The sequence below is a fragment of the Podarcis muralis genome, chromosome Z, assembly GCF_964188315.1.
Source record: "Podarcis muralis chromosome Z, rPodMur119.hap1.1, whole genome shotgun sequence".
Lineage (NCBI taxonomy): Eukaryota > Metazoa > Chordata > Lepidosauria > Squamata > Lacertidae > Podarcis > Podarcis muralis.
Window position 1 is genome coordinate 18,344,850 of NC_135673.1, and position 141,125 is coordinate 18,485,974.

A 141,125-nucleotide genomic window follows, 5' to 3' on the forward strand; every position below is an offset into this window, starting at 1 on the left:
GGGGAAACGTTACTGATTTGCCGCACTCCCCCACAACTAGGACTTCTGACTCTTCCATTGCTACTGCAACAGGAAAAAAGCACCAAATTAGTTCCTGGGTTTATCTTTATCCTCATCCCTCCCTATCCCTTTTCTGTGTGTAGTGTCTTTTAGTCTATGAGCCTGTGTGCAGGGATCCTTGTGCTGAACCAAGGCCCTGCCCCAAAATAGATAAATTAAGATTCCAGCTGACAAAGACCTGGAGAAAGGGCTGGGTTAAATAGGAACCTATGAAACTGTCTTCTGCTATCTCAGTATTGTCTACACTGACTGGCAACAGCTCTCCAGGGTTTCACGCAGGAGCCTTTCCTAGCTCTACATGGAGATGCCATTGGGATTGAAGCTGGGACCTTCTACATGCAAAGCGAGTAAGTGCTCCACCACTGAGCTATAACCCCTTCCCAAAGTTAGCAAGGTCATTAACATTTAACTGGCTCAAAAACTGAGTGTTGCTAACATCAGACACACGCAACCCATTGTCTTTTATTCTGAGAATTTGGTACTCTTTGGGAATAGCGGGGGTTGACGGGGGGGGGGGGGAGAGCATTCTGTTTGTGAAATGACAAGTGTCTTTCTCAGGAACATCCTGGCAGGACACTCTGTGCCGAGAACAGATTCTCCAGAAATAGCATGGGAGACAGATTTTTATCACGAGGTCCACAAAACACTAGGCCTGCTGTTTCTGCCTCCGTTTCTGAGAGCAATGCTGCTGTCTATGGAATGGATATGGGAGAAAAACTTTGGAACTCTCTGTGTTTCCAAAGAGGGCTGTGCTGGAACATCTTGTCATCACCGCCACCTCCCTTCACAGCTAGGGAAGCGGAAATCAGTCAATTTCAGTTTCTCATTTTTTCCTAATCTGAAGTTTAATCCTCCACATTTCGACATCAGTTTGTGATTAATTTAAAGACCTTGTGGAAATTCACTAGCGTTTTACCAATAATTTCTCCAAACGCCTGTGTACACAGACATCACTTTCCACGACCTCCCATTTTAATAGCATATGGACATTAGTAGAGGCTGCTGGATCAGGCCAAAGGCAGCCCATCCAGTCAAGCGTCCTGTTCTCACAGTGGCACCCCAGATACCCCAATGGCAAACCTACAAGCAGGAGCTGAGCAAAAGAAGAGATCCCTATTGCCAATCCTCTGTGTTCCAAATAAACAAGTTTTCCTATGATTCAGCAGATTAATGGAAAGGGGTGATCACCCTTAAAGTACAAAGACTTCTTTAGGCTACTGCAAATCTGAAACAACCAAGAAAAACAGGTTTGGAAAGTACTATTGTGGGGCCACAAACGGATGCGGGTGGCGCTGTGAGTTAAACCACAGAGCCTAGGACTTGCCGATCAGAAGATCGGCGGTTCAAACCCCCGCGATGGAGTGAGCTCCCATTGTTCAGTCCCTGCTCCTGCCAACCTAGCAGTTCAGAAGCACATCAAGTGCAAGTAGATAAATAGGTACCGCTCCAGCGGGAAGGTAAACGCCGTTTCCGTGTGCTGCTCTGGTTTGCCAGAAGCGGCTTAGTCATGCTGGCCACATGACCCAGAAGCTGTACGCTGGCTCCCTCGGCCAATAAAGCGAGATGAGCGCCACAACCCCAGAGTCGGTCATGACTGGACCTAATGGTCAGGGGTCCCTTTACCTTTTATTGTGGGGCCACAGCATGACAGCTCACTTTTATGAAGTCTGTACCAGAGGCAGCAGCTGCATACACTGAGCACATTTACCACCCCTCCCTGAAAATTCCTGGGAACTGTAGTTTATCTCACACAGGGCTATAATTCCCAACACCCTAAACAAACTACAGTTCACAGGATTCAGGGGTGAAGGCGCTTTAAATGTGCACAGCTGACATCCATAATGTTTCTGTACGGAAAACAAAACATCCTTGTCCATGCAGTCTGTCCCTCATCTTCTTGACAAGTCGTAACATTCTTGGCAGCCGCTCACAATGATCCTAATAGGACTGGATAATGAGCCACCGCCCCTTTTTTCCACACTGATAGGTAGCTCTAAGATTTTCATAAGCCATGTGGGTTTCTGATGTTAGAAGCCTGACATCATGTGGACATAAGTGATATTCCCACCAAAATATAAGAGCAGTCAAAGCTGTGGTGGATTGGGGCCTTCCCACTCTTGGGGTCCCTTCCAACTCTACAGTTCTACGATTCTGTGAAACGGCTCATTTGGAAGCAATGTGCAATTTCTTTTTAACAAGGATTCCAGCTACAATGGAAGCTGGTTTTATTACCAGTCCACCATGGAGCTGTGCTGAGATTATTTGGGGGGTTGGGGAGGGGTATTACCTTAACATGAAGTGTTGAGCTTTTATTTTTGCTCAGGCGCTGTGATGGATGAATGTCCAAGCCATTACCATCTAAGAGACGCCACAGGTATTTATTCGGGACAGCAAGCCTGCCAAAAAAGCAAGCCTGGGATTTGGCAGCTACGGCAGAATGCCTCGCTCAGGGATGTTGTTTTCTTTGCTATTCCTTTAAAGCAAATTTCTACTATACTGGTTTGATGAATAGACTACAAAGATTTGAGAAGTTATTTAAATGTGCACAATAAATTTTAATAGAGGTTGTTCTTGTCTGTGACCAGCAAAGCATTTCCAAAAAAATCTATAATTGAATTTGTAGATTGGCAGAATTGTAGAGTTGGAAGGGAGCCCAAGGGTCATCTAGCCCAACCCCTTGTAGTGCAGCTTTGAAAAGGCTTTTTAAAAATTATGAGTCATTCATCACCCTGCTCAATGCTGTTTTTGTAAGATGGCACCCAATTTAAAAAACTGAAACAGGATTCCTAACAGTCCCAACTGGCAGTGACTTAGTGCTCAGGCCTCCCCACAGCAGCTGGGATCATAGAGATGGGCTAGAGAGGTGCACACTCAGGCAACCAGCATCACATAGCACAAAGATGGTGAAAAAGTAGAGAAGCTGGAGGTTTTTTCCCCATCAGAAGAGGGAGGGAGGGAAGGAAGGCAGGATGGTGGACAGTGCTGCTCGCAGCACCCCCTGACCATCATTCAAGTCACCCCAGGGTGCCACAGCACACTGGTTGTAAAACTACTGCTTTAGATACTTGAAGATGGCTCTCATATCTCCTCTCAATCTCCTCTTCTCCAGGCTAAACATCCTCAAATCCCTCAGCCATTTATCATAAGGCTTGTTTGCCAGACCCTTCATCATATCAGACACCCTCCTGCTAATCAGTATCTTTCTTAAACTATTGTGCCCAGAACTGGACCCAGAACCCCAGGTGGGGTCTGGCTAGGGCAGAATAGACCAATAGCATGAGATGTGCAAAATTGGGAGAAGGGAGTTTCACAGAGCAATGCTCTTGAGGGGTGTAAGGTAAAGGGACCCCTGACCGTTAGGTCCAGTCGCGGACGACTCTGGGGTTGCGGTGCTCATCTCGCTTTACTGGTCGAGGGAGCCGGCGTACAGCTTCTGGGTCATGTGGCCAGCATGACTAAGCCACTTCTGGCGAGCCAAAGCAGCACACAGAAACACCATTTACCTCCCCCCCCCCCCCGGAGTGGTACCTATTTATCTACTTGCACTTTGACGTGCTTTCGAACTGCTAGGTTGGCAGGAGCAGGGACCAAGCAACAGGAGCTCACCCAGTCGTGGGGATTTGAACCACCGACCTTCTGATCAGCAAGCCCTAGGCTGTGTGGTTTTGACCACAGCGCCACCCGCGTCCCCTTGACAGGTGTAGAAAGGTACAAAATGCCCTGGCAATTAAGCCTGTAGTTTTATTATTTATTAAATTTATATTCCACCTTATTTCCTCCAAGGAGCTCAAAGTGTTATACGTGATTCTCCTCCGCATTTAATCCCCACAACACCTTGTGAGGTAGATTAGTTTGAGAGGCAGTGACTGGTCCAAGGTCACCCTGTGGAATTCATGGCCAAGTAGGGATTTGATCCTTGTCCACCAAGATCCTAGTCTGACACCACTACACCACACTGGCTCTCACAAGGAGAAGCCAAGGTAGAGTCATAGGACCAGGTATCCTATTTCCCACAGTTGCCCATCAAAAAAAAAATGGTTCAGGAAGCCCACAATAATCTGGCTTCCTGCTTGTCCAGCAGAATTGGACAGGTATCGTTTTAGCTTGAAACTGATACCTGACATAATTTGCTCCCTGGACCATTATAACATCTTTTACCTGGGGCAAGAATCAATTATCTGAAATGGGTTTGCTCTGCAGAAATGGTCAAGAATGGTAGTTTGTTAAAAAAAATAAAAATTGTGGCCTGGGGGTAGTAAAAAATCAGCTAGGCAACATTTTTGGCAGAAATCGCTACCTGTCAGGATCTGCTGATTATACCACGCTTGTTTCCCAGCCTTAGGAGCAGATCAGGCTTGCTTAATCCAGACTGATCTTTTCTGGAACCAGCTCCCTGTCAAAACAGCTGACCATCTGCTTCCCAGTGCCAAAGGCAACAGAATATGATGGGCAGCATGTTGGAATGACTCCGTTGCCTGAATTGCTTCCTTTCAAATATCTGATGGGATATTATTAATGACAGCCAGGTCATTGAAACCTGCCTGTCGGAATCTCCGGCCTGCCCCAACTCTTAAACATTTGCCCTAGGAAAAAATTAAACCCATTTCCCACAGCAAACATATAAAGTATGGATGTCACAGATGTGTGTACATGCATATTTGTTTATAAACTTATACCTTCAACCAAATAAAAATTAATAATAATAATAAACCTTCATGTTGGCTCACAACCAAGGCAATAGAATAGAGTAAAACTGTTAAACCAGATCCATAAAACATCAGCTACTAAGACCAATAAACATTGGAAGCAAAATCTACTTAACAGCTTCTGAGTCCAGGCTCTAAAGTATGAAGCCCTGGTGAAATAAATGTTGTTGTTTTTCAGGATCCCTTAAATTATAGGGCTTAAAAGAGTTGAAATCCCTTAGGTACATATGAAGCTGTGTTCTACCAAATCAGACCACTGGTCTATCTAACTCAGATGTTCTAAACAGCTTTTAGATGTTTTACGATCAGGCGTTTTATTAATTTTAAAATAAATAAATAAATAAATCTGTATTGTCTATACTGACTGGCAGCATATTTCCAAGATTTCTCCCAGTCCCACCTGGAAATGCTACTGGGGTTTGAACCAGGGACCTTCTGCATTCAAAGCATCTGCTCTGCCTCTGAGCTACGACCATTTCCCCAGTTTCTGATATTTCTCTTCTGGATGAGGGACACCCCCCCACACACACACACCTCACATACACAGTGCCCTCCACCTGATATGTGCCAAGGAGGCATCACCTGAAGACGTGATCTTCTGGTCTTAAACTACACTGTGCATACAGATTCAATAATACTCCCTCTCAAATATCCCAAATTGTATATAGAAGGGGTAACCAGCATGTTGCTCCCCAAAGATACTGTGGACTACAAGTTCATCGCTTGCTGCCTGGGACTGATAGGAGCTGTGGTCCATGACATCCGGAGAGCAACACATTTGCACCTTTGTTGCAAGGGGTGCCACTTATTGAATTTAACCTGGAAAGTAAATTATAACCAACAAAGCTATAGAGGATTGGACAAATTTGTGGAGGAGGCTATAGAGGATTGGACAAATTCGTGGAGGTGGCTATTATTGGCTACTAGCTACAATGACTATGCTCTGCCTCCATAGTTGGAGGCAGTAATGCTTTTGAGTACCAGTTGCTGGAAACTGGAGGAGGCAAACGTTGCTGTTTTGCTCAGAACCTGCTTGAGGACTTCCTATAATGAGAATCTGCTTAGCCACTGTGAGAACAAGATGCTGAACTAGATGGACCACTTTTGGTCCGATTCAACAAGCTCTTCTTATGTTCTTAGTGTCGGGTGGGGGGCGGGTGGAGAGACGACAAAGTTGAAGCCAGCACCTTTAATTCTGAAGTTAATTTATATCACGAGATCTCTGCTCCTTTATGTGTTTTTGTGTGTGGAGAAGTGACCTCACATTAGGAGGGAAAAACAACTGGCGGCTTCTGAATAGACAGGAAACAATTCCTCCCACGAGCAATTATAACTCCGGGAAAGCAATTTGAGATGGAGGCACTGGTTCCTCATATTGTGTTTCAATTTGAGGGTCAACAATCCAGCTAGGTGATGTAGTTCTATAGCTGTAGCAATTGAGTTTTTCTGTGCATCGTGAAGTTGATGGCTACCAGAAACTGATGCTGAGACAGCTAGCATATTGCTACAGGCCACCTCAATCTCTGCCAAGCAGTAGCAAAATTCGAGGGCTCTTGGCACTTAACCAGGGTTTGTGTTCCTTTGGACACTGTAGTGTTGTTAAGAAATCCTGTAGTATTTCTGTACTGTAGTGTTTTTAAGAAATAAGGTTTATCCACACATATTTACACCTGAGTTTAGGTGGAGGGGGTGCAGAACATTACATCCCAGTAATGTCTCTTGTTGCTTTCCTCCTAAATTCAGTGAGCTTCGGCCCAGAGCAAAGCCAGCCATGTTCCCCAGTCTTTTGGTGCAGCATCTACCAGCCAGCGCACATGGAGTTCTGCCCCTCCCTTCTTCTTCCCAAAAACCATTATTCTAACAGTACTCAAGCCTCGTGTAAAAAGGGCATCTTTTTTCCTATGGCGACATCATGCCCCTGTAACCCTGGCAACGTCCTCTCCCAGCTTTGCTATTGTCTTTTCCTAACATATAGCTTGGGGATGAATTCCAACCCCCTTTTTTCTGACATTTTTTGTCTCTCACCTATTGTCAGGGTAATGACCCTGCCATCACCTGTCTTTGTTCTTTGATGGCACCTCTGTCAGCCAATCTTCTGAACAGAAAAACTGACTCAGCCTATATTTTTACACTGTGCCTGGCACCTTCCCAATACTCCAAATGCTAAATTCTACCATATACTAGCAATAGCATTATTGTTATTGTTGTTGTTATTGTTATTATTATTATTATTATTATTATTATTAGAAATGACAAACAGTGAATATATTCAACTGTTTTCAGATAGCCTGTTCCAAAGTTAGCCCTCTGATGTGACTCAGCTGGGGCTGGGGGCATGAATCAGAGAGTGGTCCAAGCTATCTTGCCCTTGGCATATTCTCTTTAGCACAATTTCCTTGGTGGTCTTTGAGTGTCACCCAAAGAAAAAATATTGTTATGAAATTGGGGGGGGGGGGGCAGATCCCCATAAATTTTTAATTTAGTAAATTTGCACAAACAGAAAGAGTTTTTGAGAGAAAATGAGCTGAAATGAAATAAATAAATTAGTAAATAAATGCACATTAGGGAAAGAAAAGGAAGAACAGGAAACTATGGTGGGAGGCAGGTATGAGGAAACAATAAATGAATAGATTTTGGAAGGGAAGAAGGAAATGTTAGAAAAGGAGAAGAAAGGAAGCAGCCTGAAAGAAACTAAGGCAGTGCAGAAGAAATACAGGAAGAAAGGGGGTGAATAAGTTTAGGAAGGAAAGAAAAGGAAACTATTTTGCAGTAAGGAAGGAAATAAATGTTAGGAAATAAAGAAAAGGAAGAAGATGCATTCTGAGGAGAAACTGAGGCAGAATGGAATACTAAAGCAAAGGTTTAGGAAAAAAAGGAAGGAAAGAAGGAATTTAGGAAGGAAAGCAAAGGAAGAGGGAGCATTTTGTGGTTGACTAAGGCAGAGAGAAAGTCAGGAGTGGAAATAGTAAAAAAGTGGAGAAAGAGAAAATAAACGTTAGGAAGAGGAGTTTGAGGTAAAACTGAAGCAGAGTGGGAAAAAGTGAAGAATGGTTTTGAAAAAGGAAGGAAAGGTTGAGAAGGCATCTGGGGGTAACTGAGGCACAGGGAGACAGAAAGCAGAGGGGGGGAGAAGGCCCCACCCCAAATATCTCCCTGTGTTGGGAGGGGGTTGCCTTCATTAACCCTTTCTTCTACTTGCCGCCCTCTCCCCGCCACAGGCACAGCCCGGGTCTCGCCGTCTTCGCCGCCGCCTCCCCGCTCCTTCTCTTCTCGCGGGCGGAGGGAGGAAGGCGGGCGGGCGGAGGGAACAGCCGGGCCGGTTTGAACCAGCGGAGGCGGCGGCAGCAGCAGCAGCAGAAGAAAAAGAAGGTGGAAAGGCGGCGGAAGGGACCCCGGGATAAGTCTGGGAGGCGGTCCCGACCGTCCCTCCCGGTGCCTACGGCGGAGAAGGTGGAGGAGCTGTGTTCCCTCCGAGCATGTGAGGCTGAGGAAGGAGCAGCGGAGGGCGGGAAATGGAGGCGGCTGGGCCCGGGTCCGGTTGGCACTGCGCAGGAGGCTGCTAGCGGTGGCGGTAGGCCCGGGAGTTTGCCTTGGCAACGAGGCCTTGGGGGGGGAGGGCCTGGCAGGGGACGGGAGCGGGGCGAGCGAGACAGGCAATGGCTGTTGCGGTTTTAGAGTGCTGGTTTGGCGCGGGAAGGGAGCCCAACGACGGGGGCGGGGGAGAGGGAGCGTTTCCCCCACTAATAATAATAATGTATTAAGTTTATTTGCCGCTTTTTTTGCTATGGCAACTCGAAGCGACTTACAAAAAAACGAAAACGAAGCGAGGTGTGGCGAATACGTTCGTCAAAATACCTCATGCTCCGTACCCTTCAGGGCGAGGGTCCACCTGCAGAGGCTCTTTCTTTAAAGCGGATATTTAGCGTGTATTTGAGGACACAGGATTTCATTGAAAACCGCCTTGTGCTGAGTTAGGCAACTGGGTTCCGTCCAGCTCAGTACTGTCTGCACTGACTGGCAGCAGCAGCGGATCTCCAGGGTTCGGCCCTGCCTGAGGATGCCAGGGGTTGGGACTCAGCATGGGACTCAGCATGCAAGGCAGGTGCACAGGAAGCTACCTTCTACAGATCCAGAGCAACTGGTCCATCTAGCTCTGTATTGGCCACACTCATTGGCAGAATCCAGACGGTCTTTCCCAGCCCTACCTGGAGATGCCATAGGGCAGGCATGTTTAAAGTCCATTTTGGGGGCCTAATCCGGCCCACCGGTTGGTTTAATCTGGCCTCTGTGGCAGTTTATTTCCTGGGGTAAAATCCTAAAAAAAAACCTCAGACTTCAATCCTAAAAAAAAGCTCAACAACTTTGAGGTAAAATAATTTTTAAAAGCCCAATAACTTCAATCCTTTAAAAAGTCAACAACTTTGGTTGGCCCTCACAGCCCTTCGCTTCATCAAATCTGGCCCTCTTTGAAAAAAGCTTGGACACCACTGCCATAGGGGATTGAACCTGGAGCTAAGCAAAGCATGTGCTCTACTACTGAGCTGTGGCCCTTCCCTAAATTTGCATATCCTAATTTACATGTACAGGTACAAGTTTAGAAATTCTGATTGTGACTTTGTCAGTGGTAGTGCATTGGCTTTGCATGCAGGAGGTTCCAGGTTCAATCCTCAGTGGCATCTCCAGATAGGACTTACCAGCCCTTCATCTGCTATTGAAAGGGTATTAGTTAATATAGAACATGTCGTATGTAGAATTTGATTGGGAAACTTCAGCGCATTGGCTTTCTGCATAACTGGCATTGTGATAATATGCATCTTTTCTTTCTTTTTGTGTTAGGATGGTGTAACAACTTGCCTGAGAACCAATACCTGAGTGGGCCTCCTTGCTACCAATTAGGATGTTTCTCATGGACACCCCCCCTTTGGTGGCCCTCCAGAGGACATGGGAGCCCTTTGTCCCATCGAGGAACTGCAGGTACCCCATCTGCTTCTCAGAATCCGAAGATGATATTGCTAGGACAGCTGTCAGTGCCAAAGTCCAGATGATCATTAACAACCTCCAGAGCGAAGAGGCATCCTTGGATGCCAGCTGCAGTGAATATGGCTGCCTTATACAGAAAAAGCAGAAGGGAACCAAGGTCAGGAGCCCCAAGCTAAGGGCCAGCGGCAGGACGCTGCAGAAACACATTGAATACACCCAGAGTCACTGTCCTGCCGACTCTGATGGCATGGAGGTGGAAGAGAGCTCAGAATTTGGCCCTCTCTCTCTGAATTCTGACAGTGATGATTCCGTTGACCGAGAAATAGAAGAGGCCATCCAAGAGTATCTAAAAAACAAAGGCCAGTGCATTTCACCACTGCCAAGCGAGGCCAAGAGTTTGCACAGTGTAGACAATACAGATTGTAGTTTGTTCCCTACAGATGTGAAGTTGAATGAGGTTCAGTGCCCCTGTTCCCCCAACTACTTTGAGGGAGACATCGCTCCCTCCCCGTGCAGTGTGAGCAGCAACGACTCTTTTGAACAGAGCATCAAAGCTGAGATAGAGCAATTCTTAAATGAGAAGAAACAGCAATCAAGGAAAAAGGATATAACACTGGGGAGTAGGAAACTTCACCAGAAAGAGACCCAAGAGAAGTTGGCAGTTAGGAACCGGAGAGAAAGTCGGCAAAGGTATCTGAAACGAGAGCGGGGCAAGGCACTCTTCTTAAGGCACCACCTGGAACTCAGAGGTGCCAATGCTCCTTCTAAACAGGAGTCAACAACCAGTGGAGAGGAGCTTGGTGACTTCAGTACAACAGGCCAAGCAACCTTGAAAACACCTTTGGCTGGTCATTCCTGCATCCTGGAGCAAAGCAGAACAGGCAAGAAAAGGCAGGCACTTTGGAAAGCCAGGGAAGAGCAAACCCTTCAAAGCATAGACATCTCTGATTCAAGTAGTGACGATGGCATTGAAGAAGCTATCCAACTGTACCAGCTGGAGAAAACCAGGAAGGCAGCAGACTGCAAAGCAGGCCACGCTCCTTTTCCAAAGGAAGAGTTTGGGGCCATCAGGATAAAAGATATATCCGCCAGGTTGATGATCCGTTCAGTAAAAGGTGCCTTGCCAGAGATCCCCAGGAAAGCTTTGAGCAGGAAGGGGAGGCAAAGCTGCTCTAAAGCAGCAGAATTAAATAAGTTGGATGCCATTTGCAGCAAGACAGCAGAGAAAGGCAATGTTGGCCCTACTCTGGAAGATGACTTTGCCAAGTGTGCACTCACCTTCCAGGCCTCTTGCAGGACAGACACTGCTGCTGAGCTGATGTGTGCAGAAGCCATCCTGGACATCTCCAAGACCATTTTACCTCTCCCTACAGGAAGCAGCAACAGCAGGTCATTCACCACAAGTGATCCTTCATTCTGCTCCCAGAGTGTGCAGCCTTTTCAAATTGAAAGTGACAGTCACAGCGTGAACAGTGATGACAGCATTGAGCAAGAGATAAGAACTTTTTTGGCGGTCAAAGCACAAGCAGGAGGCCTGGTAGCAAAAAATGAAGGGGTCTCACATAGTGCCCAAATTCCTCCCTTCTCTGGGCAACCATTAAAACTGTCACCAAGTCAAAAAAGGAAACCCAAGGCAGGACGCAAGCGAGGCCAAAGCACACAACTGATGCTGTCAAATACGCCCCAAGGTGGTCTGAGCATACTGAAAAACAGCAAAGTTGGAGGGGCAGTGGCTAGCTGCCAACAAGATTCTGTAACCATTGCCAGTTTAATAGATTTTGGAAACCCTTTGTCACAAGGACAGCTTGGTGCTAGAGAACTTTTTAAAAGCATGGCATGGGGTCAACAGAAGTACATCATAGAGGATAAGAGCAGTTCTTTGGACAGTGATGAGGACTTGGACACAGCTATCAAGGACCTCTTGAGGTCCAAGCGAAAGTTAAAGAAAAAACCCAAAGACAAAAGAATCCCATGCAAGAAGAGAGTCCGGTTTAGTGAGACAGAGATGCAGATTCTGGAGGATAAAGAAACAGACTGCAAATCCAAAGCTCCCACCTTGCTGAAGAGTTGCCTCATGAGCCCGGGAATAAACTTTGGGGAAGAGGATGCAAAGAAAGGGCCCCAAAGCATCATGAAGTCCCAAAGTCCAAAAGCCACACAGTGTGTGTTGGAATTTAAAAAGGAATGCCACACTAAGTCAGTGGCTGGGCCCAAAACTCGGGATGGAGCGAAAAGCAATCAGTGTTTTTGGGCTGCCACATCCCTGACAGACAACAGCAGTTCCATGGATAGTGATGACAGCATCGAGCAAGAAATCCAGAGGTTCTTGGCAGAAAAGGCTAAAGATTCCACAGAAGTACCCAGAGCCGATGGGATTGTTGAGAACTTGCAAATTGATAAACCCCAAACAGCCATATCTAAAGCCAAGCACCAGCTGTTCAGAGACGGAGGCAATGCCTTGCTGGGATGGAGTAAAAAAGCAAAGAAGGCAGGTCCACTCATGGTTGTGTTGAGAAGTTCTCTGAAGGCTGAAGAAGAGACAGTGCAAAATGCTTCTCTTTGTGACATGCAGGTGGTCTCATCTGAGTGGGATCTGTGCAGTCAAGGTACTGTGCAGACAAAACGATCCGGTTTACCTGCAAAACAGGCAGTGGTTCGAAGAAAGGTTGGCTATGATAGCAAGCTTGACCAAATAAACATTCCACCTGGGAAGGGCAAATCTGAGAACTTTAAATCACAAAATTACTTTAAGCCATTGTCTTCTTTCAAAAGGAAAAGCCCATATGAGTTCAAAGTTTCCAGCAAGTTTATAGCAGGCCTCAAAAGCACTCAGAATAAAAAAAACCCTGTGCTTGTGGGGAAAGGGCAGGGTGAAGATCTGTCATTCAAGAGGCAGGGAGGTGCCCCAGTATCAGATTTGCTTGGTAAGAGCCAGGTGGTGAGACTGCAGAGAGGGGGGGTTCTAAGATCCAGGTGTCAGGCAAGATTTAAAGAGGCAGATTTATCTTCAGGAGGGCCTTCTCCCTTTCTGACTGAGAGGCAAGGGGCAACAGAGGAAGCTTATTTATGCTATGAAGCAGTCAACCTAGCAGATATTAAACCTTTGGAGCCTTGCTGCAGGAGGGACTCCAGCCATGGTCTTCCTTTGCACGTACGCAGCACAGCTAATGAGCAAGGGGTCAGAGTTAGCACAGTGTCCCTGCGTGCTGAGTTCCCTGATGGGGTAGAAGAAGGGAACACCCAGGAGCTTCACACCAGTTGGAAGGAGTGTAGTAAAGTTCCCAGCAGCTGTTATAGCTTGCAACAGATGGAGAATCCTTGATTGGCCAGGATAGGATAGCAGAGGAGCAAGCCCAGAAAGATTTAGAGGAAAGCTGTGCAGAATTTGTAGGTGTAACCCCAATGGAGTATGCACGCTGGTGAAAAGCAAGGACTTCAGTTTGTAAGGGCTTTATTTTTTACAGCATCCGTGTGTGGTTTTTTTTAAGGTAAAAGCCTGCATTACAGTTAGGTTTTCTGACATCTTGATTAATCTTCATGCTGGAAGGGGTGAGGATTTGTTCTTTTCCTCACCCTCCCCTGCATCATCCTTGAGTTACAAGGACAATCTTATAATTGTAGAGTTTGAAGGAATCCAAAGGGTCATCTAGCCCAACCCCCTTATCTACTCAGCACCTCAAGATTCATCCACAGTGGGAAACTTATGCCTCCCCCCCCCCCCCCGACCAAGAGATTTATCCTTTTCAGATAAAGAAAATGTAATCTTTATTAAGCAGCCCAGAGTGTCGTGGTCTTCAAAGTATTCAAAATGGAAAGAGAATTTAGCACAAATGCAGACAGTATATCTTTCCATTGAAGGAATCTGTCACCTATTACATGGACTTGATTCCCCTCCCCCCTTTTTTAAAGACTGTTCTAAGTTATTTAAAAAATGCTTTAAGTGAGTCTTTTTTGTAACAGTTTATAGAGCACCCCTAACTGCAGAGAACTGTAGTTCATGTTCATTGTACTACATCAGGATTGGAAAACTTGTGGGGTCTCCAGATGTTGCTGTAATAAGACTCCCATCATCCCCAGCCACTGGTCATGCTGGCGTGGAGCTGATAGGAGTTGGAATCTAACAATATCTGGAGGGTGCAGGAGTTCCCCACCCACTTACCACAGACAATGAAGATAACTCTGGTCTGAGACTTTCGACTTTATTCTTAGAACAGCCTTCCCCAACCTAGGGCCTGTGCTTCCTGGAGTTGATGGGAGTTGTAGTCCAGAACTTCTGGAAGGCACCTGGTTGGCGAGGGCTGTCTTAGATGCTTCCACAGAGTATAGTGTTTCTTTCCAAGAGCAGGTATATTGAAGTTACTTCTTGCCTTCCTCCATAGAAGGTAAACGTGATAGCAGAAAGTGGTTGCACCTCAGAATTTGCATTCCCCCCCTCCAACTAGTCTGTATATTTTTTTTTTAAAAAAAAATGCTGCTTTCACATCTCATTTTACATTGACACCTCATGGCAATCTGCCTCTTCTCACTATAAACCTTTACTATACATTCTTCTATTGCTCTTTAAACCCCCAGATCAGTTTATGGGGACCCTCGGGCGGGGGGGGGCGGGGAGAGAGGGTGCATCTGTATTCATCAGTCAAATTGCAGTACTTTGTAGCTTGTGGTTTTGATTCTGTCTGACTGTAGAAGCACTTTTGAACTTGTTTTGTATATAAGAAATGGTGTACATTCATACATTTATAAAGTTTAATAAACAGGGTTCAGAGTTTGAACCATGAAACCAAAAGTGTTTTCTTTTTTAATGTCTCAGATGTTTCAGAGAGATTTAGGTCCACAGCCACCACTTGGTCCTCTGTCATTTATCTTACTCAGGCTGTTTCCAAAGGGGCTTTGTCCACCCTCTTAAGGTGTGAGCGGAAAGGAACAGTTGTATTCTGTACCCCAGTCAATAATAGAGCCTACTAGATCAGGCCAGAAGGGTCCCATCTAGTCCAGCATCCTGTTCTTATAGTGGCCAACCAAAACCCCCAATGGGAAGAAGCCCACAAGCAAGACCAGAGCAAGAGAGCAACTCTCTCCGCTTATGATTCCCAGCAACTGGTATTCAGAGGCATTCTAGCTCCCAACAGCAGAGGAAGAACAAAAGAAAGCCTGCTGGAAAGCCACCTGCCTGGTATCGATAGCCAAGGTGTTCCAGAGTGTAGGTGCTGCCATACTAAAAGATAGATTTCTTACAAATGGGGAATGAGTATTATGTGGCACCTGTAACAGTGCCAGTTTCACAGGTTGACGCGGTCGTGTGAGCATTTATGGAGTAAGCTCACAGGTAAACTTATCCCAAGTTTCTGGACCTCATTGTTCTGAATTAAATAGGAACATAAGTGGCCATATTCCAGCTCTGACTGTTGGTCCACCTAGCTCAGTATTGCCTACAATGACTAGTCTTCCCAGAGTTTCCAAAGTCTTTCCAGGGTTTCAGGCAGGGCATTCACAGCCCTAGCTGGAGATGCCAGCAGGGATTGAACCCGGGACCTTTGACATGTTCCACCAATGAGTTACAGCTCTTCCCCAAGTGTGAAGGCAGACAATACATGCAGATTGCTGCAGATTCCCAACATTTTAATGATGGACACAATACTATTGTTACACGGTAGCCTTAATTAAACCCAACAGTGATATCCTCTGCAAGCTCTTTTCCGTGGATGCAATCCAAAGCCATTTAACCCCACTTGTTGAAGCCTATAAGAGTTTTCTAGATAGAGAGGAGCATGTAAGCAGAAATTGTTCACTGAAACTAGGGATGGGAGCCACAGGAAAAAAGTTGTTTTTTCAGGAGCTTCAATATAGTCAGTTTCCATAATCATTCCTTGGTGCCGTTCGTTAGGATGAAGGAGTGAAAGCTTAAATGGGCAGCAACATGGCTTCCAGGTGTCCCCTACTCGCAAAAGGATGGCCCCCCAGTCCTGTAACTGGGGTGGAAATTCAGTGTGTCAAAGCAGGTGATGAAGTTTTCTGCGCCGGTCACATAGCTCTTCTCTGTGTTGGTGTTGATCCCGGTATTCCGGTATGGGCCAAACTTCACAAGGTGGTTTGAGAAGGCATGTGGGGAAACATGGAAGCTGGTCTGTTGGGAAGAAAGTGGGATGTGAATGATTATCTGGAACCCTGAGGCTAGTGAGTTAACTTGAGTAGCTCAGACCACAGGCAACCCCCTCTAGGCAAACAAAATGAAAGTTTTGTTTAGGAACCTGTGCACTAAGGACACTGACTCCTGCCTAGAAGGCAGGGAAGTCACCCTGCAGTCTATATAAGAACATAAGGAGACCCTGCTGGATCAGAACAAAGGGGGCCCACGCAGTCCAGTTTCCCGTTCTCACAGTGTCCTACCAGAGGCCCACTATGGGAAACTCACAAGCAGAATTGTTGTTGAAGCCTATAAGAGTTTTCTAGATAGAGAGGAGCATGTAAGCAGTAGAAAAGTCTTCTGCCAGTTGGCAATTCCCAGCAATGTGTTCAGAGGCATACTGACTCGAGCACTAGAATTAGCATGTAGGACCTAAGGACCTAAAAAAGAGCTCTGCTGGATTAGGCCAAAGGCATATCTAGTCCAGCATCCTGTCATCACAGTGGCCATGCAGATGCCCACTATCAGAAGTTCCCAAGCAGGACCAGAGCACATGAGCAACACTCCCATCCTGTGGTTTCCAGCAACAGGCATTTTGAGGCATTATTGCCTCTTAGCTTATAGAGGCAGAGCATAGCCACTTTGGCTGTTGTTGTTTAGTCATTTAGTCGTGTCCGACTCTTTGTGACCCCATGGACCAGAGCACGCCAGGCACTTCTGTCTTCCACTGCCTCCTGCAGTTTGGTCAAAGCCACTTTGGCTAGTAGCCTTCAATAGCCCTCTTCTCCATGCACACTCAGTTGTCCATGTCCCTAATGATCTACTGACCCACAATTATGGCACGCCAGAGGACTATCATAATGAGGATAACTTCTCTCAAAGAACGGGTCCTTTTCTAAGGGGCAATTTCCCTCTTTCTTAGGGACAATTAGAAGTAAAGTTCCAGCTGCGTTTTGAGTGTTCTCATGGAGCAACTCGTGATATTGTATTCATTATTATAATATCTGTAGGCCACACTTCCATTACAAATGCAGCAATACAAAATTGCTGGTGTTTCTGCTTATCTTCTTGTAAAAAGCCGCTCTGAGCCCGGCCTTGGCTGGGGAGGGCGGGGTATAAATAAAATATTATTGTTGTTGTTGTTGTTGTTGTTGTTGTTGTTGTTGTTGTTACTATTATTATTATTATTATTATTATTATTATTATTATTATTATTAAAAACACCAATACATACTGATTGGGGGTTTTTAAAGCCATGCTCTAAAGGCCTTTCTGGATAATACCATTTTAAGGAGACATCTAAAAAAAGGAAAAAATGATTCCTACCAAACCTCCACTGGCAGGGAGTTACACAGGGCAGGGCCTCCCTAATAAAGACTGAATGAACCAGTGTGGTGTAGTGGTTAGAGTGCTGGAGTAGGACCTGGGTTTGAATCCCCACTTGTCATGAAAAGCACTAGGTGTGACCTTGAGCCAGCCTACCTTAGGAGGAGAAACCGGGGACATGTACAGTGCAGTGCCAGGCCCTGCCTATCACCCAAACCTACATTGCAGGGTTGTTGTGGAGACTGAGCAGAGGCAGAACCAAGTATGCCACCTTGAGCTCCTTGAAGGAAAAAAGCGGGATATAAATAAAATACATAACCTCAGTGATTGAGGTAGAGCATAAGAGATCAAGTGGTTCTTAAGGTATACTTTGGCCTCATGATTTCTAGGGCTCTGGATTAACACAACGACCATGAACCTGTCTGGGGCACAACTTAACAATTCAGCAAAACTGCTCATACCGGCATTTCATGCACCGTGGGGGGTTTCCCGCCGTAGTCCATGTTGGTGGTCCTGAACAGTGGGTTGGGCTCCTTAAATCTGAAAGACAGGATTCCAGTTGAATGTAGGTAATCACACGTTTCCTAATACTATTAGGACAACCAATGTTGGCAGAAGAATTGGTCATATATATGATCTTGGCAGCTCGGACAGTAATTGCAATTCAGTGGGGGGGGGACCCCCAAAACTGGCACTGGACACAGTGCCACTCACTCTGGAACAGAGCTAAAATGGAGAAAATTACATATGATTTGTGATTCCAACAGGGACTAGAACTTCCGGACACCTTTTATATGATTTGGCATTCCTTTATGACGTAAACAGCAGAACCATCATTTTCAGGACAAGCCTGGCAAATGTGGAAGTAGTCTTTACTAGCAGTTGTGCAACTGGATTTGTTATGTGCCTACTTTGTAGTTCCATTTTTCATGTTTTCATTTGCATCTGCTATAACGGTTCTCTTTGTTTTATATACCGGTACATGATAAAATGATATTTAATCATATTTACAAAAAGAAAAAAGCAGGCACTGACTGGCAGCTGCTCTCCAGAGTTTGAGGCAAGGTTCTTCTCTCCTCCCCCCCCCCCCCCCGCAACCTGGTGATTCCTTGAGGGGAGGGCACATCTGTTTGCAAAGCAGGTGCCCACCATCCATCCCTCTCACCTGTAGCCCCGGAACCATCCAGGGTTGTTGAATCGGCGAGGCAAGGTTGGCTCCACTCTGTAGTAATCAGAGGTTCTCTGGCCCACCTCCCCATCCTTTTTCTCAAGGGAGACTGTTGTGTCTGGGCAATGCTGTTCCTGGGACATTGCAGAGAGTAGGGGCGTTGGGGGGGGGGGTTGTAACTCTCTTTCTGAAAGCCAGCAGTGAGGGCGGGGGAGTGGAAGGAAAGAACCCAGACCTCAAAGATGGTGGTTGGTTCTTGTGTAGAAACAAAGCCACTGGGTTGCTAGGAGACCGTACCAAACAGGAACAGCTCTTAAAGGGACCAGCATCCGATTTGGACACCTTTCCAAGAATATCTGTATGGATTTGACACCCAGTAATACTAGGCAGTGTTGTGTGGTAGTTAGAGCAAGGTTCAAATCCCCACTCAGCCAGGAAGCTCATTCAGTGACCTTGGGCCTGTCACTGACTCTTAGCCCAATCTACCTCACAGGGCTGTTGCACACCACCTGGAGCTCCTTGGAAGAAAGATGGGCTGTAAATCAAATTCATAATACACAGGACAGGACCACCAAGTCCCACCCACCTCCACCTCTGGATTGATAGTGGGTCAAACCACTGGTTCATCTAGCTCCATATTGCATACACTGACTGGCAGCAGCTCTCCATGGTTTCAGATGAGAGGTTCTTAGCCCTATCTTGAGATGCCAGTGGGGATTGAACCTGGGACCTTCTGAATGCAAAGCAGGTGCTCAACCACTGAGCTATAGCCCTTCCCCTGAAAATAAAGTAAGATTCTAGAGCTCCTAGCCCTGAAAAAAAGCCTGCATTAGAACAGGAGCATGGGTCCATATAGCTCTGTGCTGTCTACACTGAGTGGTAGCAGCTTCTCAGGGCTTCAGACATAAGGCATTCCCCAACCCTACCTGGAAATGTTTCAGTGAGCATTGAACCTGAGACCTTCTGCATGCAAAGCAGATGCTCAACCACTGAAGTATGGCTTTTCCACTGAAAATGAACTAAGATTCTAGCCCTCATGGTTCTGAATAAAAGGCTGAATTAAATAAGAGGAAACTGCATTAAACCAATCAGGATATTTGTCCATCTAGATTAGTATTGTCAGCACTGACTGACAGAGACTTTCCTAGTGGTGGTGGTTTGAATTTCTATACCCGGTTCCTGCTGGTCTTTTAGTGGGGCAGGGTTGAATTGGATCTGCTTAATAATATATATATGTATTAAATTTGGGGAAGAGTCCTAGTTTGGTGGTAGATAATCTGCTTTGCGTACAAAAGGTCCCAGGTTCAGTCCCCAATGGCATCTCCAGGTAGCCCTGGAAGAACCTCTCTCCCGGAAACCCAGGGGAGCAGCTGTCAGTTGTCAACACAAAGCAAGGTGGAGCAAAGTCTTGATTGAGCATAAGGCAGCTTGCCCTGTTCCTATCAATAAGATGTATTATTTGATGACCCTTTCGGGTTGTTTTGAATGCTTGTTTTTGTAAGTTAGGTCTCTGAGCCAGGCGTGACAAAAAAAAGGGGGCCTTGGAGATCCGCATTCACCGCGCACGATTCACTTCGTTCTGTAAAGCTGCATTGGCGGGGAGGGAATTGCGTTTGAGTCCGCTTTGCGCTTTTGCAACAGCAGGTGGAGCTGCTACGCGCAGGGACAGGCGGCCTCTCTCTCCCTCCCTCCCTCCCTCCCTCCGACCTTCCTTCCTTCCTTCCTGCGGCCAGGAGAGGCATGATGGCGGCGCCCAGGCTCCTCCGAGGAGCAGCGGCAGGTAAGAAAAAGGAAGGGCAAACGCGGCGGGCAAAGGTTCCTCCCGCTGGGCGCCCCGCGCAAAGCAGTTTTTACGCCTGCAACGCAGGAGGAGGAGGAGGTGCAAAACAGCCTGCCTCCAAGCGCGATGCAGAACCCAAGCCCCGCGTGCACGCGTGTACGGAAAGGAAAAAAGCACGTTGTACATGCTCCAGAACTGCAGAATCGGGGTTAGGGGGTTCTCATACTCTTCTGTAGGGAAGGAAATTGGAGACGGGACTACAAACCATAATGCATACTTGAGGACTTAAGAAGTGCCTGGCTGCTGGATCAGGCAAGGGGGCCCCATCTAGTCCAGCATCCTGTTCAGGCAGTGGCCAAACTTCCCTCAAAACCTAGGGATCTAGATAGACTCCCTCTGGACCTGGACAAATATAAGATAGAGGACACCTATCTTGCCAGTAGTATGTGCGAAAAGGATCTTGGAGACTTATAAGACTACAAGCTGAACATGAGTCAACAGTGTGATGCAGCAGCAAAAAGCACTAATGCTACTCTAGGCTGCATCAACAAAAGTATAGTGTGCCGACTGTAGAAAGTAATAGTCCTGCCTTATTCTGTCTTGGTCAGAGCACACTTGGTGTACTGTGTCCAGTTCTGGGCAATACCATTTAGGAAGAGGAGGGTGACCAAGATGATGAAGGGTCTGGAAACCAAGCCTTATGGTGAACAGTTGAGGGAATTGGGTATATTTAGCCTGGAAAAGAGGAGACCGAGAGGACATATGATAGCCATCTTCAGTTATCTAAAGGGCTGTCACATGGAAGGTGGAGCAAGCTTGTTTTCTCTTGCTCCAGAGGCTGGGAACCAAATCAATGGATTCAAGTTTAGAAGACTGGCTAAGCACCAGGAAGAGCATTATGACTGTAAGAACTGTTCGACAGTGGAACAGGCTCCCTCGAGGTGGTGGGTTCTCCTTGGAGGTTTTTAAGCAGAGGTTGGATGACCATTTGTCATGTATATTTTAGTTGAGATTCCTGCATAAATTCTGTGCTGTGCCAAGAAGTACTTTTATCTGTCTGAACCTTCTAGTTACCATGCTCGTATATTTCAGAAGTTTGTTGTGACTTACCTTCTACAAAATTGTGGTGTCCCCCCACCCTCACCCCCACCCCGGTTTCTCTCTACTCTCTGCCTGGATCAGTCCTTCCCAGACTTTGCAGCTTGGGCGCTTGGACCAAGACTCCTCCCACTCTTCAGAGGCTTTATACGACTCTTCCAGCAACAAGTCCAGAAGAAGCTCCCACTGGTGAGCATCGCTGGGGAAAGAGGAGGGTGGGATTGCTGCTGATGGGAGCCCTGGATTTGGCCCTGGGATTCAAAGCCACTCCAGTCACAAGTTGTGGCTGGATTGGGACGGGGGAGGGATCCTAGGCCATTTCAATCCTCTCTTCCATTCAGAAAAGGGCGGGGAGGGGGAGGTGTTGACGAAAGGACCCTATGAGAACTGGTCCTGCTGAATCAGGCCCAAGGGGGCCTGTCTAGCCCGGCTTCTCTGTGGCCAACCAGATGCCCCAACAGGAAGCCCGTGGGCAGGACCCAAGCACAAGAGCCCTCTCCCCCTGCTGTGGTTTCCAGCAACTGGGATTCAGAAGCAGCATAGCCATAATGGTTAGTAGCCATTTCTATGAATTTCAAAGCCACTGAAAGGGTAGCCCTAAAGGGTTGTGGGGCGAATAGCTGGCAAATCAAGAGGAGCTGTGATGTTTTTGTGTAAGGTTTTGTTGCAATTCCCAAAGATTTCCTCTCCTGTGCTATGTCATTTGGCAACTGAGTTTGAGCCAATTAGCCATTTTCCCCTCTTTCAGTCGATTATGACAGGCTCCTAGGGGAGCCCCTGAAAAACCCTGATTTCTTCAACGTGCAAGAGCTCTTCTCCTTAAAGGACCTCTTTGATGCCAGAGTCCACCTGGGCCACAAGAAGGGTTGCCGCCACAGGTCAGTGATTCTACCAGTTTTCTTGTAAACAGTGGTTTAATAGCATGTCAGACCCTTGATGCATAGCTATGGCTTGTCTCCTAAAAATAAAATAAGATTCTAGTCCTCATGGCTCTGAAGAAAGGGCTGAATCAAACAGAAGCAAAGGTCCATCTGGCTTAGTACTGTCAACGCTGCACACTGCCTACACTGACTGGCAGCAGCTCTCCAGGGGACATTCTTGGCTGAGAAGTGGCCCTTCCCCTAATAAGAAAATAAAACTCTTGTCCTCATCATTCTGGAGAAAAAGTTGGATGAAATAGGGATATAAGAACTACCTTGTAACCGAGGCAAGCCAGTTGCCCATCTAGCTCAGTATTGTTTACACTATCTGGCAGCTGTGACATGCCAGGTTTTCATATGGAACATTCCCTGCCCTACCTGAAGATGCCATTGGAGACTGAACCTGCAAAGCAGATGCCATGGCATTGAGCCATGGTCTTTTTCTTAGACACTAAATAAGATTCTTATCATTCTCAGTAAAAGACTGAGTTAATGGATTGCAGCCTGTGGCAGTTTTTCTCATTCTAGAACCACCGAAATGAATGGGCTCAAGCATCTCCTCCACATTTCATCCTCACAACAACCCTGTGAGGTAGGTTAGGCTGAGAGCGAGTGACTGGCCCAAGATCACCTGATGGCCGAGTGCGGGGGGGGGGGCGGTCCTTGTCCTACACTCTAAACACTACACCACACTGGTTCTCATGCATTAAGACACCCTGCAGGTTGACAGGTCCCAAGTTGTGAAGGGCTTTATGTTCTAGTAGATAGATAGAGAGATACACATACACGAGAGAGAGAGAGATTTTGAGGTGTGTCAAGTCTCCCATGGCTTTACGAAGACCAAAAACCAATCCCCACCACTGCTCACGTTTGGCCTCTTGTCTCCTGCAGATTCATGGAGCCATACATTTTTGGGTGCCGCCTCGATCAGGACATCATCAACCTGGAACAGACGATGGTACACCTCCAGCTTGCCCTCAACTTCATGGCTCACGTCGCCTACCGCAAAGGCATAATCCTCTTCATCAGCCGGAACCGTCAGTTTTCCCACCGGATAGAGGCCACTGCCAAGGAATGCGGCGAATATGCTCACACTCGCTACTGGCAGGGCGGCCTGATGACCAATGCCGATGTCCAGTATGGGCTGGGTGTCCGCCTGCCTGACCTGATCATCCTCACCAACACCCTCACCAATGTCTTCGAGCCCCACATGGCCATCCGGGACGCAGCTAAGATGAACATCCCCACGGTGGGCGTGGTAGACACGAACTGCAACCCAACCCTGATCACCTACCCCATTCCGGGTAATGACGACACCCCCTCGGCTGTCGAGCTCTACCTCCGGCTCTTCAAGATGACCATCATGAGAGCGAAGGACAAGCGGAGGCAGATGGAGGTCTTGTGCAGAGGGCAGGACAAGCCTTGCTAAGGAGGCCGGAGCGGCTTGGTGGGAAACCATCCTCCCCCTACTCCTGAAAAATTCACTAGCTGGTCCCAGGTGCAAAATCTGTCAGACTGTCTTGGCTACAGGCAACTGAGCCACATTCACAGCATGTGTTTAAAACACCACGGTACCATTTTAGAGCCATGGTTTCTCAAAAGAACCCTAGGAACTGTGGTTTGTTAAGACTGCTGAGAGTTGCTAGGAGGCTCCCTATTCCCCTCCCAGAGCTACAATTTGCAGAGTGGTTTAACAGTCAATCCCTCTTCCCAGGGAGGTCTGGAAATTATAGCTCTGTGGGAGGGAAGAGGGGTCTCCTAACTCTCAGCACCCTGAACAAGCTAAAGTTCCCAGGGTGCTCTGAGTAAATCCATGACTGTTTGAAGTGGTATCACAACACTTCAAACGTCTGGTGTGAATGTGGCCTGTGTTAGGTCCTGTCTATACATTTCAAAGCATTCTTAACACCACTTCAAACAGCTGCAACTTCCCCCAAAAAATCCTGAGAACTGTAGTGTGTTCAGGTTGCTGCAAGATAAAAGGAGACCATTCTGTTCCCCCTCCCAGAACTATAATTCTCAAGCGTTCCCTGTGAACAAGGATTTATTGTTAAATCGCTCTGGGAATTGTAGTTCTGAATAGTGTGGAGGGTGTCTCCTAACAGCTCTCAGCACCCTTAACACACTATAGGTTATAGGATTCTTTTGGGGGAAGCCATGAATGTTCAGAGGGGCAAGAGATTGCTTTAATTGTGTGTTTTAAGCATGGCCTCAGGTTGTGATTCAAAGCATGCTTGCAAGAAAGCAAATGGATGCATACCACGTATAACCCTGAGGTTATTATCCCAGGAAACTTCCGCCTAGAGTGCAATAACTTTCCTTCAACCCCACAAGACATGCCATTCTGCCTCGCCTTTGCTGTACATCTTGACCAGGCTTCCTCAACCTCGGCCCTCCAGATGTTTTGAGACTACAATTCCCATCATCCCTGACCATTGGTCCTGCTAGCTAGGGATCATGGGAGTTGTAGGCCAAAAACATCTGGAGAGCCGAGGTTGAGGAAGCCTGGTCTTGACTGTCCCATCTTCAGTTTTAAAGCAACAGCAGCTCTGAAGCAGGACGTGTATCTGAAAAAGTTAATTGTGGGAAGGGGATAGCTTACAGCATTTCCTAGGACAGCAGGAGTGGGAAACATCTGGGGCCGTGCAGGTGCTTCTGACCACTGGCCACTCTGGCTGGGGTTGCTGCAAGCTAGAGTCCATCAACATCTGGAGGGCCACAGATTCCCCAGACACAGCCCAGACTGTCCCAAAGTATGGGTAGAGAGCAGTGGTAGACTGGGCCAAATGCCTTTGCTTCTGCATTGGAAGTTGTTTCTCTCTTGCACCCTTTTTTCAACCTTATGTATGTTTTCCTTATAAAAAATAAAGATATGTTTGCAAACAAGCATTTATGTATTTAATTAACAACATAAAAAGAGCCCTGCTGCTGAATCTGGCCAAAGGGGCCCATCTAGTCCAGCATCCTGTTCTCCCAGCTGCCACTTAGATGCTTATTATGGGGATCCCCCAAGCAGGATCCGAGCCCAAGAGCAGCCTCTCCCTTCCTGCAGTTTCCAGTGACTGGTATTCAGAAGCATCACTGCCTCCAACCATGGAGGCCAAAGGATAGCTACAATGGCTAGTAGCCACTGACAGCCATCTCCACCCTGAATTTGTCCAGTCCTGTTTTAAAGCTGTCCAAGTTGGTTATCAATGCCTCCTGCGAGAGCAAGTTCCACAGTTTTAACTGGAATAATTAATCTAATTAGTTTGTGTGAGGGTTTTTTAAAAAACCCTGTCCTTTCTCAAGGCAGCGTTGAAATTAGCAAGCAGGGGAGATGTGCCAGTCTTGTTTCCAACATTGTGTATTACCTGGAGTTCCTACTCTCATTTTATACCTGCTGACCAGAAGCCTGTGCTCCTCTTTCTGTTTTCCGACTCTGCCTTCTGTTTATCTACTCGAGCGTCAAATGGCTCTTAGCACCAGAAAGTTACTCCTAAGGTTTAGTTGGTTGGAATCTCGATTCTTGCAATTTGGATCAGTTGGTTCAGGTCCTTTCCTCTGGAGCAGCAGAAAATAGGCTTGCTCTGTCTTCCAGGTGGGAGTCATTTAGGTATTCTTACAGTATTCCATGCGCTCTGGTTTCCGTCACAGTGTTCTGTTGCGCCAGAAGCGGTTTAGTCATGCTGGCCACATGACCCAGAAAGCTGTCTGTGGACAAATGCCAGCCCCCTTGGCCTGAAAGTGAGATGAGCGCTGCAACCCCATAGTCGCCTTTGACTGGACTTAACCGTCCAGGGGTTCTTTGCCTTTTTACCTATACAGTAGATGTCTGAACCCACCTGCATGTCCAAGCACTCATGTGTGTTCATACACACACTGACAAGAGGTTTAGGATCCTGTCAGTTAGGACATGCACTTGTTATGAATATGTGTTTACCTTTAACCTTATGCCAAATATTAAGCTTTCACACTAAAGGAATAAAAAGCTTGGTTTGTTATATGAAATAGAAGTGACAGAATGTATATAAATGCTGCTTCAGATGGCTAAATAAACAGTTTGTGAGGCAACATCTCACAATAAATACATACACACCTTGATCGAAAGAGTAACAGAAATACCTATTCTCAAAAAGCCTGTAGAAAAGTGAGCTTGGCAATTTTGCCACTGAAACCCACACTAAATAGCAAAGCAGAAATGGAAAGCGAACACTACCTGTTCTTAAGCACGTGTATGCTGATCTTGAGAGCCTTGCATAAGTTCTGTTGAAGCTAGCAAACTGACTACTTGGGAATTGGGGGTTTAAAATACAATGGTACCTCGGGTTAAGTACTTAATTCATTCTGGAGGTCCGTTCTTAACCTGAAACTGTTCTTAACCTGAAGCACCACTTTAGCTAATGGGGCCTGCTGCTGCTGCCGCACCGCCGGAGCACGATTTCTGTTCTCATCCTGAAACAAAGTTCTTAACCCGAGGTACTATTTCTGGGTTAGCGGAGTCTATAACCTGAAGCGTATGTAACCCAAGGTACCACTGTAATATTGAACTAATACCTCCTAGTAGAGAAGTGAGGGGCTTTGAAATGGAACAGTTCCTGCCCATTTCTCACCTTTGTCCATCTAGTGAAAAAATGGCTAAAACTGGTCATCCAGTTTGCTTCCCACTCTGATGTTTTGCTTAACAAAAGGATGAAAGCCTGTGATAGTGAGCCATTAACTGTACCTGGCCATCTTTTCATCTGCTCTCTGCCTTATCTCTTTCCTGCTGGTGAAAGTGCTTATAAGGGATATACACACACACACACACGTAAAAATAATAGTGCAACACTTTTGAGTTCAGTGGGGCTTACCCTCAGGTAACTGTCCATGCAGGATAGCAAGAAATGATGAAACTTACCGGAAGAATCAAGAAATCAAGATAACAAACTTTTTATAAAAGACTATTGACAGATAAATTACAGATAAGATCATTGGCAGGATAAGATAACAGATAAGATCATTGGCAGGATTATTGTAATAACCTGCAGTTTTATAAGAGTATATATTTAAAGCAGATGAATAAATGAGCAAATTAAGTTAATTTGGATATGCAGAGGATATTAAAAAATTTAAGGAACCGCAGAAAGGGGGGGAAGGAAGTCAAGCTTTTAAATGTTAAAATGATTGTAAAATTAGTGGAATGTATAAAACTAGTGAAATGTTTAAACTTGAAAAGTATAAATAAAATTTGTAAAATTCGGAGGGTGGGGAGAACAGTCTTCCACGCTCGGCCAGATTTTTCCCACCTGGTAACTTGGAGGCTGAAAAGATCTGGTTCATCCTACTAGGCTTTTCAGAGCTGGCCCTTGATGCCTTGCTGGATTCCAGAATGGCATCAACCAATCGTATTTGCAGCATGTCCTGGAATCCTTACCTGTCTCCTTGTTCACACTTTGGGCTGTAGGCTCTTCCTCGCAACATTCATGGTTTTCCTCAGTTTCTTCAGGAAGGGATAAATAAGGAGCTTAATGTCAGCACCCTCAAAAAAACAAGTAACCTCTCTGAGCAGTGTTTTTTATTGCCTGGGTAGGGATCCATTGAATTCCTATCCTACGTACAAACTTTTGTTTGAGGGAGTTGTGTTGTCCTACTCCCCTGTCATACATAGATTCACTCCTTGGAATTAAAATTGGGCTCTCGCAGCTCTCAGGGGTCCCCATTTTTATCCACAACTCAGCGCGCTTCATCAGGATAAAGTTGTGCTATCCCCACACCTTTTCTCGTGCCTAAACTTCATTCAGATGTAAGATGCATAACTGGTAAGCTGAGCAGAGCTGATTGTGCATCAAAAACCAGCCACACAAATACAATCACAAATAAAACGCCTTAAGTTAATTATACGTTCCAAAGTTACTCTCACTGGTTTCTCAAAGGTGATCCTTCCTTGCCAGAGGTGACCTGATTAAAACGCCTTTCCCGGTTTCTCTTTGCAGGATGGGAAATAACAGCATAGGTCAGCATTCCAGGCTAATAAGCTCACGTTCCCTGAGCTGTGGTGAGAGAATCTCCTGTGACACCCATGCCCCAACAGGCATTGCAGCTCTGGCTGATGTGCCACAGTTGTGTCAGTAGGTGGCAGAAAGGAACAGACTATGTCTACGCTCAGTGTTCTGCAACCTGTGAGAATTCAGAATGATTAGTAGCCTGACAGGTGTCCCCAACTTCCTCAAATGTGATATTAAGGTTCCTGCAAAAATCATGTTCTGTCTGTCCAAAATTGAGGGGTCTTAGCAAGTTTCTAGTCTTCATGGTTCTGAATAAAGGGCTGAATTATAAGGGATGCAGGTGGCACTATGGGTTAAACCACAGAGCCTAGGACTTGCCGATCAGAAGGGTGGCAGTCCGAATCCCCGTGACTGAGTGAGCTCCCGTTGCTCGGTCCCTGCTCTTGCCAACCTAGTAGTTTGAAAGCACGTCAAAGTGCAAGTAGTTAAATAGGTACCGCTCCAGCAGGAAGGTAAACGGCATTTCCATGCGCTGCTCTGGTTTGCCAGAAGCAGCTTAGTCATGCTGGCCACATGACCCGGAAGCTGCACGCTGGCTCCCTCGGCCAATAAAGCAAGATGAGCACCGCAACCCCAGAGTCGGCCACGACTGGACCTAATGGTCAGGGATCCCGTTACCTTTAAATAGGAACACAATAAACTGCATTCTACTGAGTCATCCCTTTGCAGTCCACCTAGCTTAGTACTGTCTGCTGTGATTGGCAGGGCTGCCCAGAGTTTCAGGCAGGGAGTCTTTCCCAGCCTTTCCTGGAGTGGTCAGGGATTGAACCTGAGACAGGTATCTGCACACCAATGAGATGATCCACCAATGAGCTCCAGGCAGTGCCTTCCACAATTTCCCCACCCGGTAGAGCAACTTTCAAAGCCTGACAAAGTTGCAAGTTCACCTCTCTTCACGCTTGTAAAATGCATGTTGCTGGGTTTAACCTGGGAAGTTTCTGGGTTAGTGAGGAGAAAATGGTGTTTTTATAAACTGTGTTCCAGTAGATAAGATGAGCAGACAACAAGGACCTTTTATAATGTAAGGCTGCAGATCTAGCTTGCTTTCACCCAGGCACCAGAGTTGTTAAAAGTCCATCCGCCAGGGATATTTGAGCTTCATTCTGTATAACTACAAACTAAAGGAGGAATATCTGGCTTGCTCCAGGTCAAATAAATAACCACATATGATTCGGAATGGGGATGCAGATTTCTTGTGCTTAATGCAGCACAAGCCTTCAGCGGCCTTCAATTTCAGCATATAATTTCAGGGTCTATGGATTAGTTTGTTTAATACCCTATTTTTTCCATTCAAAGGAGAGTTGCTGCTGGATTTCTGCAGCAGATATTTTAATGCACGAGGTAAGCCTGGCAACAGGTTCTCCAGACCCAGATTGAAGAACTTTTCTGCCAAGCAGCAGCTTTGTAGAGTTTGCACTTGTAAGATTAAAAAAATACCAGGGTTTGTTTTAGGGTTTTAGGGTTTGTGCATTTTTTATAATGACCCATATACGTGCAGAGTGGAAGCAGCCAGGTACACTTGCCCCAGGCCTTGGCGGGCTAAGTTGGCCAGGGGCATCACTAGGGGCCTGCCAGACTTATGATGTCATGCCAGCAGGGCTTGGGTAAGAATGAGGCAGATGCTCAGAGAGCAAGTCAGTTGCTCTCACAGTGGATTCGTGCTCATGGGCAAGACCAGTGTGACCAGGACAACTTCAACGACTGCACCCAAGAACGATCCACAACAAGGGACTAATCATGAAGAGTCTACTGAACAACCGGAGCCATTTGAGAGACCTGATTCTGGTAATTATGGGTGCGTTGATGAAAGCGATATAGGGGAGATTCTCACCTGTATTCTTCAAGATATGCATCTTCTTGCAGAGCGCAGTCAGACAGGAACGAAGAATGCAATTATTGTTTTCAGCTATATGACAAATAGAATTCAAAATGAGTTGATTGCAGCATATGTGGAAAAGGTGGTGAGCATATTGCAAAAGGATTTGGAGATTTCTACTACTACTATAGCGTCATAGTTGATGGTATACCTGATTGTTGTCACAAGGAGAAGCATATGTTTTGGCTTCATTTTGTGGTGAAGATCAAGGAGCAGTGAGGAGTTGTCGAGTGTTTTCTGTGCATGGAAGACTGTAGCAATAAGACTGCTGAAGCTATTGCTAGTCCAGGGCATGGACTTTTCCACATGCCCTGGCCAGATATTGTTGCAACCATATTATGAAGCTCATAAAGGTGATCAAGACAGAAGGACTGTTTTTGGGGGACAGGGAGCGGGCTAGTGTGGAGGACTCCCTGGTCCTGAATAGGGTAACTGTGCCCCTGAAGGACCAGGTGCGCAGCCTGGGAGTCATTTTGGACTCACAGCTGTCCATGGAGGCGCAGGTCAATTCTGTATCCAGGGCAGCTGTCTACCAACTCCACCTGGTACGCAGGCTGAGACCCTACCTGCCCGCGGACTGTCTCGCCAGAGTGGTGCATGCTCTAGTTATCTCCCACTTGGACTACTGCAATGCGCTCTACGTGGGGCTACCTTTGAAGGTGTCTCGGAAACTACAACTAATCCAGAATGCGGCAGCTAGACTGGTGACTAGGGGCGGCCGCCGAGACCACATAACACTGGTCTTGAAAGATCTACATTGCCTCCCAGTACGTTTCCGAGCACAATTCAAAGTGCTGGTGTTGACCTTTAAAGCCCTAAACGGCCTCGGCCCAGTATACCTGAAGGAGCGTCTCCACCCCCATTGTTCTGCCCGGACACTGAGATCCAGCGCCGAGGGCCTTCTGGCGGTTCCCTCATTGCGAGAAGCAATGCTACAGGGAACCAGGCAGAGGGCCTTCTTGGTAGTGGCACCTGCCCTGTGGAACGCCCTCCCATCAGATGTCAAAGTGATAAACAATTACCTGACATTCAGAAGACATCTTAAGGCAGCGCTGTTCAGGGAAGTTTTTAATGTGTGATATTTTAGTGTATTTTTGGTTTCTATGGAAGCCGCCCAGAGTGGCTGGGGAAACCCAGCCAGATGGGCGGGGTACAAATAATAAATTATTATTATTATTATTATTATTATTATTATTATTATTATTATTAGCACGAATTGTTCAGAAAGTGCCCAAAGCTTTCTTTTCAAATTTTGTAATGCGCTTAATTTTTCAGTATGCCATGATGCACAGACCAGTATCTAAACGAAGTTTTTTAACTGTGTGCGAAATACATATATTTTTTTCCACTTGCAGTCCACCACTCTGAAAAATACTGAAGCAAGTCCTCAGCACATCACTACATTCAGCAAGCGCAACTCATTGGAGTGCATACATCAATGCTATGTGACCAGTGTATGAAAAGCCAGCAAATATAACTTGAAAAGATAACTTCATTTACCAAACTCTCAACTGGAGAGCCTGTTACTTCCCTGAGTGACAATGTCTTGAAAAGATCTATCTAGTGATGTGTATCAGATGACACATAAGGACAGGAAAACTTCCCACAGATTTGGTCATTCTTGAACTTGCTCCAGTGAGTCATTCAAAGTGGTTAGGAACAGCAAACAGGCTTGGTCGCATATGGGTTTCAAAGCATGACCTTAAAGGCAAAACCCTCCACAACTTAAGACTGATAGAGGAATACATCTTTTGTGTGTACTACCAATGCTGGTTCAACATCAAAGTAAAATACTCCTGGGATGGAATGCCCACATCTTGTTTCAGGTGCAGTGAGTTAGGCTGCAAAAGAAGGTTATAGTGGGTGCTGTTTTGCCACCCATCCAGCGCTCAGCATGGTATGCATTCAGGAAGATGATAATTCAGACACTCTTGTGCTCAGATGACAGTGAGGAGAGCTGGTGTCCGAAAGATGATTGACTTGAGGGGTGGAGATCATGACACTCTGGGAGATCTTTCTGTAAATCTTAGAAATATATCTTTCACAAATCCCAAGTGTTTTGTCCCTGTTGGAACTGATAGATGAACCAATGCAAGACTTGATTAAACTTGTTTAAGTTTCTTATTAGCTGATGTCATTACCTTGTAATTAGAAAACATTAGAAAGTAATGTTGTATGTTTAGTAGGATATGCTTTATGTAGAGAAACTAAAAATTTTATAGGATTACCAGGCACTTTCAGAAGTTAAACTTAAAATTCTTTGGTTTTCTGAGAGCAGTTTATGTGCTTTTTAATGAAATGTGGATTGAGCAAGCTAAATGTTGTCCAATCATAAAAATAATAGCAGATTTTAATTCCCCAGACCCAAAAACATATTTTTAAGACCCCTCACTGAAGAAATTTGGAAAAATTAACTTTCAGTCCTTAAAATGACATGCCCTAAATTGTGGTGGGCCTCTTGCGGCGTCTTGAATTGTGATGCTTATGTAAACTGATAAAAACACGCAATAAAATTACTAAAAGGGGGTAGGGTGGGGTTGCATAAGCAATCATTTTATCCCAGAAAGCTGCTGTTGCTCTGGGGGAGACCAGAGGCCACCTTCACACCATACTTTAGTATGCTATTATACCACTTTAAACAGTCATAGCTTCACCCAAAGAATCCTGGGAGCTATAGTTAAGGGTGCTGAGAGTTGTTAGAAGACCACCTGTCTCCCTCACAGACCTGCATTTCCCAGTGTGTGTGGAATAGGGGCCTCCTAATAACTCTCATACTCTTAAACTATAGTTTAAGTATGATTCTTTGGTGAAAGCCAAGACTGTTAAAATTGGTATCCAGTGCAGTCATAAAATTCTAGGAGCCCCCAAGAGTCCTGGGAGCTGGAGTTTGTCCAGAGTTGTTAAGAGGACCCCTATTCCCTTCCCTCCCCAAGCTACAATTCCCAGGGTGGTATAGCAGTCCCACATCCTACAGTACTTTGGGAAATGTAGCTTTGGGAGGGGAATAGCAGACTGTCTTAACTCCCATCACGCTGAACAAACTACAGCTTCTAATTGATCGGTGACGTGGTAATGTTATGTTGTATTATTTATGCAAATTGATTTTCTCTGGAGTTAAAGATCTGACTGGGACAAACCTTCTATGCTGAACTCGTATTTTGCACAATTTGTTTATGGTGTTTGTTTGATAATGTGTGGTTTGCTATGCCTAATAAAGGATTGACTTTTTTAAAAAAAAAACAACTACAGCTTCCAGAATTCATTAATGGAAGCTGTAACTATTTAAAGTAGTATCATTGCATTTTAAATGTCTGGTATGAATATGGTCATATCACAAGCAGACAAGAAGAGCTCAGATAGGTTAGCCCAGGACCTGGCTTCTCCCTGTTTTTTGTACTGGGACTCTAGCAAAAGAATTCCCACCCACCCACCCCCAGTGTTGTTCTGCTTGCAGCAGTTGCCAGCCATCCCTTTTTGGGTTTCTCTTGAGGGATGAGGTGTTGTCACCACCCAAAGATTTGAGAGTACAGCGGTGGTGTTTATGTTTCATGTGCGGCATGGATCTGATTGTCAAAGCTCCCCAACCGCCAGGTAAAATTAAAAAAGAAAAAAATGTGTTGATGTTGTAAGATGTGACAAGACTGGTAAAATTGGGGAATTGCCCAAACTAGCAAATTCTAGTTTCTAGGAGTGAACCATGCTAAGACAGCATTTTGCAAAAGATCTCTGTGCCCTGTCCAGAGGCTATGAGGTTTGTGGCTCTCTTGGAGCTTGTGAAGACCCAGATTCAAACCCTGGCATTGCCAGCAAGTTGCTCGGAAGCTGGGGATGGGTGGTAGATAAGTGGCCCCGGGGTCAATCCCTGGAGCATCTCCAGGTGAGACTGGGAATGTCCCCTGTCTGAATTGCTAGGGAGCTGCTTCCAGCCCTTCTGGACAACACTAAGCTAGACGAACCCAAGGTTGTGACTCTGCATAAGGAGACCAGGATTCAAATCCCCTACTCAGCCATGAAGCTCACTGGCTGACCTTGGGGCAGTCGCTTGCTTCTTAGCCTATCCTACCTTGTAGGGTGGTTGTTGGGATAAAATACACTCACTACCTTGACTTTCTTGAAGGAAAGGTGGGGCATATAAACCTAAGGACGAGGCCAAAGAGATAGAGAGAGCACTATTTATTTACATCAGAAGCTGTTCATCCAAAACAATTTCCCTTGCTTCACTGACAGTCTGTCCATCCAAAAGGGAGGAGGACCCATTGGTTATTCCACTTGTCCTTTCCCCCCTGGTGCTAAATCTTCCTGCTTGCGTACTTTTGGGGGTGGGGGGGGGAAGAGCAGAGTGCTCCATGGCCCTCTTCCTATTCTGTGATCCTCTGTGTGCAGTGGTTTTCGGCATCCCACACCTATGAATATTTGGTATTTGAGATTTTCTTCCACAAGAGTGTCTTGAGGCTGCTGAGCACCAATGAGTGGTGGACCTCCATCTGGCTGGCCAAGCCGCTGAGGGTTGTGCAGGTCTTGAGCTGCTTCTGAAGCTCATCTTTCAGATCGGAGGGCGCCCCGTGGAGCAAGTACTCCTGCAGAAGCCCACACACCTTGGCCAGGTTGGGCTGGACCACGTCGCTCTTGCACTGCTTCATGAGCTTGTCGCAGGGGGCCACACAGTCCCTCCCGTAGGTGCAGTCCACGTTCTGCTCGCAATGGCGCCCTTTGAGGAAGCCCCGGATAGTCATCTCTGTCGCCACCTTCCGGAGGTCCACCATCTTGAAGTCATGCCTGTCGTTGTAGCCCATGTTCTTGAAGCCCGCCTCGCAGATGTAGAAGTTGCCATACATCCCATGGAAGATCTCCTCCACAAACTCCAAGAGGCCAATGGCGATCTTCGCTCTCTGCGGCCAGGCTGGGGAGAACCACCGGTGGAGGACCCTGTGGATGGCCGCAGGCAGCAGTGGCTGCAGGAAGCGAGGGACCTCCACAGTATAGAGGGAGGTGTGGCGGATCTTCTCGGTGACGTACAGGTCCCCACAGTGCCCCAGCAGTTGGGAAGTGTGCTCCTTCTCATGCAGGGAGAGCGTCAGCAAGAAGTCGTTCAGCTGCAGCAGCGCCCAGATGGATTTCGCCTCCGCCAGCGACAGTTTCCCATCTCGACTGACATCCGCCATGGCCATTATCTTGTTCACTAAGTTGGTGAAGGAGACCTGGTCGCCTAGATTGGACTGCAAAAGACAAATAGTTTTTCATTTCGTTTAACTTCATCCCTTTTTTCTCTCCTTTTCCCCCCTTTTGCTTCTAGCCTTTATTACCATTATTAACAACCCTAAAATTGTAGGAGCAGGGTATTACATCATCCCATATCCAAAGCAGATAAACAGTAAATAACATTGTTATGAGCTCGCTGGCTTCCCGCCGCTACCCCCAACCCTGCTGGCGACAGCCCCACCCCTTTGCCCTCCTTCCAGGACTTCCAGCTGCTAGCTCTGTTGTTTTGGATCCTCAGCCCCCTGAAAACAAGAAACCCTTCCCCCATACCCTGCTGGTGTAGTGACAAACTCACTTTTAAGAAATTCAGGAGCATCTCCTTGAACTCATCCATCGATGTCCCCCGTGTCGGCTTGCTGAAAAGGACCACATCTCTCCTGGGGGCTGAGTCAGGGTTGCCATCAGCCTTGAGGGCCTCTTCAATGCCACATTTGATGATCACCTCCTTCTCTTTCCAGAGGCCGCTGTATACCTGCACCGAAGGAGAGGAATGTAACTTAGAGAGACAAACTGGATCTGCAGGACACAGATTTATTTGACAGGTGCCCAAAGTTCACAGAATGTAGCATTGGAAGGGAAGACACCCCCCCACACACACACACAAAGGGTCACTTAGTCCAACTCCCTGCATCACAGGATTCACAGCTATGTTGACCAGCTGAAGTCTGTGCCTGTCAATATCAGAAGACAGATTCCAAAAAGGGCGGCCTGAATGATCAGGTGGATGCAACTCAATGTGTAAAGTGATGCATGCTGGGGCAAAAAAAATCTTGAATCAACACACGCACTCCTGGGGTCGAAATTGGACGTGGCGGACCATGAGCAAGAACTTGGTGCCATAGCAGAGAGCTCGATGAAGGTGTTGGGCCAGTTTGGTGGTCATGAAAAATACAAACCAGGCCTAGGGATCATCATGGAAGGAATTGGAAATAAACTGCCAGTGTCATTGTGCTGTTATACAGATCTAAGTTGCAACTGCGTTTGGAATATTGTGTGCTATTCTGGTTGCCTTGCCCCAAAAAGGATATTGTATATTATTATTTTTTTAGAAATCATTTTTATTGGCTTTACAAATACAAAGTACAAATAAACAGAGAATAAAAATGTATATATAAAGATATTCTCTGAATCTCAAGACTTCCCCTATCCCCACCATGGGGTATCATTTTAAATAGCTACTACTGCATATTCACCAATACTCCATTTTTTATATCAAATCATATTATCCATCATAATTTTTACACTACAAGTGAAATCAAAACCCTGCCTTTGTTTCCATCTGCTTACAGTGGTCTCCTAAATAATTTATAAATTTTTCCCATTCTTTTATAAAGTTTTTGTCCTCTCGGTTTCTGAGTTTTCCAATCATTTTTGCCATCTCAGAATAGTCCATCAGCTTGGTTTGCCATTCTTCTCTAGTAGGGAATTTGCAAAAAGGATATTGTAGAGTTGGAAAAGGTTTAGAAAATGGCAAGCAAAATGATTAAGTTGATGATGGAGCAGCTCCCCTCTGAGGAAAGGACTTTTCAATTTTGAGGAGAAAGATAGGCAATAAGATTTAAAAAAATACAAAATTATACATAGCATGGAAAGAGGAATGGGTTTTCTCCTTCCCTCATGGACTCATGGACATTCAATAACGCTGAATGTTAGGAAGATCCAGGACAGACAAAAAGTCTTTCATGCAGCACACAATTAAGCTTTGGAACTTGTTCCCACAGGAGGCAGTTGCAGCCAGCAACATGCATGGTTTTAAAAAGAGGATTGGACAAATTCACCAATTTAAATGACCACCTTCCCACCAGCATACAGCAAGACTTAAGCAGCCTGCCCAGTACTGTAATGTCTCCACCTCATCCCTGCTCCCTGCCAACAACTCGTGCCAACTTCAAAGTCTTTCCATTGCTCTAGCCAACGATGGAAGGTCAACCTACCTGCTGGGTGGGAGAGGACGAAAGGCAGTGCTGGAACACCAGTGTATGATCCTTGCAAAGGTCTTTACACGTCGACCCGGAAATTATTCCTTTGTTATATTGGTCACACTGGAAAGGAGAAGGGGGAGAAAACAAAGGAATCAATAACTGTTAGCTACCATATCCCACCTTTCCTCAAAAGAATGTGAGGTGGTGTATGTGGCTATGCTTCCCCTGTTTACCCTCCCTGGGATAAGGCTGAGAGACAGTGGCTGGTCCAAGGTCAACCAGTAAGCTTCATGCCCTGGGGTTGGTGTCCCCTCAAACACTACAGTTCTATGATTATACAGCTCAGTTTCTTCAGCAAAGCAATGCGTTCCCATGTTACTTCCTTCCCTCCTGAACCAGGCAGGAAAGAGGATGTCATATTTGTCAGGGGAAGGAGAATCTCACATTTATTCACTGCGGCCAAAAGCCCCTCCTGCTCCTTCCCCAGCAGTCTGGGACCATTCCTCATTGAACCATCATTAAATCAGAGCTCAGAGAACTCTTCATTAGAAGGCACCACTCTGGGCAAATAGCAGATGGCAAACAGCAGCCATCTGGCCATCGAAGTTCCTCTGGAGGCTCCTTATCCAGCAGCCAAAAGTTCCAGGCTCATTCGGCTTCAGATCTATTATAGGTCCAAGTCCATGCAGCACCCCAGCTGACAGGGAACTTTTTCCAATGGAAATGCTATCACAATAGACCTTAAGAGAAGCCTGGCTGCAGCTCCATCAGGCCAATGGCACATCTAGCCCACCATCCTGCTCTCACAGGGGCTGACCAGTTGTCCCGAAAGGAAGCCCAGAAGTAGGACCTGAATGCCTAGGACCTGCAATTCCTAGCAACTGATATTCATGCAGTCCTAGAATTGTAGAGTTGGAAGGAACCCCAAGGGTCATCTAGCCTCCAGCAAAGGAGACCCCACTGCCTTCTGATGTAATATTAACCATAGTAATCATAGTAATAATAAATAATTTTGCAGATGTGGATGGGGGACACTCACGATGATCATCTGGCAGACGTGTCCTCTGCAGAGTTCTGAATAGGACGAGTAATGCATGTAGACCACCCAGCTGCCCACAAAAATGCCCAGCCAGGCAAAAAATAGGTACTTGACCTTGATGCCAGGAAGACGGCTCTGCAGGGTTGGGAAGAGAGAGCAAAAGAAATTTAAGGAGAGCCAAAACAGGTATGGAAGGATATATCTATATATACACAAAACCCACGTCTGTCCACTGGTTACAGGCAAGGTGAAGGTCCCAACTCACGTACAGTGTCCTGGACCCAGAAAAAACCCTGCTGGCACCACAACAGCTCAGGAGTAAACCCAGAGTTTCATTTTTGCTTTTCCTCTTTCAAAGTCTGCCTGGATGCCAGTATGCCAGTCAGCATAGCATATTGGTTAGAGTGTCAGACTGCTAGTACCTGGTAGAGACCAGGGTTCAAATGAGAAAGAGGCTCCCTGTCTGAAATGTTGGAGAGCTTCTGCCAGTCAGTGTAGACAGTACTAAGTTAGATAGAACAATGAGCCCAGCTTGATAAGAGGGCTGCATCTTATTTAAATTGGCTTATTATTTAGAACATGAGGACTAGAGCCTTATTTTTTAGGTAAAAGGCTCAGTGGTAGAGCACCGGCTTTGCCTGCAGAAGGTCCCATGTTCAATTTCCAATGGCATCCCTAGGCCATGCTTGGGAAGACTCCTTGAAACCCTGGCGATCCACTGCTGCCAGTCAGTGTAGTCAATACTGAACTAGATAGACCAATGGTCTGTATTGGTTTAAGGCAGCAGCCTTATTCAATTCACCTTCCTTCAGAACTCTGAGGACTAGAATTTTGCCATGATTGAGGGAGGGAGGGCCATAGCTTCCTATGTTCTTGTATTAGAGGACTGTAGCACAGTTAGTTCTTGTGGTCCTAAACAAAGTGTTGAATTAAACAAAGGTCTGAGAGACTAGAGGTTTGAGTTTCCAGACAGATTTGGGACGCAATGGCTGTTTTTCTTACAAACTCTCCAACTTCAGTAATAATAACAACAACTCTTAACATCTCCACCCCTAGGAAAGGTAACCATATTTACGTTTTGAAATCAGGAAAGCTTGCACACTATGTTGTGAAGTTTCTGGTTAGCCTAATACAGATTTTGGATTTATTTTTACAGCTTACCTTTATTTTACTTTGTGACTCTTAGGTAGGAACTTGACTGTGCTGAGTTCTTCATGTGAGTTTTGGGACTGGCGGTGGCGAGGGAGGTTGTCAAGCTATCTTGACCTTCACCAACCTGGAGCCATCCTGATGTTTTGGACTACAACCCCCATCAGCACCAGCCAGAAACACACAAACATCTGGCAAGCAAAGGTTGAGCTTAGATATATAAGTTCTGATGGAAGAATTGGCTGGTTCCTCCCCCAGTGGAGAGTCAGCACTCTGAATTGTGGACTTTGCAGTTATGTGATGCACATTTTGCCTCTTTTGGGGCTTACTGGATGGAAATTCATGCCACTCTCACTGATAAAGGCCATCTCAGTCTTGCAAAGCAAAGGTGAAGTATAATCTTTTCAGCAGCAGGTTGGGAGTCCTCTATTCCCAGACATTTGGTGGGATAGTTTTTTAATCTTGGCATTGTGCTGACAATTATTCCTGATGTGTTTAGCGAATAGGAGGGCTGCTTTGGTTTTAACTGTCTGTATCATTTTAAAATTTTGTGTATTTCAATGACAGAGATTCCTTGATTCCTTTCCTGGAAAAGGCATCAAAGAAATTAAACTGACAAAATATTATACTGAGATGCTCCCAATGCAAACTGATAAGTCTGATTTGGCTCTGGGGCTGTGAACATTTCTTTCCTTACTCGATAAGTACCTCTCTCCTTTCGACCTGAGAGTTAAAGGGCACCCTTGCCTAACCTTTTCAGGTGGGCAAGAAAGCACGTTGCCATTTGGCTAATTGGAGAATGGAAAGGAATCCCACCAAGTTTAGTGGGTGTTACTCCCAGGTAAGTATAATAAAAGATTTTGGCCTTTCTCTTTAACCATGACCTGTACCTCTTCAGATGCAGTTCCTAAAACATCTCAAGAAGGTAGCCACTACTGAGGTTTTCACAATAGGCAAAATATGTTGTTGTTGTTGTTTAGTCGTTTAGTCGTGTTTGACTCTTCGTGACCCCATGCGAAGCTTAATTCATCTGCCTTGTCACTGTTTCATCAGCTTAAAAAAAAAATCCAACACGCTTGATTGACATGGCCCAGATTATCTCGATTTGGTGAGGAGGGGTGGGGAGAAGTTGCAAAACAGTTTTAAAAAAATGTCCCTTACAATGCAACCCTATATTTGTTTAGTCAAATGTAAATCCCCTTGTATTCAATGGAGCTAATCATCCAATGGTATGCAGTCCATCTAGTCCAGCCTCCTGTTCTCACAATGGGCAACCAGATGCCTCCTCTGGGAAACCTGCAAGCAGGATTTGACCATAAGAGCACCTCTTCCCCTCCTGTGGATTCCAGCAGCCGATATTCAGAAGAATCATTACTGCCTCTAATAATAATAATTGATAGCCCTTTCCTCCATTAATTTGTCTAATTCTCTTTTAAAGCAATTTAAGTTGGTCACCTTCCTTTCTGTGGGAGTGAGTTCCACAGCACTGGGTGAAGAAGGATTTTCTTTTCCCTACCCTGAACCTTCCAACATCCAGCTTTGTTGAATGCCCACAAGTTTTAGTGCTATGAGAGAGAGAGGAATTATGCTATGCATAATTTTCTAAACTTCTATCATGTTGCATCTTAAACTAAAAAGCCCCAACCTTTTGTCTAGGAGAGTTGCTCCATGTCCACTTTCAGTTGCCCTTTTCTGAACCTTTTCCAGCTCCCAGGCCAGAACTCTACACATTATTCCAAAACTGGTCCCCTCCCCCCATAGGTCCATTGGCCTTTGCACTTGGGAAAGAGATGCCCCCTATTCTAACACGTGCACAGACCCTCCGGAAGCAGAGCAGCCTAGCCACAGCCATGCACTATTTCTTACCATCGTCTGCAATGGATGTTGGGAACACTGGAAGCTGCCATCTGCAGGGCCAGACCCTTGGTCCATCTACTTCAGTACTGTGCACACTGACTGGCATTCACACTTCCCCACACTTCAGGCAAGACATCTTTCCCCAGCCCAACCTGGAGATGCCATTAGGGATTGAACCTGGGACCTTCTGCATGCCCAGCAGCTGTTCTGCCACTGAGTAGAAATATTTTCAACACTTACTGGCAGCACCTCTCCACCATTCTGGCAGGAAGTCTCTTTCCTTTGCCGTACTTTAGATATCTGGACACTACTGCCCCTCTCCTGAGAATGGCAGGATTCAAGAGACGTCTCACTGCCATTGCCAAGCCAGTTTTCATTCTTCACACACACACACACACACACACACACACACTTGCTTGATTTGAAGGGCACTTTGTGTTTCCCTGCTGCAGCATTTGCCTGGCATTTGGGCACCAGTGATGTTGCAGTGCAGAATGCCCCCAAACTCTTGGCCTTTTCCAATTGCCAGCTGGCCTGGCTGATTTGCATGGCTGCCTCCAAATGGGCCAGATATTATTCTCCAGCACTCAGAGGCATCCCACACTGTCTCTGGCCTTTCCTCAATATCTCCCCCTCCCCCCCCCACACACAAACCAGTCCCCCAGCTTCATTAAAAATAATAAATACACGTGCTTCGACAGTGAACACACTTCTTTCAGGGGCTTCTGCTTGTAGAAGCGAAAACCCAAAAACCAGAAAAGGAGGGGGGGTGTACTAGAAAAGCAGATGAACTGGTGCAGGAGTTCTCCACCTGCTTGTGGGGCCAACCAGAGGGGGTCCTCCTTCGCTCCCAGAAGGTTCCTCCTGCTTTTTTTTACCTGCTGCACCAGGTAACGCCCAAGTACCCCTTTGGCGCTTAAGCGGTAAAAGGTCCAGTGGTGAGGAAGAAGCTGCCTTTGACATTGACAAGCTTGTCAATTGCAAGAGGCAAAGGCGCGCGGCGCCCCTGTATACAATCTCCAGCAAGAAGGGCGGCCTTTTTATCGTTATTTTTTGCTCCGAAGCCTCATCCCATCTTGAGAGATCAATTCTCCGCCCCCGCCCCCACGCAGTACCTGCAAACGGCACTGAGCTTCAGCTCGGAGGCCAGAGAGACACCCCTTTCCCTTCCATCCTTTCTCTCTCCATCCGCGCCCGCCTTCGCTCTCACCTGCAGCCCCATGGAGAGGGGGCAAAAAAGTACCAGCTGCACAACCCTTCTCATGCTGGGCTCTGGCAGTGCAGGGGGGGTGTCTCTTTTGTTCCAAGCCCCTCCTGGAAAGAAGGGGGGAGGCGCTGCGCTCACGCCAGACTGGACAGGGCAGGGACTGGGGGGATCGGTGGGTCCAAGGCAGTGGGTCTTCCAGGCTGGCCGAGGTAGGGGCCCCTGCTGCCTCCCCGTTTCTGCCGCATCTTCCTCCTTCTTCCTCCTCCTCTGGATGATGCTGCGGAGACGCTCCTTAAAGGGGACGCCTGCCCAGGCACATTTCTGCCCGCCGATGGAAAAAGAGACCCGAGGGGGAGCTTCCCCCCTCCCCTTCTCCTTCCGTCCACAATCGGGTCTCCAGCTTCCGCTTATAAGTCTTTGTGGCATCTTCAGGCAGAAGGCAGGAGGTTTTTGGGGGAAGAAGGGGAGCCCAGGCCCCCCCCAAAAAAAAATCCCTGGAGGAGAGAAGAGGGTCTCCCAACCCCAGGAAGGGCAGCTGGCTTGCCACATTTGGAAATGGATGAAGTGGCGTTGGTACCTTCTGCATAACACACTTTGCATCCTTCAACCTTAAAACTCGCTCCTGCAAGAGGCTAGGAAGACCAACCACCTGGGCAGCGATAATCTTATTACTCGCCCTTCATCCTAAGGTCCGAGGGCATGTTACAACCATTTAAAATATAATTTTAAAAAAGGAAAAAATAAGAGCATTTCTGTATCAGGCCAGTGGCCCACCTAGAGCAGCATCCTCTTCTCAGTGGCCAAACCAGTGAGAAACCTGCAGGCAGGACCCAAGCACAAGAGCAACATTCTCCCCTAAGGTGGTTTCCAGAAGCATTGCTGCCTGCAGCTGGGGAGGTAGGCCAGAGCCATTGTGGTTAGTGGCTATGGATAGCGCTCTCCACCTCCATGAAACTGTCTAATCCTCTTTTGATGTCATCTTGCTTGGTGACTGCCACTGCAGTCCACAGTTTAACTATTTAAAAATTAAAAAAAAAATGTTTTCCAAAACTTAGTTACAGGAGGTACTATAGCAAAAAAAGCATTAAATAAAAATAACATCTAATAAAAATTAACAGAAGTCCATACAATGGCTTATATTTTAGATTTCCAAACTTTCTGCATCAGAAATCTTCAAAGCTCGAAAGAGGGTGAGACCAATTGGAGGTGGAGGCTACTGATAGCTACTAGCCCTGATGGTTAGGTTTTGTGTGTGTGCAACAGGACCTCCACTGCAGGATGCTCTTAAGACAGGATGCTCAGTCTAACCCACTTGTGTAGAAACAGAGGAAGCTGGCTTAAACTAAGTCAGGCCACTAGGTCCATCTAGCTCAAGACTGTATACACTGATCAGTAGTGGCTCTCCAAAGTTTCTGGCAGGGTTTCTTTCCCAGCCTTGCCTGGAGATGTCAGCAGGGATTGAAGCTTGGACCTTCTGTATGCAGGACAGGTGCTCTGTATCTGTATCTACAGCCCTTCCCCTAAAAATAAACTTAAGGTTCTAGACCTCATGATTCTTAGTGAAGGGCTGATTTTTCCAGAGCTTTTTGGCAGAGGGTCTTTCGCCAGTGCTGTGTGCAGATGTCTCTGGGGACTGAACCTGGGGACTGAGCCTTCCATGTGCAAAGGAGATACCATACTCTACCCCTTCAACACAAAATATGATTCTAGTCCTTGTAGTTCAATTGAACAGGAATGTGGGGATCTGCCTTCTATCGAGTCAGACCGTTGGTCCATCTAGCTCAGTACTGTATACACTGGCTTGCAGCAGTGGCTCTCTCCAGAGTTTCAGGCAGCGGTCTTTCTCCCCCAGCCTCTGGAATAAGATGGATCCAGAGCAGAATGGATTCTGAGTAGACTCAGTTGCATCTGGAATAAGACCTCAGCCAATCCTCAGTCTGATGTTTTCTTTTCCTTTGCAATATTTTTGCCCTCTTAAGAGTCTCATCTCTGCACACCACAAACTGAAGGAGCTCCCAGGAAATGGTGCATAGGTCAAAAACACCATCCACCCTTCAAGAGAACAGCTGTGTTGGAGCGCATCTCCCACAGAGGAGTTGGCACACCTGACATAGCCAGTAGGTGGCATGTTGAACTCAAGAAAAATAAAGTCTCCACCTGCAGATAGTTTGGAGTTAAAAGGAAATAACGTATTTACTCAAGTCTAATGTGCCATCGAATCTAAAGTGCACCTTAATTTCCACAACATAATTTGGCCAAAAAAGGTGAAGAAGAAGAAGAAGAGTTTGGATTTGATATCCCGCCTTTCACTCCCCTTCAGGAGTCTCAAAGCGGCTAACAATCTCCTTTCCCTTCCTCCCCCACAACAAACAGTCTGTGAGGTGACTGGGGCTGAGAGACTTCAGAGAAGTGTGACTGGCCCAAGGTCACCCAGCAGCTGCAGGTGGAGGAGCGGAGACGCGAACCCGGTTACCCAGATTACGTGACTACCGCTCTTAACCACTACACCACACTGGCTCTCACTGGTGAGCATTAGATGTGAGTAAAAATGGTAGTTGTTATGTTTTTCTGTTTCTTCTTCTGATGGTTATGCCTTAGAAGTATAAAATCTCTAATAAAAGCAAAGTTAATAGGAAAGAAGGGGAACATTGGTGGAACTTCAGACAGACTCCAGCTCCCAGCAGCCACTGCAGATCATCTGCTTTGGTTGCAGTCAGCCCCGCGTTTCATCAATGGCATCTCCAGGTGGGGCAGGGAATGTTCCCTGCCCAAAACCCTAGAGAGGCAGTGCCAGTCAGTGTGTGCAGTGCTGAGCTAGGTGGACCAAGGGTCTGACATGATCTAAGACAGCCTCCCTTTGCCCCTGAGATTCTGTTTATTAAAAGTCACCTTATTGTGATCTCTATCAGTGTAACATTCAGAACAGCCTAAGGTCACCTTATTGTGATCCCTATCAGTGTAACATTCAGAACAGCCTAAGGTCACCAACAGTTCTGTGCCCCAAAGGTCATACAGCAGGCATAGGCAAACTCAGCCCTCCAGATGTTTTGGGACGACAACTCCCATCATCCCTAGCTAACAGGACCAGTGGTCAGGGATGGTGGGAATTGTAGTCCAAAAACATCTGGAGGGCCGAGTTTGCCTATGCCTGTCATACAGTCTACATGAGGAAGAACTTACTGGTGGCAAGAGCAGTTCAACAGTGCTGTGGGACAGACTCCCTCAGAAGGTGGTAGACTCTCACTTCCTTTGAGGTTTTTAAGCAGAGGTTAGATGGCCATATGTCATGGATGCTTTAGGTGAGATTCCTGAATTGCAGGGGGTTGGAACAAAATGACCCCACTGCCAAAGTCCTAGCTCCACAATCCATTGGAGGAAAAGCCCCTGAGCTCTCAGGAACTAGCCTGACCCCATGGATGCAGGTTTTGGACCACTTCCAACATCCCCTCTCTCTTCCAAAGGAGGCATCCTTAATATGTGCATAGCCAGTCAATGGGGAAAGTGGTTTCTTGGAGGGTTTCAGGCAGGGGACATTCCCAATCTCACTTGGAGATGTGAGGGGTTGAGCCTGAGACCTTCTGCATGCAAAGTGAGTGTTCTGCCACTGACCTTCCTAAGGGAATGACCCAAGCACAAGAGCATTCTGCCATTCTTTGGCTCCCTGGAACCAGGATTCAGAAGCATTACTGATTGTGGAGGCAGAGCATAGCCTTATCCTCCATGAATAGCCTCATCCTCTATGACAGTCCAACTTCCAAGAGACTGAGATCTACTCCCACTACAAAAACACTAGCAGTGATCTACCCATTCGATTGACCATAGTTGTTGAGCTTTTTTGTTTTTGTTTTGTTTTTGGGTCGATCAATCAGGATCAAGCGATCAACCAGGAATGACCAGGAACACCCCGCAATCGACCGGTTCATCACGATTGAACAGTCGGACATCCCCACTCTATGACATAAGAAGAGCCTGCTGGATCAGGCCAGCGGGGGTCCACCTAGTCCAGTCTGCTCTCACAATAGCTAATCAGGTGCTCCCATGGGAAGCCCGCAAGCAACAGCAACTCTCCCATTGTTATTCTCCATTATCTGGGTATTCAAATGTAGACTGCCCCTGGGCATGCAGGTTCTACAAACACAATAGACCTCCTTAAGAAGAGCCTGCTTGCTGGATCAGGCCAGTGGCCCATCTAGTCCAGCACCCTGTTCTCACAGGGGCTAACAGGATCCCTATTATGAGAAACCCACAATCAACACCTGAGCACAAGAGCCCTCTCCCTTTGTGCGGGTTGCAGAAACTGGTATTCAGAAGTGCTACTGCTTCCTTCGGCGGAGGCAGAGCATAACCACCATGTAGTAGCCACTGATAGCCCTCTCCTCCTCCATGAATTTGTCTAAGGCTCTTTAAAAGCCATCTGCGTTAGTTGCCATCACTTCCTCCTGTGGGAGTGAGTTCCATAGTTAAACTATATGCTGTGTGAAGAAGGACTTCTTTTTATCTGTCCTGAATCTTTCAACATTCAGCTCCACTGGATGCCCACGAAAGAGGAAGAAGGACTTCTTTCTCTTCACTCTCCGTGACATGCATAATTTTACGAACTCTCTTTTACTTGCCTTTCCTCTAAACCAGTGGTTCCCAACCTTTTTTGGGCCACACCCCACCTAAGCATCTCTAAAATCCTGAACCACCACCCCCATTACATATAATTCTTATTATTCAAAAAGTGAACTCCTATTCACGTGGAGGAAGCCTAAAAGGCCATTAACTTGGTCTAAACATTCTCGAATTCCCCCCCCCCTTTAAAAATCAAATTGCCCTCCTGTGGGGCATGTGCCCCACGTTAGGAACCACAGCTCCAAACCAAAAGGTCCCAAACTCTCAGGAGTCACTTGAGATAAAGCAGGGTGCCCCAGTTCTAGAGCCCTAGCAACTCAGCTCTTATTAGCCTAGAACATCTGTCTTGCCATCGTTCCCTTCCTCAGCCTGCTGCAGTTGGCACGGGTTTGAGTTTGGTTCTCCAGGGAACTGGGTGCCTGATGGTAGCTGAGTCAGGCTCCTTTTCCCCCCTTAAAGCACGGGTTTCCACATTTTGCTGAGGCAAGACCTTTAAACCTTGTGATAGATTGGGAAGAGGCAGCTGATCCAGGTTTCTATATTTTTGTTTCTGAGCTGGCCTTGGCAACATTACGTGGAAGAATTTCTGCCCGAGATAGAGGGAAGGGCTTGTTCCAATTGCTTGGGGGGGGGGGGGTGGAGGATTTTTCTATTCCAGCTAAACTTAGTGTGATGCCTTTGCAGAGGTCTCTGGTGGTTTGCTCAGTCTGGTGCTGACCACAAGCAGTTCCTGGCTGAACCTGCAAAAATGTACGATCCTACTTTCACTCTTGTTATAGATGGGGGGGGGTGGCTAAACCCAATAAACTAACATTTTTTTCTCTTCACTGGCTGGCCTAGTGAAGAGCAAATCTGTTAACATGACAAACGAGCCATCTGAGAGGAATCCTTTGGTCTGGGGAGACAGATGTTGCCAAGGTGATGGTGTGTGTGTGTTTGAAGTGACAGGAAAAGTGAGTTTTTAGCAAGGTGTTCTGCGAAAGAGGAGGAGGAGGGAAAGACTGGGATCCATGTTGGGCAGGCTGGCTGAGAGCTGGCTGGGAGAGATGCCCTGGATTCCAGGGCTGCTCTGCTGTGGTGGACAAGCGGCTCTTGAAATGACCATGCTGTAAGATCTGGACTCCCTCCCTGCAGAGTGAATGTGTAAATAGGTGAATAAACTATATTTCTTAAAACTATGACAGTCTCTGTTGTGTCTCAATTCTTCAAAGGAGCACAAACCCTGGGTGAGTGCTGGGAACTCCCTGGTCTCTTGTTACTGCTTAGCAGAGAGAGGGAGAGGCACTCACTTTTCTAACAACTCTGAATGAGAGCTGTGTTGGGAAAGGGCTGTAGCTCAATGACAGAGCACCTGCTTGGCATGCGGAGGATCCCAGGTTCACCTTCTAGTTTCTCCAGGTAGAGGTCCTCCATCTGAAACCCTAGAAAGTCACAACCAGTCAGGTGTGAACATTACTGAGTAGATGGACCAAGGGCCTCAGTAGAAGGCAGCTTCCTATGTTCCTATTTAACTCAGAACTAGGAAGACTAGAATCTTACTTAATTTTTAGGCGTAGGGCCATAGCTCCGTGGTAGACCACCTGCTTTCTGCCTGTGACTCTGGGGAGTCATTGCCAGTCAGAATAGACAATGCTGAGCTAGGTGGACTGATGCTCTATAACTCTGTGTCATGCAACTTCTTATGTCTGATCCTTCAGTGGCTTTGCAAAGGTTTTTGGCCCTGAAAAGCAGCCATAACTGGAATGAATGAATGAATGAATGAATGAATGAATGAATGAATGGACTAGGTGTTTGGAGTGCAGTGGTGTGGGGGGAAATCCACTGACCAGCCTTGCAAGCTCAGCAACTGGTTGGCCTCCCCACTCCCTGGGGATGTCCCTACTATCAGCACAGCATCTTGCTGGTAGGCACAATGGCTATGCTCTTGCTCTGCAGATGGAAGCAGCAGGAGAGGAGAGGGCTCCTGTACTCAGGGTCAGCTTGGAGGTTTCTGTTTGGAGCATCTCACTGGCTACTGGTGATAATAGGATGCTGGACTAGGTGGGCCATTGGCCGGATCCATGAGGGCTCTCCTTATCTTTTTATTTAAGAGGCGCCCTGCTACATCAGGCCAAGATGGGCAGCCCCACCAAACCCAGAATCCTCTTCTCTACAGGAACCCAGGAAGCTCCAGGAAGCCCACAAGCCAGGTATCTCTTTGCATCTTTGCAGGAGGACATCCCTAGGTGCATGGAGTCAAGAAAACATAGTTTTGTGGTTGCTTTTATGTGATTGTTCTCATTTTAATAACAAGTTTGTCCTGTAGATGATGATAATTGCATAAGAACCAGCCCCTGACTTTATCAGAAGACAAATAACTTGGCTGGCTGCCTTTCCCAACACACCCTGCTCTTGTTTTTTGATTTTGTCAACCCTTCACCCAGCTGGGGAAATTTTGTGTTGAAACCAGAAAGTGTTTCTGCTGGTGGTTTAAGTACAGGGAAGCAGAAGGCACCCTGTGGTGGGCAGAGCCTCTTTATTACCGGGTGAAATCTGGGCTCTGGAATGTGAAGCAAGAAGAGACAACAGTGCTCCTGAGCCAGGTGCAGACTGCATTTCCCTCCTTGCCAAGAAGCCACTGAGAGTCTCATTTACATCAAGGATCAGGGAGAAGGATCACAGTTGTGTGTGTTTTCCGGAAACGTTCTGGGTCATGCCATTTCTGCTGGCCACAGAGCCCATAGCCTGACATCAGGTCATACCCCTAGTCCATCTTGATTCATATTGTCTGCACTGACTGGCAGCAGCTGTTCTGGCTTTTAAGCAGGGGGCTCTTTACCAACCCTATGTGGAGATGCCAGCGGGGATTGAACCTGCAACCTTCTGCATGAAAAGCAGGTGCTATAATACTGATCTATCTGCTAAAAATTAATAGATTCCAGTCTTCAAGGTTCTGAATAAAGGGATTGACCTGAGGCCTTCTGCATTTAAAGTAGCTGCTCCGATACAACAGAGGTACTGCATTTTCCGAACTGGTGTTTATACTGGCAGGCTATGAACAAGGGCTAATTTTGAAAAGCAACATAGACTCAGTGCAGAACATGGAGAATTCCCACACAGACCTACCCTTTTTTTCCTTTGCAGATTGCATTCTAGAGAAAGGAAGAAAACAAAAACTTGATGCCCCCCTCTCTTTATAATCTGCCTTAGACAATATTTCCACCAGGGGCAACAAATCAAAGCAAACAACACCAGGTTCTGTCAGTGGGGGTCAAATCTCGGCTAAAATGCAACGCAGTGAGCTTCCCACCCAAAACTCTCACCTTCCCAATCCGCATTTATGTAATCCTGGCTTTCAACAAAAGCATCCAAAGTCCATCACCACGGAGAGGCCCTTGGGACAGATCCTGCCAGTGCCTTTTGCCAGAGTCACGATGGAGCAGTCTAACCTGAGAATAGCAGTGCACTTTGGAACACAGCAACACACCCATCGGTACACAAGCAGGGCTGTCACATATAATAAATGATCTGTACAGATGCAAATTTAGGCCAGTACACAGGAACCCTTGGGTCCCAGATCTTACTCTGAGGAAAGGGCTGCCAGCATGATATTATGGAGGGGCATGATATTAAGGATGCAGCAGGGAGGGGGCGTTTTCAGCCTGAGGGCCACATTCTCTTCTGGGCAACCTTCCAGGGGCCATGTGCCAGTGGTAGGTGAAGCCAGAGGCAAAAATTGCTAGAGCAATTCATGCAATTTTACCTTTTGACAGTAAGCTAGATTCTACACTTGTATGCAGGATCAGGCCAGTGGCCCATCAAGTCCAACATCCTCTTTTCACACTGGCCAACCAGGTGCCTCTTCTGGGTGGCCCACGAGCAGGACCTGAGCACAAGAGGCCTCTCCCCTCCTGCAACTGGTGTTACAGAAGCATTGCTTTTTCCAGCTGGGGAGGCAGAGCATAGCCACTGTTGCTTTTGGCCATCATCAACTACCTCCTCCATGAATTTGTCTAATCCTTTTTTTTTAAAGCCACATAGGCCATCTTTTCCCAGCCACCTAGCTTTTCCCAGTAGTGATGTAGTGATGTATGGTGTATTTTCCCAGTAGTGATGTATGGAAGTGAAAGCTGGACCATAAAGAAGGCTGATCGCCGAAGAATTGATTCTTTTGAATTATGGTGCTGGAGGAGACTCTTGAGAGTCCCATGGACTGCAAGAAGATCAAACCTATCCATTCTGAAGGAAATCAGCCCTGAGTGCTCACTGGAAGGACAGATCATGAAGCTGAGGCTCCAATACTTTGGCCACCTCATGAGAGGAGAAGACTCCCTGGAAAAGACCCTGATGCTGGGAAAGATGGAGGGCACAAGGAGAAGGGGACGACAGAGGACAAGATGGTTGGATAGTGTTCTCGAAGCTACCAGCATGAGTTGACCAAACTGCGGGAGGCAGTGGAAGACAGAAGTGCCTGGCGTGCTCTGGTCCATGGGGTCACGAAAAGTCGGACACGACTAAATGACTAAACAACAACAACAGGCCACCACTGCTTCCTGGGGGTTGAGAGTTCCAAAGTCTAATTCTGCACTGTGTGAAGAAGCCCTTTCTTTTAACTGACCTGAATCTTCCAACATGAGAGAGAAACTTTTATCTCCCCACTTTCTCCACACCATTTTGGACACTATTATCATGTTGCCCCATGCACGCACACACGCACGCGCGCACACACACCCACACCCCACAGACCTCAATAGGTCAATGTTTCCTTATGATTTTTAGTAGGACCAAAGAAAGCACTTCTGCAACGGGAGGAGTCAAGCTGCAGATTTAGAAGCCGCCCCAATTTGCTCTCCAGAACCAATGGCTATACTTGCATCTCTTCTAAAGCATTAAAGCAGCTTAGCAATCAGATCCTCTTTAAGAGAGACAGTAAAAATACAAGCTCAGAGAAATGCAGGGTTTCCCCTTCCTGGTCTTGGTGACGGCAAAGGAGAGGTCTCTTATCTGGTGCAAAGAGCCGGAGAGGATTCTGCACAAGAGGTGAAGAGCAAGAAAGGATTTAACTAAAATAACCACACCCTGCTGGTTATCTGGGGCATGGCCTCTCAGGAATATCCCCATTGAATCAAGAAGGGGTTGGTGAGCTCCTTTCCATGTGGGGTGAGTGTCTCATAGATCAATGCTGAATAGTGGAAGATTCAGGACAGATAAAAGAAATGATTTATTCATGTAGCACATTGTTAAACTATGGAACTCAGTGCCACAGGAGGCAGGGACAGCCTAGGTAATTTTAAAAGAGGATTAGAAAAATTCATGGAGGGCTGTTGATGGCTATTAGCTATGATCACAATGATGTCTCTACCTTTGAAGGCAGTAAAGCTTCTGAATTCCAGTTTCTGAAAGCCACAGGAGGTGAGAGGGCACTTGTTCCTGAGTCCTGCTTACAGCAGGTTTCCCATTGGGGCATCTGGCTGGCCAGTGGGAGAACAGGATGCTGGACTGGGCCCCCTTTGGCTTGATCCAGCAGGCTCTTCTTATGTTCTTATGAGATCCTGGAAGATGGGAACGGTAGGATGGGAGAAGAAAGTGGGGGGAGGGGGGACAAAGAAAGGAAAGAGGAGGCACCTCCCGTCTCTGAACCTTTGGAGAACGACTGCTGCCAGTCAGTGCAGGCAATACTGGGCTGCTGGGCTGACTTATTTTAATACACTTTCCCATGTAGCTCAGTGTTGGAGCATCTGCTTTGTTTGCAGAGAGTACCCTCTTCAATCCCTGGAACTTCCAGGTACAGCTGGGATTATCTCTTAAACCTGAAGCACTGGGAAACCACTGTTGCTAGTCAGTGTAGTCACTAGTGAACTAAATGGACAGCATTTAGTCCATGACTCAGAAGCATCCAGCTTCCTGTATTCCTGTTTGATTCCAACTTCTTCAGAACTATGAGGACTAGAAACTTATGGGGAAGGGCTATAGCTCCGATGAGAATGTCCCCTGTCTGAAGCTCTGGAGAGCAGCTTCTGCTGTCAGCTAGTGCAGCCAGTCCTGAGCTTCAGTTAATTCAGAACTATGAGGACTAGTATCCTAACAAAGGCTCCTCCAGAAGCCCCGGAAAGACACTGCTGTCAGTCTGTGTAGACAATACTGAGCTAGATGGCTCAATAGTTGGACTCAGTGCAAGGCACTTCCTACCTCCCTATTTCATTCAGGCTTTTGTATAGAACCGTGAGGACTAGCATCTTAGTCGGCGGAGAATGCCTCCTGCCTGAAATTCCTGGAGAGCTGCGGCCAGTCCATGTAGACAGTGCTGAGCTAGATCGACATGTGCTCCTGTTTGATTCAGCTCTTTCTCCAGAATCGTGAGGACTAGAATCTTTCTTTCTTTTCAGGGGAACGACCTGATCAAAGCTCTGACTCAGCCCTAAAGCAGCTCCCTCTCTTGGAAAGCCAAGCCCGGGCGCCGAAAAGCAACCGTGAGCAAGCAAAAGGAGGGCGTGTCCGCCGGGTGTGTCCGCCCATTAAGGGACGGGACGGGCCCGGCTGAGCCGCCTGGAGTTGCGTGCCGTCACTGCTGCTGCCACTGTCACCTTTCCTTCCGCGCCTACAACGTTTCGCGCTCCACTACGCGGCTCTCCCGGGCTGTGCGCTGCGTGGAATCCCGCCAGCTCCTCTCCACAGGACCCGCAAAAGGGGAGAGCGAGACTTTTTATTGCGGTCCCCCGGCGCCCTTTTGCGCGCAGGATGGAGAACCAAGGCGGGTGGCTCTTCTTCTGGGTGCCCCTCATGCTGGTTCTGGTGGCACTGGCGCTGGAGCTCAGCCCACGGGCCAAGTTCAAGGCGAAGATTGGCTTCTACTGCGTCCTCTGCGTGGTTGCCTCCACCTTCACCGCCCCCGTCTGCCTCCTATGGAACCGAGGAAGGACTGTCCACAACATGACGTGAGCTTGGAAGCTTCCCCGCTTCCCCGATCTCCTTTATTTATTTGGGGTGTTCTTTGCAATAGCAGCTGAGAGTTTGGGATACACACGCGCGAGCGCGCATCATAGCGGGTTGGACTAGATGATCCTTTGCGTCCTTTCCCATTCTACGATTCTGTGACATCCCTTCCACCGTTTCCTTTCCCGGGTCGGGATTCCTTTCCCACTCAGGGCGTGGAGCTCTGCGCGCGCTCGCAAGCTCTCCTCGTGCTTTTCTTTCACGGATGTTTAGCAGGCAGTTTGCAAAGTGTGGCAACGTTTGGAGGCTCACCTCTGCCAAGGGCAGGCTCCTTGTTTTCCCCACACACGTGTCTTAATACAAGTGATTGCTTTTTTAAAATTTATGTTTTGCCGCCCTTAAAATATTTGCAAAAATCCACAGAACGCGGCTCATGCAATGTCTTTGGAAGCCGTTTTCTCTGCTGCCTTCTAGCAAAACTCTTAATGCAAGCTTTCCGTTTTGGTGACTTGTGGAGCGAGCCTTTTCTGGAGGGAGAGTTTTCCTCCTCCGCTCTTCCGGGTTTGCAAGTCCTGCCTCTTCCTGGAGAGTAGAGAGCAAGCTAGGATAGGGAAATCTCGCTTTAAACCAGCGGTTCTGAACAGGTTGAGAAAGGCTGCTTTTGCTTTCCATTCTCTTAAGAAACCTTGATCCTTCACTTCCTCAAATCTCACGCGCACACACTTTACAAGAGCCCCAAATCTCACACCGGGGTGGGGGGTGGGGGGGCGGACTCTCTGTGCATAGTCTAGAGCAGCGCTTTTCAAACTTTTTCGGCCACCGCCCCCTTGCCTCCATAAACTCAACCCCAGCGCCTGCTACCCTATAAAAAGACATTGTTCAGAATTTTTTTGTTGGCATCCATCTGTCTCGAGAGACAGTGGAATGCGCCTCCGGGGGTGAAGTCAAAACTGCTGGAGAATCACGGTCCCAATAACAGACAATAACAGTAAAATTAAAAACAGCAACAATTAATTGAACATTTCCTCAAAATCCAATTAAAACTCTTTGGCTTAATTGGAGGAACTTGATCCAGTGATAGCAGCTTTTCAAAGTGTAATAGTTATTTACACCTTCAGCGCCACTCTGCCCCCCTCTTGTCTCTTAGTGCCCCCCAGGGAATCAGCCTCCTCCCGCCGCTGCCCTCCCCCCGCCATGTTACTGCACACTTTGGGAACCATTTGGTCAGGGTGTCTTTTTGCACCTCTGCTTCCCCTTGCTATTGCAAAAAAAACAACAACCCCAAGAACAAAATATGCAGCTGGCTGCTCAGAAGACTGCCCCCCTCTAGACTTGGGAAAATTGTGCACACCCACCCAGCTATGACAGTTGTCTCCAGCATTCCTTCCTGACTCCAGTCTAAATTAAACCTGCCCAAAGCATTGATGCGTCATCTGTGTATGTTTAAAAAGTTCAGACCCTCCAAATGCCCCTATTTTCCAGTGACGTTCCTGGTTTAGAGAAGCCGTCCTGGTTTCCGATTTGATCCCAGATTGTCCCACTTTTCCTTAGGATGTCCCTAATTTCATTGGAGAAATGTTGGAGGGTATGGAGTTACCTGATCCCCAAGCCATCTGAAGGCAATCCTGTATAGGGAAGGTGTTGGTTTTTAAAAAAGTTTAATCTTTTATTACATTTCAAATATGTTGGAAGCTGCCCAGAGTGGCTGGGGCAACCCAGTAAGATGTGTGGGGTATATATAGTAAAATTATCATTCTGGAATGGGACGTCCCCATTTTCATCGGAGAAATGTTGGAGGGCATGAAAGTTGCTTTCTGGCTTGCATATGCACCACATATTTAGAGCATATTTCCACCCACCCACCCACCCCTGAAGAATCCTGGGAACTGTAGTTTAAAGGTGTTGGAAATTGAAGTCTTGTGAAATATAGTTCCCACAATTCTTTTGTTGAGGGGTGTTTTTAAATGTACAGTATAGCATGAATTCAGCCTTTTTATAATACTAATAATTTATTATTTATACCCCGCCCATCTGGCTGGGTTTCCACAGCCACTCTGGGGAATTTAAAAAATTTTAAAAGTGGAGATGTGAGTTTGGACTAGCTTCTTACTATTATTCTCTCTCTCTCCTCTTAAAAAAAAGTAGACTGAGATCTCATTTCTCTTCCCTTATTAGTTTAGCATAATCCAATGAAACATTAATGAAATCGCCAGCATCTACTTTGCAGGCAGTTTCTTTAAAAAAAAATAATCAGCATGTCACCCAACATCTTCAGAGGTGTTTTATCCAACAATATCTCCTTAGAGATATTCTCATTGGAATTAAAGGGCTTGACTGATTTGGGTCCATTAGTGTCAATGGACCTATTATTTAACGTGTTTATATTTATACCTGCTTCCTCCCAAGGTGGTATGCAAAGCAGCTCATCGCATTCAAAAGCAACATTCTAAAATACAATTATACAATAATTATACTACATCAAAGTTGGACCACAACTCCATTGCTTTTCTATCCCCTGCACCCACTTTAGTTTTGGAAGCCAGCTTGTGCTACACAGAACGGGGGTCGCAGTTCCCCCTTCCATGAACTTGATTTCTTTCTCTGCAAGAGATCCATGATACATTTCCCCCTAATTAAATGATGTTGCGTAGTGGCTGGTCTAAGGGAGCTGCAGCAAAGATAATGAGCTGCTATTTTGAATCAACTCTAATTACAGCACTCTTGCTATGTGTGGCTTCTAGAATCAGGCCCTGCCTGGCAGGTGGCAGGTCACAGTCTGGATTTCCACAGCATATTTTTTTTAAACACATGCTAGTATCCATACTGCTGAATAACCAACCGCAAAAATATTACGGCAATTTAAATATTGCCATTATTTTGCATGAAATAACTGGGTCCTGTATTTCCATTTCAGAGAGAGTGAGAGTGTTGGGTGGGTGTTTTAATGCAATAGTGCGAGTTGAGGTGTCTTCGTCTGGCTGCACATACTGACTTCTGAGCAAGCAGAGATCAGCATTCCAGACCCACCCAAATTTTACTTCTTTATATGCTTCAGGGCATCTAGGTCTGTTGAAAGGGGTGAGAAGAAGATAACCTCTCTTTGTGGACCTTCGCTTCCTTGGGTGATCAAGGGACACAACTTGAATTATTTCAAGCATCTAGCCCTCATGGTTACTGAGATAATCTTGAAATTCATGCAACAGCCTTTTAATTATTATTTTAAAGCCCCAATTAACTTGCATTTCAACTGGTTTTGATGTTGGCTTTATTGGGACATTTCAGAATTTAATGTGCAGAAGTTCAGAGGTTGGGCATTGGAACAAAGCCACTCCTGTCAATCATGTGTCATGAAGTGATTGCTAATTGTTCTGCTGGTGTGTTTGCAGAAAATGTGTGTGTGCATTCCCTTTACTGCAACTGGAAATATATTGCACCAACATGGCTGTTCTCCAAACATGTGTACCAAAGTGTTTCTATGCAATAGACACACATATTCCTCTTGTAAACAGTGTAGGAGAAATATAGTAAAGTGGTACCTTAGTACTCAAACTTAATCTGTTCCGGAAGTCCATTCCAAAACCAAGGCGCACTTTTCCATAGAAGGTAATGCAAAACTGATTAATCCGTTCCAGACTTTTAAAAACAACTCCTAAAACAGCAATTTAGCATGAATTTTACTACTGAGACCGTTGATCCGTAAAATGAAAGTAATAATCAATGTACTGTACTGTAAAATAAATAAGATAGTATTGTAGATGATGAAAATTTAAAAAAATTCAAATCTGTACTGATGATAGTCATTGTTTGGATGGGGGCTTTTATCCATTTCCGCAGTCACACAGTCAATCAATCCATCAGAACTGGGTTCCACACAGTCACAAAACTAAATTAACCCAAAAAGCCTCAAAAACAAAAATGCAAAATAAATAGCAAAAACAAAAGCGCCAAACTTAATCCGTTCCGGAAGTCTGTTTGACTTCCGAAATGTTCAAAAACCAAGGCGCAGCTTATGATTGGTGCAGGCGCCCCCGAAACAATAGTCAACAGCCACACTGGACGTTCGGCTTCCAAAAAACGATCGAAAACACTTCTGGGTTTTCAGCATTTGGGAACCAAGGCGTTTAAGAACCAGGGTACCACTGTATTAAATAAAAGACCTCTTTATTTAAAGTTTCTTTAAACACTTTTCCTGAAATGCCCTACATGGGAACATGGGCCTAGTCTGGATTTTTGTTGAAACGGCAGGCCTTTTGTTTTCTGGGGGGCAGAACCTCAGTTAGCTATGTATTTTTATTGATTTTGGAGGGGCAGCTGCCTCCCCCCCGGCTGCACTCATGGGTGGGAAAACTGAGCTGGTGTGAAAGGGAACCTCAGTTCCACCCCCACCATCCGCCATGCCAACTGTTTTCTCTCATCCAGAATTGTGTGTCCCTTTCCCTGGTGGATACAATACACAGAAATGACTGCCTTAACAGTATTAAGTTCAGGGTCTAAATTAACTTGAGCTGCACCACCACCAGTTTCATGGTGTAGTCCTCCCCAGTGCGCTCTGCCTAGCCACCCCCCACCCCGCCCCCCAAAACCTGTGGTCACTTTTGTCTCTCCCCCTCAAGCAAAAATAAATGGCCGGGTTGTGAGTGGGGCATGGGATGTGGGTGTCAGAATTCCCCTTTCACACCCCTTTCCTCCTTTCTTGTGTTGCTCCACACCCTGACAGACTGGAATTGTTTGGGTCGCATGAGGTATTCAGAGGTGTGTGGGCTCCAAACACACCTCTCTCTCTCTCTCTCTCTCTCTCTCTCTCTCTCTCTCTCTCTCTCTCTCCCTCTCTCTCTCTCCCTCTCTCTCTCTCCCCCTCTGTGTATGTGTGTGTGTTTGTGTTGCTGTAATGATGTTTTCATGTCGAAAGCTTTATTTAAAGGAGGCAAGTTGAGGCAAGAATTTTGTTTAGCAGGGATGCCTGTGGAGAGGCCTGACACTTTGCCACACGGTCACTTATTTGCATGCTTTTTACAAGGACAACACCCACCACACAAAGGGCAAGAGGTGGGGAGCCTTTCTTTTGCGAGCCTCCCAGGTGCGCATTCCCTTACAGGTAACATTCCAGGGGCTACAGGCCATTTGTAGGTACAGCTGCACACAAGTTGGAGGGTTAGATATGGAGTTAGTCATGTGCAGAGTAAAGTAAAGCTAAAGGGACCCCTGACCATTAGGTCCAGTCGTGACCGACTCTGGGGTTGCTGCGCTCATCTCACTCTACTGGCCGAGGGAGCCGGCGTACAGCTTCTGGGTCATGTGGCCAGCATGACTAAGCCGCTTCTGGCGAACCAGAGCAGCGCACGGAAACGCCGTTTACCTTCCTGCCGGAGCGGTACCTATTTATCTACTTGCAGTTTGACGTGCTTTCGAACTGCTAGGTTGGCAGGACATGTGCAGAGTAGACCTGTTTAAATTTTTAAAATGTGGCCTGCAGACACCCCATGCCTTTGGAGTACATGGTTTCTTCCCCCAAAGAATCTTGGGAAGTGTATTTTTGCTCCCCAGGGAGCTACAGTTCCCAGTGCCTTTAACAAACTGCGGTGCCTATAACTCTTTGGGAAAAGCTGAGTGCTTTTAACTTTTTTATTTCATAAAATCTATACAGCGCTTCATGATTTAAGAAATAAAAACTTTAACACAGTTAACAACTGAGACAAAAGAACAAAATTATCAACAGGAAGAATTAACAATAATTTAAGACATTCGAAAAGTTAAAATAGCAATAGACTCACATCTGCTTTCTAAATAGCTGCATAGGCTTGTCTACATAAAATTGTTTTTTGCAGGTGCCGAAAAGAGTATAGCAAAGGCGCCTGACCAATATCCATAGGCAGGAAGTTCTGGGGGTTAGAAAAAAATTAAGTTCTGAGAGATGTGGGCTGGGGCTTATGTGTGATGTGTACCCAGCCTAACACTGGCATGTTAAATATAGGATAGATCTGCACCCTATATTTATCTATTTGGACTTCCCTCAATGAATCCTGGGAACTGCAATTCACCCTTCACAGAGCATCCTTAACCAACTGCAGCAGGGGCTGTACCTTGGAGCAGCAAACCTTCCCCTAAAAATGAAGATTCTTGTCATGGTTCTGAGTAAAGGGCTAAATTTAATAGGAACTTGCTACTTATATTTAACTTAGGAAGATTCCTTCTACTAAGTCAGACTCTTGGTCCACTGTCTACACTGGCTGACAGCAGCTTCACGAGGTGGCTTCCGGCAGGGAGTCTTTTTCCCAGACCTACCTGGAGGAGATCTGCTGGGTGTTGAACCCAGGACCTTCAGCAAGCAAAGCAAGTGATCTGCCACTGAGCTGCAGCCCTTCCTCATACATTTGGTGCCCTCCAGGTGTTTTGCACTAAAGCTCCCATCAGTCCCAGCCAGCAAGTCAAAGCCTTGAACAATTCAGCTAAACGCTTGTTTGCAGGGCCTGCATTAACAGCCTGTCCTAGAGATATTGGCTGGCTCTCCTAGTTTGGGGTCCTTCTGACACACGGGAACTCACTCAGATTGTCCAGCAAACAACTGGTTGCTCAACCAATCTGTTCCCCCCCCACACACACCCCTTACTGCCAGTCCTCACGTTCCCCTCCTAGCAGCTCTTCCCACAGGCCCAGCCAGATGAAGCCTGCAAAAGAAGGAGCAAAAGAAACATCCTAATGTGTGAGCATTAGCCCCAGAAGCCACTTAAAAAGGGATCAAGGATGCAGCGTGGCCCACATGCAGAGGGGCGGTGATCACACTTACTCATCCTCTTAGAGCCTATAAATAGAAATCCTAGAAGCACATTCACCAGGGGTGGCAGAGTTTATTTATTTGCAGGGCATAGTGAGTTCTGGCATCAAGCAAACACAAAGGCCATTAAACAACAAGAAATTTTAAAGTCCTATAGCAGCAGCTGGAAACTTCTAAGGCCACATGTGGCCCTCTCTGTCCAGCCTCCAGTGCTCTTTCCTTGACCACCCCTCTGCCCCCAACCCTCTCCCCATGGGCCCTGCTGCTCCTGGAGTACATGAGTGTGCTTGGAATGTGTCCTTGAGCTGTGACAACACTGCTGTCCTGCCTGAACTGAGACATGTCTATATCTGTATATCTATGTATAGAGCAACCTCTGGGGCTGCAGTTGATGAAACGCTACTCAGAGTAGACCAATGAAATTAGGGAAGGGATGTGGCTCTGTGGAAGAGCCCCTGCTCTGCATGCAGAAGGTTTTGGGTTCAATCCCCAGTGTCATCTTCAGGTAGGACTGGAGAGTTACTGCCAGTCAGTGTAGACAATATGGAACTGAAAGGCTCAATGGTCCAATGACTCAATAGAAAGCAGCTTCTTATGTGCCAGGTTCACACCAGAGGAAAAGACTCCTGTTCGTTATCAACCAGGGTTCCAGAACAGCCTCAGAACTTAACAGTGTGGTTCTGGTTTTGCAGTTCTGGGGTTGCACACTTTTTGCAGCAGCCAGATGCCAGGCCGAATAGCGAGAGGCCAGTGGGTCAGTTTTGGGGATACAGTTTGACATTAAATAAAAAGTAGTAGTAGTAGTAGTAGTAGTAGTAGTAGTAGTAGTAGTAGTAGTAGTAGTAATGTTGTTTGTTATACAACCTTGGTTATACAACCAAGGGGTTGACCTGACCCAGGTAGGCTACCCTGGCCAGTAGGTCACCTCCAGAAGGGATTGATCTACTCCTGTGCCACAATTTAGTGGCTAGTGTGGTTCTTTGGAGCAGGTTCTCTGGCCTCCTTGGTCATCAAATATCCCTGCCCTGAGATTTATATAAACTGCAAAGGGGGTTAATCTGGCCTTGCCCACAAAGGCTGTGATCTAGCTAACTTTGGATTCCAAGAGCCAGGACTGGGTTTGTGTATAAGGCTATGCACACACTGCAAATTTAAAGCAACCCACCCAACCCCCTTAAAAGGAAAAAAAAGAATCCTGGGAACTGGAACTCTGTGAAAGGTAAAACAAAGTCCCCAGGGCTCTTTGAGGGAAAGCCATGTGCTTCAGATGTTTGGTATGTACACTCAACCAATGGAAGGGAGCCTGTTTTGTTGGCTGGTTCTTGTTTTACAATAACCTTGTTAAGTTTATATTGCTCCTTATTCCTTCCTAGAATGGAGCGGCTCCCCTTTGAAGAAAGTTTGCAGCAATGGGGACTTTTTAATTTAAAGAAAGCCTTTCTTTGCACAGCACATAGTTAAACTATACTTCCACAGGAGGCAGTAACAGACACCAACCTAGACGGCTTTAAAAAAGGATTATACAAATACATAAAGGAGGAGAGGGCTAATGAGGGCTACTGGCCATAATGGCTGTTCTCTGCCTCCATAGGTGCTTCTGAATACCAGTTCCTGGAAATCACAGGAGAGGAGAGAGATCTTGTGCTTGAATCCTGTTTGCTGGTTTCCCCTTTGGGGTATCAGGTTGGTCACTGTAAGAACAGGGCACTGATCCAGCTGGTGGTTTGAAAGATCGAATAATAATAATAATAATAATAATAATAATAATAATAATAATAATAAATTTTATTTATACCCCGCCGCCAAAGCCGGGCTCAGGGCAGCTAACAGCATTAAAATTTCAGTAAAAACATAATGGGGGGGGGGCACCAATTTAAAATACAGGTTAAAATGCAATTTAAAATGCAGCCTCATTTTAAAAGTAGCCCATAGATCAAAACCATAAGAGGAGGGAAACATAAGGGTCAGACTGAGTCCAAACCAAAGGCCAGGTGCAACAGCTCTGTCTTGCAGGCCCTGTGGAAAGGTCAAGTCCCGCAGGGCCCTAGTCTCTTGTGACAGAGCATTCCACCAAGTTGGGGCCGGTACTGAAAAGGCCCTGGGCCTGGTTGAGACCAATCTAACCACCTTGCGACCTGTTGTCATTTGTGGACCTTAAGGTCCTCCGCGGGGCATACCAGGAGAGGCAGTCCCATATAAAGTGATTCAAGGCTGCATATATGCGTCTTCTGCGTCAGCCCTTCCAATTTTATTCTCACAACAACCCTATGCGGTAGGTTGAGTTGAGAGTGAGAGGGGTTGCCTCAGACTTCATGGCACCTGGGCCTCCCTTTGTGCTGATGCTATGAATAAAGTGTGGAATTTTCATATGGGCCTTTTCTGAGGAATCTTCAAAGTCCTTAGGGGTGCATGACCAAGTTGTGTGGCAGTGCTGGCTACTCCTGTTTTTCAGAGAATTTGGTGCCTTGAATCAGGCTTACTGTATGAATTTATGGTTGAGGCCTTGTCAGAATGAGGCCACCCACACAGGCAAGAATAAGGAAACAAAACAAAAAAAGGCATTCTACATACCTAGGGACGCTTTTGCCTTTTATTTTTTTAACTGTTTTCTTGGGGGGGGGGTGGATTTCCTGGTGCAGCCGACATCTGTGTCATGAGGAAAATGTTGCAATGCTTTCTGATAGGGCTGTGGTGGTGGTGGAGCTGAGTGTAACATCATGACCCTATCGTCATTTCAGTCCTGGGTGAGGGTTCGAGATGCTGTAATCAGAGAGTGACTAAAAATCATGACATGAGGAGGTCAGAGGAAGTTGACTGTTGCAAAAACGCCGTGTTCCTTTTCGACAAACACTGTTTCCTGTGTGCAAAGTCTGTCTCTGTGTGTGTAAGGTTGTGTGAGTGAAGGGGGAGGAGGGAGAGGTGGAAGGCAGCAAGTCTGCTCTGGACTCGCCCCTGGCACAAAGAGAGGCTGCCTTAGACTGAGTCAGTCCATCTAATTCAGTGTCACCATCACCAACACTGACTGGCAGCAGCACTGGCTTTCCAAGGTTTTAGATTGGAGACATTCCCAGCCCTACCTTGATATTCCCAGAGGGATTGAACCTGGGCCCTTTGCATGCAGAGCAGGTGCTCCATCTCTGAACCCTGGTCCTTCCTCCTGGACAGAAGGTTGCCATAGAGCAGGGGTCAGTGAACTTTTTCAGCTGGGGGGCCGGTCCACTGTCCCTCAGACCTTGGGGGGGGGGGGCTGGACTATATTTTGAAGAAGAAAAAATGAACGAATTCCTATGCCCCACAAAAAACCCAGAGATGCATTTTAAATAAAAGGACACATTCTACTCATGTAAAAACATGCTGATTCCCAGACCGTAGGTGGACCGGATTTAGAAGGCGATTGGGCCGGATCCAGCCCCCAGGCCTTAGTTTGCCTACTACCTCCAGTGTTTCTAATGCTTTGGGGTGGCTAACAACTGTGAAGCGAGGGCAGAAATTTTAGCAGTGCTTTACAGTGGTACCTCGGGTTACATACGCTTCAGATTACAGACCCCACTAACCCAGAAATAGTACCTCGGGTTAAGAACTTTGCTTCAGGATGAGAACAGAAATTGTGCTCTGGCGGCGTGGCGGCAGCGGGAAGCCCCATTAGCTAAAGTGGTGCTTCAGGTTAAGAACAGTTTCAGGTTAAGAACGGACCTCCGGAACGAATTAAGTACTTAACCCGAGGTACCACTGTATTTATTTATTTTCCTCTGGCAACAGAAAAAAAGTTCGTTTCATAAGGTTGTTGTTAGGACTGGACGTCCTCCCATTAGATGAGGCTAGGTACAAACACAAGCATACCTGCAACGGATCCTGGAAGTCCATTTTGTCCTTGGTTGTGCTTTTACTGTACTAGGCTACGTGTGGATTTAAGATGATCCTTGGTGGATCAGGCCTAAGGGGATCTTAGAGTAGTCCAGGACCCTGGGCCCAATAAATTCCCTATGCAAATTACTCTAATTTGCACATGAAGATTTCCCAGGAAATTCACATCACCTGATTAAGAACATAAGGAGAGCCAGTTGGATCAGGCCAATGGCCCATCAGGCCCAGCATCCTGTCCTCACAGTGGCCAACAAGATGCCCCCAATAGGAAACCTGCAAGCAGTTGGCACGAGGGCACTCTCCTCTCCTGTGGTCTCCAGAAACTGGCATTCGTAAGCGTTACTGCCTCTAACTGTGTATGCAGAGCATTGACCTCAGGGTTAGTAGGCACTGAACACCTCATCTCCTCCATGAATTCATCCAATTCTCTTTTAAAGCCATACAGGTTTGGCGGCCATCAGGGCCTCTTGGTCCTGGCCCACTAATGAGGCTGTGGGAGACACCCACCTTCAATGACAGATGCCCAGGGAAGTGGCACCCACCTTGCCTCTGTCTCAGTGGAGAAGCGTCACCCTCAAGTGGCACAAATTTCTGGAGAGGTCTCTTTTATATATTGCGAGATCTCATGGAGCACGTGAGACTTCACAAGACTTTGGCGGTATCTTGCAAGATGATATCTTGCAAGACAGATGTCAGATGTCAGAATCTGGATTCAAGAAATTGGATACATGGGCCCAAACTGACAGGAGCTCCACTTGCTCAACTGCTTTGAAGCGTGAGGGAAAAGCAGCCAGGCCAGTTTCTGGGGACGCAGCATTGTTGCTGATGAGTTAATTTGCTACAGAGCATCTAAGGGAGGAAAGGCGGTTCCAAACCCCAAAGCACCATGTATATTTCATGACTAAAAAAATTCCTTCCAGAAGCACCTTAGAGACCAACTAAGTTTGTTATTGGTATGAGCTTCCGTGTGCATGCACACTTCTTCAGATACAGGTTTACTACACCTATCAGCTAATCACCCATTCCCACCACCCTTCTGAGTAATACCCCTCCCCACCCTCTCACTATATACAGTGGTACCTCGGGTTACAGACGCTTCAGGTTACACACTCCGCTAACACAGAAATAGTGCTTCAGGTTAAGAACTTTGCTTCAGGATAAGAACAGAAATCAGGCTCCGGTGGCCCGGCGGCAGCAGGAGACCCCATTAGCTAAAGTGGTGCTTCATGTTAAGAACAGTTTCAGGTTAAGAACAGACCTCCAGAACGAATTAAGTACTTAACCCGAGGTACCACTGTATAAAGGTCTGGTGACTTCTGTTTCAGTGTATCTGAAGAAGTGTGCATGCACACAAAAGCTCACACCAATAACAAACTTAGTTGGTCTCTAAGGTGCTACTGGAAGGAGATTTTTAATTTTGTTTCGACTACGGCAGACCAACATGGCTACCTACCTGTAACTATTTCATGACTGTTTATTAAGTTTCTGTCCTAGGATATAAGAAAGGTAGTCTCTCTAGCAAAAGATCACCCCCAGTGAGCTTCAGGACTGAGTTGGGAGGGATTTGAACCCTGGTCTCCGTCAGGGCCTAGTCCTCATTTAATCCCCACAACGACCCTGTGAGGTAGGTTATGCCGAGAGAGTTACTGGCCCCCAAGGTCACACCCATGACCTTTGTGACCAAATGGATGGATTTAAACCCTGGTTTCTCCCAGGGCATAAGGACGTGGGTGGCCTCTTGGGCTTGCCAATCAGAAGGTCGGCAGTTTGAATCCCCGCGACTGGGTGAGCTCCCATTGTTCAGTCCCAGCTCCTGTCAACCTAGCAGTTCACAAGCATGCCAGAAAGTTCAAGTAGATAAATAGGTACTGCTCCGGCAGGAAGGTAAACGGTGTTTCCTTGCTCTGCTCTAATTTCGGTGTTCCATTGCACCAGAAGCGGCTTAGTCATGCTGGCCACATGACCTGGAAAAAACTGTGGACAAACACCTGCTCCCTCAACCTGTAAAGCGAGATGAGTGCCACAACACCAGGGTCGTCTGTGACTGGACTGAACTGTCAGGGGTCCTTTACCTTTACCTTTTGTCTCCCAGGGCACCCTAACAACTATACTCCAACACACTACAGAGGCAACAAGCCGTTCTGGGCTTTTGAAGCTGGAAGGTGGGGCAAGTTACACATTATCCCAAGAGTGCACACACTAGCTGGAACACTCATCCACCACTCATCTGCTCTCACCTGAGAGAGGGCAGGGTCCACTCCACTGCTCTCGTGTGCCCAGGGAGGAGTTCCCTGGAGAGAAGCCAAGTGCAGAAAGGAAGAAGCTTGGTGCCTTGTGAACCAAACAACTGAGGACCTCCCTGTACTCAGTGGCAAAGCACTTCATGCTGGTCAGTGTAGACACAATACTGTGCTAGATGGACCAAGGGTTTGACTCAGTATAAGGCAGCTTCCTAGGGATGTGGCTGGCGCTGTGGTCTAAACCACTGAGCCTCTTAGGCTTGCTGACAAAGCTCCCATTGCTCTGTCCCAGCTCCTGCCAACCTATCAGTTCGAAAGCACGCCAGTTCAAGTAGGTAAAGAGATACTGCTGTGGCGGGAAGGTAAATGGCGTTTCCATGCGCTCTGGCACTCATCATGGTGTTGCGTTGCACCAGAAGCGGTTTAGTCATCCTGGCTACATGACCCGGAAAGCTGTCCGTGCACAAACGCCAGCTTCCTTGGCCTGAAAGCGAGATGAGCGCCGCAACCCCATAGTTGCCTTTGACTGGACTTAACCATCTAGGGGTCCTTTGCCTTTACCAATGCAGCTTCCTATGTTCATCATCATCGCCATTATCAATATGTTCCTGTATAATTCAGCTCCTTATTGAGAACCATGACGACTTGCTTGTTCTTTTTAGGGGAAGGGCTACAGCTTGATGGAAGCACATCTGCTTTGCATCTCCTAGGTTCAATCCCAAAGGCAATTACAATGCAGCAATAATTTGTGTTGTCATGATTCAACACAAATCCAGCTGTTGAGGGGTGTCTGGGGTGTTGGGGAGGTGTAGTACCACTGGTGGGGGACATGCTGTGCTCCTTCCAGGTATAGTCTGTCCACCTTGGGTCCCCACCCTGCACTCAGCTCTCACCTGTGGCCCCTAGAAGCTGTCAGCATGCAACAGCAGCTTCAACTGGCCAGCTAAACCAGGCGAGGAACTTCCCCTGCATGTGAAGACAGCCTGCGGTGGACAAGACCAATAGTGGGTCCAATGGTCAAGAAGGTTTGAAGGGAGACCATTAGGAGAAGGAAAATTCTGATCTTATACCTTTGCTGCCTTGCGGGACATCTTCTGGGAAAGAGAAGACTAAGCAGTAAACCCTACACAATTCCAGAGTGAAGTCTGTGGGACGGTTGGGTGGCACCTTGTATGCCTCCTTTGGGCAACTCCTTCAGCCTGGTGCCAAACATATAGCTCTGGCAACTACCAGGTGGCTTTAAGAGAGGATTGTGGAGGGAGACAAGACTATCAATGGCTACTTGACATGATGGCTATGCTCTACTGGAGGCAAGATGCCTCTGGACACCAGTTGCTGGCAATCACAAGCGGAGAGTTTCTGCTGTTGCGTTCCTGCTTGTGATCTTCCCATTGGAGGCATTTTGCTGACAACTGTGAAAAGACAACATTGGATGAGATGGGCCTTTGGTTCAATCAGCAGGACTCTGTCCATGGAGGACTACTGTGCTTGCAGGCCTTCCATCCCCAGGGGCAGTCTAGCTCAGAAGGGCAGTTGCCGGGAGGTACAGGTGGGGAGAGTTGCTGTTTCATTCGTGTCCTGCTTGGCGACTTCCCTTTGCAGTACCTGGTTGGCCACTTTGAGGACAGAAAGGTGGACTAGATGGGCCATTGGCCAGATCCAGCAGGCTCTTCTTGTCTTCTTAAGGTGGGTGGTGTAGATTTCCTGGGAAATTTTCATGTGCAAATTAGAGTGATTTGCATAGTGAATTTATTGGGGTTACTAAACTTTAAGCTTACTGAGATCATCTGGTTGACTGTTGCTAGTTCTCTTGCAAGTTGCAGAGGCCAAGCTGGCCTCCATTAACATCACAGAATTGAAGAGTTGGAGGGAAACAGAGGGTCATCTAGTCCAAACTCCTGCAGTGTCAGGAGTTGGCCATTTATTTTCTCTGCTCCCATGTTGTGCAGAACAGTCTTCCAGCAGAGATTCATCAGGCACCCTCACTTTTGACTTTCAGGCATCTTAGTTTTGTTCTGTTTTTATGCTGTCCTTTTATATTTTTTGTTGGGGAGGTCAGTCTGGATGATGCCCCAAGTCCCTTCTGATTCTGGGGGCCTGTGCCCAGTGAGGGTTAGAATCTAATGGAGGAGGTTGCTGAACAGGTCAGACAAGTTTCTTTGTAAGAACTTAGCTCAGAGGTTTTCAACCTTTTTGTGTCCATGGCTCCCTTGACCAACTACATTCTTTCTGCGGCTCCCCTGTGGGGAAACATGCTCTTAGCCTCAGAAGCTGTTATGCCACCCCTTGCCGGCAGCCCCTCACCCCCTTTTGAACACCCTCCCTTGTGTTCACTTGGCTTCCTCTCCTTTCCCCCCTACTTGGGAGTCTTCTGGGCAGCAGCTGCAGCCGCCCCAGTCTCAAAACCGCCAAAGGAGACTTGGCAACTGTGAATGTGAGGCTTGCACCTTACTCACCTTGGGTGGCAGCAGTGGGCACCACCGGGCCTGCCTGCCAAGCCTCCCACTTGTCTGCCCATTCCCAACAGCCAGGGCTGACAGGCTGGCTGGCTGGGCTCCCTCACCCACTTGCTTGCTTACTCCAAGGCAGCCTCAACTCCTGGCCAGCCCCAGAGGCCCCATTCACCTGTGGAGCTTATAGCCAGGGCTGCTGCAGCAAACAGCCACACAAGTCTTTGGGAGGCAGAGGTGCAAGAGGGCATCAGAGGAGGAAGGGGAGGGACAGAGGGCAGTGTTGCCTGCGGCACCCCTGACCATCATTCAAGGCACCCCAGGGTACCACGGCACACTGGTTGAAAATCCTTGCCTTTGCTGGCCACATACACATTCTCATCAGCATCCCCAAAGAATGAGCCAGGTTGCAAGAACTACAACTAAGCGATGGGGACCTCCAGACTAATGGGGGGGGGGGGAGTGAGCTTTCCTCCACCCCTTTCACCTACTTGCAAGGGGGAAACAAGAGCCAGAGAGGTGTGTTATGAGCTGAGCTGGAAGCAGCCTGGAAGCTGGAGACACAGAGACCTGCTTGCCCTGTGCTGGATCCAAAGCTATGACTAATGGAAAAGCAAGATTTGTTGGTGCAATTATTATTATTATTATTATTATTATTATTATTATTATTATTATTCGTACCCCACCTACTCTGGGTGGCTTCCAACAAAGATTAAAAACACATTAAAATGACACACATTAAAAACTTCCCTGAACAGGGCTGCCTTCAGATGTCTTCTAAATGTCAGGTAGTTGTTTATCTCTTTGACATCTGATGGGAGGGCGTTCCACAGGGCAGTGCCATTACCAAGAAGGCCCTCTGCCTGGTTCCCTGTAGCTTTGCTTCTCGCAGTGAGGGAACCGCCAGAAGGCCTTCAGCGCTGGACCACAGCGTCTGGGCAGAACGATGGGGGTGGAGACGCTCCTTCAGGTATTACTGGGCCAAGGCCATTTAGGGCTTTAAAGGTCAACACCAACACTTTGAATTGTGCTCGGAAACGTACTGAGAACCAATGTAGGTCTTTCAAGACCGGTGTTATGTGGTCTCGGCGGCCGCCCCCAGTCACCAGTCTAGCTGCCACATTCTGAATTAGTTGTAGTTTCCGGGTCACCTTCAAAGGTAGCCCCACATAGAGCGCATTGCAGTAGTCCAAGCGGGAGATAACTAGAGCATGCACCACTCTGGCGAGAAAGTCCGCAGGCAGGTAGGGTCTCAGCCTGCGTACCAGATGGAGCTGGTAGACATCTGCCCTGGATACAGAATTGACCTGTGCCTCCATGGACAGCTGTGAGTCCAAAATGACTCCTAGGCTTCACACCTGGTCCTTCAGGGGCACAGTTGCCCCATTCAGGACCAGGGAGTCCTCCACACCAGCCTGCCCCCTGTACCCCAAGAACAGTACTTCTGTCTTGTCAGGATTCAACCTCAATCCATTAGCCGCCATCCATCTTCCAACCACCTCCAGGCACTCACACAGGACCATCACCGCCTTCACTGGTTCTGGTAATGCTATGAGCCCCTCCATCCTATGCTCAGGTTGTGCGTATGTGTAAAAAGAATCACATATCCTGAAGACACCGCAGCGTCCACTGACCTTCATTCCAAGGAAACCAAACCCAGGGTCAAGCACTTGGAATCCCTGGAGTCTCCCACTATTTGGCGATTGGGGTGGCATGTAACGATTTTTTCCTCAAGTAGCCAGTCGCTTTTCATGTGATTTTATTTGTTTAAAATGCTCCCGTTACCTGACCTCTCATTTCCTCTCCTGCCTACAGGATCATCAAAAATGTTGTCCGGAGCTTCAAGTACTTATATGGGCTGAGGTTTGAGAAGAAGGGCCTAGAGCACTTCGAGGTCGAGGGGCCCTGCGTCATCGTTTCGAACCATCAAAGCATCTTGGACATGATAGGTGAGAATAGCCAGAAGAAGCTTCCCCTTGACCCAGCACTCAAAACTGGTTCACGTGATGATGACATTTTCCCAGAGTAGAACAGAAATACAGAATATAAAATGCAACATAATTTGTATAAACATGAACAGCTAAGTGAGGCAGCAGTAACTAAACAACAACAACAACCAGTGCTCACCTAGCCCAGAATATAAAATACAGTTCATTGCACAGGCTGCCTGAAACATGGTATTCAGAGCCTTTTTTAAAGAGTTGTTTGTGGTGATGTTCAAGAGGTTAACAGGCAACGAATAGCAATGAACTACAAAGCTGTGGAACCACCACTAAAAAGGTACCCTCTCTCTAGAATCCCCACCAATTTCACTACCCGAAGGCAGAGGGCAAATGACTAGGGCCAACATTTCCAATCTTTAATGTGCAGGCAGGTTGAAATGGGTACAAATGGCCTTCCAAATACCGGTAATTGTTGTCCCAAAGCATTTTGGGCTTTAAAGAATTACACACACACAAAAACCACAGTGCTTTGAATTGGGCACCTAAGCACACCAACCAGCAATACAATGGAGATGATAAAGGCATTTTGAAGTCTGGTGGCTGCCTTTAAAACCATCTGAAGTCTCTGAGCCATCTATAAGGGCAGCCCCATACAGTGCTCATTACAGAAGTTAAGCCTAGATCTAATTAGAACACAGATGGCTGCAGCTAGGTCCACTGTAAGACATTTTTAAAAATATATATTAGTTGACTGAATATCTGTTGGCTGCTCAAGCACAGATGTCTAAAGATTAAATCAGGGCAGGGAACCCTTTTTAACTTGAGGGCTGCATTCTATTAGAAACCCATAAAGGGGTCGCATGCTGGTGGGGGGTGGAGCCATAGACTAGGACCTGAGTGTTACAGCAGATGTGACTCTTAACCTTTTGTCCAGTGAATCCTGCGAAAGTTGGAAGTTTCGACAAAAGGACACCCTGCACATCTCTCCATCTTCTAAATTTAGATCAGGGGTTGGAAACCTAAGGCCCATGGGTCGGTAGCGGCCCACAGGGCTTGTCTAACAGACCCATGGCAACCCCTGCCACCCCCCAGCCCACTCTTACTGGCACAGCACAGGGACTGACTTCTGGGTTGATGGCGCCTGTGTGCATGTGCACAGGTGCTCCTCTGACCTGGATGTGCACCAGAAATAGTGTGTGTGCACGGGCACTCCCCTGACCCAGAAGAGCGCACGTGCACACACGCTCCAGCCCATCCTCCGATGTACAGAACATGGACCGGCCCATCATCTGGTAACCTTGCCAACCCCTGGTTTAGATCCTATCAAAGCATCAACATAGTTTTGAAAGAGGCGCAAAGTTTATCCTGTTTGTTTGCTTGCTTGCTTGCTTGCTTGCTTGCTTGCTTGCTTGCTTGCTTGCTTGCTTGTTGTTACCTGCCCTTCACCCCAAGGCCCCAGGACGAGTTACAAAATTAAAACAGTTTAAAACAACATACAACTATAAAAATGAAGTGGGTCCTTATGCAGGAAGAGGACCCTCTGTGTTAACCTCAGCACCCAAGAGGGTCTGTAGGGAAGGAGGGGGTCTTTCAGGTATTTGGATCCTGAGTTGCTTTAGGTCTTTGAACACTAAAGTGAGCACCTTGAATTGGGCCCAGAAATGAACTGGTGATTGGTAACTCTCTCACCAGCCCTGTAAGGTAGGTCAGGCACCAGCGGTGTCTTCTCTGTCCAAATCTAACACTCTTGCCCTGTGTTGCCGCAATGGGGACTCCCTGATAAGGGAAAGGGAAAGGATACGTACTGGACCACAGAGCAGAACTCAGCATCCCGCCTGCTCTCCTATCCCTTTAGGCTTGATGGAGATCCTCCCAGAACGCTGCGTCCAGATCGCGAAGCGGGAGCTCCTCTACTTCGGCACCGTGGGCCTCATCATGTACCTGGGTGGTGTCATCTTCATCAACCGGAAGAGAACCAGCAACGCCAAGACCGTGATGGCCGGAGTGGGCCAAGCCATGATGAAAGACAATGTGAGTTGCAGGCAGGAGGTGGGCTGCAAATATGTTTGCATGTGCACGCACTTGAGAATTGCACTGTGGCATTTCATCTCCAGTAGTTTTATCCAGTGGTTTTATCCTAAAATGCCACTGATCAACTCAATGAAACCTGCAAAGTATTACCTGTGTATATCAGTCACTTGTGAGAAGGACAGTTATCCTTTATTTCATTGTATTTAAACTGTGGCATCTTAAACTCAAGCGTTGGGTCCCAGGTGGCGTCCTGCAATGAGCACATGCAATGACACACAGGGTGGTCCTTCTGACTAGGTAAAGGTAAAGGTACCCCTGCCCGTACGGGCCAGTCGTGTCCGACTCTGGAGTTGCGCGCCCATCTCACTTAAGAGGCCGGGGGCCAGCGCTGTCCTTCTGACTATTCTTCATTTATTCTTCCATGGATATCCCTCTCCCTGCCCCCCAAGGAGCTCAAGATGGCGTACATGGTTCCCCCTTCTGCTCATTTAATCTCCACAGTGACCCTGTGAGGGAGGCTAGGCTGAGAGGCAGTGACTGGCAGCCAAAGTACCTCCAGTGAGCTTCACTGCCAAGTGAGGAGTTGAACCCTGGCGTCTCCCAGGTCCTAGCCCACATTTAATCCCCGCAGCAGCCCTGTGAGGTAGATTAGACCGAGAGACAATAACTGGCCCAACGTCACACCCAGTGAGCTTCATGGCTGAGTGAGGATTTGAACCATGGTCTCCCAGGTGCTAGTCTGACACTCTAACCACACTCGCTTTATAGGACATCATCTCAGTCATCCTAACAACAATCCTGCAGGGTGGGCCAGAATTATTTCTTGCCTCCCATCTTGTAGCAGATGGTAGACAGAGGGATATTACTCTCTTAAGACAAAGTGAAGTGAATTCATAGGAGACACAAGGTTTGAACCAAAGCTCTGAGAAGCTGAAGTCCTTCTAAGCATCGTGGCAGAGTGGGGGTTTGAACCCTGGCCTCTCAGGTCATGATCTAGCACTCTAACCACTAGGACACACTGTCGGACTTTGAGAGTTGTATGTGTCTTTCTACAGGTCAAGGTGTGGATCTACCCAGAGGGTACCAGGAATGGGAACGGGGAGTTGCTGCCGTTCAAGAAGGGAGCTTTTCATCTTGCCATTCAGACACAGGTAACCAACGGATTTGTTCATGCAAAGCATGCACAGTGGTTAGAGACCCCACCCCATCTTTATTCAGCATTTTGTACTTGTTTAAGGGGTGGTTACAAGCAAACAGAGACTCATCCTGATTTGCTTGTGTTTAGTATTTACATACCTTCCCATTAATCATTAGTTTACCACACTTTAAAGGTAAAGGGACCCCTGACCGTTAGGTCCAGTCACAGACAACTCTGGGGTTGCGGCGCTCATCTCACTTTACTGGCTAAGGGAGCTGACATTTGTCCGCCATCAGTTTTTCTGGGTCATGTGGCATCATGACTAAGCCACTTCTGGCGCAACGGAACACTGAAACCAGAGCAGCGCATGGAAATGCCATTTACCTTTCCGCCAGAGCGGTACCTGTTTATCTACTTTCACTTTTTGGTGTGCTTTTGAACTGCTAGGTTGGCAGGAGTTGGGACAGAGCAATGAGAGCTCATCCTGTCTTCGGGATTCAAACCACCAACCTTCCAATCAGCAAGCCCTAGGCTCAGTGGTTTAGACCACAGTGACACCCTTAAACCCCCTTTAAACCATTAAACCCCCTTTCATTGCATGAAATTTGGAAGGCAATGGAAGAGTGCGCCTTTGTGGGTGAAGTCAAACTTTTGGAGGGTTACAGTGCCGGCTGTAGCTGTAGAGACCGATGCAGGAGAGACATGTTTCGTTGCAGCATGTTGTTGCAACAACATGGTTGTTATGCTGCAGGTGCAGCGTGGCATTTCTTCTCTGTGGTCATCCCAGAAGTCATTTCTCCTCTGCTGGTCACTGATATGGATGCACAACTTGTCTGTCTCTAGGCACTGCTGTCATCTGCATGGGATTAATGTTGCCAGCCTTCATGCCATGTTTGTAGACATCTTTGTAATGTGGAGTTGGTCTGCCTGCAGGCCTGGTGCCTGAAGCCAGCTCCCCAAGAGAGCATGCCTTTGGGGATCCCCAAGGACGTGCATGAACCAAATGTTCCAGTACATGCAGTGGAATCACCCCCATGAAATAGTGACAGACAGAGGCCAGCCCATTATATGAAGCCCAAAAGAAGGTCCTGAGTGCAGCAGTCCTCCTCTGCCGTTATTCCTCAGCAACAGAGGTAGACTGCCTCTGAGCATGGAGGCTCCATTTTCAGCTATCATGAGCCAATAGCTCATTTAATCCAGCATCCTATTCTCAGAGTGGCCAACCAGATGGCTATATGGGAAACACACAAGCAGGACAAGCAACAACAACTCACACCTCCAACAGTTTCCAGCAACTGTTATTCAGAAACATTGCTGCCCCCAACTGTGGAAATGAAGCATAGCCTTTATGGCTGCTAGTGCCCTTCCATAGCCCTCTCCTCCAGTCATTTGTCTAATCCTCTCTTAAAGGCATCTGTGCTGATGACATTGCTGCCACTTCCATAGTGTAACTCTTTGTGCACTTTGTGGAGAAGGACTTTCTTTTCTCATTCAGTTTTATTGGATGTTCTCTCATTCAGAGGGAGTGAGGAATAGCTTTTCTCTATCCACTTTCTCCACGCCAGGCATCATTTTGTAAACTTCTATCATGTCGCCTCTTACTTGCTTTTAATTGCACTGCTGTTGCATCAGTGTCACCTTGCAGAAGATACCCATTCCAAAATCTGTGAACCCAGAGGGATCCTAGGGCCAAAAGTGGGGTATAAATCCTTTTTTAATATGCATGCAGTAGCAACAACAGCAGATCTCTTTGAGGTCAGTTGCTAACCATCCTCCATGCCTTCTCTTGTCTCCAGGTCCCAGTAATTCCTGTGGTGTATTCCTCCTTCTTATCATTTTACAATTCGGAGAAGAATCTCTTTACATCAGGTATGGTAGTGGCTGGTCTGCAAACTGTCCTCTTCCCAGACCCTGTGCATTATTTTTAAAAGGAGAGGTCTGCCTGGTGGTCTGGACCCTTGCACAAAATAGCCAATATTCCAAAGCCCTTTCAGGGTTAATTCAGGGGGGTTGCTGTCACTGGAGGCTGCCTCATTGACAGGGACTTCTTGGTGTTGGCTCCCCGTTTGTGTAATGCCCTCCCTGGCAAGGTGTGTCTGTATCTCTCACTACTGATTTCCAGGAAGAATGTTTAAACATTCCCAGTTATCCAGACACTTGATGGCGTTTTTTAATGTGGCAGCACCTGCACATTGGAACTCCCCGCCTGTTGCTGCCATTTTTAAGCTGGTTTTAGTGTATTGTTATCTTAACTATTTGGAAGTCTTAAATTATTGTTTTTTTCTCATCGATAATTTAGTTATTTTATCTTTTTTTGCAACCTCTTTGTTTTTGTTTTTTGATTTTTTTTACAGTCAAGTGATGTATAAATTTGACAGAATAAATACATAAATGATTTATTTACCCTCACCAGGCAAAATCCAGGTCGAAGTCTTGCCCCCCATCCCAACCCAGGGTCTGACTGCCATGGACGTTGACGACCTCACCAACAGATGTTACAGCAGCATGAGGGCGACCTTCCTCAGGCTGTCGGGGAGGCCCAGTGAAGTCAACGGAGAGGCATCCAGCCTTGCACAGTGACAACCTTTTGAAGGCCCCGGTGCCCTTTTGAAACGACCTGTTGCCAAAAACAAAACTTTGTGGTACTTCTTCTTTGCTTAGGATGGAGGGGGAAAGTTTGCAAACTCTTCCTCAAAGTCCTAGGGAAAGGGAGATGGGGAAGGGAACGCCTCTGCATATATCTATCATTATCATTCCTGTTCTCGTCTTCGGCTTCCCTTCCCCAGACCAGCCACCACCAACGCACAGATTAAACTCTCCAACTTGTTGCTGTGACCCTTCGGAGTTTTGGGGGGAAAGCCCCTTTGACTGTCCAAAATCCAGGCAGAAATGTGTTCATTTTTCTCTCCCTCTCTCCTCTGCTTACTTGAAAGGGCTTGGATCTCACCTGTTCAGCCCTTCCCTATGTTCTAGGGTTATTGTTCCTTCAGCCATGCCCCATCTCCATGGGGCTCTATGGGGCTCTAGGTCCCGCCTCCCCCCATCCCTTTGGAAGTTGAGAACAGTGTTAACAACTTTGCCTCAAGTTTGTATAACTGGACAGGGAATTATGAAATGATGTCTCTCAATACTGTGGAGGTTTTTCATTGCTTGGGGTATGTGTTTTCCACACACACATTCCTTAGACACGCAATTTCTCCCTTCCTGAATATCAGTGTACTTCCAACAGTCTGGGGCCCACTTCTCATTGGGTGGGAGCAATGTCCTGAAATGGGCTTCTGTACAGAAACAAGCAGTAATAACGGGAGGTGCTGGCTTTTTATCGTTTTAATCATATGTACTTTAGGGGATTTGGGTGCAGAGTTCCAGGATGGGTTGGAGGGGGAACCCCACCGAGGACGGTCTCTGTGAAACTCCAAGGATGGAGGGTCTCCATTGGAGCTGCAAAAACAGGCGACCTTAGCTTGTCCTTTTGTGTTGGTTCTGTTTTATGTTGTGGGTGGAGGGGAATGTCTCTGGGAAAGGGGTATTGGAGGTGGGAGAGCTTTGGGCTTCAAATTCCAGAGTTTCTGTTAACTTGGAAAGTCATCCTTGCTTTTTAACAGGGTTGGGGGACTCTGGATGTTGTCAGATTTCCATCTGCTCTAACCACAGTGATGGATGCTGGGAATTGTAGTCTCGTCAACATCTGAACAGCTACAGATGTTAGCCTTCCATGAGGTCAGGCCAAAGGCCCATCATTACGATGGGAAGCAAGTGACATCTCCCCATCTGTTGGGAGCTGTGGATGTCAAATGGATGTACGTGTCAGGGGAGTTTGGTAGCCAGAATGAAGCTCAAACTCACTCAAGAGCAGGGTAGTGTTTTCTTAAACATTTGGCTAAGTTCCCTGCACTGCCTGCCTTCTTTTGTTTAAAGGAAGGGAAACACTCCCAGTAAATTGCAATTGCAGGTGGATCCTGCAAAAATCTCACAGTTGCATTTTGCTTCAGGGGTGTGATCCCACAGCCAGCTTCTGTTGGCCAGGATCTTGTGATCTTGTGTAGGGTGATACTTCCAAAGGATTTGTTCCATTCTGTTTTTAGGGCACAATCTGGGCAAGCTCCACTATGCAGGTAGCTAACCCTGCTCACCCACCAGAGATTCTTGGGGCTTCCCATCAGCCAGCATGACCAGTGGTCAAAGACAACAATGATGGGAGTTCCACTCCAGCAAAATCTGGAGGGCCACAGGTGTTATTCGGCACTTCTTTCATACATAAGAAATGCCCACGAACTAGACTTGTTGGTGTTCTTTGGGGAGAGGGCCTTGTCATGTGAGTGTGTCCCTTTGGCCTGAGTTCGTGGCCTGCTTAGTTCACCATCTCTGGGCACAAATCATCAGTTTGGGTGTCGTCATAGGGGACAGGTGTGTGGTGAACTGGACTGGCTCGTCAGATGGGCAGGGATTGCTCAAGGTCATGCTATGTTTTAATGTTCTTAGACGGCAAGTTGGGGAAAGTTTGGCCACTGTTTTTGTTGAAAGGGCTGTGTGTGTACAGATTCACTCTGATTCCTAAAAGACCAGCTGCTCTTCAAGAGTGCCTGTAACAGGTGCGCCACCTTGGAGCAGATGTATTTTCTCCAAATGAAAAAATAAAATAAAATAATATTGTTAATAGCTATAGGATTTGAGAAACTGCAAAATCTCCCCAAGCACTTGAGAGCTTCTCTTTCAGCTGGGGAAAAACCCAAAGCATTAAGTGTGGGGCACAAGATCTGTAGACAGGTTGGCAGTGCGGGGGGGGGGGGGGCTTTTGCTCCTGTTAACATGGTGACTGGTGGGGCACTTCCTTCTGCACCATGAAGGGGGGCAGCCTGTGCCAACCTCCATGTTTCAGACTTCAAACACTTATTATCATCATCTCTGAAACTTGGCGACCTTGACTGAGAGCGGATGGGAGATGGCATCCCAACACCATCCAGAGGGTACCCGCCCCCACCCAGGCTGAGGGGGGTACCCTTCTCTATTTGGGTGTCATCAACCAGGACACAGTACCACCCTCCCACCCAAATACAACCCTGGGAATAATAATGGATTTTTGCTTAAAAGAAGGCACACACAGACTTTCCGAAGTTCTTTGTGTAAAGGGTGTCCTCAGCATGGACTTGAAGGGCCATCAGCAGGTCCTGATCCATGCTCAACCCTCTCTTCAGAGCAGGTGGGGCTTATCTCAGTTGCCCTCTTGTTCCACATATAAGGCAGGAATGCACTCAGGGAAAATAAGGGAAAATAAGCCCATAGGCCCTTGAGCAGAGCTGCCCCCTCACTCCAAGAACGGAAGGAGGCTTGAAACCCAAATTGCTTCTGGGGTGTGTTTGTATTACAAGACTTGTTCTAGTTTTACAAACATGTTTGCACAAAGGCAAGTTAGGCAAAAGCGTCCAGCCCAGGCAAAGTTTCTGTCTGGCCTGCTTTTTTGGCTCTCAGTTCCAAGTGATAATTTTGTTTCCAAGCCACAAATAGGAGGTGGCCATGGTCTCTCTCTTGCTTAGCGGCAGGTGAGCGGTGGAGTCTTCATCTCTGTGGTTGGGCATGGGCAGGGCAGTGTGGCACAGGGCACCCAGGTGCTGAAACTGCAAAACCCAGCAGATTCTCTGCAGCCTGCCTGCCTTTCAAAACAGCTGTGCCAGTTTCCACCAAGTTTGATTAATAACCCCACTCACGCTGGAGGAATAGGGAAAACTACTTCCACCTGCCTGCACCTTCCAGGTGTTGCTGGACTCTCAGCCCCCATCACCCTCTCTGGCTATGCCCATGGGACCAACGTCACTTCGGAGTTCAACTCTGATATTCCAGAGGGTGCCAAGTTGGGGAAGGCTGCAAGTAAGTCACACCCCGTGAAAGCATTTTTGGGTGGGAGGAAATAAAGGGCTGTATCCAGCATTAGTCCTAGACCAACTGAACAAACTTGATTTTCCATGGCTGTAGTTGGATAAAGCCTAGAGGTTTTCTCTGTTTCAAGTTAGGAGTGTGAGGTAAGATTAAAGACACAGGACCCCCCCCCCCCCAACTTGGGCAGCTGAGATGCTTTGGCACAGATGATGCAGTCCGCAAACTGGTACCTTTCAGATGCTGTTTGTTTCCCCCAACTCCCATGAGCCCTTCCCAGACTCCCATGGCAAATGTTCTGCAGTGGTGATTGGAGTTGCTGTTGAACACCTGGAGGGTACCATGTTGATGAGCAGCTGATGTGGCCAAACCTTCATAGTCCATTCTGAGGGCTTTCTGGCCATGGGTCAGAGTGGTTTTCTATCTTCCCCACTGTTTTTCCACGGAAAACCCACTCTATACTAGCTTCTATAGGAAATAACCATAAAGGTGTTGTCCTTTCCAGTAGCTCGATAACTTGTCCACACTATATAAACTACTTATACAGTCGTGCCTTGGTTGACGGAACGCCTTACGGCCCAAACATTTTGGCTCCCAAACACTGCAAACCCAGAAGTGAGTGTTCCGGTTTGCGAACGTTCTTTGGAACCCGAACGTCCGACGGGGCTTCCATGGCTTCCGATTGAGCGCAGGAAGCTCCTGCAGCCAATCGGAAGCCTCATGTTGGTTTTTGAACGTTTTCGGAAGTTGAACAGACTTCTGGAACAGATTCCATTCATCAACCAAGGTACAACTGTACCATGATTCAAAAGTCAAAGGAAACCAAATTGCTGTTTGCTGCATAAGGAGTGGGTTTTCCAGAGGGAAAGTAGCAAGACAAATCAAAGTGTGGGTCAGATCCATGTGTTTATGTACAGGAAGTGGCCAGGGATGGGGGGGCTGCCACCCTCTGACCACTTGTGTTAGGAAGACAAGATTAGGGACTAGCTGCTTGTTCCAGGCCAAACTGTTCCACTTCCAGGCTAAATATATTTTTTCCAGTGATCATTATGGGGGATGTTAATGGGGACCTCCTTGGACTGTGCAATCTGGGACACTGTGTTTGACCCTGGCTGCAGGACTGGGGCTGCGTTCATGCACAGATCCTCTACATGGGGGACAGGGAAAGAAATAAATGCCTCTAGCAATCAGTGACTGCATGCTGTTGGTGTTTGACGTTTTGAGGGGGGGAAATGTGTGGTCTGATTTTTATAAAGCACAATTTATTTAAAGAGAAGTGTCTCTGATGTGGCGTGGTTCATTTTGCAGAAAGAGCTTCGCTGTTTGGGACAGCGGGAAGAGGTCTCAAATGCTCCCTTGGTGTTTGCACAATTAGGCTGGATGTTCCCCACCCAGCAATGTATTTAATGGTTCGAGATGAAATGATTGGCCTTAAAACGGTATGACTTTGAAATTTCATACCAGGATTATCACAACAACTATCCAACAGAGCCTTATTCCACCTTCCCCCACCCCCAAAATTTGCAGATATATTGCCACTGAATGGGGAGGCTCTGTGAAGTTCTAAAATCCTCTACTCTCGGAGGCCTGTGTTTATTTATTTCATACAATTTATATACCACTTGATTGTGTAAGAAAACAAAAACAAACCTCAAAGCGGTTCACTAAAAAGGTAAAATAATAAAATTATCAAGATGAAAAATTAGCAACAATAATTTAAGTCTTTTGAAAAGTTGAAATAACAATAGATTAAAAAGAGACTAAAACTGGCACCTGTATAGCCTGTATAGGCTTGTCTAAACAATGTTTCAGAGGCCACCCATTGGGTGTCAATAGACAGGGAGTTCCAATGCAGGCACTCATTATCAAATATGAGTGGGTGTGTATACAGCCACTAAATTGAATTGGAAGCTCTATGGATTTCTTAAAATCATCTCCTTGGAGCCCTGAATGTTGGTAACAGCCACCACCATTTCTGGCAGTAAATTCCCCCAGTACAGTTACTTGTCTTCTGAAGAGAGGTCACACCCAGTGACCCTATTTCTGCACATGGGTGCTATGCCACCCTCCTCTCCTGAAGCCCATTATTGCAACCTCTTCCCAAAGAATAGCATTTAACTCTCTTTGTGTGTGTGTGTCTTTTATTGGAGAAAACAAAACAACTTATTTCCAAAAGGAAAAAAATAATAATATTGCATCAGGTCATTCATTACTGGTGTCAAGCCTTTGCACTTTTGCAGAAGAGTGAGTAAAATGTACCATTAAGTTCTCTCTAGGCAATTATTTTCAAAATAGGAAGGTTTTGAACACGCTTACGGTGGCAGAAGAAAACAGGAGGCATGGCTCAGAGTTGGGTGGAACCTGCAGCTCTCCAGAACATAAGTATCATAGAGTTGAAAAGTTGGCTCCCAAGGATCATCTAATCCAATGCAGGAATCACAGTTAAGATGCCACTGGACTCTTGTGAGGATGCTGAACTAGATGGGCCACTGGCCTGATTATGTTGCCGGATGCTTAACTCCCATCAGCCAGCCACCCACCCCAGCTGGCATGGCTCAAGGGCTAGGAATGATGGGAGTTGTAGTCCCAAAGGTATCAGGTTTGGGCAGAGCTGCTTTAAGATAACACAGCCTTCATCCTCTCTTCTCCTTCCACCAACCAAAAAACAAACAAACCAGGTAGTTTACTGAGCTAAAAAGGCCAATGGTCTAACTTGGTATAAGACAGCTTCTTTTGTTGCTACTTGACAAAACAATGAGGTCTAGAATCTTGCTTAATTTTCAAGGAAAGAACTGAAACCCTGGATAGCCGCTGCTGCCAGTATAGACAATACTTAGCCAGATGGACCAAGGGTCTGACTCAGTATAAGGCAGCTTCCTATGTACCACATTTGGGGATGAGGGTTGCAAGCTTCTCTATTACCAGAAGCTGCAGCTTGCTTGATTTTCAGGACACCAATAAGAGTTCCTTTCTAGCTGGCATCCTGTGTTTCTTTATCGCCTGATGGCTTCACTTTGCTTCTTTAGTCCACAAAGTTATTCACTGCTGTACAGATGCATATTTTGGTGACACAGAAGAGGCTAGGAGTCCTGCTCCATCTGAATCTTCTGTTGTCTTCCTTAACGTTCATTTTTGCAAGAACCTGCAAGGCGGAGAGAGAGAGAAGTGATCAAAGCCATCAAAATGATATTCCCATCTGTTTGAAATCCAACAAGATGTTGTCCCCCATCCCTGCCAGCTTTTATTGTATTATTATTATTATTATTATTATTATTATTATTATTATTATTAAATAATACCCAGCCTACTTCCAGGATTCAAGGCAGCTAAATCAACACACAATTAAATCAATACACATAAAAATACAAAAAGCTACAAACGTATAGAAGATTATTGTTAAATAGGAATTAGACTCTTAATAGAACTAAAACAATATAAAAACAGATATATTAAAAGACAAAATAATAAAAACACGAGTGGGGATTTGAACCCTAGTCTACCAGCTCCTAGTCCTCATTTAATCCCCACAACAACCCTATGAGGTAGGTTTGTTTCAGAGGCAGTGAATGGCTCCCAAGGTCACACCCAGTGAGCTTCAGCACCAAGTTGGGGGGCGGGATTCAAACCATGGTCTCTCCTTGATCCCTAGTCCGACACTCTTAACCACTGGCTCTCCCAGGTTGTATCACCTCAGAAGGGGTGTAATTATCAAGAAAAGACGTTGCCCTTCTTAATTTGCGCTCCTGTGTGTTTCCCATTTCCCAGCATATGTTGAAAGGGGAATAAACAGGGTTAATGAAAGGGAGGCTTGTGCAGTCTGCCGTCCCCCCACCAGCACACACTTTATTGCCACTTACAAATCTCCAGCCGCTCCTCCAGGAAAGAGATCTGCTCACTGAGAGAGTCGATTCTGTCCAGCTTCTGCAGAGAGTGCACCAGGAGGGCGATGGGGTCAGCAGGGGTCCCCTCCAACCCTGGTACCTCCACTTTGAGGAATGGCGCTAGCGTGAGCTGAAATTTCTACCCAGAGAAGTTTGGCAGGCCGGGGGTGGGGGGGGGGGAGAGTGGTGGAAGAGAAACAGGTAAACCTTTAGTGAGTAGGTGAGCAACAGGTATCTACCCACAAAGACCAGGTGTGACCCCAGCTGCCGCTTTTGATTAAAAAACGAAGAGGAACCATTGCTGCCATGGTTAACTAAGGCATAACTACAACAGGAAAGCCACTCATGGAGATGTTCATAACCAAGACCAGCCAACAAGCCACTCAAAACTCCCACACCACGAACCCTTCTCTCAACCACCCCAGCATCTGTTAAATGTAAGAACATGAGATGAGCCTGGCTGCCGGATCAGGCCAGAGGGGGCCCATCTAGTCCAGCATTCTTTCCTCACAGTGGCCTCACCAGCAGCCCTGATAGGAAAAAGTCCCCAATTGCAATAGCAATTCTCCCCATCTGTGATTTCCAGCAACTGGTACTTGCAGGTAGACTGCCCCTGGGCATGGATGTTCTACCATGACAATAGTAAATTACATGCTAAGGGCCAGGAGCCTGTTCCCCACCCTTGCAGAGGGACCCTCTTCCCAGCCACCAAGAACTAGCAAAGAAGACTCACTTCCTCCAGAGCGGCCATCCTGGTCTTCAGCTGCCGAACTTCATCCTCCACCATCAGGTTGGTGGTCCTAGCTGCACAGGTTTCACGGCAAAGAGGGAGAAAAATTGCAAGTAAAACGGTGGTTCCTTGAACAAAAGAAACTGAAGATTCAATCAATCAGTCTGCGGTAACAGCAGATCTATGCAGAGTCCTCGTGGGTCTGGCCAAAGGGGGTTCATCTAGTCTAGCCACCTGTTCTCACAGTGGCCAACCAGGTGCCCAAAGCAGGACCTGAGCATGAGTGTGCTGCCCACCTGCAATTCCATCATCTGCACCGGAAGGGTTTCCATTGGCCAGTCCCGCCCAGGCAGAAGGACATCTCTGTAGGCCACGGGTGGCAGCATGGGGTCGTTCCCACGGCACTGGGGGATGTCCTCTGCAGCACACCTGAGAATCTGAAGACGATGTGTGGGTCCTCTCACGTCCTTCTGGCGCAGGTGCCGGGCTTCCGCGCATTATTACTCACGGTACGAGTTTGAAGTGGCACAGCGCGTACCAAAAGTAATAATGGGCGGCAGTCAGCCTTGGCTCGGGGTGCTTCTCTTCTTCCAGGAGGCTAGAGGGCAATGGAGGCAAACAGACTATGGGGGAAGCAGTTCCTTCAGCCCACTGGAGCTCAGACTGGGCACTTAAGAGGAGTCATGGCATGCTCACACTCGGAGCCGACTGCTCTTGGCAAGGCCAAGGCCACGCATGGATGTTATGCAGAACACGTAGGCAAAGGTGATGAAGAGCACATGAGCTGCCCCAAAGCACAACTTATGGATGACAGAAGCTGGTTTTCTGCTAGTTAACAGTGTGGTGCAGCAACAGCAGCAAAAAAAAAAAGGTAGTGCAATTTGAATGCCTCTGATAACAAAGGGCAGAAAATGAGACGAGCCTGCTGGATCAGGCCAATGGCCCATCTAGTCCAGCATCCTGCTCTCACAGGGGCCAACCTGTCGCCCCAATGGGAAGCCCACAAGCAGGATCAGAGCACAAACACTGGTGTGAATGGATCGATGTCCTCCAAAGGCCTGGGTGATATCCAGTGAAGCTTGAATGTTGGAAGATTCAAGATAAAAAGAAGGACTTCATCATGCAGCACAGAGTTAAGCTAGGGAACTCACTGCCACAAGAGGAAGCGGTGGCCCATCCAGTCCAGAATCTTGCTCTCCTGGGGCTTTTCTACACTTCCCCTTGTCCCACCGCTTTCCCCTGGGGAAATGCACTGTTTACTGCTGAATCGGAACCAATGCCAATTAGTTTTTTCTGCAGTTTGACTTTGTTCCAATTCAGTGGCAAACAGAAGTTTTCCCTGGGGGGAAAGCAGCAGGGCAAATAAAAAATCCCACTCAGACCCATGCTTTCTAGGCACAGGACAAGTGGAAGTGTGGACAAACCCACAATGGTCACCCAGAGGTCCCCATGGGAAGAAGGCCCCAAACAGGACCTGAGCACAATAGCAACTTTCCCCTCCTGTGACTTCCAGCAACTGGGATTCAAAAGCACTACTGCCTCTGACCATGAGGGCAGAGATTAGCCAACCTGGCTAGTAGCAACTGACAGTCCTCTCATCCGTGAAATTAGTTTAATCCTTATTTAAAGCCATCCGAGTTGATGGCTGTCTCCTGCAGAAGTGAGTTCCACAGTTTAACTTATGCACTATTTAGAATAATAATGGCTGAAATGCAAGGCAAAGCTACAAGGCCACCCCAAGAGTTCGCCTGGTCTACGTTGGCCTTACCTGGGCTCACAGCATCCGTGGGCACCCCCAGAGCCTCACAGGTCCTTCCATCCACACCAAGTTCGTAACCTTGCTGGCAGGTGCAGCGGTAACTCCCAACCACGTTGTGACAGGTGTGGCTGCACCCGTGTCTCCCTCCAGCACATTCGTCCACATCTGAAACCACGAAAGGAATTGTGTCCTAAAGGATGGGTCTTAGTCCAGCCACAAGAGCAAAATCACAAAGCCCCAAACTATATACCGCTTGATTGCGGGGGTTGTACTAAATGACCCTTGGGGTCCCTTCCAACCCTACAATTATCCGGTGCTACGATCTCAGCCAGCTTCCCTTGCACGTAGCTGTTTTCACCACCATCAGAGCAGATACAAGTATGTTTCTCATTGCAATCATAGAATGATTTTAGTTGCAAACTGTTTTTATAAGCTTCTAACTGGGGATGAAGGGCCAGGCTTATTCAATAAATAAACAAATTCAATCCTTTTTTTAAAAAAACTGCTTTTGTTTTCTTTTTTTGCAAGGGAAGTTGAGATTCTGACCACCAGAGACCTGCACCCGCAAATTCATTCTGAGCACCCATGGAAGACAGCCCTGATGTATTTGGATAGACAGATAGAAAGGGAGAGGAAATGGTTAGAAAGGTCTTCAAGGACCAATTGGGGGGGGGGGGGCAGGAAGTGGCCTTTACCTTTCTGGCAACTCTTTCCACTCCATCCTGAAGGGCAAGAACACTTGTTAGGGGACAGACACTTCCCACCATTCTGGCAAGGGGGGCGGCAGATTGCTGGAAGAGAAGGCCATGGTTAAAACAGGGGTGTGTGGCAAGGAAGACCCTTAAACGTGGCCCAGGAAAATGTTTCTGCTTTCAAACTGTGTGTGTTGCTTCTCAAAAATCAATTAGTAATAGGTAAAAGGCCACAGTGGTCTGTGGAACAGACTCCCTTGGGAGGTTGTGGACTCTCCTTCACTGGAAGTTTTTAATCAGAGGCTGGGCGCCTGTCTGTCAGGGAAGCTGTAGGTGTGATTCCTGCCTTGCAGGGGGTTGGACTAGACCAGTGTTTCCCAACCTTGGGCCGCCAGCTGTTTTTGGACTACAATTCCCATCATCCCTTGCCACTGGTCTTGCTAGTCAGGGATGATGGGAGTTGTAGTTCAAAAACAGCTGGAGGCCCAAGGTTGGGAAACACTGGACTAGACGACCCTTGGGGTCCCTTCGAACCCTACAGTTCTATGATTCTATGAACACTGGACCCAAGACTGACCATGGTTCAACCCCACCACCACCACAACTTGGCCCTGAAGCGCAGTGGGTGTAACACAAGGAGGCAGTCACTGCCTCTCTGCCTGACCTACCTCACAGGGTTGTTGTGGGGATTAAACAGGGAGGGAGAGAACCATGCAGGCCACCTTGAGCTCCTTGGGAGTAAAAAGGTGGGGTTTAAGTGCAACAAATAAACAGATACTGGCAAATAGTGGTGTCCCCACTGCTCACTTGCAGCCCGAAGAAATGGGCATGCATTCTTTATATACAAATCAGCATACATAATTTCACCTGACTAAATGAACCTCCTAAATGGTTCTTTTTTTCTGGGTTCAGAGCCCAACACCCCAAACCCCACAGATAAGGATAACATCAAAGCAAGCTAATTAGCTTATATCAAAGCAACTGAATATAAACATATATAAGTTCATTGCTGCATCCACTACCAATTAATTGTGGGGTTATCTTGACTCCCAAGATGGTATTGTCCCTTGCATAGGGAAGATGGAGAAATGCTGCTGGGCGACTGAGAGAAGGCAGAACTGTTCAACCCCTACTTTGCCTCTGTCTTCACCCAAAAGTAAAGCAGTGTCCCACCTAGCGATAACAGAATAGAAGATGCAACGAGGGAGCTGCAGCCTAAGATAGGAGAAATGGTGATAAAGGAACGCCTAGTTAATTTAAATGAATTCAAATCTCGACATCCTGATGAGCTAAACTCAAGGGTACTAAACAGGTTGCAGATGTAATCTCAGATGATTCCTCGTCATCCTGGGGAAAAGTGACAAGAGGAATGCCACAGGGTTCTGTTCTGGTTTCCGTTGCTGTTAAACATCTTTATAGATGACTAGGTGCAGATGGCAAACTGGAGAGGGGTAGCTAATACCGCAGAAGACAGAATTGGAATTCAAGATGACCTTGACAGATCAGAGAACTGGTCCAAAACTAACAAAATGAATTTCAATAGGGACAAATGTAAGGTTCTACACTTTGGCAGGAGGAACTAGCTTGCCAGTAGCACATATGAAAACTATCTAGGGGAATTAGTGGACCACAAGCTTCATGTGAGTCAACAGTGTGATGCAGCAACAAAAGGATCTAATGCAATTCTAGGCTGCACCCACAAAGTCTAGTATCCTGATCAAGGGAAGTCATAGTTCCACTCTATCCTGCCTAGGTCAGACACCACCAGGAGTCCTGCATCCCGTTCTGGGTGCCACAATTCAAGGATATTGACAAGTTGGAACATGGGCAGAGGAGGGTGACCAAGATGATCAAGGGTCTGGAAACCAGGTCTGATGAGGACTAGTTGAGGGAGATGGGTATGTTTAGTCTGGATAAGAGACTAAGAGGAGATATGATAACCATCTTCAAATAACTAAAAGGGTGTCCCATAGAAGATGGAGCAAGCTTGTTTTCTCCTGACCTGGAGGGTAGGACCCGAACCAATGGCATCAAGTTACAAGCAAGGAGATTCCAACTAACATCAGGAAGAACTTTCAGTAAGAACTGTTTCACAGTGAAACAGACTCTCTCAGAAGGCGGTGGACTCTTCTTTGTTGGATGTTTTCAAGCATACGCCTGTCACATTTGACCTCGCTGAGATTCCTGCATTGCAGGGGGTTGAACTTTGGGTGCCATTCCAACTCTACAATTCTATGAGTATATGGTTCTAGGATTCTATGCTTGGGAAACCAAGTGAAGAATGAATGAATGAATGAATGAATGAATGAATGAGAGGCTTACCTATACTGCATCCATGCCCAGGGGCACTATTTGCCCGTCTCCACCCAGGACAGCAGGCATATGTTGGATAGGACTGCTTCCGATAGGCTAGGCGCTGGGCAGTTTTGTAGATGGTTCTGCAAATAACGCCAAAACACACAAGATTTAGTATTCAGAGCCTGCAAGGCTTTTAAAAAAAGAAATGGCTATTTTTACCATTTCCACGAGAAAAAGGAAACAAAAGCGTTCAAAAGAAAGTAAGACGAACATCTGGATGGCCAGAAGAGGCCCATCCAACCCAGCATCTTGTCCTCACAGTGGCCAACCAGATGCCTCATTGAGAAGCCCCGAAGCATGATCTGAGCACAGGAGCCCTCTCCCCCTCCAGCAGTTGCACGTAAATGGTATTCAAAAGCACTGCAGCCGCCAACTACAGAGGCAGGAAGAGAGTCCCACAGTTTAGCTATGTGCCGACTGAATTAAGTCCTTCCTTTTATCTGCTCTGAATCTTCCAGCATTCAACTTCATTGGATCTCTGCCATTTCCAGTGTTACTTAGAAAGGCAGTAAAACTTTTTTCTTCTTCTATCCATTTTTCCCCATGCTGTGCTTAATTTGATAAAACTTCCACCTCTTATTTGCCTTTTTTAAAAAAATCAGGGTTTCCCAAACTTGAGTCTCATGTTGCTTCTGGACTACAGTTTCCATCATCCTTGATCACTGCTCCTGCTAGCTAGGGATGATGGGAGTTGTAGTCCAAAAAACAACAACAACATCTGGAGACCAAAGTTTGGGAAACCTTTGTCTACACTAAAAAGGCTGAGGATTACGCCATACCTGTACATACTGCAGAGCCTGTATCCCTGGCACAAGGTGAGGTAAGGCTGGTACATAGGTTGGGCATGGGACACGAGGTAGGACACCACCTGGCTCTTCAGCCCCATGGAACACACTCTGGGCCTGCAATGGAGAAACCAAATACAGACCCCCACATCAGGTTTACAGCAGCACAATACGAGCCCCGCAACACGTGCCACATCCTGTCCGTTTTGCACTTGCAAGGATCCCTCCTCCAGCGAGGAAGAAATTTGATTTGAGGCAGGGGCCTGTTTTTGGCCTAGCTGTGAAAAACTTCCTCCCCAGGCATGCAAAAGCTGATGTGTATTTTAATATGCAAACTTGTTTTCAACGTCCGATTTCGCTGGTAGTTTTAGTGCGTTTTTTTGTATTTTATGTAACCCACTTAAATGTTTTGATGATTATGCAGTATATAAATCCAGTTAAATAGTTGCATATGTCAGAATCTGATATCTGGCCTCCTACGCACGCATTTACACACACATGTACATATTTTTAAATTACTTGTGGAGCCTTCCTTAGAAAGGAAAGGAAAAAGGAGAGCCAGTGAAATCAAGTAGAAAGCAACACAATATCCCAGCCTTCTTGCAACCTACTAGGCAGTGAGGTGCAGTGGTTAGAGTGTCGGATTAGGATCTGGGAGATCAGAGTTCAAATTCCCACTTGGCCATGACGTTCCAAGCAAAACAGCCTTGGAAATGGGGCCCTGAAGAGAAAGGACACTTACCCTGGTCTAGAGGAACACTCAGCATTGATCACAGCAAGGATGAAAAGGACCAATGCCAGAAGGCAGCTGATCCTCCTCATTTCCTATCCTCTGCTGGGCCTTTTCTCCCCCACCCCTCCAGTGTAGCAAATACAGGTATGGGTGGGGGGTGTTTCACAGCAAGGGGCTCTTCAGTGCGCACACCTGGAAACAAAAAGAGAGAGAGAGAGATGAAGGAATTTGACAGCACTTTGCATGCATGCAGGAGACTACAGCTGAAATGAACAGGGGTTGTGTGTGTTTGTGTGTGTGTGTGTGTGAGAGAGAGAGAGAGAGAGAGAGGGAGAGAATATGTCACACTTGCAATCCCAGCCTCTGAAAGGGAAAGTAGGACTCATGCAACACGTTGGCAATAATTATATATACTTTATCAAACTTCTGAGAAAAATACAAAACATTAAACAAAGCCACAGAGACTTGTGAACTACCCAGCCTAAAATGAACTTATAATGTCTGGTTTCAATAGATTTTTCAAATGCTTAACTCAGTCTTTTAGATAAGTTCATGAAGATACCAACAGAAGGTAAGTTCGGTGTTATTCACAATACTGAGAGATACTAGTGGGGTTGTAGATAGATGTTAATAAAGTTGTAGACAATGAAGTTGTAGACGAAAGGGAAAGGGCAGCTAAGAGGTAAAAAAAGATGCACCTGTCTGTGGGTTTTCAGGGACTCAGTCAAAAACAATGAAAAGTCAAATAATGGAGCACCTATTTAAATCACCAGAGCCAGCAAGAGGTGACACAGAATCACAGAACTGTAAAGTTGGAAGGGACCCCATGAGTCATCTAGTACAACCTCCTGCCATGCAGGGATCCCAGCATTTGTAATAAACATGACATGATAATAATAAAAAATAAAACGAATGACAAACTACATGGCAAGTAAAAGGTGGAGGGGGGGGGGGAGACTCACTTTTTCTCCCTTTCCCATAACACTAGATCTTGTGGACATCCAATAAAGTTGACTGTTGGAAGGTTCAGGACAGATAGTTAAACTATGGAACTCCCTCCCACAGGAGACAATGATAGCCACTGACCTGGACGGCTTTTAAAAAGGGATTTGACAAATTCATATTGAAGGCTACTACCACAATGGCCAGGCTCTGCCTTAACAGAGGCAGCGATGCTTCTGAATCCTAGTTGCTGCAAGAGAGGGGAGAGGGCTTTTGTGCTCAAACCCCGCTTGCTGGTTTCCCTTTTGAACACCTAGGGAGCCACTGTGTAGAACAGAGTACAGTGGTACCTCAGTACCTCGGTTTAAGAACTTAATTCGTTCCCGAGGTCCATTCTTAACCTGAAACTGTTCTTAACCTGAGGTACCACTTTAGCTAATGGGGCGTCCCGCTGCTGCCGCGCCACTGTTGCGCGATTACTGTTCTCATCCTGAAGCAAAGTTCTTAACCCGAGATACTATTTCTGGGTTAGCGGAGTCTGTAACCTGAAGTGTCTGTAACCCGAGGTACCACTGTACTAGATTGGAACCAGCAGGCTCTGCTTATGTTCTTAATTATCTGACAAGGCAGCTTCTTCTTATGTCCCAAGGGGAACTGTCCCATCAGGGCCAGACCTCAACACTTTTAGGGAAAAGTTTAGCAACCCACAAACAGAGCTGATGGTTCAGTCATGAGCACTATTGTGCTTGCATCCTGCTCACTGTGGGTTTTCCAAGGGGCATCTGCCCGACAACCAGATGCAGGATGAGGCAGGCTCTGGGTCCAATCCAGCAGCCAGACTCCTCTTAATGTAGAGCACGGGGGATTTTTGATCAGCACCTGAGAAAATCTGCAGGAAACTGTTCTGCAGAGTAATTTACACTCCTACATATAAAGCATTATTATTAACTTGGGGAGAACCATGGGAGACAAAATATTCCTTAATGGAGTGGTGATGATAGATAGATGATAGATGATGATAGATAGATAGATAGATAGATAGATAGATAGATAGATAGATAGATGATAGATGAATTATATGAAATGCGCGAAAGTTTCACCCCCCAGCCATCAGAATTCTCCAGCTTTGTAAAGGAATAAGCACTAACCCACCCCACCCCAGGCAAATGAAGAGATTTGAACATGGAAATAGACTTTAACTGAAAGATAGATATGCTGAATGCTTTTTAGAAACCAGATGGCTGAAAAGACTTTTTGGCATCTCACATTTGCCACTGTCACTGATCTCCTGGCTTTGCCCTAACCGCTGCTGCAGCTGTGGTCGTGCCTCTGGTCCAGAAGTTCAAACCCTGATTTCTGGACATCTGGCTAACTGGACATCTGGTTAGCAAAGCTGGACCCAGGAACAGCTGCCAGACCAGTTGCCATCACCATAGAAAGCAGGGGGAAACTCGAGGTTCTTCAAATAACGGGGTGTCCCTATAGCACCCTGCTCCACCCAATGCATTTGGTAAGAATTTCTGATCAAAATATGCCTACGAGGAATTACTTAAAGGCCACACTTGATTAAAACATGTAAAATGCATTTAACACACATTTAAAACACACCCATGAATCCTGGAAACTGTGGTTTGTTAAGGGTGCTGGGAATTGCAGCTCTGTGAGGTGAAAACTCACAGAGTGCCCAGGTTTTCTGAGGGGAAACCATGTGCTTTAAATGAATGGTGTAAATGTGGCCCTGCACCAGAAAGGGAGAACCCGAAGCGACTGATTCAAACTACAAAAAAGGAGGTTCTGTCTAAACATACTAAACATTCCAGCCAAAACTTGCTAAAAGTAAGAGCTGTGAGACAGTGAGACAGTCTCCTTTGGAAGGTGGTGGACTCTCCTTCCTTGGAGGTTTTAAAGCAGAGGTTGGACAGCCATCTGTCCTGAGATTCTTGCATTTGGAGGAGGTTGGACTAGATGACCCTTAGGGTCCCTTCCATCTCTACAATTCTGAGTAGCACACAGCATCTTGGGAAATGTCAAATATCCAAGCCAGCCCCCCTTGGGGTCTGGACATTACTAAACATTCATAATGCATAGTTGGCGGTTAAGAGCCAGGAATTAGCAGCGGCTCATTGGAGATGTAAAAATCTCTTCCAATTCATGCCGAAACTGTGTTAACTCTCACACAACTCCCTTATGTGCATTCCAGGTCCCGTTCCTCCACTCCAAAACAATAAATAAATCCCAGAACACCATCAACTGTGCAGTCATGACATTATGCTTGCAGGAAGATAAATTCCAGCAGTCAGCCCGACTCAGATCTAAATACATTCCCACAACATTCCTCTCCATCAGCGCCACTAACTAAATGAGAATGATGCCAGATAATGGGAAACATTCACAAATATCTCCACGTTATGAAGGGACAGTGCTGGTTTCTGAAAATTTGTAAGCAATGTCAATGCAGCACAGCAGTTGTGGTTCTTGAACTACAGGGGGTTGGACTAGATGGCCCTTGGGGGTCCCTTACAACTCTACAATTCTATGACTCTATAGCAAATAGCGCACACTGTGGCTTAACTGCAATCCTAGGTTTCACTTAAAACCAACCCGTTCCTCATATAGGTTGCAATCAACAGGGAGATGCTTGAGAGCGCCACTGCAGAGCTTATGTCCTGTGTTCCAGTCCTACCTGATCTCCAGGTAAGGCTCCCAGCAGCCAGCACCACCCATGGTGAGGAAGGACCTTTGAACCACCAGCTCTGCTCCTGTGCTGCTAAACTTTTTCCTAAAAGTGTTGAAGTCTGGCGCTGATGGGACAGTTCCCCTTGGGACCTGCTGTTTCAAAATTATTTTATTGCCCATTGAGTGAACACTGTTTTTGACCAAGTTCTGGAAAACCCACAGACAGGTGCCTCTTTTTACCTGTGATCTGCCCTTCTCCTTCAGAGGTTGAGATTCAAAGTGTGATTCTCAAACACACACACACACACAAAACCAGTTCATTCCAGCTCCTCAACTTTGTGCTGGAGAATTATCTCCAGTCTCCTACACGCATGCAAAGTGCTTCCAAATTCGTTCAGCTCACTTGAACAGGACCGACACCTAGGAGCAGCGGGAATCTCTCAGTTAAATCACTGAAGCTGATAATTAGACAATTTCATGGAGCAGTAAGAGGCTATCAACGGCTACAAACCACAGTGACTATGATCTGCCTCCACAGTCAGAGCCAGCAAAGTGAAATCACAGAATCATAGAATTGCGGAGTTGGAAGGGACCCCAAGGGTCATATAGTCCAACACCCTGCAATACAGGAATCTTAACTAAATCATCAATGACAGATGGCCATCCAACCTCTGCTCAAAGGTAAAGGTAAAGGGACCCCTGACCATTAGGTCCAGTCATGACCGACTCTGGGGTTGCAGCGCTCATCTCGCTTTATTGGCCGAGGGAGCCGGCATACAGCTTCCAGGTCATGTGGCCAGCATGACTAAGCTGCTTCTGGCCAACCAGAGCAGCACACGGAAACGCCGTTTACCTTCCCGCCGGAGTGGTACCTATTTATCTACTTGCACTTTGCTTTCGAACTGCTAGGTTGGCAGGAGCAGGGACTGAGCAACGGGAGATTACCCCGTCACGGGGATTCGAACCGCCGACCTTCTGATCGGCAAGTCCTAGGCTCTGTGGTTTAACCCACAGCGCAACCCGCGTCCCTAATCTCTGCTTAAAAACCTCCAATGAAGTCCACAACCTCCGAAGTGAGACCATTCCGCTGTAGAACATCTCTTAGAACAGCTCTTGCCTTTAGAAAGTTCTTCCTCGTTTCTTGTAACTTGAAACTGTTGGTTCAAGTCCTACCCTTCAGAGCCGGGGGGAAAACAAGCTCACTCCATCTTCCATGTGACAGCCCTTTAGAGATTTGAAGATAGCTATCATATCTCCACTCGGTATCCTCTTTTCCAGACTAAGCATGCCCAACTCCCTCAACGGTTCAAGGGATCACATCCCTTCTCCTCCACAACCAATTTGATCTTACTAGCTCTCAACATCAGGCCTTCCTCGCAGGACCATTGTGAGGTCAAAGCAGCATTTTAAAAAAGCATGTTTGGTTTAAAGTTTTAAATACATTTTTAAAACTGATAATCTCGTTGTTTTATTCTTTTCATAAACCACTTTGAGGTTGCTGTTCCTTTGCAATGCATATACATATACATATTATTAAATAAGGAATAGATAAAGATTGGGTTTGAAAAACATTGTTGGTCAAAACAGGTTGCATGAGCTATCTAAAATATCCTGTGCATTATTTTTTTTTAAAACACGCGTAAATACTTTTCTTTATGCATTTGCTAAAAAATGAAGTTTTTCTATGTTAACGGCAAGTTAAACTTTTTTTACCACCACTAGGTGGGGAGGTCGTCTAATTGTCATACATATACAATATATAAATTTAAAGAGCTTTACACTTTGTGTAAAAGGAGTCTTCTGTGCAACGGGGTGGGTAGAGAAATAACTATTGTTCAAGCAACAGAAGCGAAGGAGATTCTCTCCGGGGGCGGGTTTGGAACCCATTCACAACCCGCCCCCCCGGTTCAGTCCTATTGTTTAAGCAACAACTCCTGCAACAAATCTGTGCAGGAGATTCTCCTAAATTCTGCTGCCTTATCTGCCCTCTTCTCCACCTCTGCAAATTCTGCTTCCCGCGCCACCGAGAGGGACCCTTCGCCGCCCGCTGCAAAATGTTTTGCAAAAGTTGCATTGCACGAGCGAAGGAGGCTCAAACAAACAACAGGCACCCACCGCCCCAAACTCCCTCCCTCTTTACTAAAAAATCTTGCATTAGCAAAAAGAAAAAAAGGAACCGGATTTTGGGATCTCACACACACACAAAACACCCCACAGGTCCCTCTTTCTCCTCCCAAATCCAGCAGCTGATTTAAGTCTCGCTTTGCCTCAACCAAAGCGTGCAAACAAGAGAGAAAAATGGGGGGGGGAGCAACATTAAAAGCCCCCAGCAACGGTCCTTGCAGGCGCCTTTCCGCTTTCCAAAAAATAAATAAATGCTACTCACTTTTCCTGCAGAGGCGCTTTTGCAAACCGGCCGCTTCCTTCCCACCCCCCGAAGAAACCAAATCTCCTTGCCACCCCGCTTCCTTCTCCTCCTTTTCTTCCCGTTTTTTTTTTAAAGTAATATCCAGAATTGCTTTTTAACACACACACAGCATGTCTACCTCGCCTTTGCTCGCTTCTGTCTCTCAGCCAGTCCACTGATCTCAAGGAAAGGATTATCAAGAAAAGATTTGAGCTCTGCACCATCCTTGGACGGGGCGTAGGGGGGAACCGTCCACTTTTTTGCAAAGAGGTTGCAGATTGCAAGAAGAAAGGAAGGAATTCTTTCTGCACTGTTCTCTCCCTCCTCCCCCCATTAAAGATAAGAAACTTGCCTTCAGAAAACTGTCCCAAGAGGACAGTGCCTCCTCCTTCTCCATAAACCGCCTGAACACGTGTTTGTGTTTTTGAACCCCGGGGTTAAAAAAAAAAAATGAACAGGGAGGTTACTTCTTCAGGAATCAAGAGAACCAGAAACTTAGGTCTGGGTAACAGCAGGTGAGAAAGCTAGTGAAACTGGTCCTGAGTTGCTATCTACAGCCAAATCCTGTCCACTCCCCCCCCCCCCATAAGCTCTTCCTTGTTACAATGGGACTTACTCCCCAAGGGAAAGCTAGAACGTTAGGGCTGAGAGCCTACAACGTGTGAACAAGGTACAGTGGTACCTTGGGTTAAGAACTTAATTAACAAAAATCCATTTTGCATTACTTTGGTTTTGGAATGCTTTGGTTTTGGAACAGATGTCCAGAACGGATTAAGTTTGAGAACCAAGGTACCACTGTAAACAAAACAAAAATTTAAAAGGTATCCATTAGTACAGTGGTACCTCGGGTTAAGTACTTAATTCGTTCCAGAGGTCTGTTCTTAACCTGAAACCGTTCTTAACCTGGAGCACCACTTTAGCTAATGGGGCCTCCTACTGCTGCCACGCCGCCGGAACACGATTTCTGTTCTTATCCTGAAGCAAAGTTCTTAACCCGAGGTACTATTTCTGGGTTAGCGGACTCTGTAGCCTGAAGCGTATGTAACCTGAAGCGTATGTATCTTGAGGTACCACTGTATCAGGTTTGGACCTTCAGTTGGACATCTGGGAATGGGGTGCAATTTTGCAGTACATCTTATTTCCCCTTGTTTATGAACAAAGCCCTACTCAAACTTGACCCCATGAAATAAATGGACCTGCTAGCAATGCCCATTCATTTCCATGGGTCTACTCTAGATACAACCAGGAGCTTGCATCCCACCCTTTCAACATTTTTAAACATTTGGCAAGCAATACAATTAAATAATAATTTTGTTATTAAATCAGGGCATCATCGCAACAATATATACCGGTAGCTATTTTTGAAAGCACTTGTGCATGGATCCTTGTGGCGATCACAATGAAAAGTGTCTACACACCAAAAATTACTACTATTACTACTACTAATAGTAATAATAAACCGCCCTTCACCTTTAGGCCCCAGGGCCAGTTGCAACAATTATAATAGTTTTAAACAATTGTCACCAAAATAAGTTAGGTCCTAAGCACATTCCTTCCTCTTTCCGAAAAGAATCCTGAAAACTAGTTTGTTGAGGGTGCTAGGAACTGTAGCCATATGAAAAGTAAAACGTGCTTTAAATATCAAGTATGTGTCTGAAGCACAGCAAATTCAGTATCTGACAACAGATAAGCAATTTGTGGCAGATCATGAGAGACCCTAGTCCTCATGAAACCCTGGAGAGCTGCTGCTGATCACAGAAAATGTTATCGGGCTAGACAGACAGTTAGCTTAAGCCTCACAAATTAGAGTCTACATACGGCAGCCTCGCTTGGAACAGAAGAAGAGGCCGGTGGCACATTTAGTCAATCCTCCTGTTCTCACATTAGTCTAAAGGTTGACTGTAGGAAACAAGCAAGAGGAATTCTAAGACAAGAGCCCTTTCCCCTCCTGTGGTTTCCAGCAACTGGTATTCAGAAGCATTGCTGCCTCCCAACTGTGGAGGCAGAACATAGTCTTTATGGCTAATGGCCATCAATAGTCCTCCATGAATTTGCTCAATCCTCTTTTAAAGCCATCCAAGCTGATGGTCATCACTGCCTCCTAAGGGAGTGAGCTCCACAATTTTGCTCTGCGCTGTTTGGAGAAATTATCCCTTTCATCTGTCCTGAACCTTCCCACCTTCAGCTTCATTTGATGTCCCTGGGTGTCAGCCTCCATGCTTTCTCCATGCCATGCGTCATTTTATAAACTGCCATGCCTCTTCCTTGCATTTTCCATAAACCCAAAAGTCTCAAATGAAGCAGCCTTTCCTCTAAGGGTAGTCATTATATCCCCTTGATATTTCGGTTGCCCTTTTCTGAATCTTTTCCAGCTCCACAATATCATTTTAGCCTTGTTTTATTTACTTGGCAAAAGGTTAGGGACTGTATTGCAGCATCTAAAATGACTCACCTGAAGCATCTTGATCCGTCATCTGTCATTAAACCAAAGTGGATTCTCTCCAAAGGGCACTTTGACTTCTTACTGTTGGAGCAAGAAGAAAAAGCACAGTTGTGCATAGTCTAAGAGGTGGTTTTGCGGGATGCCTTAATCAGGCATCCATTAATGAGACGGCTAATGCATACAATTTGCTCAGATTGCCAACTTTCTGACTGACTCCTGCTCCTGTGTTTGGTTTGGTTTGGGTTTTTTTACAGCAGCTGAACCACCACCCCACTGCAGACATTAATAGGTGGCAGTGCTTCATTCCAGCTGTGAAAAGAGTCCCTTGCTGGTTTCTGCAGAGCACATTAAAGGCATTAAAGGTTGGGGACCCTGGACTTGAACTCACATCTCCTCTGAGGGTTGGCCATGCTCTCTCCTGGGCCTGATGGGAGCTGGAGTCCAATAATATATGGGGGTGCAAAAGGCCCCCTTCCCTGATATGCAGGAAAGTATTTCAGCTACCGATACATCCTTTTTGTACCACGGATGTCAAATATTAAAGAAAATTAGGAATATGTCAGGAATTCAAAATCTGCCGTAGCATTTTAGAAAGTCAGCCAAGAACATTGGCAGAGCCTTTTCATCTCGCTTACAGGGAAGGCGGATTTGCTCTGCCACTTCCCTCACTCAGGTCCAAAAGAGAGTGGCAAAAGAAACAGTTGTGAGGGGCTTGGCATGGGTAGACAGAGGTTGTCACACCCATTCCCACCCACCATCCTACTCTCTGCTGCTTTGACCAGATGCAAATGAGACGGCCAGCCCCCCTGTCCGCTCCCCTACTGTATCTCACAGTAACATCAAATTTTAGATCTGAAAAATCATCTAGTCTAACCCCCTGCAATGCAGGAATCACAGCTAATCTTCACGCTCTGAAAACAGCAAAAAGATGACTGGAAAGAGTCATGCAAGAGTTTCTGCTTGCCATGCAAAAGAACTCCGGTTCCATGCCTGGCATGTCCAGATGAAGCTGGAATCCTGTCCAAAATCCTGGAGAGCCACGGCCAGTCTGTGCAGACAACACCGAGCTAAAGGAACCCATGGTCTGACTCTGACTAAAGTAGCTTCCTGATTTCCAGTTTGTTCAGAACTATGAGGACTAGAATCTTTCTTTATGCCTAGGGGAAGGGCCATAGCTCTGTGGTAGACAGCACTGTGATATATAACCTGCACTAGCTTAGTACTGTCTACACTGACTGGCAGAAGCTCTCCAGGATTTTAGGTTGGAGTCTTTTTCCCAGTCATTATGTGAAGGAGCTCAGGATTGAACCAGAGACCTCCACACTACAGTCCTTTTTTTTTTTTTTTTAAAGAAAGCTTCCTCAAAGTTATTTTTCCTTTTTTTGTGCAAAATTTTTATTAAACATTGAAATATTTACATACCAATTCCAGCTTTTAAGTTTGTTATACATTTCTCTTTAAACTTTTACTTCCCACCTTTCCTTACATGCTGTTCTCCATCCCATCCTATCTACATAATGCATTCTAATAAACATTTAACCTAAGACACATTCTTCCATTTCAAATATTATCATTTTTCTTCCACTGCTCTCAAAGTGGAACTCCTATCAAGTCAGATCACTGGCATCTCTAGCTCAATGTTGGCAGTAAAACTCTAAGGTTTCCAGGCAAGGTACTTTAGTTATTCCCAGCCCTACCTGGAGCACCACTGCGGATTGAAGTTGGCACTTTTGGTATGGAAAACTGGTACTCAGCTGCTAAGTTATGGGTCTTCCTATAAACATAAAGTAAGCATCTAGTCCTCATGGTAACGGCCAAATGGCTGAATTAAACAGGAACATGGGAAGCTACTTTACGTTGAGTATCTGGTTCATTATTGCCCACATTGACTGGAAAGATTTTGGAGAAGAGGTCTCTCCTAGCCAGTCCTGGAAATGCCATCAGAAATTGAACCCGGGACCCTCTGCATGCCAAGCAGATGCTCTGCCACAGAACTACAGACCTTCTCCCCAAAACCAAATAAGGTTCCAGTCCTCATTGTTCTGTATAATAAAGGGCAGAAATAAATAGCAGCATAGGAAGTGCCTTCAAGCACTATGTTCTGCTCAGTTCTGTCTATCTACATTGAGCAGCAGCAGGAGCTCTCTAGGATTAACGATAGGGAATGACTCCCAGTTCTACCTGGAGTTGGGGGCTCAAACCTGGGACCTTCCGCTCTTCCACAGAGCTATGAATAAAGTAAGATTCTAGTCCTCGTGGTACTGAAGAAAGGACTGCAATATATAAAGCCACAGGAAGCTACCTTATAGCAGAGCCAGACCACTGGCTCATATAGCTCAGGACTTCCAGCACTGACTGGCTCTCAAGGGATTCAGGCAGCCCATGTTCCCAGCCCTGCCTGATGGTGTCATTGGGTATTGAACCTGGGTCCTTCTGCGTGAGAGGCAAATGCTCTGCCACTGAGCAACAGCCCCTCTCCTAAAAATAAAAGACCACAGTCCTCGTAATTCTGAATAAATGGACTGAACCTCGCACCTGCCACTGAATGACAGCCATCCTCTGTGGTCTGGCTCCCCAAACAACCCCAAGCCTTAGAACCTCAACAGTCATACGATACCTGCCATGTGTCCTTGTCAGCTGTCTGTGCCCCTCTGCGGCGGCCAGGCAAGGTGGGCCACTCTCTGTCTCCCTAAGCAACTCCCATTGAACGCAGTTGCCACCATGGCCAGAACCACCTCTGCCGGCCTTTGCAGCTCCATGGACCTCCCCAGCCGGGGCTGCTTCTATGCTTGCTCCCTCTTTCTCTCCCTCCGTGGTCCCACTGTGATGCTGTCTGGAGACAAGAGGTCCCTCTGGATGGGGAAGGGCAGCCTTTTTATTCCCGCCTTCCTGTGCAAATCAGGACTGGGATGGACAACCTGGGCAGGAAATCCCTGCGGGTGTCACTGGCTGATAAGGAGCTTTGCAAGCAAAAAAAAACACACAAGCCAACTCAGTAGGGATCTGGAGAGAAAGAATTTAATACCTTCTCAGTCTGTAAAGGGATAGGAGAGTTGAAAAGACTCCCTTGGTAGATGTTGGGCTCTCCTTCCTTAGAGGTTTGTAAACAGAGGTTGGCTGGCCATCTGTCATGGATGCTTTAGTTGACATTCCTGCACTGCAGAGGGCTGGACTAGATGAACCTTGGAGATCCCATCCAACTACACAATTCTATCATTCCATGAGGAGGCAGATGGGACTTGTGAACAGGGGGCCAAACTTTCATCCCCAGAGGGGTGGCACTTGAGGATTGGGTGAAAAGCGTCTGCCAGAGGCCATGAAGAGCTACTGCTGGTCAGAGCTGGAAGAGTCAGGCTCTTGGTCCATCCCTCTCAGTATTGTCCACACTGACTGGCAGCTCCTCTTCAGAGATCAAGACAGGGGTGTTCCTATCCCTTCCTGGAGATGCAGGGATCAAACGAGAGACCTTTGGCGTGTAAACCAGATGCTCTGCCACTGAGCTACAGCCCTTCTCACCAAAATATAGTGAGATAGCATAGTTGGTTAGAGCATGGGTGCTGATAATGCCAGAGTCATAGGTTCAATCCCCGTATGGGATGGCTGCATATTCCTGCACTGCAGAGGGGTGAACTAGATGATCCTCAGGGTCCCTTCCAACCCTACACTTCTATGATTCTATTATTCTAGTTCTCTCAGTTATGAACAAAGAGCCTTTTCCAAAGGCTTGTTGGTATCTCACCATGGCTGCTTTGATTTCAACAAGCATTGGCCATGAAATCTCAAATGCTATCTATCAGGATCACAGTTATACTGCATGTTAAAAACTGAACACTATCCAGGGCCAAATTTTGAAATCAAACGCCAAATACTCAAAGCAAATACAATCACATGTCAAATATCTAACAGGCTGCTGCATCTGACAAATGCATCATTTCTTGTGGTGAGTCTGTGCTCATCTCTTTTATCCTGATATTGTCTCTCCTCAAACAGGTTCTGCAGGTTTTGGTAGTGCTTGAAAAACTTGCAGAACTGTTTTAGCGAGAGCAAATTCTAGGTGCGCCTATCGCAGGGGAAATGTTTGGGGAATATCCAAAATATTCAGAAATGAGCTGAGGCTTGGATAGCTCAGTTGGTAGAGCATGAGATTCTTAATCTCAGGGTCGAGGGTTCAAGCCCCACATGGAGCAAAAGATTCCTGCGTTGCAGGGGGCTAGACTAGATGATCCAGGTGGCCCCTTCCAACTCTGTAATTCTATCACCCTGTGAACATTCAGCACCAAAATTAGAGACCTTTTTGAGGAGCAAATTCAGTGCAATTCTAAATTGGTATAAGATTATGCATGGCCTGGGGAAAGCAGATAGAGAAAACTTTCTCTCCCTGTCTCCTAACTGGTGGATATCCTATGAAGCTGGATGTTGAAAGGTTCAAGGAAGGAATGCAGAATGGAAGTGAATATAGCATATACATTTAATAAATAACCACCCCAGAAAACAAGGCACAATCCACACTGTACATTTAAAGCAAATTCCCCCTCAAAAGAACCATGGGAGCTGTTGTTTGTTAAAGTTGCTGGGAATTGTAGTTCTGCCAGGCGTAAACTATAGTTCCGAGCATTCTTATTGGGAAGCCGTGTGCTTTAAATGTATGGTGTTCACTCAGCTTGAGACAAAACTAATTCCACGTCAAAGCAGTCTTAAATTAAGGGTTGTAGCCACATTCAGTGGGAGTGTTCAGTAATATTAATGGGCCCTACGAACCAAGCCCATTCATTTAAATGGGTCTACTCTGAGTAAAAAGCAATGGGATACAACTCATTATCTGTTAAAAATTAATGGAACAAAGATTTATGCAGCAGGCCATCTGAAAAAGCCCCCACCCACTGCCCAGTGTTTGGCCATTTCTGCTTCTTAAGAGTTCCACAAGTTAATTATACATTAAAGGGGCACCACTTTGGGTGGCTTCTGAGTTTGTATGAAGGAAGGAGAAAGAGATTCCCCTAACCTAAGCGTTTCTTTATTTCTGGTGGCTGTGGGATTGTGTAATAACAGAGGAAGTGCTTTGCCCAAATGCAAGTAGAAGGCACCTACCCTTTTCCTCTGTGGGTGGTGGTGGTGTCTGTGACAGTTGTCAACACACTCATGGATAAAATTGCATAAATAGTCAGTCAGTGGCGGTGCTTTCTAAGAGCATAAGAAGAGGCTTCTGGATCAGGCCAATGGCCCATCCAGCCCAGCATCCTGTTCTCAGTGACTAACCAGGTGCCTTTTTTCTGGGAAACCTGCAAGAGGAGTTCAAGCATGAGCAACGAACTCTCCTCCTGTGGTTTCTAGCAACTGGTATTCAGAAGCATAGAGGCAGAGAATAGCCATCAGGGCTTGTAGCCAAAAAACACCCTGTACCACAATACCCTGCATTTAGACCCTGCTAAGCCTCATTTGAAAGATGAACAGCACCAGAAGACCCACCCAGAAGCCCACCTGTATACAACACGCCTACACCTTCTCACTTTTACGACTCCATCAAGTGTTCTTACAAAGAATAATCTCCAATTTCCTGACTTCCCATGCTAAAGGCTGCAGTCAACCTTAAAATATAGTTAAGAAAGAATAGTGAGGGTGTGTTGCTGCTGCTGCTGCTGCTGCCATGTGCCCCCCTCTCTTTGATTCTCCCTCAACCTCTTGGGTTTCAAGAGTATCACACTCACATTGTTTTAGCCACTTATCTCTCTTCATCAGGGGCGAGGGAAAGTGGGGAGGAGAAAATGCTATTATTCTGGTGAATGCACAGTCAGTATTTTTAAAAAGAAATGATTATTTTGGGGAGCGAAAACTTCCTAGTTCAGCAGGACTCTTCTGGCCGGGTTGCTTTGCAGAGTCAGGAGTTCAAACCCTGATAAGGCTTGTTTTATTTCTGCATGTGTGCATTTTAGTAAAGATTCCTTTAAAAAAAATCATTTTATAATGCATATAAAACAGAGAGAACTGTTATAAGATCAGATGGAAATTAAAAGATGGAAAAACAAAATTAGAAAATAGGCGTGTGGAATTCGCCCGGTTGCACATGGAATGAAATGACAAAAGTCCGAGTAAGGACTATCAGTGTTATCAGATTATCAATTCCAGTTCCAGATTTGCCAGATTTGGGTCAAGGGTTGTCATGAAAGTGTATATGTCATAAAAGAATGCCAGGTCTCATATAGAAATGCCTGGGGCTCTATTATTCCTCAGCTCTATGATTCTGTGATATCTGAAAATATGCATAATTTTCTCCATTCTGGCTCTATTCCAGAGTGAGTGGCACTAAGCACCCAGTGTAAGATTTGGGGCTGACTTCTGCTGAGTTGCAATTACTATTTGAGCTGCCAAAATCATACATCAGATGATCAAAATCTTCTTGACAACTTAGCTACAACATGTCTACTTTGGCATCATCAGAAATATTCAGTGATATTAATTACGGACAACAAACAATAGCTTCTTTAATAATAGTACCCTTAAGAGTAAATACTTTATTATTAAGAGCATAATAATAATATTCAGGATTTAGGTACCAGTTTGGGGAATCCATGGCTCTCCAGATGCTGTTGGACAACTCCCATCAAAGGAGGCTGCCTTATACATTGGTCACAGCATCACTGAATACTAGAGGTGAAAGTGACCCTGAAGCTCATCTGTTCCAACCCCCTGCAATGCAGGTCCACTGAGCACCTCAATGCTGCCTACAATGACTTGCACCTGGAGGTGCTGTTGAGGATTGAATCTGGGACCTTCTGCATGCAAAGCAGGTGCTCTGACCCTGTGCTATGACTCCCCTGCTCCCCCAAGTATAATAAGGTTCTATTCCTCATAGTTCTGAATAAAGGGATGAATTGAAGAGGAGCACAAGAAACTGGATTATACAGAGTCAGACCCTTGGCCCACCTAGCTGAGTATTGTCTACGTTGTCCGGTAGCAGTAATGTTAATTTTGGACAAGAAACAATGGTGTCTTTAATTTATCATACCTTTCAAAATTAAATCTCAAAAATCTTGCTAAGGCTTATTTTTATTATGCTGGAAGCCACAAGGATTTTGTTGCTTTAGAGTTATTCAAGGCCTTTCCCCCTTCAAAAAAAAAAATATATGCAAAGGGATGAAGATTTGCAATGAGGGATTTCAGCTCATTCCGTTCCTGCCCCTTGCTAGTTTGCACCCTCGACTGCAGCTCGAATAACAGTTCACGTACCCCTAGAAATATCTGTTTCTGCCCTCTGTCAGGAAACAGGAAGTGGATGTGAGAAAGAGATTTGGAAGTCTGCTTGGGAGAACAATTAGAATCTCAACAGAGAGGAAATGGGAACTGCGTCAGGAGTAAAAAATCACTTTGTTGGTCAGGGAAGAGAGAATGACCTTTGCAGTCCAGAGCCCGTGAGGCTGATGGAGCCCCTGCACAAATATATAGCCTTAAAAGGCCTTTTTCCTGGAGTGGGGGGTGGGGGCTGAGCAACAGGACCCACCACTCTGGGAGAGGCACAGTCCTCACTACCTGAAATTCAACAACGACAAAACATTGTTTCATCTTATCTTTAAAATTAGACTTCTAGAAAGCTATCAAGGCAATAAATGACCATTTGCTACAAAAATGCCACCTCTAAAAACAACAACTGGATGGTGGTAGCTCAGAGGCACAGCATCTGCTCTGAGTGCAGAAGGTCCCAGGTTGAATCCCCAGCAGCATCTCCAGACAGGGCTGACAGAGATTAATGCGCAAAACCCTGGAAAGCCACTGCTGCCAGTCAGTGTAGACAATGCTGAGCTAAATGGACCAAGCACCTGTCTCTGAATGAGGCAGCTTCCTATGTGCCCCTTTAACCCAGGCTTTTCTTCAGAACCATGAGGACTGGAACCTCACTTTGATTTTAGGGGAGGGCTTGCGGTTCAGTGGCAGAGCACCTGTTTTGCATGCAGAAGGTCCCACCTTCATTAGCTGGCATCTCCAAGTGGGGCTGGGAAAACCCCCAGAATCTGAAGCCCTGGAGAGCAACTGCTGGGCAGCATAAACAATACTGAGCTGGACCAGCCATGTATAAGGCATACTTGGTATAAGGCTGCTTGCTCTGTTCTTATGAGTGAAGGTCAGAGCTTTGCATGCAGAAGGTCCCATGTTCACTCCCTAACAGCATCTTCAGGTAGGGCTGAGAATGACCTGAAATCTTGGAGAACCACTGCTGCCAGTCAGTGTAGGCAATACAGAGCTAGATGGGCCACAATGGCCTGGCTCAGAATATGACCCCTTCCTCCACTCCAGTGTTCAATATGTAGTACAGAAATGAGTCTGAAGAGAGAGGCAATGCCCCCTCAAAGATTTCCAACTCCTCATTCTTTACCATTCATTTCATAGAAAGGGGTACCAGGGGTCATCAACCCCCTGCAATGCAGGAATCACAGCTAATTTCACAACAAGTACAATTGACAGGGGAGCAAGGATTTGATCTCTGTGATTTAGGACCTTAATAGCCTTTGTCATCCCTTTACTTCTATATATATATCTATATCTGGAGTCATAGAATCCTAGAGTTGGAAGGGACCCTGAGGGTCATGTGGTCCAACCCCCTGCAATTCAGGAATATCATTTGATTTTGTGTTTTTAATGCATTACCGGTATATATTTGGTGTTAGCTGCCCTGAGCCCGGTCTTGGCCGGGGAGGGTGGGGTATTATTATTATTATTATTATTATTATTATTATTATTATTCACCTGCCCCATACAGGGATCAAACCTGCCACCTTGGCATTATCACCACCACATTCTAACCAACTGAGCTATCCAGGCTTGTTATCTGACGGTATGTATATGACAGTAGAGAACTGTTCCAGCTGGAGAAGATTCTGAGTTGTACCTTTTGACCAGCTATAGCCCATTAATCCAGTGGGTTTGCACCAAGCAAAACTTGGGATACACATGCTCACATACAACAAATCATATTTCCCTGACAATGAAGCTTATCGCACATAGAAACAAAAACCTTATCTGTCTCCCTATTTATAACTTTCAAGAGCCAGAAAGTCTTAGTTCGAGGACAGGTCCTCCACAGAGCCAGAAGTTAAGCAGGCACCACCCAATTCTCTCTTTTTTATAATGGTCTTTAAAGTTGATGATAAACTTCCTCTGAGTTCAGTGAAACAAAACAGGAACCTTGGACCTTTTGTCAACAGGAATGAATGGCTGGATGAAGCCAGCCAGCTTTTGCCAGAGCCACGTCTCAGGGGTTGGGAGAAGTGTGAGGAATCTCACTCACTACCAGATGTGTAGGCTGACAAAGAAATGCATTTCTGTATATTGTCTTCACCAATATATAATTTTCAAATGCACATTTTCTCCCCCTAATGCATACAGTTTTCTGTATATATATTCTCTGATTGGAGAATTGCATTGCAAAATTCAGAGAAGTGTGATGTGGTTTCCAGAAACCAGTTTTGAGAAGCGTTTGTGCCTTTGACCATGAAGGCAGAGCATAGCAAACATGGCTAGTAGCCACTGATAGCCTCCTCCTCATTCATAAATTTGTCTAATCCTTTTTTCAAAGCCATTCAAGGTGGCCATCCCCCGCTTCCTGTGGGTGTGAGTTCCATACAGTAGTTTAACTGTGTGCTGCATGAAGAAGTCCTTCCTTTTATCTGTCCCGAATCTTCCAACATTCAACTTCAGTGGTTGTCTACCAGTTATGAAAGAGGGAAGAACACTGTTCTCCATCTGCTTTCTCCATCCCATGAATTCAAAGCACAATTATACTACTCTAACAAGTGCGGGTGGTGTTGTGGGTTAAACCACAGAGCCTAGGACTTGCCAATCAGAAGGTCGGCGGTTCGAATCCCTGCGACGGGGTGGGCTCCCATTGCTCGGTCTCTGCTCCTGCCAACCTAGCAGTTCGAAAGCACGTCAAAGTGCAAGTAGATAAATAGGTACCGCTCTGGTGGGAAGGTAAACAGTGTTTCCGTGCGCTGCTCTGGTTCGCCAGAAGCGGCTTAGTCACGCTGGCCACATGACCCGGAAGCTGTATGCCGGCTCCCTCAGCCAATAAAGCGAGATGAGCACCGCAACCCCAGAGTCAGTCATTACTGGACCTAATGGTCAGGGGTCCCTTTACCTTTAACAAAGCACAATTATGCTACCCATTACCTTATTCCAGAACCATTTACATTGTGTTATGAGTTGGCTGGGGGGCCCTGCCAGGGACTAGCAGCTCTTTTTTTTAGTTTATAACTTTATTCAGAGAAGACTCCTGCCCCAAGCCTTACCCAAACTCTGCATGGGCAGTTAAATTGGATGACAGACTCCTAACCTGTGGACCCAGCTTCCCATGTTCAGGAGATTACCTGGGAAATGTGCCATTAAGAGAAGAAAGCAAAGGTAATGAGCCGTTAAGAAAGCCAAGGAGAGGGAGCTTTATGTCAAGAAGGCAAATTGGTGGGGCTCCTCTTTGAGCTCTGAGATACTTAGAAGAACAAAAGCCAGAGTGTTTTTTTTTTTCTCCTTCTTTTTTTTGAGTTGGGAGTTGGCTGCGTTGTGAGTGAGAGGAAGAAAGGTTGCAGGCTGGTAAAAACTTCTGCTTCATTGACTATGCAAAAGCTTTTGACTGTGTTGACCACAGCAAACTATGGCAAGTTCTTAAAGAAATGGGAGTGCCTGATCACCTCATCTGTCTCCTGAGAAATCTCTATGTGGGACAAGAAACTACAGTTAGAACCGGATATGGAACAACTGATTGGTTCAAAATTGGGAAAGGAGTACGACAAGGCTGTATATTGTCTCCCTGCTTATTTAATTTATATGCAGAATTCATCATGCGAAAGGCTGGGCTGGATAAATCCCTAGCCGGAATTAAGTTTGCCAGAAGAAATATCAACAACCTCAGATATGCAGGTGACACAACATTGATGGCAGAAAGTGAGGAGGAATTAAAGAACCTTTTAATGAGGGTGAAAGAGGAGAGCGCAAAATATGGTTTGAAGCTCAACATCAAAAAAACGAAGATCATGGCCACTGGTCCCATCACCTCCTGGCAAATAGAAGTAGAAGAAATGGAGGCAGTGAGAGATTTTACTTTCTTGGGCTCCATGATCACCGCAGATGGTGACAGCAGCCACGAAATTAAAAGACACCTGCTTCTTGGGAGAAAAGCAATGACAAACCTAGACAGCATCTTAAAAAGCAGAGACATCACCTTGCCAACAAAGGTCCGTATAGTAAAAGCTATGGTTTTCCCAGTAGTGATGTATGGAAGTGAGAGCTGGACCATAAAGAAGGCTGATCGCCGAAGAATTGATGCTTTTGAATTATGGTGCTGGAGGAGACTCTTGAGAGTCCCATGGACTGCAAGAAGATCACACCTATCCATTCTTAAGGAAATCAGCCCCGAGCGCTCACTAGAAGGACAGATCCTGAAGCTGAGGCGCCAATACTTTGGCCACCTCATGAGAAGAGAAGACTCCCTGGAAAAGACCCTGATGTTGGGAAAGATGGAGGGCACAAGGAGAAGGGGACGACAGAGGACGAGATGGTTGGATAGTGTTTTCAAAGCTACCAGCATGAGTTTGACCCAACTGCGGGAGGCAGTGGAAGACAGGAGTGCCTGGCGTGCTCTGGTCCATGGGGTCACGAAGAGTCGGACACGACTAAACGACTAAAGAACAACAACAAAACAGAAAGCTGAAAAGCGAGAAAGGAGAGCACAGTGTTTGATGAATCCAAGGCTGTGGCTATAGGAGAAACAAGACCTTTTTGGGGTGTTGATGCTGTAAACCCCTCTATCATAGGCTTAAGTTGTATATATGTGTAAATAAACCATATGTCACAAAGACACAACGGTCTCTGCTGTGCCTCATTCCCAAAAGAAAACACGAACCCTAGCTCAGAACCTGGAAGCACTCAAGAGATTGAGGTTGTGTGCAACAATAAACACTTTATTTCCTGAGCAATTTTCCTTCCAGGGAAAATATTTGTTCAGATCTCAAAACTATTCCTGGATAAGATCAGCAGTAAAGTGGATGTTACAAAATGATAGTTAATTATGAACTGGGTTTCCCCCATTGCAATCTGAAGTTAAAGACCCCCCTAAGTGGGTGGGTGCAGCTGGCCCAAATTAGACACTATTTTGGCTAAAATGCGTTGAATGCTAAAGACTTCCATTCCAGAAAAGCTGATTGCTGCAGTTGGCTGGAAGACCTGAGAGCTAATTTGGGGCCTGTTTCTTGCACCAGAACGGAACAATTAAAATTTCACAGAGCCCTGGAAGCTGTTCGGGAAGAAACTAGCTGCACTAGATATTTAAAACAGTTCTAACTGCCATTCCAAAGAATTGATGCTTTTGAATTATGGTGCTGGAGGAGACTTTTGAGAGTCCCATGGACTGCAAGAAGATCAAACCTATCCATTCTGAAGGAAATCAGCCCTGAGTGCTCACTGGAAGGACAGATCCTGAAGCTGAGGCGCCAATACTTTGGCCACCTCATGAGAAGAGAAGACTCCCTGGAAAAGACCCTGATGTTGGGAAAGATGGAGGGCACAAGGAGAAGGGGACGACAGAGGACGAGATGGTTGGATAGTGTTTTCAAAGCTACCAGCATGAGTTTGACCCAACTGCGGGAGGCAGTGGAAGACAGGAGTGCCTGGCGTGCTCTGGTCCATGGGGTCACGAAGAGTCGGACACGACTAAACAACAACAACAACAGCCATTCCTTCTCTCTAGAGCAGGGGTAAGGAATCTCAAGTCAAGGAGGGGCAGATAAAGCTCCCTGGGCTTCTCTGCCTGGACTTCCCTGGGGCCATGCTCCCTCTCCCCAGACCATGCCCCTTGCAAGTCCCACCCATGGCTGCCTCCTTGAGGGCTTTTGGCTTGTTGTACCAGAATACATTCAAAGCACATCTCACTCCCCACCCCACTAAGAATCCTGGGAACTATAGTTTGTTAGCAGTGCTGGGAATAGTAGTTCTGTGAAGGTGTTAACTGTCATTTTTATTTATTTTATAAAAATTTATACACCACCTGATTGTAAAAAAGAAAAATAAAAACCCCGCAAAGCAGTTTACAGTTCTATTGGGGAAGCCATTTGCTTTAAAGGTGTTGCGTGAAGGCAGGGATGAAGAGATGGGGTAACAGAAAACATTTGCCGCTTGGCCCACTCTCATTTCTGGCCGCTCCCACCACTGCCCTGCAGCCCCCCAGAACCGTTGCCTGGGAGGGGGTGTGGCGTCAGGCTGGAAAATTTTCCTAATTCCTGCCATAGGGAATTCCAGGAGTTGCTATTCTGTTGATGACTGGGCATAAGACTAACAAAAAGCTGTCAGAGGAATGAATATGTGTTTCTGTTTGTGTGAATGACCAAAAAGGCAGAGTTTTGAAGCTTTAATCCTGGCAGCTTTAGGAAGGGTTGGCTGAACACAAGCAAAGCCTTCGCTTGTGACATGATTAGAGGACTTGCAAGCCGGACAGCGAAACAGGATCTCTCCTCCACCCCCCACCCTCAACCCTGGCTTTGCTTCTCCTTCCCAGCCTTAATTAGCTCAGGGCTTTGTGTTCTGGGCCCAAGCGGGAACTGTGAGCTCAGCATTTCCAGACAAAGCCCCCCCTTTTTTTGTTTTTGCAGAAGGCCCCCTGCAACACAGGAAGCTGTTACTTTATCGTCCAACTGTTGGTGTATCTCACTCAGGGTCGTGGGCACTGACTGGCAGCAGCTATGGCTCTCCAGGGTTTTAAGCAGGGAATATTTCCCAGTTCTAGCTGGGCATTGTCAGGAATTGAACCTGGCACCTCCTGCATGCAAAGCGTGGGCTCTGCACTGATCTATGGCCCATCCCCTGAAAATAAAGGTTCTAGGCCTCATGATTCTGAATAAAGGGCTGAATTACATAGGAATGAATGAAGGCATTGTATTGCAGAGGGGTTAGACAAGATGACCCCTGGGGTCCCTTCCAACTCTACAATTCTCTGATTCTAAGGCACCTTATAGAGAGTCAGACCATTGGTCCATCTAGCTCAGTATTGTATACACTGACTGGAAGCAGCCCTACAGAGTTTCAAGTATGGCATATTCCCATCCAGCAGGGATTGAACCTGGGACCTTCTGCACGCAAAGCACATGCTCTACCCCTGAGCTCTGGCTCTTCCCCAAAAACTAAAGTAAGATTCTAGTCCTTATGGTTTTGAAGAAAGGAACACAGGAAGCTGCCTTGCACCAAGTGAGAACCCTTGGACCATCTAGTTCAGCATTGTCTACACTGACCAGCAGCAGCTCTCCACAGTTTCAGGAGGAGCCTTTGTTAAGACACTAGTCCTCATTGTTCTGAATAAAGAGATGAATTAAATAGGAACAATGGAAGCTGCCTTATACAGTGGTACTTCAGGTTAAGTATTTAATTTGTTCCGGAGGTCCTTTCTTAACCTGAAACTGTTCTTAACCTGAAGCACCACTTTAGCTAATGGGGCCTCCTGCTGCTGCCGCGCCGCCAGAGCACGATTTCTGTTCTCATCCTGAAGCAAAGTTCTTAACCTGAAGCACTATTTCTGGGTTAGCCGAGTCTGTAACCTGAAGCGTCTGTAACCTGAAGTGTATGTAACCCGAGGTACCACTGTACTTAGTCAAACCATTGGCCCGTCTAGCTCAGGACTGTACACAGTTATAGGTAGCGGCTCTCTGGGCTTTCAGATAGGGAGCCTTTCCACAGGGCCACCTGGATATGTTGCAGGGGGTTGAACCAGGGGCTCTTTCCTGACAAACCAACCAGTCTTAGACTGAGCCAAGAACCTTCCTATGTGCATCCTAAGAAAAGCAAACTCCACTAAAGAGACTGAGCTGGGGAGCGGGGAGGTTACCCTCTTTGTTTTGGTAAGTGGTTTTGTTTAGTTCTGGTGGTGGTGATGGTGTTTGTCCTGCTGCCTTTCAGAAAATCCTGGTTCAAATGACAGGCTATATAAACAACATGAGACCCTCCAGACAAATGGTGAGGGTTTTTAACACAAAGTCAGGACACAGCATTCACTGGCCACGACTAGCAAAACATGGCAAGGCTGGCAGGGTGGAGGAAGAACCCAAAACAAATTAAACCTTTTCAGAAACAAACTGGTTGACTTTAAAAGAGGATCAGACAAATCCATGGGGGAGGGCAGTGGGGTCTTTAACATAAGCGCCGCCAGGGTGCAACGATCCGTCCAGCTTGTGAATGACAAGCTGACGCGGCGCATCTTTGGTAAATGAGTGCACAAAGTCGAAAGTCCTTTAGTGAAACAGTAGGTATACATTTCGGTAATACCTAGGTATATATGTATTTTGTTTTTCTAGCTTGATCAAAATTATTTATTAGTTCATAACAGGTAGATAGTTAAGAGCTTAGGCGGCTTCAGCGGTGGCCGCCTGGCGCCCCCCAGAATTCGGCGCCCGGGTGCCCTGTACCCCCTGCACTCCCAGGTAAAGACGGCCCTGGAGGAGGGCCATCAGTAGCTACAAGCCATGATGGCTATGTTTTCTCTTGCCTGTCGGAGGTCACGTGCTTCTGAAGACCCGTTTCTCAAAGTCATGAGTGTGCAGAGTGTGGCCATTGTGCTCAGGTCCTGCCCATGGGCTTCCCATTGAGGAATCTAGTTGGCCACTGAGAGGACAGAAGGCTGGACTCTGGCCTTATCTGGCAGCAGGTATCTCAATATAGAAGTCTATTATGACAGCAGAACTCCCATGCCTGGAGCAGTCTACTCCTGGATACCATAGAGTGGGGAACTGGATAAAGTCAGTGGCCCATCAAGTCCATCATCCTGTTCTTACAGGGGCCATCCCATTGCCCCCAAATAGGAAACCCACAAGCAGGACCCCAGCACAGGAGCATCTCTACCGTCCTGTGGTTTCCAGCAACTGGTATTCAGAAGCATGGCTGCCCCTGACTGTAGAGGCAGGGCAGAGCCATTGTGGCTAGTAGCCTTCAAAAGCCCTCTCCTCCATGAACCTGTCCAGTCCTCTTTTAAAGCTGTCCAGATTGGTGGACATCACAGCCTCCTGCGGCAGCAAGTTCCACAGTTTATAGTGGATGAAGGAGTTATTCTCTTTCATCTGTCTTGAATCTTCCAATGTTCAGTTTCATGGGGTGTTCAGATAGTTGCAGTGGTAAACGCTTCCCCCCCCTCTCTCTTTGTGTGTGTGTGTTGATTCAACTTTTGTTGCTGGAGAAATCTAACTAATTTGGGGGGGGGGGGTTCGAGTTCTCAAACTGCAAACCTCACTGCAAACGTTAAAACGCCATGGCAGGAAGCAAACTGTAGGAGGAGGGGAGGAGGGTTTCCTGCCTCTCTGGAGCGAAACAGTCAAAAGATCCCATCTGTCAACAGCCTTTGCGAGTGCAGCCCCAAGATAACTCCCCAGCAATCCTCCATCGCTTCCGCCTTTTGTCCCCTGAATTTTTTCAGGCTTTCCTGCCCAGCAGCGTCCAGCATGGAAAGAATTTTATTTCCTCATGCGCTGGCCTGCTATGCCTTTCAATTCTTTCCCCCCACTTGTCAATAGCATTTATTACCACTACCCCCACCACCACCATGTCATTGTGCTCAGACCCCTAAGTGCATAGAGCCCTGACAGCCACCCGTAAAAACACCCAGTTTATTTTAAGGAACGGGGAAGAGGAGTGAGCAAGGGGTTCTTAATGTTAGGCCAGGTGGGTGGCTGAAAGCAGCACAGATCAGTGCGCCAGGTGAGCCCAGTTCAGGCCACAGGTGACAGCACTGAAGTTTTGGGGAAGTTATGACTCAGTGGCTTCCAGAGACTATAAAACAAGCTTGCTGGATCAGGCCAATGGCCCATCAAGTCCAGCATCCTCTTCTCACAGAGGGCAGTCAGATGCTGGCAGGAAACCCGCAAGCAGGATTTGAGCATTCCTGGTGCTTTCAAGCAACTGATATTCAGAAGCTTTGCTGCCTCCAACTGTGGAGGCAGAGCATAGCCATTGTGGCTAGTAGCCATCATGGTTAGTGGCCATCAATAGCCTCCTCCTCCTCCCTGAATTTGCCCAATGCTCTTTTAAAGTCACCGAAAGTGGTGGCCATCACTGCCTCCTGGGGGGGGGGGGAGTTTCATAGGCATTGTGTGAAAGATTTTTATTTTCTCTGTCCTGAATCTTCCAACATTCAACCGCACTGGATGTCTGCAAGTTCTAATATTATGAGAGAGAACAGAAAACTTTTCTCTAACCACTTTCTCAGTTTCATTTCTCTCCGATCTCATTGCTGACAGTTCCACTTTCACCTCTCTCTATACCTGCTTTGTCCAACGTGGTACACTCTGGATTTTGGACTAGGTAGGACTTATCCCAAGCCGGACCACTGGTCCATCCCACTCAGACCTCTCTATAGAAATCCAGACCTTTATACAGAATCTTACTTTATTTTTCAGTGGAGCATGAAGAAGTTTGCAGGTCAACCCCATGCCGCATCTCCAGATCGGGCTGGAAATGTCCCTGTCTGGAATCCTGGAGGGCCACTGCTGCCAGCCAGTGTAGGCAGCCCTGAGTAGGATGAACCAATGGCCTGGGTCAGTATAAAGCAGTTTCTGATGTTCCTACATACATGACAATGTGGAAACCAATGGTGGTTGAGACAGTACAAAAATGTTATGAAGAACTGCTGATCTCATAATGCCGTTATACAACTCTATGGTGCAGCCATATTTGGAATAAAACCATATACAGTTCTGGTTGCCTCACCTCAAAAAAGGATATTGTGGAGTTGGAAACCAAAATGATCAAGGAGATGGAGTGATTCCCCTATAAGAAAAGTTTGCAGAGTTTGGGGGTGGGGTTTCCTTAGAGAAAAGCATGCAGGGTATGAAGAAAGTGGAGAGAGAGAAAACTTTTTCACCTCTCATGACAACACTGGAACTCAGGGACATCCCACAAAGCTGGAGATTCAGGATAGACAAAAGGAAAGACTTTTCACACAGTGCTTTGTTAAACTATGGAACTCCCTTGCACAGGAGGCAGCGATGACTACCAACGTGGATGGCTTTGGGAGATAATTTGAGAAATTCATGGAGGAGGGGAAATTGATAGCTACTAGCCAGGATGTCCCTGCTATGCTTCCACAGTTGGAGACAGCAATACTTCTGAATACCTGTTGCTGGAAGCCACAGGAGGGAAGAGGGCTCTTGTGCTCAGTTTCCAGCTTCCCAGAGAGGCATTCGGTTGTCCCCTGTGAGAACAGGATGCTAGACTAGAAGGAGGGCCCCCCAGCATAGTTCTCCTTATGTTCTTATCTCTGAGAGTACAAGAAGGTGAAGAAAGAATCTTAAAGCTTGTCAACCAGGAGTAAGAGATCTCTTTCAGTCCAGGGATCTCAGTCCCTTGTAGGAAAGCTTCCAGGGGTCAGAACCGAAAGGGGCTGAGGCAGCTCATGTAGCTCTTTACCTTTGTACAGTGGGACACATTCCAGCTGCGAAAATGTCCCTCCACTTGGGGGGTGGGGGTGGAAATGAGTACTTAGAATCTAGTGAGGGCATTTTCACCAGTGAAGCATCCTGAGCAGTCAAAATGATTTCTGCACCTCCAACATTCCCATAAAAACAACAGCACAAAGTGCCTCCCTGCACGCACACATCCAACTTATTAGGGACAGGGTGCCAGCCCCCCCACCCCACCCCATTTGAAAGCTACACACAGAGAGAGAGAGAAGATGGTCAGAGAGAGTTGTCCAATCTTTAGGAGCAGACGTTTCCTCTGGGCTGTGCTTCACTCATCCCCTTTAATAAATCACTGATACCTCGTGGCCTGTGACTCGCCCCAGAGAGGAAATAGGAGCCAGGCAGAAAAAAGGAGGGAGGCTGTTCAGTTCAGGGGCATGGGAACAACACCAACAGCCCGGCAAGTATCAAGCACCCTTCCCAGAAAGAGGCACACAGATATTTGGAATGAGCAATGGTCCTGCCAAGCTGAGCACCTGTGTCAAATAAGACCACCACCCCCCTCCAACCCATCAACACACACTTTCCTGTGACTCATTATGGCCCAGCTGTTAATTTATATGTCTGAACATAACACAGCTAGCATCTCATCTCCCGAGAGTCTGGCATCAGCAAAAGGCTCTTCAAAATTAAACATCCTGCCCACCTGGGGAGGGGAGGGGGTGCAATAGCCAGCCCAAGAGCTGTGAGATGTGGTCAACCTCCTTGCAAAAATTGCCCAAGCAACAGGGATCCAAATACTTCACACCAGCCAACAGTGTAAATAAGTGGTTTTCAATCTTCTTGAGTCCATGGCTCCCTTGACCAACCACGTTCTTTCTGAGGCTTCCCTGCGGGATACAAGGGAATCCTCACTTATGCAGGGGTCCCGTTCTGGGCTACCACATGTGTCACTGGGATGCACGTAATTAGGAATTCCCCCATTCTGCCCCCCCATACCGCCCTTGTCCCTTTTTAGCAACATTTTCTGCACACATATAAGTGGGAGCATGCAAATGGGAATTCCCATTTCACTTTTTATTAGTGCTTGCCAAACTAAAGAACCTTTCCATATTGCTGTGTTTTTAAGCGTGGGACCTAGGTGCAAGAAATTCTGGAAGCAGAAAGAATAAAATAGCTGGCAATGTTAGGCCAAAACACACACCAGTTGGCAATGATTACTGGCAGTCATAAGAGAATGCCATCAGTGTTGACACCTGCCTTGATTTTACAGTTTTATATTTTATTTTTTCATCCAAACAGTTATATTTATTGCAAGATCTTTTGTTGGGCAGCATGCAAATAATGGCAGTAAATAAATGCTTTATTATTTAGAACAGGGGTGGGATACTTTTTATTTATGGCATTGAACCAAAGCTGAACTGTTCCGGAATCTTTGCTAACGCCATCTTGGTAGTCAAGGTAAGCCCACAATTAATTGGTAGTTGTTGCAGCAATGAGCTCATATATATTTATATTCGCTTGCTTTGATTTAAGCGAATTGTCTTGCTTTGATGTTACCCTTAACTGTGGGGTTTGGGGTGCTGGGATCTGAGCCCAGAAAGGGGAGCCATCTGTAAGACTATGCCCTCATCTGGTTAGGTGAAGCGATGGGCAGTCTTGTGATGTATGCTGCTTTGTGTGCAAAGAATGTATGGACGTTTGCTTGGGTGTAGACAAGCCATCTCCTTGCTGCAGTGTCCGTCCCACATCTGTAAAGGCTAGGAGAACTGGCAGGCTGCTTTGCTGTAAGTCCACACCTTCCCTAGAACTGGCCATTGTGAAGTTTTTGACATTACTCTTTGGTATCCCTGCACCCCTCCTACCAGCCCTCCTTTGGGTCAGTGGTTCAGGACACCTGAGGCGATCCTGGAGAGGACCAACCATTGTGGCTTTTGGGTTACTGCTAACATTACCCAAGTATGGGCTTTGGCATAAATTATCTGTCTTACAGATGCTTTCACCTCTGCGGCTTTGCAATCAAGCAAAGAGCTCCAGTTGCCCCATTTTGAAGACTTAGAAAAACTGAATAAAAAGAATAATGGTCAAACCAACTGGGGGGCTGGGGCAACTTCAAGGCTTAAAATCCTCCACTCAGCTATGAAGTTCACTGGGTGGGGGCTGGTCACTCCCTCTCAGCCTGACCTACCTTGCAGGGTAGCTGTGTGGAGAGAATGGGGAAGTGAGAGGCAAATACAGCATTGTGATAATATACACACATTAGCCCTTAACACACAAGACACAACCAAGCAGGAAGTTCTCCTGCACAAGGCCCCTTTCAAACCAGCAGGAACCCAAGGAGCGCCTTGGTTCTGCAGGGCCAAGATCACCGTTTATAGGTTTCCCCTTTGGGGCATCTGGTTGGCCACTGTGCGGACAGGCTGCTGGACTACATGAGCTATTGGTCTGGTCCAGCAGGCTTTTCTTATGCTCTTATATTACATTCTTAAACTGTTTCCCCACGTACTGTCAAGAATTCAGCGCCATTGCTCCTCACTTTGAGAGCAGATTCCAGTTTGGGAATTTGAGGCCATTTCCAACAAACGCAGAAAAAAATCCATTTTCCTGCAGCAACTAATTGGATGGCCATGGAGGCAGACAACAGTCATTGTGTCTAGCAGCCATTGGCAACTTGATCCTCCACAAATACCCTAATCCTTCCTGATTTAAGGAAAGCCTGCTGGATCAGGCTGATGTCCCACGTAGTCCAGCATCCTCTTCTTACAAAATCTTCCAACATTCAGCTTCATTTGATGTTCATTAGATGTCACCTGTTTCCTTGGAAGTCACTGATCAATTCAAACCAGAAGTACTGTTCTTCATCTACCACATATGTTGCATTGCAATTTAATTCTGGTTTAGTTTTTATTTAAGCATGAATCCTTTTTTTTTTTTAAGGGTTATAGCTAAATCAGTGGGGTTTTTTATCCAGGAGCATTGTTTTATTTTTCTCTCTTCTTCATTGTTGAGCTTCAGAACTCCAACCTCCAACCCCACACCCAACAAGCCCTTCCTCCCTCTCTGCTGTTGTATTTCTCCAAAAAGCACAATCCACAGGAAGAGATCTCACTGCCCCTTGGCTGGATAGGGAAGAGAAATCCATTCAGCATTCCCTGGGATGCAAACCAGCCTGACACTTCCTGAAACATGAGGCAGCCTTTGTGAAATTTGTACTTCTTTGAATTTGGCAGGACAATTGTTATTATTTCTCTCTCTCTCTCCCTCTGTGTGTGTGTGCGTGCGCACGTGCTCAAGGCAGTTTACTCAACTTAAATAAAGATAAAACACAAAAAGGTAAAAGCATAAAAAAGATTTCAAAGTAATTGAACTCAAATAGAATTAAAACATAAAAAACTATTAATATGCAGATAATAAAAACTTTTATTGTTGGAATGCGTCTTTCTCTGGAGACAATGGAGTGAGCGTCTGGGGGCGAAGTGAAACCTCTGTGTTAGCAGCACTGAAGCGACCTCCCAGGACACAAACCCGGGCAATATCGAGGTTTTGGACTGCCTAGACAACAAGACCCCCCTCTAGGCCTTACTAATATGGTCCAAAGGAAAGCAGAGCTATATGTTTGGCACTAACTTGGTTGCCAGAGTTGCCAGAAAGAGGCTTACAAGGCACAATACAAACGCCTTAGGACTCCACTCTGGACTTGTGTAGGGTTTCTCCTTAGCCTTTTCTTCTCCCAAAGATATCCCACAAGGTAGTGGAGGTTTAGGATCAGAGTTTGCCTTCTCGTAGATGAACTACCTTCCCAGGTTGAGGAGCCCCATCTACCCCTCACTTCCTTCTACAAACAGATGCAGAAACCACCTTCTTGACCATTAGACCCATTATTAATCTCACCTGCTCAATCTGCTGGGGCCTATCTTTGCATGCAGGGGAATTCCCTAACTCATCAAGGGTTTGAGACCCATCGGCTCCCCTCACCTGGTTTAGCCACCCAGTTGAAGCCATTTTCCAGGGTGTCTCTACTGTCTCATGCTGACAGCTTCTAGGAGCCACAGGTGAGAGCTGATTGCAGTGTGGGGGCCAAAGGTGGACAAACTGATGTGTTCCCCCATCAGAGGAACTGCCCCTTCCCTAACACTCCATACAACATCCCAGCAGTGTTAAAGCCCTTTCCTTTAAAAAGGCAATTCCTTAATGAGCAACAAAAAATGAAAATGTGTATGGTACCATTTGGTACCACTGGGAGAAACTCCCTGCCTGAAACCCTGGTGAAGCTGCTACTGGTCAGCTCGGACAATGATGAGCTAGATGGACCAAGAGTCTGATTCAGTAGAAGGCAGCTTCCTTCACTGTGATTTTGTCCAGCCCGTTCTTCAGAACTCCTGAGAAATTATTCAGAATGTATAAAAATATTCCAAATACATGTTGGAAATGTAAAGAACATGAGGGGGCATATTATCATGCTTGGTAGACATGTAAAAAAGCAACAACAAAAAAGCATACGAATACATACTTTGATACGGTGAACACTGAAGATTTTCCTGCTGGTACTCATGGATATTATGGTCTGAAGCTCAACATCAAAAAAATGAAGATCATGGCCACTTGTCCCATGACCTCCTGGCAAATAGAAGGGGAAGAAATGGAGGCAGTGAGAGATATTACTTTCTTGGACTCCATGATCACTGCAGATGGTGACAGCAGTCACGAAATTAAAAGACGCCTGCTTCTTGGGAGAAAAGCAATGACAAACCTAGACAGCATCTTAAAAAGCAGAGACTTCACCTTGCCAACAAAGGTCCGTATAGTTAAAGCCATGGTTTTCCCAGTAGTGATGTATGGAAGTGAAAGCTGGACTATAAAGAAGGCTGATCACCAAAGAATTGATGCTTTTGAATTATGGTGCTGGAGAAGACTCTTGAGAGTCCCATGGACTGCAAGAAGATCAAACCCATCCATTCTTAAGGAAATCAGCCCTGAGTGCTCACTGGAAGGACAGATCGTGAAGCTGAGGCTCCAATACTTTGGCCACCTCATGAGAAGAGAAGACTCCCTGGAAAAGACCCTGATGTTGGGAAAGATGGAGGGCACAAGGAGAAGGGGATGACAGAGGACGAGATGGTTGGACAGTGTTCTCGAAGCTACAAACATGAGTCTGACCAACCTGCGGGAGGCAGTGGAAGACAGGAGTGCCTAGCGTGCTCTGGTCCATGGGGTCACGAAGAGTCGGACACGACTAAACGACTAAACAAACAACACTCATGGATATACAGTTAGAAAAGGACTATGGAACTTAGTTACAATTTATGATTATGGCTGCAAGACTTCTATATGCATAAAGATGGAACGACCCATTATTACCAACGATGGAAGAATGATTGTTAACATTTGTTAAAGATTGGAAACCTCTCATAGCCTTTTTGGGTGAAAAAGAAATAATAATATCTGGATTTGATGGTTGAAGATAATGTTTGTTTATAGAAAGTGGCTTCGTTCTGTGTTACATTGGATTGGATGAAGTATTGTTTTTATATGGTGGGCAGATGAAGAATCACAAGTTCTTTATTTTCTGAATCTTATTTTTCTATCTTTCTCTTTTAACCTCTTTCCTCTTCTTTCTTATTTCTATCTCTATTTCTTTCTCTCCCCACCCCCTTTTCTGTTTTTATTGTATCTAGATAAAAGTCTTTGGTTAAAAAAAAGAGGGGCGATATTATGTTTTCTATTTTTTTCTGTATAAACCTTAATAAAATGTATTTTTTAAAAAATAAAAAAACAGCTATGAGGACTGGAATCTTTAAGAGGGAGGGCTGGAAATGCCCCCTGCCTGAAAGCCCTGAAGAGGTGTCCCCCCCCCCTTGAATCCTTCCTTTTATCTATCCTGAATCTTCCAATGTTCAGTCTCATTTTATGCCCACCACCGGCTCCAGTGCTATGAGAGAGAGAGAGAAACTTTCCTCCACCACTTTCTCCATGCCTGCACTGCAACCTTTCCAGATGGGGAATCGCTTCACCCTCTTGATCATTTTTATGGCACTTTTTAAAAAAAAATTTCCAATTGTTTTGGGCGCTGGGGTGTTGTGGTGTGCATGGTGCATTCCAGGGGGTATGTGGCAACATCATGACCAGGCTAGCTGTTTCTGGTGTGCTTGCAAAGCCTTCTTGGCTTGGGTTGTGGAAGCTGCCGTCCAAAGCAGCCAGAGGGGGGTGCCAGGTGGCCTGTGACATAAGTAGAGAGCATTCTACACTGTGGTTTGGCCACTGGATGGCAGGCTTGCCCTAAAATCCATCCTTCACCTTCATCTGAAGGCAGCATAGAAACACTGACCATAAGCACATAGGCAGGTGCTTTTCACTGGGCCCACCAAGCTCAGTATTGTCTACACCGACTGGCAGCAGCAGCACTCCAGGGTTCCAGGCCACTGAGGCTGTAGCTCAGTGGCTGAGCAGCTGCTTGGTATGCTAATGGTCCAGGTTCAATCCCCAAAGGACTGGGAATGTCCCTTGCCTGGAATCATGGAGAACCACTGCCAATCAGTGTAGACAGTATTGAACTAGATAGAGCAAGGGTCTGACTTGGTTCCTATATAATTCATCCCTTTATTCACAACAATGAGGACTAGAATCTTAGTTTATGTTTAGGGGGAAGAGCTGTAGCTCAGTGGTGGAGTTTCTGCTTCGCATGCAGAAGGTTCAGTCCCCAGGAGCATCTGCAGGCAGGGCTTAGGGAGAGCTCTGCCTGGTGAGCTGCTGCCTGTCAGTGTAGGCAAATGCTGAGCTAGATGGGCCAAGGGTCTGATTTGGCACAAGGCATATTCCATGACTCCATGCAATTTTCTGCTAAGGGCTGTGTTATGTACTAAGCTTGGATCCTAGAACAATAGGCAAGTATTGTAACGCACAGGGGCGTGTTCCGTGTCAAGCGGCTGCAATTTGGCATCAGCATGGCACCAGGCATATTCCAAAATCTAATGGACTCTCTCCTCAAAGGAATTCCCGGCGTCACCCCCTTCTTCGATGATGTGTTGATCGCCAGGGCCACGCTGGGGGAGTTTGGGGACTGACTCTGCTCCATCCTGCACCGTTCCTAATGGCCGGCCTCAAGGTGAAGCGGGGAAAGTGTCTGCTGGGAGTGCAACAGGTGGATTTTCTAGGATTTACGGTGGACGCAGACAGAGTCCACCTGACTGGCGACAAGGTGCGGGCTACTTGCGATGCCCTGGCACCTAAGGATAAGGCGGAACTCCAGGTCTTCTTGGGACTATTGAACTTTTACCATGCCTTCTTACTCCACAAGGCAGCGGTAGCGGAGCCCCTATACACAGACTGTTTGACAAGTGGGCCCCGTGGGTGTGGGGGCAGCGCGAGGAGGCCGCGTTCCAAGCAGTCAAAGATCTGCTCATCTCGAACTCAGTCCTGGTGCACTTTGACGAGAGGTTGCCGGTGGTGCTGGCAACGCCTTGCCCTATGGTGTTGGCACCGTACTAGGCCACCAACTTCTGGATGGTAGAGAGGTGCCTGGGGCTTACTTTTCCCAGACCCTCTCCACAACCGAGAGGAACTATTCGCAAATAGACAAAGAGGGCCTGGCAATCGTGAAGGGAGTAAAGAAATTTCACGATTTCTTGTATGGGCGCCCCTTTACTGTCATGACCGACCACAAGCCGCTGCTTGGCCTATTCACCCCTGAGAAGCAGACCCCTCAAGTACTGTCACCCCGCATCCTCAGGTGGTCGATTTTCCTCACCGGCTACCAGTATACACTGGTCCACCGGCCCGGGAAGGTGATGGGCCACATGGACGCCCTCAGCAGACTGCCACTACCTGAGACTGGCCCCGACCCAGCACCTGCACATGAGGTCACGAGCTTGGAACAGCTTCCTGACCGCCCCATTGAGGCGCCGGAAGTAGCACGCCAATCCATGAAGGACAGGGTCATCTCCCGGGTCCTGGGCTGGGTGTGGTGGGGATGGCCCAGTAGCAATCCTGGGCCACAAACACGAACTGTCAGCCCACAAGGGGTGCCTGTTATGGGGAAGCAGGGTGGTCGTTCCCCAGCCTCTGTGCCAAAAGGTCCTCACAGCCTTACACGAAACACACCCTTGCAAGGAGCTATGTGTGGTGGCCAGGAATCAACGGGGAGATAGAGGCCTGGGTTAAATACTGCCAGACCTGTCAGGAGTCCCGCCCAGATCCCCCAAGGGCCCCTGTCCAGCTCTGGGAATCCGCCTGAGTGCTGTGGTCCTGCCTGCATATGGACTTCGCTGACTCCTTCCAGGGAAGGACATTCTTCGTAGTGGTGGACTCATTCTCCAAATGGCTGGAGGTCGCCCAGGTACCGTCCACTTCCACGGCTGTGGCCATCTGAGTACTACGTAGGCTGTTTGCAATCCATGGGCTCCCTGACACCCTCGTCTCGGACAATGGAACAGCATTCACGTCAGAGGAGTTCCAGACCTTCGCAAGGCAAAATGCCATCCGCCACGCACAATCAGCGCCATTCTACCCCACCACCAATGGCCAAGCAGTGCGCATGGTGCAGACCACCAAGGACACCCTTCACCACATGACGCAAAGGGACTGGAAGTACCACCTCGCTGCATTTCCCCTAGCCCAGCATAGCACCCCCAGCACAACGACCAGCCAGAGCCCAGCGGAACTACTCATGGGCCAGCATCTCACAACAAGACTGGACCGCCTTCACCCTGACAGGGCCCATGACGAGGCAGCAGTGGGGGAAGGTAGGAACCCCCGGACCTTCCAGCCCTGTGACCCAGAGTAGGCAAAGAACTTCAGTGTACCCAGCATGGGTACCCGCCACAGTCACGGTGGCGATTCCCAGGGGGAAACTGCGAGGAGGGCTGGACCGAGGAATCCCAAGGGGATAGCAGAAGGGTGAGGCCCATAGCGCAGGAGGAGTGGGTAAGGGAGGCAGAACTAGGAAGTTCAGAAGTGACCCCCAAGGCTGAGCAGCCACAGGAACCAGAACCACGACCGAGTGGACCAGCAGCGCATAACCCAATGGCCCAGTCATAACCGGCAGCCCCAGAACAAGAACGAGAACCAGGAACCCCTACCGAAAAACAACCGAAACCACAATGCATACGTAGGCGACCAGCATACCTCAATGACTATGAATGCTAACCTTCTGGGTGCAATGAGAACTTAGAGGGGAGGGGTGTTATGTACTAAGCTTGGATCCTAGAACAATAGGCAAGTAGGATCCTAGAATGCAACAACTGATTGGCTTGCAGGAAAAGACCAATCAGACTCCAGGAGGAAGTTAATCAGCCTTTTAAGCTGGTAGGAACGCAGAATGCAACAACTGATTGGCCTGCAGGAAAAGACCAATCAGGCTCCAGGAGCGAAGCAGAATCAGCCAATCAGATGGGACTCATTGTGTAAATAATGTATATAAAAGCCTGAGGTTTGGGGGGCAATTCAATCACTGTTTTGCAAGCTGCAATAAAGAGCATGAAATCACTATGTAAATGATTGGTTGCACTATCGCCAAATTAATGAAATGTTTAAAGAGGATTTAAAGAAAAAAGGATTTGGTTATACCAAATCAAAATTTGAAATGGAAATTTTAAATAATAATTTTAAAACATTGCCTAAAATGTATAAATTGCTGTTGGAATGGCATTTGAAAGATGAAGAGGTTAAGTTGGTTATGATACATTGGGCCAAAGATTTTGGTTATAATATACAGTTTAAAAATTGGGAGAAATTGTAGAAAGAATAAAATTTACTGCATGCAATGCCTTGAAAGAAAATGTGATGAAAATGATGTACAGATGGTATATTACACCAGTGAAATTAGCTAAAATGTATAAAATAAGTAACAAATGTTGGAAGTGTAAGGAAACAGAAGGTACTTTTTATCATCTGTGGTGGGAATGTAAAAAGGTGAAAGGTTTCTGGGAAATGATTTATAATGAAATGAAAAAGATGTTGAAATATACATTTATAAAAAAGCCAGAAGCATTTTTACTTGGGATTGTAGGCATGGATATTAGTAAGCAGGATAAAAAAACTGTTTTTATATGCGACAAAGGCAGCAAGAGTATTATTGGCACAGAAATGGAAGCAGGAAGAATTGCCAACGAAAGAAGAATGGCAGATGAAATTAATGGACTACGCAGAATTGGATAAGACGACAGGAAGAATTCGAAACCAGCGGGACCAGAAATTCCTGAAAGATTGGAGTAAATATGCGAGTTATTTGAAAAAGCAATTGTAATCAGCTGACTATGCTTGTAGGATTACGATACAATATGATATCTTTATTGTCATCAAGAAGTTTTGTAAGGAGAACTATATGAAATATTACAGAAAAAAATTAGGAGAATGGATTCTAAAGTATGGATTATTAAAAGTAATAGTTAAGAGAAGGAGATGCAAGACTAAGAGATGAAGGTCGAAAATCACTAGACATGGTTGATGGAAGTCCTAGGCTTATAGCCAAAATGTGGTATAAGATGAGAGATGTTATGGTATGTTTTGTTTGGAAAATATATGTAAAATCAATAAAAATATATTTTTTTAAAAAAAGAAAAGAAATCACTACAGGACTCTGAGTATATTTCAGGCTGTGAAGCGGCAATAACCACTGGCTTCAGAACAGGGGCTGGAAAGGGCAGGGAAGGAAACCTAAACACAGAAAGGGAAGCCTTGGTGCAAAGGAGAGGCATACGTTGTGTACCTGCTAAAACCACAGTCATTTTTTCAAGCTTGCAACCTCATGACAAAAGCCTGGTGGTGATAAATATGAGCCAAGTTTGGCTGAAGACATTTCCGGGGCATACAGAAGGCATAAAAGGAGAGGCACATGAACTTCTGAAGCCACCTAGGGGCAACCTGGCTGGCTGTATCAGGCCAAAGACTACCGTTGAGAGTGCTCTAGGCCAGATTTTTAAAGTCTCCTGAATTAGTTGGAGGCAATTCACCCACAATTTCTGGGTGAAATGAATGTTTTGCTGAGTTCTGCAAGGGGGTGCACTGAGTCTAAGGCCATACCCTCCAACATTTCTCTGATGAAAATAGGGGCATCCTAATCTATAATAGAAAAAGGGACACAGGTGCAAAAGGGACACGGGTGGAAAAGGGACACGGGTGGCGCTGTGGGTAAAACCTCAGCGCCTAGGACTTGCCGATCGCATGGTCGGTGGTTCGAATCCCCGCGGCGGGGTGCGCTCCCGTCGTTCGGTCCCAGCGCCTGCCAACCTAGCAGTTCGAAAGCACCTCTGGGTGCAAGTAGATAAATAGGGACCGCTTACTGGCGGGAAGGTAAACGGTGTTCCGTGTGCTGCGCTGGCTCGCCAGATGCAGCTTGTCACGCTGGCCACGTGACCCGGAAGTGTCTGAGGACAGCGCTGGCCCCCGGCCTCTAGAGTGAGATGAGCGCACAACCCTAGAGTCTGGCAAGACTGGCCCATACGGGCAGGGGTACCTTTACCTTTACCTTTTTTAATCTATAATAATAAGAAGAATGTTACTATTTACAGTGGTACCTTGGGTTACTGACGCTTCAGGTTACAGACTCTGCTAACCCAGAAATAGTACTTCGGGTTAGGAACTTTGCTTCAGGATGAGAAAAGAAATCGTGCAGCAGTGGCATGGCAGCAGCGGGAGGCACCGTTAGCTAAAGTGGTGCCTCAGGTTAAGAACAGTTTCAGGTTAAGAACGGACCTCCAAAACGAATGAAGTACTTAACCCAAGGTACCACTGCATTCCCCACCCATCTGACTGCGTTGCAACTCTGAGCAGCTTCCAACATACATAAAAACATAATAAAACATTAAACATTAAAAAAAACCTTCCCTATATAAGGCTGCCTTCAGATGGCTCAGGGGTTGGATAACTCCATACCCTCCAGCATTTCTCTGATGAAAATAGGGACTTCCTAAGGAAAAGCGGGACATTCTGGGATTATATCAGAAAACTGGGATGGTGCTGTGGGTTAAACCACAGAGCCTAGGACTTGCCAATCAGAAGGTCGGTGGTTTGAATCCCCGCGATGGGGTGAGCTCCCGTAGCTCAGTCCCTGCTCCTGCCAACCTAGCAGTTCAAAAGCACGTCAAAGTGCAAGTAGATAAATAGGTATCGCTCCGGCGGGAAGGTAAACGGCATTTCCGTGCACTACTCTGGTTTGCCAGAAGCGGCTTAGTCATGCTGACCACATGACCTGGAAGCTGTACGCCGGCTCCCTTGGCCAATAAAGCGAGATGAACGCCGCAATCCCAGAGTCGGCCACGACTGGACCTAATGGCCAGGGGTCCCTTTACCTTTAAGGAAAAGCGGGATATTCTGGGATTATATCAGAAAACTGGGATGGCTTCTGTAAATCTGGGACATCCTTGAAAAATAGGGACACTTGGAGGGTCTTGTAAGGCCCTGTGTGCACTCCCCATTTAAAGCAGGCCTTTACCATATTAGGCAGGCATGGCTTCTCTCAAAGAATCATGGAACCGTAGTTTGTTGAAGATCCTGAGACAGGGATGCCAACTCGGTGGGGTTGAGGCCTTTACAGCTTTCCCATGTCTGTTGGGATGGGGCTCAGCCCCCCACTCCCAATCTTGAGGGGGCTGAGGAGGCCTGGCGGGAAGTTGCCAAGGGCCACACTGCATCAGGAGATGTTGCACAGCCTGGCAAAATGTTGACCCAGGCCACATAGCGTTGAGAGAGACCACCTGGACCAGTACAGCCTGGAAGACAAATGCTGCATCAGGAGGAGGCCTAGTCGGCCTCTCCTAATGCGACAGTCACAGGCATATGTGTGCTGCGTGCATGACGTCAAACCCTCCCCCCGCCCCCATGTCAGATGAAACTTGGCCCCTGTGCCCTGAGAGTTGTTAAAGAGACCCCTGTTCTCCTACAATTCCCGGAGCAGTTTAACAGGCAGTCCTTGATCCAGCAGGGCTCTCCTTAAGTTTTTATGGATTTCAGAAGCACTCTGGAAGTGATCAGTTGCAGCCCAAACCAACTGGAGGTTCCCACGTTGGTGAAGGCCATGATTCAGTCCAGTATTTCTCAGATGACAATACAGACATACTATAAGTTAAATGTAATGAAATAAAATCTTAGCTGTAAGCTGCCTTGAGTTCCTGCCAGTGAAAAAGATGGGATTTACTGGTATTAGTAGTAGTAATGGAAATTGTGTGATCATTCCAGTGAGTAAATCCTATTGAACTCAGTGGGACTTACTTCTGAGTAAAAATGCAGTGCAAGGCTGCACAGAGTAATGGGAGTAAGCTCCATTGAATACAGTGGAACTTACTTCTGGGTAGACATGACAGTGTAATGCTCGATTTACAATAAAGGATTAAACACTCCAAGCATTTCCTACAAAATTGCTGGTTGCTGAAGCATCACATTTAAAGAATTTAGAGTAAGTTGGTTATATTTTCCTTCAGAATTATAGGAAGGGCCTTGTATGCCATCTTCACCATTTTCTTCCTTTGGTGCAGGTATTTTATTTTCAGTATAAACGGGACTCTATTTTTGCACCTGCACACACACACACACACACACACACACACACACACACAGAGCAAAGGCTCCTGTTTCCAAAAAGACCATGGGGTGTGTGGGTGTGTGTGATCTCTGCACCACTTTTAATTGTTCTGAGAGACATGGAGAGGAAGAAAAAGAAAAACCGGGAAATTCTGAGATCCAATAAGAAACTGGGATGGTTTTTGTAATTCTGGGACTGTCCCTGGAAAATATGGACACTTGGAGGGTATGCTATCTCTAGGGGCACACAACACACACTAACCAGGGTGGCTATCGGAGCATGGGCCACTGCAGTCACCTCTCCCTAGAAGGAGGCATGGTTGGGGCGCACCAGCCACAGCTGGTGTTAAGACTTGCCACAATCTCGAATCACAACAAATTTGAATCACAAGACCTTGTGTGGAATTGTCATGCAGTGGTGATTCCATCCCTGTCCAGGTCTCTGGAAAACAGATAAAGAAAAGTTTTTCTCCCCTAAAGCTAGATATTCAATGACGCTAAATATGGGAAGATTCAGGACAGATAAAAGGAAGGACTTTTTCACAGGAAGCACAGAATTTAAGTATGGAATTCCCATCCACAAGAGGCAGTGTTTGGCCAGCAATGTGGATGATTTTAAAAGACAAATTGATGAAGTAGAATAGGGCTAGGGATGGCTATTCACCTTAAGTTGCAGTGCTCTGTATCCCCAGTTGGAGGCAGCAATGTTTGTGAATACTAGTTGCTGGAAGCGGCAGGAAGGGAGAGGGCTCTTTGTGCATGTGGGTTTCCTATAACCGGCAACTTGTTTGCCGCTGTGAGGACAGGATGCTGGACTAGCCCCCTTTGGCCTGACCCTGCAAGCTTTTCTGGTGTTCTTATGGGACACTGTCTAAATTAGTCAACCTGGGTGCTTAGAGCTGACTTCTATGCAACCCTTCCCCTGCCTTGGATTCTGACACCAGCACATGGTCCTCAGAGGGGGCCAGAGATCCACGTTCGAAACCACAGGGAAAGGAATCATTGTTTGATGCGCACCGCCTGGCCTTTTCCTGCAACCGCTTCAGGCAGGGTGGCCATCTGGGATCTAAAAGCATTCAATTGTTCTCACCAGCCTTTCTTTTGAAGCTCTCATTCATCCCTCCAAGGTCTGCATTGATTGGAGGCTCCAAGCGGGCCTGCATCTGCCTCCCGCCTCCCCCCGCCCTTCAGCCTCCATCAATGCTTTTCCCACATTAATCTACTAGGTCTCTCGATAACCAAACTCTCATTATCTTCATCTCAGTCAAATTCAGCGGGTTGGGGGTGGGAGGCAGCAGCTGAGGAGGGAGGAAGAGATCCACTCACTGGACCTTCTGGCTGCTTCATTGTCCAAAGCAGAGCAAATGGCCCTCTAGAGGGTGCCTGTCTGTACAGTACAAGAGTCAGTGTGGTGCAGTGGTTGGAGTACCAGACTAGAACCTGGGAAAGACCAAGGCTGAAATCCCCTTTCAGCCATGTGACGCTTAAGAACCAGCTGCTGCCTCTCAGCCTAGCCTACCTTGCATGGTTGTTGTCAGGCTAAAATGAGGAGGAGAATAATGAATGCCACTGTGACCTTCTTGGAGGAAGAGGTGGGAAGTAAATGCAACCAACCAACAAACAACTAAATAAATAAATAAATGTATCCTGTACAAATACCATGAGTTGTTATATGACCAGGACCCGACTTGGGGCTGCTTCTAGTTAATTTGTCGACTGAAAATTGATCTTTTTTTCCTTTTTTTCTTTTTTCTTTTTTTTGTGGAGTGGTGAGATGGCATTGCATCAAGTGTCATCCTTATGGGTGCCAGGGATTCCCATCGAATGCAGAAATTCTTGGCCTCATTTATTCGTTCCCTGTCCAGAAAAAAAGTCAATCTGGCAAATGCAAAATCAAGTATCCACTGTTGTTGTTTTCAGTCTGCAAATGATACATAATTGACAATTAATTAAGTCCGTACAGATCAATAGGAGGGTCAAAATCCATAACGTTGTGAGGTTTTTAAAATCAAGACTAACCAAAATGCGAAAAACGAGCATGCAAACTTTGGGAAAGCTTTGCATCAGGTTGAATGTTATGTTATTGTTATTGTTGCCATCATCATAATCACAATTAATTTATTAATTGCCTTCCAAACTGCCACCCCAAGGCTATTTAAACATAAGATAATCAAAGACAGTTATAAACACCAAACAACAAATACATTAGAAGCCAGACTGAAACCTGAACCAGAGGCTCCTTGCAGTAAACACCCATTTACCCAGCTAGAAAATCCTGCCAGAACAAAAAAAAAATATCTCTTCAGTTGTTTCCAGAAAGTGCAGCTAGGGGATGCATGTTGTACTTCGACAGGGACAATGTTCCACAGAACAGGGGCAACCACATTAAAGGCCCTGCTCTGACTGACTGCAGAGTGGGGGCTTCTGAGATCTTTGGAACCAGCGGGAAAGACTCTTGGGCTCCTATTTAATTCATCCCTTTCTTCAGAACTACAAGCACTAGAATCTTACAAATGGGGGAGCAGCCATAGCTCTGTGGCAGATTATTTGCTTTGTGTGCAGAAGGTTCCAGATTCAATCCCCACTGACATCTTCAGGAAGGGCTGGGAAAGACTCCCTGCTTGAAACCTGGAGAGCTGCTACCAGTCAGTGTGACAATCTTGAGCCAGGTGGACCAGGTGGAGACAGCCTTCTTGGATAGGAGCTGTAGTCCAACAGCACCAGGAGAGCCAATGATTCCCCAAACTTGGTGCATGAATCCAAAATATTATTATGTTCTTAATAATAAATAATTTACTGATAAGAGTAATATACACTAATTTAGGGACCGGTGCCAAATCACTAAGAGGAATTAATACTAATTTAGGGGCCATCGTCCAATCTGCTGCTATCGCAAAACTCCCATGAGACTCTCTATCCTGCTAACATAATATCTGGGGTCCTTTTCCAGGCAACCATTTACCTGCTGTTTGCTCATAATTCTCCCACAAGTCCTAGGCAAACAAACAGGGAGATAATTGGAGATCATAAGCCAACCAGGAGTGGCTTGCTTGCGTTTCCTTTTAACAGAATTGTTTTATGAACAGGACTTTTAAATCACTTCTTTCTTTCTTTTATGATTTGCTGCCAGAAAGATCAGCTCTGAGGCCCAATTGCATCTGGTCCCTCTTGTTGCTGTTCTCATAGGAAACACCCCATAAAAAAAATATGGGGATGGAAGGTAAGGGTAAACACTTTCTCTGGGGCCCATCAAACTGGCCAGCTGTCAGCTTAACACACTTGGTTAAGCCTCCTGAGTTAATTGCCTGCTTTGAAGTATGAATCTGGCTGCGATACATTGCATTGCACCGGGGCTCCGGAAAGACCAACACAATGTTCATTTGGCTTCCTTTATCATGTTTTCCAGAGACTGATAACGCGGTGTAGAATCCGCACCCAGAGCCCATCTTGATCCCACTTTTGGCCTATTCTGCAGGGAAGGAACAGGGCAGGCGACAGAGAGGTCTCCTCAGCTCAGGCACCAGCAGAATACAGAGGACCTTAGATAAGATGAGCCAATGCGGTGAGGTGGTTAGAGTGTTGAACTAGGACCTGGGAGACTAGGGTTCAAATCCCTACTCAGCCATGAAGTTCATAGGCCAGTCACTCTCAACCTAACCCACCCCAAATGGTTGTTGTGAAGATTAAGTGCGGACTATGACCTGGGAGAAGCCAGAGTTCGAATCTCCCCGCCTTGGTCATAAAGCTCACTGGCTGCAGTCTTGGGCCAGTCGCTGCCTTTCAGCCTAATCTACTTCACAGGGTTGTTGTGAGGGTAAAAACAAGGAGGGGAGAACCTTGTATGCCAGTGTAACCTCCTTGGAGAAAAAGGTGGGATATAAATGCAATGCAATGCAACACAGTGATGAAAGCATGCATGAACAATAAAGTTGCCTGCACTAGGACTGAGTGCCCCAAATCAGTTCCCCAATTTTGCAAACGTTTCCTTCCCCTACAGAACAGGCTTCTGTTTTCTTTGGTTAGGGAGAACCTATGCATTTCCCCCAAAGAAGAAATCCATCACCAAAACAAAGAGCAAGATGGCTTGGCTCTGCCCTCCTGTCGGAGGCGCTAAATGCTTTTGAATACCAGTTGCTGGGAATCACAAGTGGGGAGAGTTTCTGTTGCACTCAGATCTTGCTTGTGGGCATTAATGCTCAAGCCCCTCCATCTTATGCTTGGGGTGGGTAGGTGGGTGGGTAACTAAAAGAGCATATCCTAAAGACACCACAGTCTTCGCTGACCTTCATTCCGAGGAAACCAAACCCTGTATAAGCCCCTGGAACCCCTGGAATTTCTCACTGCTCGGTGAGTGGGGTGGCATGCAACATTGGTGTTAGAATTGGGATTATATTTCTGGGAGGACGGCGTGTGAGCCTCTCCATCCCATGCTCACTTTGGATATGTGTGTAAACATCTATCCTGAAGACACCAGAGTCTCCACTGACCTTTGTTCCAATGAAACCAAACCCAAGTAAGCACCTGGGACCCCTGGAGCCTCTCGCTGCTCAGAGACGGAGTGGTGTCAACAGTATGGTCAGAGCCAGCCTCACATGCCAAGAATCAGGCTAAGAAGGACTTTACATGATACTCCAGTTTTTAAAGGAAAGAGCAGCTGCAAAACCTGCCCCCAGTTGACCTGGCCTTTCAGCCTCGCCAGAAACAACATCCATGTGTTGGATGAGCTAGGATGTGGAAGAAGAATCTGGGAGGTGGCACGATAGGGCAGGGGGTTGGCCTTGTTATGGCTGCTCTGGGCAGCACAAAATAACTCCTGGTATTGGACTCTGCCGTGCAGGGGGAGGTGGCCGACCCTTCAGAGACGTGACCCGCTCCCGGTGCAGGCACTGCTGTTGACAGTCCTTATCGAGCTCTCCCAGTGACCAGGGCTGTCTTCGCTGGAAGACAATGAAGGTCAGGGGTGCTGAGGGATGTTTTGAGTTCTTGCCATCCAAACAATCCTTTTTAGACTGGCTTCCTGCTTCCCAAATTCCTGGTGGGGCCGGACAGAGAGAAACCAGAGAGAAATGCATGTAGGAGCTTGTCAGAGCTGCTAGGGAACCAGAATGGAGGCAGGTGGCGCACTGTTTCTGGCCCAAGGGCCACATTCATCCTTAGTCAGCCCTCCAGAGGCCACGTGCCGGTAATAGGTGTTGACACTCCATGTACACACATACTCACGCACACAAACATAGGACACACGCGGGCACGTAGGCTCCTTCCATTGCTGATTCTTGAGCAGGAGGCATATTGCCCAGTGTTATCTCTACTTTATTTTGAGGAGAAAGTTTCATTGCTGCTGCCCGAATTAACATGAGAAGAGCCTGCTGGATCAGGCCAATGGCCCATCTAGTGCATTATCCTGTCCTCACAATAGCCAACTTGATGCCCATTATGGGAAGCCCACAAGCAACAGCAACTTTCCGATTGTTATTCCACATCATCTGGTATTCAGAGGCATGGAAGTTCTGCTATCTCAGCAGACCTCCAGCAGATCCCTGATGGATCAGGTCAGTGACCCATCTAGTTCAGCATCCTGGCCTGCGGTCAGCCAGGTGCACCAAGTGGAGAAAGCCCACAAACAGGACTTGAGTGCAACAGCATTCTCCTCTCTCAGCAACTGGTATTCAGAGGTAGAATGCCCCTGGGTATGGAGGTTCTACTATGACAGTCTCTATGGAGAGCCCTGCTAGATTGGGTCAAAGGCCCATCTAGTCCAGCCTCCTGTCCTCACAGTGGCCAACCAGATGCCCATTATGGGAAGCCTACAAGCAGGACCCAAATGCAACAACCAGCTCAAAGCAGTTCTGCAGCCAAGTAATGCGCACAGAAATTTGTATAATGTGCATATAAATGTTTATCTTAGTCAAGTGACATAGAAGAATGTTTGTTAGGTGAATGTGGGTTGTTCCTTTTGCACATGCATGTACGCTAGGTAATATAACATATTCTAAAAAATATAGTAGGAGAAATTCACGCAAAATGCAGATGAATTTTCATGAGAACCCTTTTAAGGGGAGGGGGGATGCAAACTGATGTGGACAGAGGAGATTGGAAAAACCAAGAAGCTGAAATTGACAGGTTCACCATATAAACACGTGAGCCTTCATTTGGATCTGACATGAGCTGCTTTATAAAGCAAGGTTTACCTGATGCTCTGAGCCACTGAATCCCTGGAGAGTGGAAGCAGCACTTGGAAATCTTTTTTTCACCTTCTGCTGCATTGAAGTGGGGAAGAACTTTCTGAGGGCAAGAGCTGTTTGAGAGTGAAACAGACTCCCTTGGGACTCTCCTTCACAGGAGGCTTCTAAGCAGAGGTTTGATGGCCTTCTGTCAGGGCTTATTTAGCTGGGATTCCAGCATGGCAGTGGGTTGGACTAGATGACCACTGGGGTTCCTTCTATGATTTTATGATTCTATGGTCCCTTTGGGTGAAGCCAGGAAGGCCGCTGGCTGTTTGGCTTTGAAACCCAGCACTAAGCAATGGGGACCTCCTTTCCCTCCTTTAAATCAATTGGCTCGCCACAGCCTATGGTTTGAAGGGATGGCCTGGCAAGGAGAGCTTTGTGATTTTATTTTTTTAAACTGCTGTTTTGTTTGTTGTGGCAAGGAAGGTTGTTTCTTTCCAAGTAGGTTGGCTGATGAAGCACTGGGTGTGGCACCCACTTGCCCTGATCCTCTGCATGTTCATCAAGAGGCCTGGCACATGACGGTGCTGCCATGTATCACCCTTGATGATGAGCTGAATAACGACAGGACTCTACACAAGGAGTTGCCTCCAGGCAATACAAATTAATACTTCAGGAAGCCCTGCAAAAAGACTGTCTGGTGTGGTTGTTAGAATATTAGACTAGCACCAGGGAGACCAAGGTTCAAATCCCCACTCAGCCATGAAGCTCACTAGGCGTGACTTGAGCTGGTTGTCGCCGAATCTACCTCACAGGGTTGTTGTGGGGACTAAAAGGATTCAGATCCCGCCCCCCACAACTCGACCATGAAGCTCACTGGGTAACATGCTTAGCACACAGAAGGTCCCAGTTTCAATCCTTGGTAGAGTCAAAGATGTGCCTGCCTGAAACCTCAAGAGCTGCTGCCAGCCAGTGCAGACAACACTGAGCTAGATGGACCCAGTACAAGGCCGTTTCCTGTGTCCCTTGGAGCACTGCCACCAGAACAGGCCTGCAAGAATAAACATTGCTTTGGGAAGGGTTAGCAAATTCACCCGCAATGGGGAAATCATCAGGCTGCCACGGAAAACAGAGCAGGGGCTCCCCTGTGTGCGAGTCCCCACCCCCACTCTCTGGCGCTCCCCTGGCCCATGTTGCAAGGAGGCTGCTGGAGAGCAGGCAGTTTGGGGCCCGTGCCAGAGGCCCTGCCTCAACTTGCAGCTCTCCTGGGCCTTGATGAGCCAGATAGAGAGAGTCAGGGTGGGGCGGCGGGGCAAGCCCCAACACTCCTGCCTCCACTGGCTGCCAACAGCTGAGCGTGAGAAAATACCGGGACAGGGCAGGCAGCTCACAGATGTACAAGCATGAGTGACATTTTAATAGCAACAAGAGGATGATGGAGGCGAGGGGGCTTGCTGTGTTTCCCTTCTCTCTCCCCCACCACTCCTCCTTCTGCACCAGATTTTAGGACTTTCATGTCATCAGTGAAGCTGACCCCACTCTCAGAGGTAGTAAATACATCTGAAAACCAGTTGTTGTTGTTGTTGCTGCTGCTGCTGTTGCTGTGCTCAAGTCCTGCTTCTCAGCTTATAATAACAGAACTGTAGGGAAGTTGCTCTGGCTATCTTTTCCACAATCCTTCAGGGCACATACGCTCCTAAATGCTCTGCTGTACGATGCAGAGGACAGGGTGGGGGTTGGGCATCCTGACCACATCTGGAGAAACCCTAGTTCAACCCGACTATCAACCGGACAAAACCTGAGATGCAAATATATTAACTGTTCAGAACTTGCACAATGAGCAGCAGTGGAATTATAATTCAGTGGAAAGGATGCTTCCACTGTGCGGAGATTGGGCACATAAAAAGAAACTGCCCTCTCTGGTTAAAAAACAACCACGCCTCTGAGGAAGCCTGGCCACAGAGTCATAGCACCACCAGGAATCAGCAACCTCGAAAAGGACCACTGCCCGAGAGGCTACTGGCAGACTTTAATGAATATTGACAATTTGAAGGAGTTTCCATCACCCTTCTACTCCAGTTCCCAACTGTCTCTCTCTCCATTAATGACCCCATCTGCACCGTAGAAATAGACAGGCATCCTTATCAATGCTTACCTTTAAAGGGATTGCTTGAAAGCTCCATACACTAGATCTGAGAGACTTGCTAAAAATATATCTTATTCTTATTTCCTTAGTATCGTTTGTTGATTTTCCTATCCTGACCTAACTCAACCCATTCCTCTCCTGTGGAGAACTGGGTTTACGACATTATTATTTGGGATGGCAGACACTGCAGGGAAACGGGGCCCACTGCAGGGAAATGGGACTTGGAGATTTTAACTTCTGCCAACCCGTGACCTGTGTTTTGCTGAGTCACGTGACAAGTCCTGCCCTGCAATGTACCCCAAGGAAGTTCTGGTCTGGAGTCCCAGGTACCAGTTACTGGGAAGTGTTGTTTTTACCACTGAAGGGGGTTAGAACTAGGTCAACTGCTACAGCAGAAGCTATATCCAACTTCTGCACGGTAAGACAATCCAAATGGTAAGACAACCCGTAACCTTTATAAACGACCTGAAGAACAAAGGAATTGAGGGGATGCTCATCACATTTGCAGATGACACCAAACTCGGAGGGGGAGCTAATGCCACAGAAGAGAAATATCTGAAGGGCTGTCACATAGTAGATGGAGCAAGCGGCTATCTCTATTGGTAAGGAGCCAATGAAAGACATTCAGTCCAAGATTCCTATCTTGGAGTCCAAGATAGGAAAAGAGGTATTAAGTGAACACATAGTGACTTTAAATGAATTCAAATCTCCGGGGCCTGATGAGCTTCCTCCAAAGGTACTAAACAGCTTGCAGATGTAATCTCAGAACCTTTGCCTATGAACTTTGAGAATTCTTGAAGAATAGGTGAGGTCCTTGCAGACTAGAGGCAGGTAAATGTTGTCTCCATCTTCAAAAAGAGGAAAAAGAAGACCCAATGGGTGAGCTTGACATTGATACCAGGAACAGATACCCTAATTCAACAGTTGGTGTGTGAGCACTTAGTAAAGGATGCTGTGATTACTAAGACCCAGCACGGGTTTCTCAAAAATAAGTCATGTCAGATGAATCTCATTTCTTTCCTTTTTCTTTTCTTTTCTGATGGAGTTACAAGCTTGGTGGATCAGGGGGATGCTGTGGACATAGTGTATCTTGATCGCAGTAAGACTTTTAACAAAGTTCCCCATGATATTCTTGCGATGAAACTGGTAAAA

At 46.7% G+C, this 141,125-nt stretch overlaps 6 protein-coding genes and 1 non-coding gene across 18 annotated transcripts; 4 read left to right on the top strand and 3 right to left on the bottom strand.

Annotated features, from left to right (window-relative positions):
* The first annotated feature begins 7,906 nt into the window (after positions 1 to 7,906).
* Positions 7,907 to 14,532, top strand: PPP1R26 (protein phosphatase 1 regulatory subunit 26). 3 transcript variants are annotated; one of them, XM_028714723.2, is made up of 2 exons: positions 7,907 to 8,337; positions 9,603 to 14,532. In XM_028714723.2, the coding sequence occupies exon 2, from the start codon at positions 9,664 to 9,666 to the stop codon at positions 13,066 to 13,068; it is 3,405 nt and encodes a 1,134-aa protein (XP_028570556.2). In that variant the 5' UTR covers positions 7,907 to 8,337; positions 9,603 to 9,663; the 3' UTR covers positions 13,069 to 14,532. The 3 variants fall into 3 exon arrangements, with proteins under 3 accessions (XP_028570556.2, XP_028570557.2, XP_028570555.2); XM_028714724.2 differs by having other exon boundaries at positions 7,907 to 8,216; XM_028714722.2 differs by having other exon boundaries at positions 7,913 to 8,244.
* Positions 14,533 to 15,348: 816 nt separating this feature from the next.
* Positions 15,349 to 18,629, bottom strand: PIERCE1 (piercer of microtubule wall 1). The gene is made up of 3 exons (XM_028714728.2): positions 18,362 to 18,629; positions 17,658 to 17,736; positions 15,349 to 15,870 (listed from the first exon to the last, which is right to left on the bottom strand). The coding sequence occupies exons 1-3, from the start codon at positions 18,505 to 18,507 to the stop codon at positions 15,682 to 15,684; spliced, it is 414 nt and encodes a 137-aa protein (XP_028570561.1). The 5' UTR covers positions 18,508 to 18,629; the 3' UTR covers positions 15,349 to 15,681.
* A 1,405-nt stretch (positions 18,630 to 20,034) lies between these two features.
* On the top strand, positions 20,035 to 25,048 carry MRPS2 (mitochondrial ribosomal protein S2). The gene is made up of 4 exons (XM_028714727.2): positions 20,035 to 20,144; positions 21,327 to 21,431; positions 21,991 to 22,120; positions 23,054 to 25,048. The coding sequence occupies exons 1-4, from the start codon at positions 20,105 to 20,107 to the stop codon at positions 23,589 to 23,591; spliced, it is 813 nt and encodes a 270-aa protein (XP_028570560.1). The 5' UTR covers positions 20,035 to 20,104; the 3' UTR covers positions 23,592 to 25,048.
* Positions 25,049 to 28,201: 3,153 nt separating this feature from the next.
* Positions 28,202 to 28,335, top strand: LOC114589621 (small nucleolar RNA SNORA17). The gene has a single exon (XR_003704720.2). It is a non-coding gene; the product is annotated as a small nucleolar RNA SNORA17 (small nucleolar RNA).
* Positions 28,336 to 34,222: 5,887 nt separating this feature from the next.
* Positions 34,223 to 50,546, bottom strand: DIPK1B (divergent protein kinase domain 1B). 2 transcript variants are annotated; one of them, XM_077922275.1, is made up of 5 exons: positions 50,414 to 50,546; positions 38,285 to 38,419; positions 37,258 to 37,365; positions 35,619 to 35,795; positions 34,223 to 35,280 (listed from the first exon to the last, which is right to left on the bottom strand). In XM_077922275.1, exons 1-5 carry the CDS (start codon positions 50,426 to 50,428, stop codon positions 34,468 to 34,470), a joined length of 1,248 nt encoding a protein of 415 aa, XP_077778401.1. In that variant the 5' UTR covers positions 50,429 to 50,546; the 3' UTR covers positions 34,223 to 34,467. The 2 variants fall into 2 exon arrangements, with proteins under 2 accessions (XP_077778401.1, XP_028571378.2); XM_028715545.2 differs by lacking the exon at positions 50,414 to 50,546 and adding an exon at positions 42,501 to 42,810.
* Positions 50,547 to 53,612: 3,066 nt separating this feature from the next.
* Positions 53,613 to 81,531, top strand: AGPAT2 (1-acylglycerol-3-phosphate O-acyltransferase 2). The gene is made up of 6 exons (XM_028715310.2): positions 53,613 to 54,025; positions 71,165 to 71,298; positions 73,148 to 73,323; positions 74,379 to 74,474; positions 76,258 to 76,330; positions 76,875 to 81,531. The coding sequence occupies exons 1-6, from the start codon at positions 53,829 to 53,831 to the stop codon at positions 77,039 to 77,041; spliced, it is 843 nt and encodes a 280-aa protein (XP_028571143.2). The 5' UTR covers positions 53,613 to 53,828; the 3' UTR covers positions 77,042 to 81,531.
* Positions 81,532 to 82,455: 924 nt separating this feature from the next.
* EGFL7 (EGF like domain multiple 7) lies at positions 82,456 to 102,600 on the bottom strand. 9 transcript variants are annotated; one of them, XM_028715088.2, is made up of 10 exons: positions 102,356 to 102,598; positions 99,748 to 99,819; positions 91,280 to 91,462; positions 90,532 to 90,654; positions 89,717 to 89,832; positions 87,398 to 87,493; positions 86,712 to 86,867; positions 84,947 to 85,071; positions 84,190 to 84,352; positions 82,456 to 83,474 (listed from the first exon to the last, which is right to left on the bottom strand). In XM_028715088.2, exons 3-10 carry the CDS (start codon positions 91,357 to 91,359, stop codon positions 83,452 to 83,454), a joined length of 882 nt encoding a protein of 293 aa, XP_028570921.1. In that variant the 5' UTR covers positions 91,360 to 91,462; positions 99,748 to 99,819; positions 102,356 to 102,598; the 3' UTR covers positions 82,456 to 83,451. The 9 variants fall into 9 exon arrangements, with proteins under 9 accessions (XP_028570921.1, XP_028570926.1, XP_028570928.1 ...); XM_028715093.2 differs by having other exon boundaries at positions 84,947 to 85,017; positions 102,356 to 102,597; XM_028715095.2 differs by lacking the exon at positions 87,398 to 87,493 and having other exon boundaries at positions 102,356 to 102,600.
* Positions 102,601 to 141,125: the final 38,525 nt, after the last annotated feature.

Excerpts from the sequence above, each read along its gene's own strand:
- PPP1R26 (XM_028714723.2), top strand. The coding sequence starts at position 9,664 with ATGTTTCTCATGGACACCCCCCCTTTGGTGGCCCTCCAGAGGACATGG.
- PIERCE1 (XM_028714728.2), bottom strand. The coding sequence starts at position 18,507 with ATGTCCCAGGAACAGCATTGCCCAGACACAACAGTCTCCCTTGAGAAA. Across the intron at positions 17,737-18,361 it reads GGATGGTTCCGGGGCTACAG|ATTTAAGGAGCCCAACCCAC; the intron begins GTGAGAGGGATG and ends CCTGTCTTTCAG. Across the intron at positions 15,871-17,657 it reads CCACGGTGCATGAAATGCCG|ACCAGCTTCCATGTTTCCCC; the intron begins GTATGAGCAGTT and ends TCTTCCCAACAG.
- MRPS2 (XM_028714727.2), top strand. The coding sequence starts at position 20,105 with ATGATGGCGGCGCCCAGGCTCCTCCGAGGAGCAGCGGCAG. Across the intron at positions 20,145-21,326 it reads CCTCCGAGGAGCAGCGGCAG|TCCTTCCCAGACTTTGCAGC; the intron begins GTAAGAAAAAGG and ends TGCCTGGATCAG. Across the intron at positions 22,121-23,053 it reads AAGAAGGGTTGCCGCCACAG|ATTCATGGAGCCATACATTT; the intron begins GTCAGTGATTCT and ends TGTCTCCTGCAG.
- DIPK1B (XM_028715545.2), bottom strand. The coding sequence starts at position 42,554 with ATGAGAAGGGTTGTGCAGCTGGTACTTTTTTGCCCCCTCTCCATGGGG. Across the intron at positions 38,420-42,500 it reads CCCTCTCCATGGGGCTGCAG|AGCCGTCTTCCTGGCATCAA; the intron begins GTGAGAGCGAAG and ends CCAACCCTGCAG. Across the intron at positions 35,281-35,618 it reads TGCTCCTGAATTTCTTAAAA|TCCAATCTAGGCGACCAGGT; the intron begins GTGAGTTTGTCA and ends TGTCTTTTGCAG.
- AGPAT2 (XM_028715310.2), top strand. The coding sequence starts at position 53,829 with ATGGAGAACCAAGGCGGGTGGCTCTTCTTCTGGGTGCCCCTCATGCTG. Across the intron at positions 73,324-74,378 it reads AAGCCATGATGAAAGACAAT|GTCAAGGTGTGGATCTACCC; the intron begins GTGAGTTGCAGG and ends GTCTTTCTACAG. Across the intron at positions 74,475-76,257 it reads ATCTTGCCATTCAGACACAG|GTCCCAGTAATTCCTGTGGT; the intron begins GTAACCAACGGA and ends TCTTGTCTCCAG.
- EGFL7 (XM_077922568.1), bottom strand. The coding sequence starts at position 91,359 with ATGAGGAGGATCAGCTGCCTTCTGGCATTGGTCCTTTTCATCCTTGCT. Across the intron at positions 90,655-91,279 it reads GAGTGTTCCTCTAGACCAGG|GCCCAGAGTGTGTTCCATGG; the intron begins GTAAGTGTCCTT and ends TCTCCATTGCAG. Across the intron at positions 87,494-89,716 it reads TGGGCATGGATGCAGTATAG|CAATCTGCCGCCCCCCTTGC; the intron begins GTAAGCCTCTCA and ends CTTCTCTTCCAG.